Source organism: Marmota flaviventris, chromosome 9, assembly GCF_047511675.1.
Source record: "Marmota flaviventris isolate mMarFla1 chromosome 9, mMarFla1.hap1, whole genome shotgun sequence".
In the NCBI taxonomy this organism is placed as follows: domain Eukaryota; kingdom Metazoa; phylum Chordata; class Mammalia; order Rodentia; family Sciuridae; genus Marmota; species Marmota flaviventris.
Window position 1 is genome coordinate 5,510,495 of NC_092506.1, and position 130,837 is coordinate 5,641,331.

At 56.1% G+C, this 130,837-nt stretch overlaps 15 protein-coding genes and 1 long non-coding RNA gene across 34 annotated transcripts in view; 10 read left to right on the forward strand and 6 right to left on the reverse strand.

The window, feature by feature from the left end:
* Positions 1 to 5,877: 5,877 nt before the first annotated feature.
* Cabp2 (calcium binding protein 2) lies at positions 5,878 to 9,654 on the forward strand. Its single transcript, XM_027944614.2, has 7 exons — positions 5,878 to 5,934; positions 6,424 to 6,582; positions 7,191 to 7,221; positions 8,054 to 8,188; positions 8,607 to 8,716; positions 8,811 to 8,958; positions 9,629 to 9,654. Exons 1-7 carry the CDS (start codon positions 5,878 to 5,880, stop codon positions 9,652 to 9,654), a joined length of 666 nt encoding a protein of 221 aa, XP_027800415.1.
* A 7,017-nt stretch (positions 9,655 to 16,671) lies between these two features.
* Positions 16,672 to 18,778, forward strand: Cdk2ap2 (cyclin dependent kinase 2 associated protein 2). The gene is made up of 4 exons (XM_027944617.3): positions 16,672 to 17,263; positions 17,576 to 17,676; positions 17,764 to 17,896; positions 18,264 to 18,778. The coding sequence occupies exons 1-4, from the start codon at positions 17,182 to 17,184 to the stop codon at positions 18,329 to 18,331; spliced, it is 384 nt and encodes a 127-aa protein (XP_027800418.1). The 5' UTR covers positions 16,672 to 17,181; the 3' UTR covers positions 18,332 to 18,778.
* A 1,140-nt stretch (positions 18,779 to 19,918) lies between these two features.
* On the forward strand, positions 19,919 to 32,900 carry Pitpnm1 (phosphatidylinositol transfer protein membrane associated 1). Of its 2 annotated transcripts, none has more exons than XM_027944528.2 (24): positions 19,919 to 20,102; positions 21,079 to 21,197; positions 22,388 to 22,602; positions 22,689 to 22,810; positions 22,995 to 23,219; positions 24,946 to 25,272; positions 25,360 to 25,455; positions 25,570 to 25,677; positions 26,335 to 26,396; positions 26,485 to 26,735; positions 27,021 to 27,210; positions 27,323 to 27,430; positions 27,665 to 27,822; positions 27,908 to 28,113; positions 28,475 to 28,645; positions 29,265 to 29,429; positions 29,639 to 29,787; positions 29,908 to 30,018; positions 30,387 to 30,503; positions 30,670 to 30,818; positions 30,902 to 31,051; positions 31,132 to 31,315; positions 31,598 to 31,726; positions 32,341 to 32,900. In XM_027944528.2, the coding sequence occupies exons 2-24, from the start codon at positions 21,120 to 21,122 to the stop codon at positions 32,602 to 32,604; spliced, it is 3,735 nt and encodes a 1,244-aa protein (XP_027800329.1). In that variant the 5' UTR covers positions 19,919 to 20,102; positions 21,079 to 21,119; the 3' UTR covers positions 32,605 to 32,900. The 2 variants fall into 2 exon arrangements, with proteins under 2 accessions (XP_027800329.1, XP_027800330.1); XM_027944529.3 differs by having other exon boundaries at positions 25,573 to 25,677.
* On the reverse strand, positions 24,281 to 39,169 carry Aip (AHR interacting HSP90 co-chaperone). Of its 4 annotated transcripts, none has more exons than XM_071616008.1 (7): positions 38,949 to 39,169; positions 36,203 to 36,382; positions 34,908 to 35,096; positions 34,242 to 34,418; positions 34,007 to 34,148; positions 33,640 to 33,722; positions 24,281 to 24,500 (listed from the first exon to the last, which is right to left on the reverse strand). In XM_071616008.1, the coding sequence occupies exons 1-7, from the start codon at positions 39,045 to 39,047 to the stop codon at positions 24,384 to 24,386; spliced, it is 987 nt and encodes a 328-aa protein (XP_071472109.1). In that variant the 5' UTR covers positions 39,048 to 39,169; the 3' UTR covers positions 24,281 to 24,383. The 4 variants fall into 4 exon arrangements, with proteins under 4 accessions (XP_071472109.1, XP_027800333.1, XP_027800332.1 ...); XM_027944532.3 differs by lacking the exon at positions 24,281 to 24,500 and adding an exon at positions 28,107 to 28,175 and having other exon boundaries at positions 38,949 to 39,168; XM_027944531.3 differs by lacking the exon at positions 24,281 to 24,500 and having other exon boundaries at positions 33,412 to 33,722; positions 38,949 to 39,168.
* Positions 39,170 to 48,800: 9,631 nt separating this feature from the next.
* Tmem134 (transmembrane protein 134) lies at positions 48,801 to 53,412 on the forward strand. Of its 2 annotated transcripts, XM_027944377.3 has the most exons (7): positions 48,801 to 49,044; positions 49,896 to 49,960; positions 50,428 to 50,517; positions 50,630 to 50,706; positions 52,760 to 52,804; positions 52,917 to 52,970; positions 53,044 to 53,412. In XM_027944377.3, the coding sequence occupies exons 1-7, from the start codon at positions 48,871 to 48,873 to the stop codon at positions 53,124 to 53,126; spliced, it is 588 nt and encodes a 195-aa protein (XP_027800178.2). In that variant the 5' UTR covers positions 48,801 to 48,870; the 3' UTR covers positions 53,127 to 53,412. The 2 variants fall into 2 exon arrangements, with proteins under 2 accessions (XP_027800178.2, XP_071472110.1); XM_071616009.1 differs by lacking the exons at positions 52,760 to 52,804; positions 52,917 to 52,970; positions 53,044 to 53,412 and adding an exon at positions 51,338 to 52,752.
* A 1,174-nt stretch (positions 53,413 to 54,586) lies between these two features.
* On the reverse strand, positions 54,587 to 61,573 carry LOC114099656 (calcium-binding protein 4). Its single transcript, XM_027944019.2, has 6 exons — positions 59,168 to 61,573; positions 58,761 to 58,791; positions 58,537 to 58,680; positions 57,397 to 57,506; positions 56,942 to 57,089; positions 54,587 to 56,847 (listed from the first exon to the last, which is right to left on the reverse strand). Exons 1-6 carry the CDS (start codon positions 59,645 to 59,647, stop codon positions 56,819 to 56,821), a joined length of 942 nt encoding a protein of 313 aa, XP_027799820.1. The 5' UTR covers positions 59,648 to 61,573; the 3' UTR covers positions 54,587 to 56,818.
* Gpr152 (G protein-coupled receptor 152) lies at positions 61,480 to 62,900 on the forward strand. Its single transcript, XM_027944591.3, has one exon. It carries the CDS (start codon positions 61,518 to 61,520, stop codon positions 62,823 to 62,825), a length of 1,308 nt encoding a protein of 435 aa, XP_027800392.3. The 5' UTR covers positions 61,480 to 61,517; the 3' UTR covers positions 62,826 to 62,900.
* Positions 62,901 to 67,666: 4,766 nt separating this feature from the next.
* Positions 67,667 to 72,615, forward strand: Coro1b (coronin 1B). 6 transcript variants are annotated; one of them, XM_027944459.2, is made up of 11 exons: positions 67,667 to 67,769; positions 68,482 to 68,684; positions 68,972 to 69,094; positions 69,199 to 69,328; positions 69,516 to 69,697; positions 69,782 to 69,901; positions 70,360 to 70,464; positions 70,538 to 70,683; positions 70,953 to 71,010; positions 71,747 to 72,016; positions 72,180 to 72,615. In XM_027944459.2, exons 2-11 carry the CDS (start codon positions 68,484 to 68,486, stop codon positions 72,303 to 72,305), a joined length of 1,461 nt encoding a protein of 486 aa, XP_027800260.2. In that variant the 5' UTR covers positions 67,667 to 67,769; positions 68,482 to 68,483; the 3' UTR covers positions 72,306 to 72,615. The 6 variants fall into 6 exon arrangements, with proteins under 6 accessions (XP_027800260.2, XP_027800258.2, XP_027800262.2 ...); XM_027944457.2 differs by having other exon boundaries at positions 67,670 to 67,776; XM_027944461.2 differs by having other exon boundaries at positions 67,674 to 67,762.
* Positions 72,616 to 72,958: 343 nt separating this feature from the next.
* On the forward strand, positions 72,959 to 75,188 carry Ptprcap (protein tyrosine phosphatase receptor type C associated protein). Its single transcript, XM_027944464.2, has 2 exons — positions 72,959 to 73,066; positions 74,371 to 75,188. The coding sequence occupies exons 1-2, from the start codon at positions 73,064 to 73,066 to the stop codon at positions 74,971 to 74,973; spliced, it is 606 nt and encodes a 201-aa protein (XP_027800265.1). The 5' UTR covers positions 72,959 to 73,063; the 3' UTR covers positions 74,974 to 75,188.
* A 92-nt stretch (positions 75,189 to 75,280) lies between these two features.
* Positions 75,281 to 81,391, reverse strand: Rps6kb2 (ribosomal protein S6 kinase B2). 2 transcript variants are annotated; one of them, XM_027944456.3, is made up of 15 exons: positions 81,228 to 81,379; positions 80,878 to 80,918; positions 80,664 to 80,784; positions 80,351 to 80,419; positions 78,952 to 79,099; positions 77,893 to 77,950; positions 77,716 to 77,816; positions 77,513 to 77,603; positions 77,339 to 77,429; positions 77,124 to 77,231; positions 76,530 to 76,592; positions 76,375 to 76,452; positions 76,180 to 76,287; positions 75,971 to 76,083; positions 75,281 to 75,685 (listed from the first exon to the last, which is right to left on the reverse strand). In XM_027944456.3, the coding sequence occupies exons 1-15, from the start codon at positions 81,303 to 81,305 to the stop codon at positions 75,496 to 75,498; spliced, it is 1,458 nt and encodes a 485-aa protein (XP_027800257.1). In that variant the 5' UTR covers positions 81,306 to 81,379; the 3' UTR covers positions 75,281 to 75,495. The 2 variants fall into 2 exon arrangements, with proteins under 2 accessions (XP_027800257.1, XP_027800256.1); XM_027944455.2 differs by lacking the exon at positions 80,878 to 80,918 and having other exon boundaries at positions 81,228 to 81,391.
* Positions 81,392 to 82,396: 1,005 nt separating this feature from the next.
* Positions 82,397 to 88,145, reverse strand: Carns1 (carnosine synthase 1). Its single transcript, XM_027944465.2, has 6 exons — positions 87,663 to 88,145; positions 87,269 to 87,443; positions 87,105 to 87,190; positions 86,161 to 86,392; positions 85,794 to 86,074; positions 82,397 to 84,639 (listed from the first exon to the last, which is right to left on the reverse strand). The coding sequence occupies exons 1-6, from the start codon at positions 88,143 to 88,145 to the stop codon at positions 83,413 to 83,415; spliced, it is 2,484 nt and encodes an 827-aa protein (XP_027800266.1). The 3' UTR covers positions 82,397 to 83,412.
* Positions 88,146 to 94,227: 6,082 nt separating this feature from the next.
* Tbc1d10c (TBC1 domain family member 10C) lies at positions 94,228 to 103,957 on the reverse strand. Of its 5 annotated transcripts, none has more exons than XR_003583964.2 (10): positions 103,465 to 103,885; positions 102,630 to 102,729; positions 102,311 to 102,418; positions 102,128 to 102,234; positions 101,845 to 101,959; positions 101,164 to 101,229; positions 100,861 to 101,050; positions 99,076 to 99,230; positions 97,892 to 98,778; positions 94,228 to 97,203 (listed from the first exon to the last, which is right to left on the reverse strand). XR_003583964.2 is itself a non-coding variant. In XM_027944453.3 (10 exons), the coding sequence occupies exons 2-10, from the start codon at positions 103,614 to 103,616 to the stop codon at positions 98,431 to 98,433; spliced, it is 1,341 nt and encodes a 446-aa protein (XP_027800254.1). In that variant the 5' UTR covers positions 103,617 to 103,653; positions 103,892 to 103,957; the 3' UTR covers positions 94,228 to 98,430. The 5 variants fall into 5 exon arrangements, 2 of the variants coding, with proteins under 2 accessions (XP_027800254.1, XP_027800253.1); XR_003583963.2 differs by having other exon boundaries at positions 94,228 to 97,294; XM_027944453.3 differs by adding an exon at positions 103,892 to 103,957 and having other exon boundaries at positions 94,228 to 98,778; positions 103,465 to 103,653.
* Positions 103,958 to 104,817: 860 nt separating this feature from the next.
* On the forward strand, positions 104,818 to 107,964 carry Ppp1ca (protein phosphatase 1 catalytic subunit alpha). Its single transcript, XM_027944190.3, has 7 exons — positions 104,818 to 104,943; positions 105,456 to 105,587; positions 105,737 to 105,967; positions 106,473 to 106,577; positions 107,000 to 107,223; positions 107,307 to 107,441; positions 107,514 to 107,964. Exons 1-7 carry the CDS (start codon positions 104,889 to 104,891, stop codon positions 107,622 to 107,624), a joined length of 993 nt encoding a protein of 330 aa, XP_027799991.1. The 5' UTR covers positions 104,818 to 104,888; the 3' UTR covers positions 107,625 to 107,964.
* Positions 107,740 to 113,322, reverse strand: Rad9a (RAD9 checkpoint clamp component A). 2 transcript variants are annotated; one of them, XM_027944186.2, is made up of 11 exons: positions 113,174 to 113,322; positions 113,020 to 113,090; positions 112,508 to 112,636; positions 112,002 to 112,116; positions 111,813 to 111,912; positions 110,268 to 110,377; positions 110,071 to 110,183; positions 109,929 to 109,993; positions 109,697 to 109,834; positions 108,769 to 108,952; positions 107,740 to 108,693 (listed from the first exon to the last, which is right to left on the reverse strand). In XM_027944186.2, the coding sequence occupies exons 1-11, from the start codon at positions 113,205 to 113,207 to the stop codon at positions 108,598 to 108,600; spliced, it is 1,155 nt and encodes a 384-aa protein (XP_027799987.1). In that variant the 5' UTR covers positions 113,208 to 113,322; the 3' UTR covers positions 107,740 to 108,597. The 2 variants fall into 2 exon arrangements, with proteins under 2 accessions (XP_027799987.1, XP_027799988.1); XM_027944187.2 differs by having other exon boundaries at positions 110,071 to 110,180; positions 113,174 to 113,321.
* A 7-nt stretch (positions 113,323 to 113,329) lies between these two features.
* LOC114099957 (uncharacterized) lies at positions 113,330 to 118,531 on the forward strand. Its single transcript, XR_003583971.2, has 2 exons — positions 113,330 to 113,806; positions 113,900 to 118,531. It is a non-coding gene; the product is annotated as an uncharacterized lncRNA (long non-coding RNA).
* An 8,308-nt stretch (positions 118,532 to 126,839) lies between these two features.
* The window catches only part of Clcf1 (cardiotrophin like cytokine factor 1), a 9,011-nt gene continuing 5,013 nt past the window's right edge, over positions 126,840 to 130,837 (forward strand). The window contains exon 1 of one of the 3 annotated variants that reach the window (XM_027944637.3): positions 126,840 to 127,003. In XM_027944637.3, coding sequence (XP_027800438.1) covers positions 126,988 to 127,003 — 16 coding nt within the window. In that variant the 5' untranslated portion in view covers positions 126,840 to 126,987. Of the gene's footprint in view, positions 127,004 to 127,161; positions 127,348 to 129,993 lie in introns of those variants that run through there. The other 2 variants (XM_071616011.1, XM_027944636.2) reach the window with 2 other exon arrangements.

The following is a 130,837-nucleotide window of genomic DNA, read 5'->3' on the forward strand; positions in this document are numbered from 1 at the left end:
TCCCTCCCCTGTGTGGTCCCGCTGAGTCCCAGTGTGCCACTCGCCTCCCACAGAGGCCCGGCTGGGGACACAGGCAGGGCTCCATCCTGCCCCCTGGCTCCCCTGCCTGGTGTCCCCCTGGCTGCCCCCTTCCCACGGGCTCTCCAGGCACATCCTGCCAGAGTCACAGGGAGGGAGCCTCCCTACCCAGAGCCCAGAGCCCAGAGCCCCACCCCACGCAGGGGCGCCCCCTGCAGCCAGGGCGCAGGGTTGGAGCACTTCCCCAGCCCGACTTGAGCATAGCTGTCTGGGGCTGGGCCGGGTGGAGGAGGTGGTGGCTGAGCTGGGCTCTCATCCCGCTCACAGCTGGGGGAACATCTGCCCGGCATGGAGCCGCTTACAAAGAGCTTTCATACAAATGATCTCATTTCATCTCCAGGAAAACCCCGGGAGGGAGGGAATCCTGTCCCCGTTATACAAAGGAGGGCACCAAGGCTCGGCTCCCCTCAGCTGCTCTCGTCCACACACACCCTCCCGCTGTGCAAAAGCATCACTAGGAGAGCAGGTGCAATGACTTGGACAAACGTCCCCCCAAAGCCTGTGTGTCTTAGACTAGGCTGCCGTCTGTGCTGCTGGAGGAAGCAAGTGGTAGAGCCTTTAAGAGGTGGAGTCTAGTGGGAGGAAGTTAGGTCACAGGGGCGGGCCCTTGAAGGGGCTACGGGGATCACACCCCCTTCCTCTCCCTCTCTCTGCTTTCTGTCCATGAGATGAGAAGTTTCGTCCACATTCTCCACCATGATAAACCATTTATCTCATCCCAGGCCCAGAGGCAATGGGACCACGTGACCATGGACCAAAACCTCTGAGACTAGGAGCCAAAAAACCTTTCCTCTTTTTAACTTGATGTATTTCAGGTTGTTTGTTATAGTAATGGAAAGCTGACTAACTCAGCAAGACACCCTCTATAGTCCATGTCAAGCCAGACACCTGTGTAGGCTATCCCGCAGAATGACTCTGCTCTCTGCTGTGGCACTCAGGTAGCTGGCTGCCTTTACCCACAGTCCTCTGGCTTCACAGGCCCAGGCTGTGGTATGGCTCTGTGACTGCCCTGGGCCCCCTCTTCTGGGTCCCAGGTCAACAGACCAGGCATCTCCCACTGCCCATCTCCAACCTCCAATCCATGCGACATTGGCACCTGTTTTTGGTGGGTTTTAAATACATATGTAAGCAGCCTTGTTATGTAAAATTCACTCTTATACAATGTACACTCTGTGGGTTTAGTAATTCGGCATTGTGTAATTGTGTCCCCACTATCTAATTCCAGAATGTTTCATCATGCCTAAAAAGAAACCCTGCACCCATTAGCGGTCTCTCCTCCTCCTCCCTCCCACCAGCTCCTGGCAACCGCTAATCCCCTTTCTGCGTCCATGGATCTGCCTATATTGGACGCGTCACGTGGACAGAATCATACAGCATTTGGACTTTTGTGACGGGCATCTTTCACTTAGCACAATATTTTTAGGTCCATCCCTGGTGTGGCTGTGTCTGGGCTTCTATGTTTTTATGGCCCCAAACGATTCCATCATATGGACCTAGCACTTGGTTCACTCATTCCCCACTCGATGGACACTCAGGTGGTTTCCCTCTCCGGCCACCATGCATCACACTTCTAGGAACAATGACACGCAGTTACTCCCCGTGAGCCTGGGTCTTCATTTCCCTTGCGTCCACACTTTGGAGTGGACTCGCTGGGTGGCACGGTCACTCCATCTGAGGCACCACCCGACTGCATGGCAGCCATGCCATTGGAGGATCCCACCACACCCTCCCCAACGCTCGCCATCGTCTGTCTGGCTGGCTTCAGCTGTCCTAGGGGATGTGAAGGGGGACCTCTGTCGTCCTCTGTGTGCTGCTTACCAGGTGCCAAGCTCTGGGTTTGGCTGGTGAGGAACAGAGTGGAGGAGGAGGCGCCCCCTTTGCCATCAGGGCAACCGCAGTTCAGAGTGAGGGAGAGACAGACGTGGTCTCCGTTCATACCATGGGTCCTGCAATGAATGGGCTGACACCATCGGAGACATCCAAGGGGGGAAAACACGGTCTCTACTCTGAGGGACTCTTTTCTACCCTAAGGGATTTTTTTTTTTTTGTACTGAAGATTGAAACCAGGAACCAAGGGTGCTTTTCCACTAGGCTCCATCCTTAGCCTTTTATTTTTTATTTTGAGACAAGGCTTTGCTAAGTTGCTCAGGGCCTCGATAAATTGCAGAGGCTGACCTCAAAACTTGGGATCCTCCTGCCTCAGCCTCCCCAGTTGCTGGGATACCACACAGAATACCAAGGGACTCTCTTGATGAAGAATATAAACCTTCACCTGCAGTATACCCACCCAGTCATCTAGCAACTTCCATTCATCTGTCTGTCCATTCACCCAATGATCACCCATCCAGCAATCAAATGTTCAGCCACAGGCTGGGGCCATGGCTCAGTGGAAGAGCGCTCGCCTAGCATGCATGAGGCACTGGGTTCGATCCTCAGCACCACATAATCATAAAATAAAGATATTGTGCCCACTTATAACGAAAATATACTTTAAGAAAAATGTTCAACCACTAGTGCATCCAAACATCCACCTCCCCATTTACCCACCTACTCATCCTCTGCCTTCCCACCCATCTAGCCATTCATCTAACCAAACATCCACCCAGCCATCTATCTGTGCAATCATTCATCCATCCATCACCAACCAGTTAGCCAATCAAATCATCCATCCATCCATCACCAGCCAGTTAGCCAATCAAATCATCCATCCATTCATCACCAGCCAGTTAGCCAATCAAATCATATATCCATCCATCACCAGCCAGTTAGCCAATCAAATCATATATCCATCCATCACCAGCCAGTTAGCCAATCAAATCATGCAGCCAGCCAACCGCTAACCAGTTGGCCAATCAAATCCTTGATCCATCCATCTATGCATTTTCCCATCCATTTATCCTCCACCTACCCAACCATCCAACCATCTGTCCATCCATTTACCTTTCCATCTATCTGTCCATCTACCCATCCATCCGTTTAATCATCCATCCTTCCAATAACCAGCCATTCACACACCAGCCCATGAAGCCCATGCCCCCCAATCCCAGGCCATCTACCAGGGAACTGTCCTTCACACCCTCCTCATGCATCCCCCTCCCATCAGTCCAACCACTGAGCCCCCCCCCCCCATCCTGCACACCAGAACTGGGACCCGAGTGTGGCTAAGTCCATTCAGGCAAGGAAGTGGAGGTCCCCAAGATGGACCCTCCAGGACACTGAGCGTTGAACACAGCCAGGAGGCATTTCCAAGCCAACTTCCCCCTCCCCTGGAGTCAGCGCCTTTGCTCTGGGATTGAAAACTCTTATACTTGCCATCCTCCGACCAGCCACCACCCGGTGACTATGGGTCCTTCTTGGGGACATGCATTTCCCACCACTTCCACCTTCTCAGAGGCAGATACTAGTCAACCACCATCATTCAGATAAGGAAACCAAGGCTTGCAGAGGTGACATAGCTTTCCCAGGTGACACAGCGACCGCCTGGGAGAACCCAAGCCTGCTGCTCCTTCCTGCAACCTGAGGCGTGTTTACGGGGTGCTGCTGCTGGGGGGACCGTGCACCCCTGTCTCCAGGTGCAGGGAGGCCACAGGGGGTGAAAGGCTGAGTCCATGTGAATGATCACAGAGTCCTTCCCACCCCTGGCCAGCGGGGCTGTTGGGGCGCGTGGGGGCTGTGCCTCTGCCTGCACGGCCACCCCTCTCCCTTTGTTGATCACCCCATCACCCTCTCAACCGCCAGTCACAGCAAGGTCTCCCTCTTGACAGCTGTGAGACCCCTGCCTGCACCTGCCCAGCTATGGTGACCCGCTTTGCCCAGTGTATCTCCACCAGGGGGAGGTCACAGAAGCAGGGACTGGCTCCCAGCACCCAGGAGGGTACTCAGCGGACACTGGCTGAAGGCTCGACCCCTCTGACATGTCCTCTGACCTCTAGCCACTCCTTCCTGCTCTCTCCAGATGCCACTAACTCCTCCTGCTGTCCTGAGGGCCTCCACCCAACGTGCCCTGACGATTCCAGCACCTGAGACACCGAAGTTCATGGTTGACCTCAGCACTTAGCCAGGACCAGGCCGGGCTAGACATTGGCGGTGGACGCCTAGAGGATCCCCCACCCCTCGCCTCCTCCCCAGTGCCTCCCTGAGGGGCGGGCCAGTGTCCGCAAATGCATGGAGGCTCCTTGGTGGCCCTCTCTGTGAGAGACGTGCCTGAGAGCAAGGTCCCCAGGACAGGAGGGGTTTAGCATGTGGCCCTAGCGGCTGGCCCAGGGCAGGATCCCACAGGGCCTCAGACATTGCAGAGAGAACCCATGAACGGATGGCCAGCCAGGCCGAGAGGCAGAGCCCCAGCTGAGGTGGCAGGCAGCTGGAGGGATCTGGTTCCCTTCGACAAAGGCTGGTGCAGGGACAGGTGAATAAATCATGAAGGGCTGCAGAAGGGCAGGGCAGGACAGCTGACCTCATTCTGGGAGTCGGGGAGCAGGCAGGTCCAAGTGGTGAGTGGGCAGGGCGGGCGCAGCGCACAGGAGGCCGAGGGGCTGCCAGCCCTGCACTCTTCCCCTGGAGGAGCAGGAGGCTGTGGCCAGCAGCGGGGGGAGGCCACCGAGACTCTGGCACAGAGACGCAGAGACGGTGGCAGGGCTGGGGGTGGAGGGTGAGTGGGACACAGAACTGGGGACCCTGGGCCAGAGGGGTGGACGCAGGACATGTGGGAGAAGGAGGCCATATCAGATGGGAAGGCAAGGACCCAGGTCTGCGGGGCCTGGGTGGAGCCCCGGGGGCAGCCAGAAGCCCACCTGAGGCCTGCGGGGCGGCAACGTGGGAGAAGGCAGGAGGTCCAGGAGGGCTTGTGCCAGGCCACCAGGGCCGGGGAGGGAGCCGGGGCCTCCGAGGCATGGGCTCAACTAGCCACAGAGGGAGGACACTGGGGAAGCCACTGAGCCACCTACCCACAGGACAAGGAGACAGCAAGGCCCAGAGGAGGTGCCAAGCCCCAGGTCATGGACCTGCCCCAGGGCCCAGCAGACAGCAGCACCCCTTCGGAAGACCCCAGCCCCACTGCAGGCACCGCAGGGCCCAGCCAGGCCCCTGCCAGCCCAGCAGCCAGCAGGAGGGCGCTCCTCCGGGAGCTTGAGGCCCAGGTGCAGGCGGCCTATGGGCAGGTAAGGGGGTACTGTCCTTGACTGAGGGAGCACAGGGACCCTAAGCCTCAAGGGGGATCCCTGTAGAACAGACTCAAGGCCAGGGCCAGGGAGAGACCAGGTCACACGTGGCCAGAGGAGTCAGGAGGTCAGCAGAGGCCAAGGGAGCCTCTCCCCACCTCTGTCCACACTGAGCGGCCACCCCCAGCACTCACTCAGCCCCTTCAGCCCGGGGACAAGGGCCAGGGCTGACCCAGGCGAAGGGCACGAAGGCAGGCAGGCCAGAGGCTGTCTGAGGAAGCAGTGGCCCCCTGCAGCTGGGGCCGGGGGCTTCCTGGGCTGGGCCAAAGTGGCCTCCTCTCTCTTGAGAGCTGGTGGGATTTAGCTACTGTCCTGAGGGAGAGGGTGCCCGGACAGACCCTCAGGGCCAGCAGAGCCAGGCTGCGCCTTCCAGGGGGCCTTGGGCCCCAAGTGGCCCCCCTGCCTTGGAGATGCTCAGAGATAATCCTGGATTAGGACCCAAGCCCCGGGCCCAGGCCCCCCGCCTGCCCACCCGCCCCATCTTCCCCACAAAACCCTGGGAAAATCCCTCAGTCTCTCGGCTGTCGCTGGGAGCGGCTGAGGCTGGCAGGACCCGCAGCTCCCGCCGGGACACAGCCCCGGCATGGTTCAGGGGCCCATGGGAAACTGTGCCAAGCGGCCCCGGCGCCGGGGACCTAAGGTAGGAGGCCGACGGGGAGAAGCCGGGCCAGGCACCGGGGTGGCCCCGCGGGTGCAGGTGGCGGGCAAGGGTCCATGGGGTGGGCTGGAGTGAAAGGTGGGGACGGAGGGGATGTTTGCTCGCCACCCTCAAGTGTCATTTTCTCCTGGACGACCCCAGGCTTGGCCCACTCCGGGTGGCCCACACGGGCTGCGGGCTCCTGCTGCGGCCCTGCTCTCCGCTAGCTGGGCATGGCCAGCGAGGCCCAGAGCTGGCACCCAGGTCTCATTTCCCCAGTGACCCTGGCCAAGTCCCTTGCCTTTCCTGGGCCTCAGTCTGCCCAGCTGAACAGCTGGGGACAGACCTGCCCAGACAGGAGGGTGGAAGGGCGAGGCTCCTGCGCGCCCTGGGCCCCTGCCCACTGCCTGGCGCTGGGTTCCAGAGGCGGACTCGAGGCTTGGGGAGGAGCCACCAGGCCACTGCCCCAGCTCACGGCCGGCTCCGCTGCAGGACCCCTGGCAGTGGCCTGGCTTCCCGCTAGGGAGCTCCCAGCCCGGCCCTGGCTCCAGTCCAGAGGAGCCCGGCAGTGCCCAGGGCTACTCGGTGCTCGGCAGCCTGGTGGGGCCGGCCTGCATCTTCCTTCGGCCCAGCATCGCCGCCACCCAACTCGTATGTACGGCCGCAGCCGCCAGCCCAACGCCCTTGGCTTTGAACAGGAGAGAGAGGACGCAGGGTGACATCAAAGCAAACACATGGCACTCCAGGGGTGGGGTGAGGGCAGAGGGGGCTCCAGGAACAGAGAAGAGCTGGGACACTGGAGGAAAGAGACCGGGTGGGTGGCGGGTGTGGGGACCCAGAGAAGCAGTCCCCCAAGGCAGGGAGCATCTCGGTGGTGAGCACTTGTTTGGCTTGTGCCAGGTCCTGGGTTCCATCCCCAGGACTGAGAGAAAAAGAGAGGAGGAGGCGGAGGAAGGAAGGGCGACCCACCCAGGGGTGAGCCAGCAGAGTGGCCAGGCCGAGAACAAGACACAGTGACACTGATGCCAGCAGGGTCACACCAGAGCCTCTACCTGATGCACCTCTGCCCAAAGGAGCCCCCAAATGGGGTGGTGACCTAGGGAGGCCCTAGGTACAACCTGGGGGGGGTGGCAGGGAGAGGGCACCAGGAGGCCCTTGGGTATGCTGTGGGGTGGGCTGGGTGGGCACCCCAGGGACAGGAAGGAAGGGAGCAGCCGCTGGGTGGTCCAGGGAACGCCTAACCCATCTGTGTCCCCCAGGACCGGGAGCTGCGGCCCGAGGAGATTGAAGGTAAAGGTTTGAGAAGGGAGGGGCTGGGGGTGCACAGGCAGGGGCACCAGGTGGGGACCTCAGCAGTCTCCAGGAGGAGCCAGGAGCAGGAGGGAGGCCATGGGGACAGGTCTGAGGAAGTGGGGGTAGACTGAGCAGGGAGGGGTGGCAGGCAGACCCCCCTCTAGCCGTCAGCTCTCTGGTCTCGTCCACTCTGCTAACACCTCTGGGTGACCCCATGGGCCCAGCCCTGTGCTGGGCTCTGGGAAACATGGCAGCCTGGGATTTGGAGCAGAGAGTGTTCCAGAATGAGGCCCCCTGAGGTCAGGAGTCTGTCTGCATCTTCCTTTCTCCTTCCCTTTCTCAACCACTGACCTACACCCCCCCAGTCCTGTAAACTTTTATTTAATTTTTGTCTTATTTGGTACTGGGGATTGAACCCAGGGTACTTTACTACTGAGCTATATCCCTGGCCCTTTTTATTTTTTAATTTGAGACAGGGTTTCACTAAGTTGCTGAGGCTGGTCTTGAACTTGTGATCCTCCTGCCTCAGCCTCCCAAGTCGCTGGGATTACAGGTGTGCGCCACCATGCCTGGCACTTCCTTTCTTTTTTTATTCACTGCTACATCCCCAGTGCCCAGAGCAGACCCTGGCATATAGAAGATGCTCCTTAAATATTCACTGAAAGAACAAATTTTTAACAAACAGCTTGTGCAAAGTTCCTGAGGCAGCAAGTGGGAACTGACATTTGGAAGGAGGGGACGATTGGACCAGGGGAGGAGAAGGGGCTGATCCAGGCTAGGATGCAGCGGGAGTGAAGGAGGGACTAACCCCACCCACCCTGCCCGGCAGAACTGCAGGCTGCCTTCCAGGAGTTTGACCGAGACCGGGACGGCTACATCGGCTACCGGGAGCTGGGTGCCTGCATGCGGACCCTGGGCTACATGCCCACCGAGATGGAGCTCATCGAGATCTCGCAGCAAATCAGTACGTGCTTCAAACCATCCCATCCCTAGTTCTCCAGACACCCTGCCAGGACCAGGAAAGCTGGTGGCCAGGCACTGAGGTGACCGTGCAGGCTGTCCCCAGAGCCCAGGGGCTAGGTTGTTCTCGAAGCAAGCATTCTGCCTCCCCCAAATCCACCATCCTCCAAGAGAGGTGGGGCAAGGCCAGGGCTGCCCTCCACAGAGAGGGAGACAGTGTGAGGCCCCAGAGCGACATCAGGAAATGGAGGAGCCAGGAGCGTCCAGGGAGCTCTAAAGAGTGGCTGTCCTCTCCTCCTGGCCAAATCCATACCTCAGAGGCTGATGCCCAGGAAACAGAGGGGGGGAGGACCCATTTCTGAGGCTGGGACGAGGGCTGGGGGCAGAGGCTGGGGTCTCTAGCAGATGGGTGTGACCCCCAGGTGGCGGGAAAGTGGACTTCGAGGACTTTGTGGAGCTGATGGGCCCCAAGCTGCTGGCAGAGACGGCAGACATGATTGGCGTCCGGGAGCTCCGGGACGCCTTCCGGGAGGTGGGCCTGGGGCTGGGGGGCTGGGCTGCGCGAGTCGGGGGCTGAGCAGGGTGACCCAGTCGGTGACCCCATGCCATGACCCACGCCGCCACAGTTCGACACCAACGGGGACGGCTGCATCAGCGTGGGGGAGCTCCGGGCGGCCCTCAAGGTCCTGCTGGGGGAGCGCCTCAGCCAGCGGGAGGTGGACGAAATCCTGCAGGACATCGACCTCAACGGGGACGGCCTGGTGGACTTTGAAGGTACCGCCTGACACACTTGGCAGCGCAGGCCCTGGAAGGTTCTTAAGAGATCAAGGACAAAGGGAGTGTCATCGCTATGTGCCAGACCCTGCGCTGAGCACACCCTTGTCCCTCCTAGTCAATCATTACTGGGAACCCAGGAGGAAGGGACTCTGTCATCCCCCAGGCAGGAGAGCCAGGTCTCAGGAAAGCCTGGGAGCCTAGCCAAAGAAACAAGGGACCAACACTGGAATCTGGGCAGCGGATCTTGAACCCAGTACTTTCCATATAAAGGAAAAACAAAGCTTGCGTAATAATCAGAAGCCAAGGAACATTACTAGGTAGAAATGCAGTCCCCAGGGGCCGGGGATGTAGCTCAGCTGGTAGAGGGCTTGCCTTGTCTGCATCAAGGCCCTGGGTTCGATCCCCAGCAACACCACCAAAGAAAAATAAAAATAAAAGCACTCTCCAAAGTTGCTCTTGAGTTTCCTAGTGGCCAAAGCAAAAATGAAAAAAGGTTCAGTTGCAAGAACTTTTTTGTCCATAAGACAAAGTTCCCTGTTCCTGGTCCTAAGGCTTATTCCCCATCTGATCCAGGGATCCCACTCTGGCCCACCCCAAGGTAGGCTTGTTGGCCTCACCCTCAGTGGGGTCAGAGGATGGACCTAAAACCTTGGCTTTGCCCTGGCAGAATTTGTGCGAATGATGTCTCGCTGAGCCTGTGCAGAAGCTGCAGGAAGCAGACAGGACGCGAGGACCTCAGCCTCTGCCTGCCAGCGGGTTCCTTGAAGCCCATGTGGACAGCTGCTCCAGGCTCCTGCCTGTGCGTGCCCTTGTCTGTCTTCGACCCTCATCCCATGTTTCCCTGACAATAAAGCCTCTTCAAGCCAGGGAGATGGCTCTGACCCCTTGCTTGCTTATCCGGGGGGCCCCAGTGTTTGGCCCCGAAGATCTGAGGCCTGGGCTGTCCTCTTGGGCCACAAGCCCCCTTGATTGTGAGTGGCAGGCGGGTGGGGACCCTCTCTCCCTCCTCTCTGGATCATGGGACTGCTTGTGCAGGTCAGGTGTGTGTTGGCCTCCAGTGTGTTCGCCTCCAGTGTGTTCCACTTATCCCGAGTGGGGCTCCAGTGGCAGGGCTCTTCCCAAGCTCGATCCCAGTACTCCTGCAGCAGCCTGGGGCAGGCCGTGCTCAGAGGCCCCTCCAGAACTTGGCCTTCGGCTTCAGGAGTGAGCAGCCCCAGTTCCTCTCAGCTCTGCCTCTGGGGGATCCACATCTGCACCTCACTTCAAGCCTGCCCCAGACTTCAAAGCCATACCTTCCCAACTGAGGCAGCTGAGAGGCCGGGCATCTTCGTCCATTCCTGCTGCTGTAACAAAATCCCTTAGATGGGCACTTTATAAACAGCATGAAGGCAGAGCTCATGGTCCTGGAGGCTGGGAAGTCTGAGGTCAAGGCCCAGGCAGATTGGCTTTACCTGCGCCAGGATGGCGCCTGGGCGCTGCTTCCTCTGGGGGTGCTGAACACTATATCCTCAGGTGGGGAAGAGCACAAGGGGCAAAATGCCTACCCAGTCCCCTGCAGACCTAATCCCATCCACAAGGCAGAGGCTTCTGGGCTAATGGCCTCCTGAAGGGCCCTCCTCCTGATGCCGTTGCACTGGGGATTCCGTTTCAATGTGAGTTTTGGAATCCACATTCCAAATCACAGCATCGCGCCTAAGTGTCTGGTTAGGAGTCCTGCAGCCCCACCGCCCTCTCTCTCCACGCTCTGCTGGACTGTTCTGTCCTACTTATCTTTGCCACATCCTGTTCAGGACCTGGCCATGACCCACCCCCTCATTGTGCCCAGGATAACCCAGCTCCATTGCCTGGACCAGAGGGCTCCAGGAGCATGAGGGACACACAGTGATGATGAAGGATCCAGGCCCAGGGACTCTAAAGCCACAATGCCAACCAGGGAGGGGCCCTGGGACAAGTCTTAGCCTAGGACAGGTCAGGTGAGGGTACACCCAGGACGGATCTCTGCCTCTTCCAGCTGCAGGAAAGACCTGGTGCTGGGAGGGAGGACAAGCCCTAACCTTCGATCAAAGGCTGGGAGCTCTCAGCACCCTGGTGCTTACACCAAGGCCCTGGGCCAGAGCAGGCAGCCAGCCACCAGTGCCCTGCCCAGCCCAGAGCACGGATGCTGAGGTGCCAGGACTGGCTGCAGCTGCCCTAGCACCACTCGCCTGGTAGATCCCAATTAATCCTTAATCCTCAATTAGGCAATCCCTCCTGCCAAGCTGGCGGCCTGGGGACAAGCGTGAGTTGCCCCGGCCAGTGGCTTCTCGGGGAGCCTCACAGCTGGCACAGATGGTATCACTGCCCAAGATGATGTCCCTACAAGACTGGAGGTAGTGATGGATAGGAGTCAGGGGAGAGCACAGCCCACTCAGGCTCAGCTGGCAGGCCCTGCGGTTGGGCCACAGAGGTCCCTGGGGTGGTCTTCATCTGGTTCAGTATGTCTGCTGCACTGGAAGTACCCTCATACCTGCCTCCCAAAAGGGCTTTATTCCAGAAGGTCCCAACAGACAACAGCTGGAGCAAGGATCAGGGCCAGGCAAGGAACAGCAGGCAGGCTGACCAGGATGAGCCAAGTGCCCCTTCCCACTGGCCATTGCCGGCAAGAGCAGGCCCAAGCTATCCAACCTGATTTCCAGACTCTGTAAATTCAGAGGTTTACATTAAATCCACTGTAAGTATTTTAAGAGTAGAAGTGCATTCAGTAGGTGTGTAAATCTTAAATGTACAGCTGAGTGTATGTCCCCCTTGGGTGTAACCATCATCCAGGTCGCATATTATGTCCACTTGTTGTATTTAAGAATAGCTTCAGGCTCAGGGAATCATTATGAAGATGGTGCAGACTTGCCTGTGTACCCCACATTTAGCATCCTCTATGTATTTATTCAGGGTTCTCCAGAGGAAGAGAACAAATAGGAAAGACAGACATCTGTTTATCAATCAGTGGATGAATAGGTAGATAGAGAAAAAGACAGATATCCTGTGGGGGAGAGGATCATGGGTACCAAGCACAGTTAGACGGAATAAAAGGAACGAGTTCTGATGTTCTGCAGCACATCGGCGTGGCTTTAGCTCATGCTAACCCACCATAGAGTCTAAGAAGATCCAACATAAAGAGATGAGGAGGAGCTGGGCGCAGGGTACACTCCTGTAATCCCAGCAACTCAGGAGGCTGAGATAAAAGGATTGCAAATTCAAGACCAGCCTCAGCAACTTATGAGGCCCTCAGCAATTTAGTGAGACCCTGGCTCAAAATAAAAAATAAAATGGCCTGGGGATGTGGCTCAGTGGCTAAGTACCCTGTGTGCAATCCCTGATAGAAAAAGAGGAGAAAAAGAAATGAGGAGAGGAAAAACAATGTTAGACTGATTTAATCAGTGTGTGCCATATGCATTTGTGGAAATATCATGCTGAAATCCATTAATATGTTAATAAATACATGACAATCAAACAAAATAATTTGTATAAAAAAGGTTAGCTGGGCTGGGGTTGTGGCTCAGTGGCTGAGCACTTGCCTAGCATGTGTGAGACACTGGGTTCAATCCCCAGCACCACATAAAAATAAACAAATAAATAAAGATATTGTGTCCATGTACAATTAAAAAATATTAAAAAAAAAAAGTTAGCTGCCTGCTCTTCAGCCAACTCCTGTAGCCCTCTGTCCTCCCCGACACTGGGATTTGTATTTGTTTCTTTTAGCACTTTCTTACTTCCTGGTCTTGCTAGACACTCCAGGCTCCTCTTCTGTATTTCCTACCATTTTTACTGGGGTTCATATTTCTGGAGAATGGTATTAGAAACCAAGGTCTGGCCACAGCCCAAGTTGCTTGTTGCTTCTGGGCTGGGGGTGTGCTTGCATCCGCACCTTCTCAGCTGATGGAGTGAGGAGACGTGGGTGTGTATACTACCCCGTTTATATATTCATGAAGATTTCTGAATGAAAGCCACTGTATCTATATTAAGCTACACGGGAGTTCACACGATGCCTCCAACCCCGATCCATTTCACATGGATCCTTCGAGCCTCTCCCCTTGCTTATCTGTAGCTTTTCATGCCAATGGGAGAAACCTGACCCCCACCACCCAGCTTCTATTCTCTGGGTTGTTCAACACCGGCGCACATGTGTACTGGTCTCAGCATCGTTGAGCTACAGGCCTGCAAATAACATTGTGTCAGCGAAACCCCCGTGCGCAGGTGCAGTTCCTCCTCCTTCAGCCTCCCAGATTCCACTCATTTCCAGGCCAGCCCCTGTTCCCCACCTGCCTTGGTGAGGTTCCCTTGTACATTTATGATTATTTGGTCATACTCCATACTGCATCCTGGGGTCCACCGACCTCCTAGATGATTCTTTACCATTCGCATGTATTAGAGTTCACTCACTGACAGATGCTTACTGGCTTCTCTTAACCATTACAGTCCCATATGCAATCTTTTCCCTCCCTTAAAAAAATGCCCTGACCTTTACTTATTCAATGGCACCTCCCCACTCCAGCGGGCAACCAGTGATCTGTTAACGTTCTGTACAATTTTCCCTTTTCCAGGATGTTCTACGACTGGAACCTTACAGTATGTGGCTTTATCAAACTGGCTTCTCTCACTTACTATACATATTTAAGAGGTATGGGGCTGAGGATGTCACTCAGTGGTAAAGTGCTTGCCTGAAATACATGAGGCTCTGGGTTCAAATCCAGACCCCCCCACACACAGAGAGATAGATTTATCTATGTCTTTTTATGGTGAAAATGTGATTTCTTTTATGACTGAATAATAGTCCATTGTATGGTTATGTCACAGTTTATTTACCTGCTCATCCATCAAAGATGGGCTATAGTTTGAATCCTGCATGTCCTCCAAAGGTGTATGTGTAGAAGGCTTGGTCTCCAGCCTGTGGTGCCATTGGGAATTGGTGGAACCTTCAGGAGGTGGGGCCTGGTGGGGGAAGAGATGCATCACTAGCACCTCCTCTTCCTCTCTGGCCACTTCCCAGCCATCCTGAGGTAAACCAGCCTCCTCTACCATGTAGATGTGCCCAGTCACAATGTACTTCTTCAACACCAAGCAACCATGGACTAAACCTCTGAGACCATGAGACAAAAATGAATCTTTTCTCCCTCAAAGTTGATTTTCTCAGGTATTAGGTCATAGGATGTGAAGCTGACTAGCACAAAGGGCATCCAGGTTGCCTCCGGTTTTGGAGATTATAAAACTGCTACATACGTTCATATGTGGGGACATTCATTTCCCAGTTGGTTGGTTAATAAGCAGGCACACAATTGCTGGATGAGAGTAAGAATGTGTTTAATCTTGGAAGAAACCTCCGACTATCTTCCCAGGTGGCTGAAGATAAACAAGAGTTCCATGGCTTCGCGTCCTTGCCAGCTATTGGTGTGGTCAGACTCTGGACTTGGCCATTCTGACAAGTGTGCAGGGGTGTCTCCTGCTGTCCCTCCATTCACTGTTCTATGAAACTTTTCAAACATTTAGTAAATTGAAATAGTTATTCAGAGATACAATGTTGGCCATTACTATAAAGTTTTAGATCATTGAAAAGGCCAACAAGCCCATGTGCAGGCTGAACTGAGCCTGTGGACTTAAAAACAAATTTTTGTTGTCTTCGCTTCTGATTTGGAGGTTGTCATGCTGAACGTTTCCAAAAATGCAGGAGAGCGGCTGAGAGGAGAGGGGACCCCCTGAAGCCTTGGCCGGGAGCTTGCACTATCTCCCCCCAGGTGGACAGGGTCCTCTCCCTGGGACAGACCACAGATGTCACTTCCAACCTCCCTCAAGGATCTCTGCTCCTCCTGCCACACGGCCCAGCCTCTAAGCAGAGATATCTAGTACAAAGTTCAGCCCCACCTCACCTCCCAAGCAAAACTTATTTCCCAAATATGGGTGTTAAGGACTGAATGTCCCCTAAGTTCATATGCTAAAGCCCTACTCCCCAATGTGGCTATATTGGAAATGGGCCTCTAAGGAAGTAATTAAAGTCAAAGAGATCACAGAATAGAAATCTCATGTCTTTACAAGAAGAGACATCAGAGATCACTCTCTCTTTGCACCAAGAAAAGGTCATGTGAGGACAGAGTCTTCAGAAACCCAAAATGATGGTGGCCTAAAATTGAACTTTCAATCTCCAGAACTCTGAGAAAATAAATTTTTGTTGTTTAAACCACCCACTGGGTGGTATTTGGTTTTGTCTATGTATTTATCAGCCCGAACAGACTAATATGAAGGACAATGGAGAAAACAGGAAGGACTAAGGTTTGGAACTGGAATACACTTGGTCTTTCCCACAGGAGTTCCTCTTCACCCCCTGCCATAGCCATCTCCTGCAGAGAGCAGGCTCGGAGCACTGGTGGGCAGTGGAAGATCTTGGGTGACACATTAACAATTCTTAACAGTAATATAATTTGAATATGCATTAGAGAACTATAAAGAGCATATTGAGTACACGATTAAGTGGACATTTTTGTTTTTCCTTTTTGAGGTTTTTAAAAAGTACTTGATTTAAAGGAAATATCAACTAGATAGCAAGGCCCCCGAGGGAGTTTCATGATTGGCTGAAGCTAGGGAAGCTCGAGATGGGTGACAAGCTTGGCTTCCTCATGCTGTTATCTCTACTTCTCTTCCCACTTCCTAATTAACCCTCCAGGGAAAAAGTGACTTGTACTTTAATCACTCGGGCTCAGGCGCTGGAACCTCTGAACTTCAAACAGGGCAGTTCCTCCACTTGGAATGCCACCCTCAGTCTCTGCTCACACTTCCACCCAGCCAAACGCCATCTCCACTGGGAAGATTTCTGTGATGTCACTAAGCAGTCCCCTTTAAATTCCAATGCACCCACAGTGGTCTCCACTGTGGCCAGTCTTACTACAATGTGTGTCTTTGCTTCCTTAGGTCCCCCAAAATAGGAGATCCCAGAGGCAGGAGGCCGTAGCTAGTACATTTCTCTATCTTCATTCAGGACAAGAGGGCATGGAGGAGGAAGTCGGAAAATGTTTGCCAGATAGATGAAGGAACACATGTCCTGAGGATGAAGGAAATCTGCAGAGAAGGGGACATGAGGATACATAAGGCCAGAGAGGTCTGGGGAGGAGCTGGCTTAGTGGGTGCAGGAGGGTCTGAGATCTAGGTTTGGGAGGAGTAGGGTTTGAGAGGGAGGGAAAGGAAAAAGAGGAATAAAACAAGCGCCTTATAAATATCCATTTAATCTACACAACCGCCCTATACGGATGGGGAAACTGAGGCATGCTAAGGCAAGCAACTTGCCCAGAGGAAGCCGCCAGTGGACCGCAGTAGGTGTTCTTCTCCTCCTTCGGCCCAGAGCCTGGCACACGTAGGCATACCACCAAGGTAAATGCCAAGGAAGAGGCGCGGGGCCTCTGGGGTGCGGGCTGAGGGGCCTTTGAGGGAGCCCTTGGACCTAACAGCAGCCTGGACCTGAGGACTGACCAATCCCGGGAAGAGCCAAGAGAGGCGGCGTTGGTGAAGGACCCGTTGCCATGGGAACAAAAGAAGGCCTGAGGCGGGCGCATGCGCAGACCAGAGAACGGGTGCTGAACCGGTGAAAGGTGACGTAAAAGCGCGCGGGGTGGGGCGCAGGGCTCGGAACGTCAAAGCCCCGCGTCCTTCGGCACCCGGAGAGAAGGGAAGGCACGCGCGACGGCGACGACCGCAGCTCCGGCCGGACCGAGACCGGGCGGTGCGGAGCGGACACGCAAGGCGACGCGAGCAAGGCGGGAGGGCGGCGCCCGCGCCCGAGAAGACCCCCTCGGCACGAACCGCGGCTGTCGGGACCCCGGTCCCCGCTTCCGAGGCCCCGCCTCTCGGGTCTTGGGACTAATCGGATTGAGAGCGCGCCGGCCGGGGCCGCGAACTCGCCAATTGCGAAGGGCGGCAGCCACCGCCCAATCCGGAGCAGACAGGTGCGAGGTCCGGAAGGCACAAACCAATCGGCTGTAGTTGCGACCTGTGGGGGCAGGCCTCGGCCAATAAGGAGGCTCGAGTGACGTCTTTGAGCGCCAATAGGGAGTGACGGAGCTTGCGTGCCCGCCCACCCTTCCGGCCGGAGCTCTATTTACCAGGGGCGTGCAGCACGTCTGCCAATCGGAGCGCGGCTGAGCGGCCCGGCAGCCAACCCCGGAGGAGCGGCCGGCTGGCGTCTGCCGCACCCAGGAGTTGGGGATGTCCTACAAACCCATCGCTCCCGCCCCCAGCAGCACCCCCGGCTCCAGCACCCCTGGGCCAGGCACCCCGGTACCTACAGGTGAGGATCCAGCTCCACCCCTGCTCGCCTACCGGGGCTGTCGAGGTCTTGAAGAGAAGACGGCCTGAGTTCTACAATACTGGGCCTGCCGCCTATAGCCTCGCTGAGCCTCAGTTTGCTAGCCTGTGAAGTGGGCGTGGTCACGTAAGGGCTTGTAGGTGGAGCGCAGGGGGAGGGGTGTGTTCCTGAAGTTGATCTGCCTGGAATGAAGCGTCCCTTTGGAGGGAATCGGGCGAACCCGGTCCGGGGTTTGGAAAGCTGGGAGGCGTCGTTCCTGTCCCCGCGCTGACCTCTTACTCGCACCTGTTGCAGCCGGAAGTGTTCCATCGCCGTCGGGCTCAGTGCCAGGAGCCGCTGCCCCTTTCAGACCACTCTTTAATGACTTTGGACCTCCCTCCATGGGCTATGTGCAGGTGAGTGTGGCCAAATGCTTATTTATGGATGAGGACTGGAGGCCCACCCGGGGCCTGAGCTCACTGCCCTGTTCTCTTTTGACATAGGCGATGAAGCCACCTGGTGCCCAGGGCTCTCAGAGCACCTACACGGACCTGCTATCGGTCATAGAGGAGATGGGTAAAGAGATTCGGCCCACCTATGCTGGGAGCAAGAGCGCCATGGAGCGCCTGAAAAGAGGTAAGTGAGGCCAGGTCCACCCTGTCAAGACGGCAATCACTGGACAGTCCCTCATCGTTAGGGAAGGATCGACATCTGGAGTCAGTACAGGACACTTGAGCCAAGTATCACTAACCAGAGAGGTGTTTGAATTGAATTGAAATTGAGTCAATTTCTAGGAAAGTGCCTGGAAATTTGTGTTTCAACAGGGTTAATTTGAGGATTAGCCAAACCTGTAATCTCATCCAGCCCCTCCTTAGATTTAAGCTTCTCTGGCTGAAACAAAAGGGGGTGGGGAGGGAGGGGGTCTTCCGGAGGGTGGGGTGGGGCTGTGGGGAGCCACTGAGATCCTATATTTATCTCCACATCCCCACTCATCCCACCCCAGGCATCATCCATGCCCGGGCCCTGGTCAGAGAGTGCCTGGCAGAGACAGAGAGAAACGCTCGCACGTAACAGGAAGCACCTTGGCCTCAGCGTCTGGACCTTTCCGGCCACTGCAGAGCACCTGCTTCTCCCTGGCCTTTGCCCCAAGTTGCACCTCCTATCCTGGGCTTCCTGTCTTGTCCCTTGGTGGGTGCCCTCCAGGAACCAGGGATGGACTTTCACTCCAGTGGGCAACGCTAACTGGGCTCCTCCCCCTGCAAGAGTTAGCTGCCAGGTCACTGTGAGTCCCACCCACTACCTGCCAGCAGCAGTGTTGGTCCCACTGGAGCGTTCTCCTTTCTTGGCCCCTATTACTCTGCACTTACTTCTCACCACTTTGTCCCAGGCCTTCTCTTCCAGAAGGAGCTTAGAAGGCCTGTCACCTCCCTGCCTTGTCTCTGGGGCCATATTGACTCTTTTCTCAGTGTATCTTTTGCTAAATATGCCCTTTTTATATAAATAAAAAGATGATTTGGAGTTGTTCTCTCAGCTTAGCCTTTCTGGGTCTTGTTCCTCTGCTAAGCCTGGGTGGGCCAGGCAGAAGGAGGGCAAAGAGTGGTCCAGGAATGAGAAGGCTGACTGAAGCTGTCTTTGCCTGCCTCTGATGTCCACTGACCTTGGAGTGGGAACTGCCCCTCCAGGCCCTCTGTTTTCCCAGCTGTGAGTAGTGGAAAGGGCAGAGCTCCAGTAGCCTAGAGCCCTGCCTGCCTGCCTGCCTGCCTCTGTGCTGTGCCACCAGGGGGCAGCGGGGGGCCCTGGCTGCCTGCACAGCTGGAGGCACTGATGGCCAGAGGGCCCTTCCCCTGGATTGGCAGTGATGCCTGGCAGGGTGGAAATGCCAGTTCACTTAAGCCACTCCCTACTTGCCTTAATGCCCTACCCCACCTCAACTCTGACTTGGACCTGGAAGACTGAATACACCCAGTCTGTGGCTCTTCAGGCAGCATAATGCTTCCCTCCCCCTACACTTTGGCAGCAGAGTCAAGGGGAGAGACCTGACTAGGTGCTGCTATCCACTGTCCCAGTTCCTTTATCCAGGCTCAGTGTGGTCCTGTGAGCTAGCCCTCAGTGTCTCAGCCTTCCTCAGGGTCTAGGTGGCATGTTGGCTAGACTTGTGAACCCAGAAGCACAGGGGTGCCATTAAGGGACTGGCCCAGAGATTGACAAAGCCTTCTGCCTGAATGTGTAGTTGAGTGACTTAGGGGCCTGAGGCCCTGGAACCCCAGCCCTAGGTGGAGTTAGAGCCACCAGCTTCTGTTTAGACCTTGCTGGGGAAGCATTTCCCCAACCGTGGGTCCCAAGTTCCAGAGGATGAGGAGCTGAGGAGGACGGGCCTAGGACCCAGACATATCAAAATCCACCCAGGAGGTGCACACAGGAGGCCTGGGCCAGGGTGCAAATAGGAACAAGAGTCTTTGGGGACCCCAAACAGCACAGAAGTAATAAAAAGCGCCAGCATTTGGGGAACAGCCACTTACCCCGCTGTCCTGCGGAAGGAAGGCAGGGACCTGCCCTTCGCAGCCGCGGGCGGGACTGTCCCGACCCCGCAGGGGTGGGGAGGATCCGCCGAGCCCAGGAAGGGGGCGGGGCGGGGCAGCCGCAGTGACGCGGCGGGGAGGGACGGCAGGGGCGCCGGCGGGCGGACCGGGAAAAAGGTCGGGGCCATGGGACGGCGTTTCGCCTCCAGAAGGTCCGGCCTCTGCTGCAACCCGAGACGGGGGTTGTGCAGGGTCCGGGCTCCGACCCGCGGGGCGGCTGCCCCTGCCCGGGCCGGGTGAGGGGCGCCGGCCCTAAGCTAGAGGTGAGCGAGGACGTCGGCGAGCCGGCGGGCCAAGAGCACGGCGGGGAACTGGTGCGCCCGGGAGCTGAGGGAAGTGGGGACGACCGGGCCTCTCGCCGGCTCGCTGGGTGCGAGATGGAAGTGGGAGGGGTGTCTGCAGGGGAACCGGGGCGCCCGGCCCGGGTGCAGGTGGACGGAGCGGGTCCCCAGGGCCGAGGCCTGTGGGATACCAGTTGACCACTCTTGCCCCGGCCTGAGGAGGGGCTACCCCTGGGGGACGATGATAGGGTGGCCGATAGAGTGGAGAGTCGATGCGGGCCGGGGGTACCAGAAGGATGCTGGGCAGCAGAGGTCGAGGATCCGGCCGCCGGCCGAGGTGGGGAAGGCTGGTCTGGGGGGCGAAGGGTTATCGGTCCTGGAAGGTAGGCTCGGGTGCGGGGGGTGGGGAACACTGGCCGGGATGCGGGGCGCATTGGGGTCGCTCCGCAGAGAAACACCCGGGGACAAGGATCTAGGTGGACATCCAGGAATGGGGGACAACGGACCAAGTGGACTCCGGGGAAAAGGGTGAAGGGGGCGGGTCCCCAAGGGGCCAGTTGTGGAAGGTGGGCCCGTAAGTAGGGACCCGGGGACTCCTACGGGTGCGGCCCTGAGGGATGCTGTTTTCTTGGGGGCTCTGGATGTGGCCCAAGTGGAGACATGAGGCTGGCCCTGCGGCCCGGGCTGTAGCCCGCCGCTCTGGGGGGCCCGCGTCAGCGCGCGGTTGCCATGGAGACAGGCGGGCGGGGGGCGGGGGCTGCGTGGAAAAGAGGTCAGCGCTCAGCCTCGCTGCGGCTCCCGGCCCTGGCGGCGCGGGCGGCAGCGCTGGGCTCGCCTCTGCCTTCCCGGTGGCGGGCCCGGGAATGGGGTCCCGAGGCTCGGGCCCCTCGGCCGGCGCGCAGGGCTCAGGGCCGCGCGCCGCCGCCCCCCACTGACGGCCGCGCCGTGCCTGCGCCAGGAGCAGAGGAGGCCGCGCGCGGCCAGCTGGGCGCCTTCAGGATGCTCATCAAGGAGTACCACATCCTGCTGCCCATGAGCCTGGACGAGTACCAGGTGGCTCAGCTCTACATGATCCAGGTGAGGGCCGTGGGGAGGGGGAGACCAGGGGGCCATACATCATGATGGGTAACGATGGGAGTGTGCAGGCCGCGACTGGGACAAGGGGTCTAGCCCAGCTCCATCCCCGCCAGACTTGCACCTTGGCTGGGAAGGGTTCAGAGCCCAGAAGAGGAAGGTCCTCTTCCGATGCAGGTGTGGGGGCGGGTAAATGGACAGGAGGGTGAGTGGTGTCTCCCACCCTCTAAGTGCCCAGCCTGCTCAACCCATTTGAGCTCCTTTAATCCTCCTCAGAATCTAATCCCATGGGGGAAGGGAAAGTAGCCATGAGGAGGCATGGGGGGTCTACATGGAAGAGAAGGCAGGAAGGGGTTCTAGAGAGGGTACCTCCCTAACTGACAGGGACTGGCAGGCAGGGATGGAGTGTGAGGGTGGGATCTGGGCTTTGGCTGTGAGGAGGGTGGGCCTGGACAGGGAGAAGATGGTACCAGGCTCAAGGGATCTGTGTTCCAAGTCTGTTCCCCAGCACTGTGGGATCAGAGTCTAGGGGGGCAAGGCAGCCAGGATCCAGCTCAGCCGGCTGAGCGTCCAAGTTTGGGCTCTACTACTATAAAAGAGCAGGATCTGGGGTCTCAAGCCTTGAGGGGTGTGGCAGGAACTAGGATTCTGGTCTCCCAGAGGAGGGGACCAAGGTCAGGTCCTCTAAGAGGTGGAGGCCACTTTTCCAGCCAGCCTGGCCTCCTTGCCACTCCTTGAGCAGGAAGAGCATGTTTGACCTCAGAGCTTGCCTCGTCCCCCGGCCTCAAATACTTCCCCCAGCCCACAGCTGCAGAGCACCCCCCACCTCAGATCATGTTCAAGTGGTGGTCACATTGCCCTCTAGCAAGGCCTCCCTTGACCCTCATATCAACATTGCAGCCCCAACTCTTGGTCTCTCTCAGGCTTTCTGTTTCCCATCCTGCTTGTTCCACATGGGCAGGGGTCTTGGGTTTGTTCATTAGTAGACCCCAACTGATCCCAAGCAATGAATGGCTGTTTTGAATGCTGGGCAGTGCCTGTGATCATGATCATGAACCCAGGAAGCTGCTGGGGGCCAGGGTCAGGTTGCAGAGAGTTGGAAAGACTATGCAGGGGGTCAGAACTGAGCTGGGGTCCCCACCCAGGAGCAGGGCCAAGACTGAGTCTCCAATTCTGCTCTGTCCTGGCTGCAGAAAAAGAGTCGGGAGGAGTCCAGTGGTGAGGGCAGCGGTGTGGAGATCCTGGCCAACCGGCCCTACACTGATGGGCCCGGGGGGAGCGGGCAGTACACACACAAAGTGTACCATGTGGGCTCCCACATCCCAGGCTGGTTCCGGGCACTGCTGCCCAAGGCCGCCCTGCAGGTAGAGGAGGAGTCTTGGAATGCATACCCCTACACCCGAACCCGGTGAGTGGACAAGGCACACAGGCTGGGGTCAACAGGGAACAGCCCTGGTGGATCCAGTAATGACCCTCACCTTGGCTTCTGCCCAGGTACACCTGCCCCTTTGTGGAGAAATTCTCCATTGAAATAGAAACCTATTACCTCCCTGATGGGGGGCAGCAGCCAAATGTCTTCAACCTAAGTGGAGCTGAGAGGAGACAGCGGATCCTCGGTGAGGCTTGGAGTCCTTCTTACCCCCGCTGCCACCTCAATTTCCAGTCTCTTGACAAGTGCAAGTTTTCTCTGGGCCTTGGCTTCCCGTCTGTGAAAGGCTGTGATCGTGATCCTAATCCCTGGGGAAGGCGGGGGTGGCTTGAAGGGGCTGGCTCGGCTCAGTGCTCACTGAACCCCCTCAGACACCATCGACATTGTGCGAGATGCAGTGGCTCCAGGTGAATACAAAGCTGAAGAGGACCCCCGGCTGTACCGTTCAGTCAAAACAGGCCGAGGGCCATTGACTGATGACTGGGCTCGGACAGCCGCCAAGACGGGACCCCTCATGTGTGCCTACAAGCTGTGCAAGGTGGAGTTCCGATACTGGGGCATGCAGGCCAAGATCGAGCAGTTCATCCATGATGTTGGTGAGCACTTGCCTGAGGGAAGTTCTGCTTACCCAGCATGCACCAGGCCCTATGTTTGGGGGATGCTGTCATCTACTGGGGACACAAAACCATGGGAGCATCATTTCCATATGAGATGGAACACTGAGGTAGGCGGAGGTTGGGGGTGACAGCACAGCCCAGGAAAGGGGTCAGGGGAGCCTGTCTTGAATATCGGAGTCAGGTGCTGTGGCACATGCCTGTAATCTCAGTGGCTCAAGAGACTGAAGTAGGAGGATCATGAGTTCAAAGCCAGCTTCAGCATCTTAGCAAGGCCCTAAGCAACTCAAGAGACCCTGTTTCAAATAAAATATAAAAAAAGGGCTGGGGATGTGGCTCAGTGGTTAAGCACCCCTGGGTTCAATCAATCCCTAGTACCAAAACAAAAGTCAGGAGGGCAAGGAGCTGGTGACATGATCTGAGATCTATGCCAGCTCTGACAATCAAATATGCTTCTTCTTTAATGAAGATTTTAAGATTCTGTGTTGTCCTGTGAGTCAAGCAAGACTTAGAGAATCTCAGGAGGACTGCCAGCCCATTCTCTTTGGGGTGCCCTCCCACCCCCAGCTCCCAGAATCCCAGCTTGTGGTCCTGGCATCCAGGAACCATTAATCCATACCTGTAAACCCAAGCCTCCAACTCCCCCACCTCGCCTCCTAGGTCTTGGGGTGGGCCATCTGCATGTAGAGGGCCTTCCCTGAGTGGAGGAGTCCAGTAGCTTGCGTTCTGCTCCACTTCTGACCCCCATGGCCCCTTCAGCAAGCCACTGGCTATCTCAGCACCTTGATGTTCCCTTCTGTAAGTGAGGAAGAGGTTGGACCAGAAGATAAGAACTAATACTGACTGTGCACAGCATACCAGATCCAGTGCGTCTGAGGTCTCCTTTGACATCCCCCAGCAGCCTCCGATGCAAGGACTGTTGGTCCCATTTCACAGATGAGGCAATTTAACTCAGCAATACAGACCCCCCTTTCTTACATTTAGAAAAATACCAAAAAGCACAGATAGGGAAATTAAAATCACCCACATAGAACCACTATTAATAGTGTTTAAGGTTCTGATCTATTTCCTTCCAGAAGTTTATAAATCCAATCATTATTATTTTATTTCCTAGATATTTAAGAGTTTCCAACTTTATTCCTCTGCTTAAAATGAAAATATCCCAGAAGGCCTGGGGATGTGGCTCAAGTGGTAGCGTGCTGGCCTGGCATGCGCGAGGCACTGGGTTCGATCTTCAGCACCACATAAAAATATTGTGTCCACCTAAAATTAAAAAAGAAAATATCCCAGAATGGATATCATCTTTCACCACAGGCTTCATGGAGTGCCAACTCTCCCACCTTCATTAACTGTCAACAATTTCATTAGCTGTGAACACCTTAATTAACTGTTAACTCATTGGAAGTCAGCAGGAAGCCAGCTAAGCAAGAATAAGCATTGGTCCTATCTGCTGGAGGGACAGGGGTCAGTGATCAGAGATAGGGTATCCAGAGACCTAGAGGAGGCAGTTGGGCAGGGAAGGAGGTGGAGTAGGAAGACAAATGGCCCACTTTCCATGCCTGTCCCCTGGATAATACTGGCTCTGCCCTACTTTGTGGCTCTTGGTGAGTGGTATTTCCAGGAGAACCATTGCCCAACCTCAAACCCTGGGCATGTGTCTGCAGTGCCAGGGTTGGGGAGCATTTTTCTGATGCCTGGGCACCTGTAGGTCTGCGAAGGGTGATGCTGCGGGCCCACCGCCAGGCCTGGTGCTGGCAGGACGAGTGGACAGAGCTGAGCATGGCTGACATCCGGGCACTGGAGGAGGAGACCGCCCGCATGCTGGCCCAGCGCATGGCCAAGTGCAACATCGGCAGTGAGGGGCCAGAGGCCCAGCCCCCTGGGAAACCCAACACCGAGAACCGGTCGGGGGCCAGCAGTGCAGGCACCCCAGATGGGCCAGAGGCCCCTGCTGGCCCTGATGCCTCACCTGATGCCAGTTTTGGGAAGCAGTGGTCCTCATCCTCCCGTTCCTCCTACTCATCCCAACATGGAGGTGAGGCTGGAGCCCAGGGGCCAGTTTTGTCGGGAAGCCACCCTCTCCAGGTGGGATTCCCAGGTTGAGGCTGTGCTGGCCCTTCAGGGGGCGTGTCTCCCCAGAGCTTATCTGAGTGGCGCATGCAGAACATCGCCCGAGACTCTGAGAACAGCTCCGAGGACGAGTTCTTTGATGCCCATGGTCAGCACTGAGGCCCTGCTGGGGGAAGGGGGGTCGGCACTGAGGCCCTGCTGGGGCTGGGGCTGAGTAGCCCCTCTCACCCCCACCCAATGACACATCCCCCTGTCCCCTCAGAAGGCTTCTCGGACAGTGATGAGGTCTTCCCCAAGGAAATGACCAAGTGGAACTCAAATGACTTCATTGATGCCTTTGCCTCCCCAACTGAAGCAGAGGGGACACCAGGTAAACACCCCACCCCAGGCTACCAGCCATCAGCATCTGTATCCAGCAGAGACTCAGAACAACCAAGTCCTGAGTTTAATGGGGTCCTAAGAGGAATGTCAATCTAGAGGGGTGCTTATTGCTGCTCAGATGGAAATGAGTGGATACTGGGTGGAAGGTGGACTCAGCCCAGAGAGCACAGTGGAGGATTCACTGTGAGCACAGAAGGCTTCCATCTCTATGTGGAGCTCAGGTCTACACTAGGTTTTGAAGGACTGGACTAGAGCTATCCAGCAGAACTGTCTAGGACGATGGAAATGCTCTAGATTCGTGCTGCCCCAATGATAGCCACCAGCCACACTGGCCTTTGAAATGTGGCCATTGTGACCGAGGAACTGAACTTTTTCTCATTTTAGTTCACGTACATGTAAATAGCCAGGCTAGTGGCTACCGTGTTGGACAGGACAGGACTAGAAGTTTTACAGGCCAACTGGCATCCCCCGAAAGCAGGACCAGCATAAAGAAAAGCCTAGAATGTGAAATGGCCTGGGAGAGTAGGGGGGAAGGAAGAGGAGGGTGGGGGGCCTCAGGCAGCACCAGAGCTAGGACCTGAAGGGCCAGGAGAGGGGATCCCAACAGTCCCTGGGCCCCGCTCACTGGCTTTCCCCTGCCCTACAGACCCTGGAGTCGAGGCAACTAAAGACATCGAGGACAGGGCGCGAGTACCCAGGGACTCTGAGGTGAGAACATCAGCCATGCCATGTTGAAGTTTGTTCACTCCTGGCCCAGCTATGGCTCTGACTCCCCACCGCCCATTGTACCCAACAGGGCCCAGATGGAGCTGGGGACCTTGGGGCTGAGGCATGCGCGGTCCATGCCCTCTTCCTCATCCTGCACAGCGGCAACATCCTGGACTCTGGCCCAGGGGATGCCAACTCCAAGCAGGCCGACGTGCAGACGCTGAGCTCCAGCTTCGAGGCCGTCACCCGCATCCACTTCCCTGAGGCCCTGGGCCACGTGGCCCTGCGACTGGTGCCCTGCCCACCCATCTGTGCTGCCGCCTATGCCCTTGTCTCCAAGTATTGGCCAGGGGTAGAAGGGCAGGGGACACACAGTGTCCCCAAGGTGCAGATAGCTACCTGGGGGTTCCTAGGATCAGGGTGGTCCCCTGGAGGGGGGGAGAAAAGCCAGACCCCTGGGTCAGTCCTGGTCTTGGCTAGACCTATTTCTGATCAATAGCACCATCTCAGATGCCTCGAATCTGACACCCCAGGGTGCCGGGACTTGCCAGTGAGCCCAGAGAACTTGGGTGGCAGTGGTAAGGCTGGCCTTCCACCCACCCACCACACCCCCTCCTCTTGCAGCCTGAGCCCCTACAGCCATGATGGTGACAGCCTGTCCCGCTCCCAGGACCACATTCCACTGGCTGCCCTGCCACTGCTGGCCACCTCATCTTCCCGCTACCAGGGTGCTGTGGCCACTGTCATTGCCCGCACCAACCAGGCCTACGCAGCTTTTCTGCGCTCATCTGAGGGTGCTGGCTTCTGTGGGCAGGTCAGGGCTTCGGCCAAGAAGCAAGCCATCTGTTGCCCTCCACTGCCACACTGTTTGCTGCGAGGTCTGGACAGTGACAGGACCTCTCAATGGTACCCACACTTTCACCCAGGTGGTGCTGATTGGAGACGGCGTTGGTGGCATCCTGGGCTTTGATGCGCTCTGCCACAGTGCCAACGTGGGCACAGGGAGTCGGGGCAGCAGCCGCCGTGGGAGCATGGTCAGTGTGGCCAAACCCAGCCTCCTCAGGAGGGGGGTGTCTCTCTCCATCTCTAGGTCTCTGCCCCTGGAGTACGTCTTTCTGCATGTGGGCAGGTCCCCAGTTGCCCCTTAAGTTTGTGTTTCCTTTGGGACTCTGCCCTACCCACTCCCATGCCTCTTTCCTTACTTCCAAATTGAGTAGATATCTGAGGGTCTCAGACCTAAGGATGCTTCTGTCCTCTGTGCCATCTAGAACAATGAGCTGCTCTCTCCAGAGGTCGGCCCAGCACGAGACCCACTGGCAGATGGGGCGGAGACACTAGGCCGAGCCAGTCCGGAACCCTCAGCCCTGCTTGCCCAGCGCACCCCCAGCGACACGGCCAGTTCTGAGCCTGAGGGCTCTCAGAACAGGTGACATCCCTGCCCTATCACGCCCCCCCCCCCCCCAAGTAGGAGACATCAGAAGCAGCAGCACTAAGTACGCCTTCTCCCATAGCCTGCAGGCGGTCCCTGCACTCACCTCCTCTGGGGAGCCCAGGCGGCCTAGCACAGCCTCCTGCCCACCCGCTGCCAGTTCTGAGGCCCCTGAGGGGCCCACCAATGCTGCCCGCCTGGACTTCAAGGTCTCTGGCTTCTTCCTCTTCGGCTCCCCACTGGGCCTGGTGCTGGCTCTACGCAAGACTGTGATGCCCGCCTTGGAGGGTGAGTGGTCACTCCTCATCTTTCATGTGCTCCTTCCCTGTCTCCCATAATTGTCTTTCTCCCTGTGCAAATGAAACGCCTGGCTAGAGAAGGGGAAATGAAGGCCAGAAAGAAGGACTTGAGAAGCCGTTTCCCGAAGTGGAGGAACCGCATAGCCAGGAGATGCTCTGTGGGATGGGGAAATGAAGGCTCAGGTTTCCCTTAGGCAAGAGGCCAGTGTCACTTTAAGCAGGACTCTAATGACTTCCAGAGAATGCATTTTGGGAAGTGCCGACTCAGGGTCACACAGTATGTCTGCCCCCTGCCTCCCGGGATGCCTGGTTGAACCCCTGTCCGCCTTCTCTGTCTTCTGGGTACCCAGTGGCCCAGATGCGTCCAGCCTGTGAGCAGATCTACAACCTCTTCCACGCGGCTGACCCCTGTGCTTCCCGCCTGGAGCCCCTGCTGGCCCCCAAGTTCCAGGCCATTGCCCCATTGGCTGTGCCCCGCTACCAGAAGTTCCCCCTGGGAGATGGCTCATCTCTGCTGCTGGGTATGACCCCAACCAAGATAAAGGGGAGAGGGGAGGCACCAAAAGGTAGTAAGAAATATGAGGTGGCTCCAACATCATGGGTCCCCTCTCCTGTTACCACTCCCAGGACCAGGGAGCCCTCCACTGGCCACAGAGGATCTGGATCCCCAGGACCTTCTGACCTGTGCCAAATGTGGGGGCCAGTGGCAGGGACTGAGCTAGGGAAAAGGAAGAAGGACACTGGCATTCCAGTGTCTCAGAGGACCAGTGTATATGTGGCTGCTGTGTCTGGGGGGCTCCATGTGACTTGTGTTCATGAAGTCTGGATGTAATTGGGTACCACTGATCCCACAAGACAAGTGTCATCGGCACAGGGAGGGTTTTTTGTTTTTGTCTTTTAATTGGGGGAGTGGTGACACATTCTGGCAGGAATGTCGCTGACTGCTGGGGTAAATTAAGAGACAGTGACTCCCCCTGCTTCTCTTCCTCCCAGATATAGGACAGGCCAACCTCAGTTAAGACCTGAGCAGGGAGGCTGGTCGGGAAGGTGGTGGAGGGACAGGGGCTGTGCTACCCTGGGAGAGAAGACAGGAGGGCAGCCTGGCCTCGCCTGCTGCTGAGGTTGGCCCTCCTCCCTCAGCCGACACCCTACAGACCCATTCGGGCCTCTTCCTGGAAGAGCTAGAGATGATGGTGCCCTCAACACCCACCTCGGCCAGCGGTGCATTCTGGAAGGGCAGTGAGTTAGGCACTGAGCCAGCGGCCCAGCCAGCAGCACCCAGCACCACCAGCGAGGTGGTTCGGAGTAAGCCAGCCCGCGGCTGACCTGGGCGGTGCAGACTGCTCACAGAATAATCACCCCAGCATTTGCCCTGGACCCCCTCCCCCAGCACTCACATGAACTTGGCAGACAGCAGGGTTGGTGGAAAGGAGGGAGGAAAGAGCACCCAGGGGCCGGGCAGGTGAGCCCTGGGCACAGGCCACCCTGACTCACTGCCCGCCATGGCCCTACAGTCCTGGAGCGCTGGTGGGGGACCAAGCGGATCGACTACTCGCTGTACTGCCCTGAGGCGCTCACGGCCTTTCCCACAGTCACGCTGCCCCACCTCTTCCACGCCAGCTACTGGGAGTCGGCTGACGTTGTGGCCTTCATCCTGCGCCAGGTGAGTGGACCCAGGCATCTGGGACACAAGATGGGACGGCAGAAGATGGGGCGCTTAGGGCTTGGGGAAGGCTACTAGTCCCGTCCCCTATTCATGTGGCCTTGCACCTTTCCTGTGCAGGTAATTGAGAAGGAGCGGCCACAGCTGGCAGAGTGTGAGGAGCCATCCATCTACAGCCCTGCTTTCCCCAGGGAGAAGTGGCAGCGCAAACGCACGCAGGTCAAGATCCGGGTAAGTGCCCACCCCCCGTGACTCCCGTGGCTCTCTCTACAGCATCCCCGCCCCTGAGCTCCTGCCCCTCACAGCCCAGACCTCTTTCTTGATCTGGCCACTCCCCATGGCCCTGGCCCCACCTCCTCATTGCCTTGGCCACGCCCCTGGGAACCTGGTCCGCACTCACCCACTACAGGCCTCATCTGCATTCCACCCTTAGAACCTCAGACGGGATCCCACAGATGCGCAGATCCCAAGGGCCTTGCTTTTCTCCCACAACGGCCCCGCCTCCTCCAGTCCCCACCCCCAGTGCGGATGAGAACCCGCACACCAGCTCCTCTGCCCCACATTTCCCGCCACTTGCTCAAACCTTCTCCTCCCACCAGAACGTCACTTCCAACCACCGGGCGAGCGACACGGTAGTGTGTGAGGGCCGACCCCAGGTGCTGAACGGGCGCTTCATGTATGGGCCCTTGGACGTGGTCACGCTCACTGGAGAAAAGGTCAGGACCCGGAGACCCTGGCCCCGGGTATTTTCGGTCAATCTCTTCTCTCTGGAACAACTCCTGACCTGCCAAGGGTCAAGCCCCCAGCGCCACCCACCCAGCCTCCTCCACTCGGGGTCTCCAGGGGCTCTGCCCCATGGACCTCCCACCCCTCTCCTCCCAGGTGGATGTCTACGTCATGACACAACCGCTGTCCGGCAAGTGGATCCACTTCGGCACAGAAGTCACCAACAGCTCGGGCCGCCTCACCTTCCTGGTGCCCTCCGAGCGTGCGCTGGGTATCGGCGTCTACCCTGTGCGCATGGTGGTCAGGTGAGCACCAGGCAGGCTGGGCCTCTGTGGGGCTGGGCTACGCCAGGCCCTGTGCACACCACTCACGCCCCCCTGGGCCACAGGGGCGACCACACTTATGCTGAGTGCTGCCTGACGGTGGTGGCCCGCGGCACGGAGGCCGTGGTCTTCAGCATCGACGGCTCCTTCACCGCCAGCGTTTCCATCATGGGCAGCGACCCCAAGGTGCGCGCTGGCGCTGTGGATGTGGTCAGGTAGGAGCTGCCACCCTGCTCCTCGCAGTGATCAGCCCCCATTCTCCTGCCTGTGGAGCTGACCGACCCCTACCCCACAGGCACTGGCAAGACGCAGGCTACCTGATTGTGTACGTAACCGGGCGGCCCGATATGCAGAAGCACCGCGTGGTGGCCTGGCTGTCGCAACACAATTTCCCCCACGGCGTCGTTTCTTTCTGCGATGGCCTCACGCATGACCCCCTGCGCCAGAAGGCCATGTTTCTGCAGAGCCTGGTGCAGGAGGTGTGGTAGCTGGGGAGGGTTCCAACCTCATCCCAGCCCCAGTCAGGATCGGGGAGGCCCATCTGTCCCCTCCAAAGGCCCCACTGAAAGACTGGAGAGGCCTTTGTGGTCCTGCCCTAGTGGTCCTAGGGGCCCCTATCCTAATTCTGCTGGTCCCACCCATCAGTGCCTAGGACCATAGGTTCCCGCCCCCCCATAGCCCCGCCCATATACCCACCGGACACACCGACCATTCCCCACCCCTCATTCTCCCCAGAGGCCAACTGCTCTCTCCTACCACAGGTGGAACTGAACATTGTAGCTGGATACGGGTCCCCCAAAGATGTGGCTGTATACGCAGCACTGGGCCTGTCCCCCAGCCAGACCTATATTGTGGGCCGTGCTGTCAGGAAGCTGCAGGCGCAGTGCCAGGTGAGGGTCAAGAGAAGTGAGGGACAGGACCCCTGTTGGGGGGACAGGAGCCAGGGCCAGGCTGAAGGCCACCACTGTGTTAAGATGCACGTGGGTGAACTGGGAGGCCTCACTAGCCTCAGGGATCCCTAGTTCCTCTGCAGCAGGGACCATGAGCAGCCTGGAACTGCCTGGTGCCCGACCAGGCATGCTGACCTGGGCTGGAGTGTGCCTGAGACCTGCCACGGCCTTGGACATGGGCCTTGACCTTTCTGAGCCTGTAAATTGGAACTGATAGCAGCATGACCTCATCGGCTTATCATGAAGATGATGTCCTTTAGTGCACATCAGTGAGCTCTGGGCTGGGCACAAAGCAGGTGACTGCTAAAGTTAGTTGGGACTATTTCCCCCAAGAATCTATCTTACAGGTGAGCCAGGCCCAAAGAGGGGCAGAGGTGGGAGTAAAACAAGGTGCAGCCTGGGGACACTATCTACCTGGAGAAGGCTCCAGGTTAGGCTGAGCAGGGCTAGCACTGTCCAGCCCCCCACTTGCTATAGGGGCCTGTGAAGGACAGGGGAGGGCAAGGTGTGGGCCCAAGGCTGGCTGGCTCATCCCTACCCACTTCTACCCACAGTTCCTTTCGGATGGCTACGTAGCCCACCTGGGCCAACTGGAGGCAGGCTCCCACTCTCACGCCCCCTCAGGACCCCCTCGAACTGCCTTGGCCAAGAGCAGCTATGGGGTGGCTGCCCCTGTGGACTTCCTCCGCAAGCAGAGCCAGTTGCTTCGCTCCAGGGGCCCCAGCCAGGCAGAACGTGAGGGCCCAGGAACACCACCCACCACCCTGGCCCGGGGCAAAGCACGAAGCATCAGCCTCAAGTTGGACAGTGAGGAGTGAGGCCACTGTGGCTGGACCTGGATTATTTACTGATACTTGAGGGGCCCAAGTGGCTGTGTGGGGGAGGCCAGGGGCCTAGACTCTGGCCCCAGCCCTTGGCTTCCACAGCCCCTTGCCCTGCATCTGTCTGCCCCTCAGTGTTACTTCCCTTTCATGGGGGACCCAACCCTGGGGGGAGGGAGGAGGGAGTGGGCAAGGGCCCTGAGGTTTTTCCAGTGTGTGTAAACCCATGAAAATAAACACCTCATCCCGCCTGACTGCCAGCCTGTGGGGCAGCACGGGGCAGCTGAGCCTAACTTCGAGTTCAGTGCGACACTGAAGCACAGAGGCCAGGACCTGCCCAGGACCATGAAGCAGGTCTGAGACGGGACCAGGATACAGTGTAGGCCTCAAGAGCCTTCTCAGAGCACCTGGCCTGGCCTCTTCCCCAGGTTTCTTTCTGGACAACCGGCTGTTCCACCCTAGCCCTCCTCAACAGGAGCCATTTGGCTGCTGACTCTCCCTCCTTCAAGGGACCATGGGACCAGGGCTAGAGGGGAAAGACCTGCCCTGAAGAACACCTACTCTGGCACCAAGCCACTTGTTTTAATCTCCCCCTCAAGCCTGGAGGCTCCTGGGGCTCCCCCATTCAGCCAGGGAGAAACTTGCCCTTGTTTCTATGTCGGGGACACTGAACCCCAAAAGACAGAGATGGCTAGTGGGGAACCAGGATGAAACTCCTGATCCTTTGTCTCCCAAGGACCCCTGAATTCCAGGAAATGCCAGTAAGAGCCAGCCCTCTCAGTGGATCAGCCCAGAGGGCCCAGACAGAGATAAATAAGCCTTTATATACAGAGAAGCATGAGGTGGCAGCGGAGAGTGGGCAGCAGCAACAGCAGTGGGCTTGGCATGGTGAGCAGGGCTGAGGCCCTGTCAGTGGGAGAAGATGCCCCGGAAGCGGGCCTTGTCCTCCTCGTCCTTCTGCCGGATCCGTGCCTCCAGGGCCCTCAGCTCACGGCTCACAACAGGCGCCAGGGCAGGGTCCAGCTCTATTACCTTGGCAAAGTCAGCCTGGGCCTCCTGGGCATTCCACACGGCTGCATGGGCCTTGCCCCGCTTGAAGTAGGCCTTGACGTTGTCTGCAGGGGGCAGTTGAGGGCAGAAGGCATGAAGGGCACCAGTCCCCAATCAGCCCCGTGGGCCCATCAGGGGAGCTGTCCCTGACCTACGGAGGGCAACCCTGCCCTTCCCCCATTAAACCACCCACACCTCATGGGGGACCACAGCCCTGCCACATGGGGGGGCATTTGGTTGGCTCGCAATGGGGGATGCTGAAGCTAGGTCTTGAGCCCCAGTGCCCAGTGATGGCAGAGGAGAAGGTCACTCTCCTGATTGCCTGCAAGAGCCCGGTGCCAGCGCTTACCGTCATACTTGTTGAGGATGGAGGAGCAGTGGTCCAGCACTTCGTAGTACTCCTGGGCCACCAGCTTGCACTGGCAGTAGTTGAGCAGCAGCGGGGTGATTTGCTGGTCCAGCTGGATCCAGTCAGGGGACCCAGGCTGCTCCTGGGGGCGTGGGGCAGGGACAGGGCAGGCACTGAGACCTGGGCCAGGGCTCTGCCCTGGCCCCTCTACCCACCCACTGTGGCCCCCGCCCACCTTCATCTGCAGGTTTTTGAGGCAGGCGATGGCATCGTAGTACTTGGTGGCGGCCTCCTTCACCTGCCCCTCGCGGTATAACCGGTTGCCTTCCTGGTGGATGAGTGGCACTGCCTTTGCCTTCTCCTCATCTGTCATCGCCCATGGGTCCTGCTGGTATGTGCCAGGGCTCTCCACCTGCCAGGGAATGGGCCAAATCAAGGCAGAACCCAGGGGCACCCCAGTGTCCCCAACAGCAGACCTGGCCAACACCAAAGCCAGCCAGGCCTCTGGACATCCGTGTGGGCAGCAGTGTCATGGTGTTTCACTGACCACTCAGCCCAGTCACTGGCATCTCCTCCATGCCCAGCACTGTGCCAAGTACCAAGAAGAGAAGTGCACAAGACAGCGGAAGTCCCTGCCCCGCAGAGCCTGGCTCCAGGGCAGACTCCTGCAGCAGGCGAGGAGGCACACACACTCCTTCAGAGCACCGCCAGGCTGTGCCCCGGGACAGAGAATAAAGGAGGCAGGACAGTGGTTCTCCAGAGGACATGAGCACTGAGGCCTGGAGGAGCATGGCCTAGGACAGGGACTGGGGATTCAGAGGGTGCCACACAGTGTTCCTGCCCTGCTCACCTCCTCAGAGGCCTCCCGCTGGTCGCACCAGAAGGTGCGCAGGGGCCTTACCTTCAGCATCTCCATGTGGAAGATGAGGGGCTGGGGGTTCTGCTGCAGGGCATCCAGGTCTGCGTGGCCCAGAGAGCTGTGCTCGTGCATCTGGGCAATGCCACAGCAGTGTCGCTGGCCCTCCAGGGGGTCCTTGCCTGCCGCGATGTTGCGGAGACTCTTGGCCACCAGCGGATACAGGACCACATGCTGCAGGGGGCAAGTGGGCACCGTTGGCTCCATCAGTATGGGCTGGTGCTAGCAGGCCCAAGAGGCCCTGCCCCACCCCATCTAAATAAGGACAGGAGGCCTGCCCACCCCCCAACAGAAACGCAGGAGGCTTTTCCCGCCAGACTCCTCTGGCTTCTCGGTCCTCCCTCTTAGTGAACCCCCCAGCTCTGCCCCACTCACCACCAAACCCAGCATCCACCCCATTCACACACGCACACTCCACCTCCCCAACTCCCTGCCCTTCTAGATCCAAGAGGATTCTTGCCTCCTCCACTTCCTTCCAGGAATATGGAAATCGACTCCTCCCACACAGTGATCCAAACATCTCTTCCTCTCCCCAGACTCACCCCGACCACCTCCAGCGGGGCCCAGGAAGCAACTTTAAGGCCCCTGGCCAACATGGGTGGATGGGACCTGGCCTCCACCCTTTCACTTAGAAAGGCTGCTGGGACTGTGGGAATGAGTCTAACAGACTCTCCACTGCCCCCTGCTGTCTGCATGGGGCAGCACGGGGTAGCTGGGCATTTCCTGAGTCTAGGCTGGACCAACTTCATTTGGAAATAAGAGGTAAACAGGACGGATCCTGCCCTGCATAGCTCAGGAAAGCAGAAGACCAGATCCTGGCTGCACAGGGCACAAGGGCTGGAAAACCCAGAGGAGGGGCTGAACCTAATCACTGACAGTAGAGGAGGGCTTCCTGGGAGTGGTGGCCGGGGAACTGATTGCAAAGTTTAGAGAGGGTCTTTGCCATGGTGAATGAAAAGGCAGGTGAGGGACTGGAGTCAGAGGAAACAATAGCAGGGGCCAGACCAGGAATGGCCACGTGACAAGCCATATTTTATGCTCCATCCTGACAGCAGGAGCCAGAGGTTTGAAGCAAAGGGTCATATGGGTCATTTAATTTGAGAATAAGTCCCCTGGCTGCAGTCTGGGTCATGAGCAAGAGGAGTAACAGAGAGGCCAGGATGCTGGTCAGAAGACTGGTTTGGAGGCCTGGAGGGAGCAGGTCATGGCTGAGTCTGGGCCTGGGGATAAGGAACAAGTTGTGGCTGGACAGACACTGCACACAGCTGCAGGACCGGTACCTTGATGTCACAGAGGAACTGGGCAATCTCCCCCTCGCGCATGGTGCACACTATGGTCTCCCACACAGGAAGCTTGAACTTCTTGCCAATGATGAGTTCCATGGGTTTCCCGCGTGCCCGGCTGTCATCCAACACTGTGCCCTCATTGTCACTATGTAGCGTCCGGTAGTGGAACGTGGCCTGCAGGCCACATGGAAGATTAGACAAGAGCACAAGCCTCCACCAAACCTAAGGACAAGTCCAACCCTCAGCCTGCCCATTGTACAAGGGATGGGACTCGCCCAGGAGTCTCCACTTAACCCTACACTCTACTCCACTACCCCACTGAGGAATCTAAATCACAGAGGGGGAAATAAGGGGCCTGAGTCATGTGGCTAGTGGCAGCTGGACTGGAACAAGAGTCTAAGCAGTCTGGCTCCAATCAGGCCTTCAACAAATATTTACTAAGCACCTACTATGTGCCCAACCTCTGTGCCAGCCACCAGAACACAGCAATGAACAAAACAGACAAAAGGCTAGTGGTATATGCCTGAAATCCAGCAACTCAGGAGGCTGCGGCAGCAAGATTTCAATTTTGAGGCCAGCCTCACCAACTTAGTGAGACCCTGTCTCAAAATAAAAAGGACTGGGGATGTAGCTTAGTGGTAAAGTGCCCCTAGGCTAAATCTCTAGTAACAAAAAGAAAAACAGACAAAAACCCCAGCCCCATGGGAACTTCTAGAAGGAGATGTGCCTCAGATCAAACAATGTGCTATGCCAGGTAAGGCTGAGTGCTTTGGATTAGGAAAAAACAGAGGGTGAGGGAGGGATGGTTTAAACAGCGGTGGAGCGGGGGGCCCTCTGAGGCCCAAGGTTGAAGCAGAGATTTGAAGACAGCAGGAAGCAAGCCTGGTAGATACTGGGTAGGAACAGTCCAGGACAAAAGAACACCAGATACAAAAGCCTTGCAGAGGGACAGCCTGTGGCATATTTGCAAGCAGTAAGGTCAGTGTGGCTGAGCATAGTGAACAGGGTGGAAAGGTCCACAAGGTCACAGGGGCCAGCAGGGCTGGACTCACAGGACCTGGAGTCTGTGGTGAGGGCTTTGGTTTTACGGAGGCAGTATCATTAGGAGAGCACCATAATGACCCAAGGGAGAGATGACTCAGTTTGGACTGGAGAAGGCTCAGGTGGAGCAGGTTTACACTGAGTTGCTGTAGGACATCCAGGGTGGGGATGGAGAGTAGGGTACTCTGCATCCAGCTTAAGATCAAGGTAAAGGCTAGAGCTAGGCAACTGGAAGTAATCCAGGCCGGAAACTTTTTAAAGAGATGAGACTGGGTATGAGCATCTTAGGTGAATGCAGAGCAAAGAGCGCTGATGCTGAACCCTGGACAGGATATGGTTAGAGGAACCCACGCTCTCAAAGGCCGCACTGTGCGGCTGCTCCTCTAAATCTGGTTTCCTCACTAATAAAACTGAATCAACAATCCTGTCTATCTCAAATCACAGGAAACAACCTTGCAAAACTTGTAGCACCATGCCCAGACAGCGAGCACTCAATCAACGCTGGTGATCGGGTGTCTTGATTTTTGTGTATGTGTGGTTCTGAGGAATGGAACAGGGGTCTCACAAATGCTAGGCAAGCACTCTACCACTGAGCTACACCACCAACCCTGGTGATGGGGTTTTGCTATTTTTACTTTTTTTTAATTTTTAAAAATAATAATAATTATTATTAAAATTATTATTATTTTATTATTATTATTATTAGTTTTTGGATAACCTGTTCTTTGGGTGCCATTGCTCAGAAACCTCTACCTTCACATACATCACTCTCTCCTGGTTCTGTTCCAACCAGAATCCCTCTTGCGAGGCCCTTCTTCCAAGACCACCAACACCCTAGCCCACCACATACCCTCTCTATTTTTGGAGAAGATTCCTTTTAAATAGATGAACCCTAGGATTACACAGCTGCCCTCTGATCTCAGCGCACTCCCGCTGCACCAGGCCAAGACCTCTGCCTGGCCAGGGAGCTTGTGCTCATTCACACTAGCTCTTAACTTTTGGCTTCCCTGGTACCTCAACGTGCATGTTCTGCAAGACTGCTCTACTGGGCAGAAATGGGAAGGGGGCTGCCCAGGGAGGTCCCTACTGTACAGGATGGCACCCAGGGAGAAGAACTGCAGAAACTGAGAACTCTGTAGATGTGGGTTTTGTCGGAGAGGCGGTCAGGAAGGCTGAAGCTGAGTGCCTGGATACGAAAAGGAGGAAGGTGGGCGGCTCTTCACTTCCTAGCCCTCACTGGTTCCCAGCAACTATGCTACAGCCCTGGGAAAACTGCCACGAGGTTCTAGTCTGAGAACTGACCTCTGGCCCCGGGGCCTCAGTTTTACCATCTAAACAATGGTTGTGGGTCTAAGTGTCTTTAGAAGGCCCTTCCCTCCACAAGAAGCCTCGAAACCCAGAGGCCCTGGAACGCAAGGAGGCCAGACCCAAAACTCTTCTGCAACCTGCTTGAGATGACTGACCGCATCCCCGACCAAATACAGCCAACAAGGACAAGCCAGGGGGCGGCACGGAAGAATCCGAATTCACCCCCTCCTTAAACCCAGACCAATCAGCGTCGAGCTCCGCATGTGAGTAGTAGGGTCACTGGCCGCTACTCTCTGGGCATGCGCAACGTCTCGCCTAAGGCCTCCTCCCGCCTCGCATGCGCACCGCTCCTCGGAAGGAAGATAGGGAAGGGGAGGGGGTGGACACGAACCTTGGTTCCATCCTGAAAGCTAGGGAGCTCTCCTCGCCCCTCCTGTATTACACGCTTTTGGATCCCGTCCTCTCGGAGTCTTGCGATGATATCCGCCATCCTCCTTCCCCGCTGCTCTCTTTCGGCAACTTCCGGACTCGCTCGGTAACTTCCGGACTGCCTTCGACAACTCTTAGAGCCTCGGCAGCTTCCGAGCTAGCGCCATTTTGGCTGAGGGCAGAAGCCTAGAGGGGACTGAACGCGGGAACGCGCCATGATTGGCTGTCAGCGCGGCGGAGTGGGCGGGGTCCGCCTGGAGGCGGGGCTTGAGGATTTCTGCGGGAGGGGCCAGAATCTGCTGGAAAGGTGGGGCCAGTTCACCCGGAGTGAGCGTCGCGGTTGTCCCCAGCAATTGCGTGATTAACTTGATTGGAACTGTGGCCCTCCCAGATGGCTGTGTGCCGCTCCGTTTAAAGTTATAGATGCAGCATAACAGCCTTAGAGTTAGAGAAATAAATAAAACTCACTCCAATACCAAGCCCTAAAACGACTTTTCTGTGTGTGAACCCCCTTCTGGTTTTTTTCTTTTGCATATTTAGTATAACTGACTTTTACATCCTGAATTTGTGTTTGTTTGTTTGTCTTTTGTGGTGCTGGGGATTGAACCCAGGGCCTTGTGCAAGTGAGGCAAGCACTGTACCAACTGAGCCATGTCCCCAGTCCTATATCCTGGATTTTTGTATTTAAAAAAGGGAGGGCTGGGGCTGGGATTGTGGCTCAGAGGTAGAGCCCTTGCCTAGTATGCGTGAGGCATTGGGTTCGATGCTCAGCACCGCATAAAAATAAAATAAAGATATTGTGTCCACCTATAACTAAAAAATAAATATCAAAAAGAAGAAATAAAGAGGACTGGGTGGGTTGGGGATGTAGCTCAGTGTCAGAGGTTTGCCCAGCATGTGTGAGGCCCTGAGTTCCATGTCCAGCACGGGGTGGGGGTGGGGGTCCACCGGAAGCTTCCCTAAAGACCAAGGGTCCCCTATGTGGTCTGAGGTGAGTTTGTGGTCACCTCTGAACCCAGAGTGCCTGATGCAAAGTACCCAGTAAATACTAGAGAATAGACAGATGACAAAAATAAGGATCTAGCTGGGTGTGTAATCCTGGAGACTCCGGAGGCTGAGGCAGGAGGATCGCTGGTTCAAGGCCAGTCTCAGTAATTTAGTAAGACCTAAGCGATTTAGGGAGACCATGTCTCAAAATAGAAAAAAAGCGGGGGCTGGGGATGTGGTGGAACGCCCTTGGATTCAATCCCTGGGACCAAAATTTAAAAAGAAAAAAAAAAGAGGGGCTAAAACAGTTTCACTCTGTCCCTGCAAACTAGTGGAAACTTGCTGTAAGCAACAGCCCTAAGAGGTTTTTTCCTCCCGTTTTCAAGGTCCAGGGAAGGGACTAAGGAGTAAGAGGTGCAGCCCTCCTGTGCTTTTGCCTGCGTCACAACTGCGAGGGAGGAAGGATCATCGTTTTTCCCGTGAGACCCAGGCACTAAGTGCTTCGCATACTGTACTGGTTCATTTTCCAATAAGACATCCTTGGAGAGACGGAGGACTTCTGAGGTGGGGGAAGACATGCTTGGTTTTTATTTTGTTTTTGTTTTACCCACACAGAAAGTTTATATGCAAGTTATATCAAATTTTGAGCAAAAAAATCATCTGTATCTCATGCAAATTGTTCCAGAAAATAGAAAAAGAAAGCGCACCAACCTGAGGCTGGTTGAATCTTGATTCCTGAGCCAGATAAGCACACAAGGCAAGAAAAAGTATACACTTATGTTACTAATAAATCCAGATGCAGAATAAAGAAAATATTAAGCTCAGGGCCTAAGGTTCAGCTCAGTGGCAGAACACTTGCCTAGCAGATGGGAAACCTTGGATTTAATCCCTAAAGTACTGAAAGAAAAAAAAAAAAGCGAATTAAATCCATTAGGATATATAACAGTGTATCAATATGCTCAGCCGAAATATCAGTCCCAAAAGAAAACATTGTGTGATTGCACTTGTAGGAGGTCTCTGAGTACTCAGTTCATAGATAAGGAAAGGGAGGTCTCAGTATTCAGTTCATAGATACAAAAAGGGAGAGGGAACAGAGTCATTTTTTTTTTTAATGAGTATAGAATTTCAATCTTGCAAGACGAAAAAGTTCTGGAGATATGCTGCTGCTGCACAGCAATGTGAATACGCTGAACTGTATGTTTAAAAACAGTTAAGATGGTATATTTTTGTTGTGTATTTTACCACAATGAAGAACAATATTTTCACAGCCAGAAGAATGAGAAGTTATACTCCATTTATGTATGATGTGTCAGTGCATTCTACTGTCATGTATAACTAATTAGAACAAATGAATTAAAAGAATAAATATTTCCAAAGTGATGCATGAAAAGACACCCCTCCCCCCCCAAAAAATGTGTGAAGATCAAGTAGTAGAACTTATTCCAAGAATGTAAGAATGGCTCTACATTAGGAACATCCATTACAGTAATTCATCACATCAGTGGACTAAATGAAAAAATGCCTATGCTTATCTCAAAATATGAAGAAAAAGCGTTTGAAGTTTTATGATTGTTTATCATAAAAACTCATAGGAACTGTTTGGAGTTGATAAAAGCCATACACAATTTATGATAGAATAACAGTATTTCACATCTTCTTCAAGATCCTTCTGTCAATGATGCCTTGTAGAACAGAATTAGAATCCATGGCCAAAGCAATAGGCCAAGAAAAAGACGGCAAACTGACATTATTGGCAAATTATGTCTACATAGAAAATACAAAAAATCTAAAGACCAACAAATGAGCTCAGCAATGTTACCCGAATACAAAATAAGCTAGCAATAATTAACAATGCTTTGAGCATCAGAAACCAACTCAAATATATAGAAAATAGGGGCTGGGGGTGCAGCTCAGTGGGAAAGCATGTATTTAATATGTACCAGGTCCTGGGTTCAATCTCCAGCACCAGAAAAAAAAAAATACACACACACACACATTTGTATGCATGTATGCATATAATAAAATATCATTAACAACAACAACAAAACCCATAAAGTATTTAGGAAACCAAAACACAATTCAGAACTTTTTTGGAGAAAAAAAAACATTTTTAGGACATAATGACATAAATTACTAAAATAACTTGTTGTAAATGACTAGAACAACCTAACATCAAAAGATGTGATTTTGGGGTTGGAGATGTAGCTCAGTTGGTAGAGTGCTTGCCTCACATGCACACTTGGGTTCAATCCCTAGCACCACCAAAAAAAAAAAAAAAAAGTTATTTTCTTGAAATCATGCAATGAAATCCCAGTAATAATTAGGAGTACTTTTTAGGAACTTAGGAAAATTTTTGTTAAATTTCTATAGAAAAATTAAAGTGCCAGATCACGTTTGAAAAAAAGATGGTCAGAGAGGACACTTGCCCTCCCACATTAAACCAAGTTGCAAAACTATAATAATAAAAATCATAAGATACTGGCTGAGAAATGGCCCGGAGGAACCAAAAAGAGTTTACAACAGCTATATGTGTGAGCAACAGTATAGCTGATCTATGATTAAGATGGCCACAATCCAGAAGCAGGAAGAACTGGTTGGGCTGTTGTTCTGGGACAACTGGTCAAGACCCTTTGAGAGAAATCTGAATCCCTCTTTGCATCCTATTCAGAAGTAGAATCCATAGGGCTAAGGATCAATGTCAGTATCGATTATAAGAATTCCTAACACTGATTGAGTACACTATTGCCAGGCTCTGTGTTTTGCTCCTTACAAAGTAATGCCTCATTTAGTCCTAAAGTAAAGAATTAAATCTATGAGAAACACTGTCTTTACCTCCAGCTGACCTGTGAAGAAACTGAGGCACAGAAAAATCATGTAATTAGCTCAGGGCAGGGCCGGGCCGGGACTAGGGCCCAGGCAATCAGGATGATCTGCATAAAGTCCAATTCTATCTTATTTAAAAATTTCAATAATTTGTTCATCATGAATTTTTGTCTTAAATTTGATTTTTAAAAAGAAGTAATGCAGTAAAATTTTACTTGGCTTGCTGAGTTTTTTTTTTGTTTGTTTGTTTGTTTTTGGGTGTACCAGATTTTTCACATGCAGGACCTTCCCTATCCCAGCCTTCAAAGTTCCCAAAACTAGTGAGAAGGAGAGCTGCAGTCCCAGAAGGCTTGACTCCAGGGCCAGTCTGAAAGGCTTTGTTGCAATACTTTTCTGGACAGTAAACCATGAGGCCAGTAGAATAAGAAGCTGGAGGAGCCTCAGCTGAGGCTTTGTGACCTTGCAAGGCAACACTTGAAGCAAGACTCCAGGAGCACATGCCTGACAGATCTGACCATATAAAAAGGAGTGGCTACAGATGAGATGGTGCACACCTGCAGTCCCCGAGACTCAGGAGGCTGAGGCAGGAGGAGTCCTTGAGTCTAGGAGTTGGATATTAACCCGAGCCCAGTAGCAAGACCTCATCTCAGGGGAAAAAAAAGACAAAAAAAGGAGCAATTTTTCTTTAACCAAAAACTCCTTAGACAAAGGAGATAAAGGCTGGGAGGAAAATAAGGAAACATAAATGACTGTAAAAAACAAACATTTCAAGGACTTCTGGTTTGTTTTCTTTTTTTTCCCAGAGTCTCTATATCTCTCTTTTTTTTTTTTTAATTTATTTATTTATTTATTTATTTTAATTTTTTTTTTAAATTTTTTATTGTTGGCTGTTCAAAACATTACATAGTTCTTGATATATCATATTTCACACTTTGATTCAAGTGGGTTATGAGCTCCCATTTTTTACCCCATATACAGATTGCAGAATCACATCAGTTACACATCCATTGATTTACATATTGCCATACTAGTGTCTGTTGTGTTCTGCTGCCTTTCCTATCCTCTACTATCCCCCCTCCCCTCCCCTCCCCTCCCCTCTTCTCTCTCTGCCCCCTCTGCTGACATTCATTTGTCCCCCTTGTATTATTTTTCCCTTTCCCCTCACTTCCTCTTGTATGTACTTTTGTATAACTCTGAGGGTCTCCTTCCATTTCCATGCAATTTCCCTTCTCTCTCCCTTTCCCTCCCACCTCTCATCCCTGTTTAATGTTAATCTTCTTCTCATGCTCTTCGACCCTACTCTGTTCTTAGTTACTCTCCTTATATCAAAGAAGACATTTGGCATTTGTTTTTTAGGGATTGGCTAGCTTCACTTAGCATAATCTGCTCTAATGCCATCCATTTCCCTGTAAATTCTATGATTTTGTCATTTTTTAATGCAGAGTAATACTCCATTGTGTATAAATGCCACATTTTTTTTATCCATTCATCTATTGAAGGGTCTATATCTCTCTTGAAGTAATCTTTTGCTCCCTATATTTAAACTTGGACCATTTGACCCAGCTATCCCACTCCTCTGTCTATACCCAAAGAATTTAAAATCAGCATACTCCAGGGACACAGCCACACCAATGTTTATAGCAGCTGAATTCACAATAGCTAAACTGTGGAACCAACCTAGATGCCCTTCAATAGATGAATGGATAAAGAGACTGTGGTATATGTACACAATGGAACATTACTTAGCATTAAAAGAGAATAAAATTATGGCATTTTAAGGTAAATGGATGGAGTTGGAGAATATCATGCTAAGAGAAACGAAGTAAGCCAATCCCAAAAAACTAAAGGTCGAATGTTTTATCTGATTAGTGGATGCTGATCTATGATGGAGCCGGGGCATGAGAAGAATGGACCATCTTTGAATTGGGCAAAGGGGAGGGTGGGGAGGGGCTCTGGGGTAGGAAAGATGGTGGAATGAGATGGACATCATTGCCCTGGGTACAGGTATGATTGCATAAATGGTGCATCTCTACACTGTGTACAACCAGAGAGTTGAAATGTTGCATTCCATTTGTGTATAATGAATTGAAATGCATTCTGCTGTCGTGTACAACTAAGTGGAACAAATAAAAATAATAATAGGGGCTGTGGCTATGGCTCAGTGATAGTGCACTTGCCTGGCATGGGTGAGGCACTGGGTTCGATTCTCAGCACCACATAGAAATAAATAAAATGAAGGTCTATCAACAACTAAAAAAGTATTTTAAAATAATAATAACAATCAAACTGCAAAGGGTTAATAATTATATATGCACCGATTTGCAAACCAGCAGGAGAAAGGCCAGGGACCACAAGGGGAAAAAAAAAAAAGACAAAGATGTGAGCTGGCAACTCACAGAGGAGGCAACCTCAATGGTAAGTGCCTGAAAACTGCCTTACGTCTTCAGTCCTCAGATACCCCCATCAAAATAAAGCACCACTTTCTTCCTCCTTTTTTTTTTCTTCTAAGAAGAGGAAGAGAAGCCACTCCTACAATCCCAGTGACTCAGGAGGCTGAGGCATGAAGATCCCAAGTTTGAGGCCAGTCTCCCGAGCAAGCTATGCATCAACGTAGAGCAAACACATTTGTGTCTTTCCACATGTAGGGTTTGTTTGTTTGTTTGTTTGGGGGTGCTGGGGATTGAACCCAGGGGCACTTGGCTACTGAGCCCATCCCCAGCCCTATTTTGTATTCTGTTTAGAGACAGGGTCTCCCTGAGTTGTTTAGTGCCTTGCTTTCGCTGAGGCTGGCTTTGAACTCTTGATCCTCCTGTCTCAGCCTCCCCAGCCACTAGGATTACAGGCGTGCACCACTGCGCCCGGCCAGAATTTATTGAATATAATGAATTCACAAGTTACACCACTTTCATCGGTGGCAGTTCACTGCGTACTTGCAGGTCATCTAATAGTCAAAAACCACACAATCACTGATTCTTTGATCCCACTCTTAAGTTTTAATGTCTATAACACTCAAGTCTCTTAGGGTTCTAGGCTGCTCTGCCAAGAGCACAGGCAGAGAGCAAAGAGTCCCTGTAGGTGGTCAGATAAGGGTTGGGGTTTTTTTAATATTTTTTATACCTTTATTTTGTTTACTTTTTTTTAATGCAGTGCTGGGGATCGAACCCAGTGCCTCACGTGCTAGGCAAGCAGCCGTGCCACTGAGCCACAACCCCAGCCCCAGATAAGGGTTTTAACTAAGCAGCTCACAGAGTTGTCCAGGCAGAGATCAGCTGGGCGGGGGCCCCTGCCGTGTCTTCACAGGCAACAGAAACACCCTAAGCGGAAGCCCAAGAGAAACAGAGGTTCATCACGGTGGCGATTTGCCTGGGCAAGGCTCATGACAAGTGACCAGGTGATGGGGTCAGAGTGTGTTTCAGTCAGTTTTTTCATTGCTGTGACCAAAAGACCTGACAAGAACAATTAGAGGAGGAAAAGTTTATTTGGGGGCTGACGGTTTCAGAGGTCTCAGTCCATCGATGACCAGCTCCATTCCTCAGGACCTGAGATGAGGCAGAACACCATACGGAAGTGTGTGGCAGAGGAAAGCAGCTGGGGACAGGGCACCAGGAAGCAGAGAGAGAGCGTGTGCTGTCCTCACTACAACAAAACCTAAGTCCCAACGGCACACCCCCAGGAACCGGCCTCCTCCAGCCACACCCCACCTGCCTAGTCACCACCCAGTTAATCCGTGTCAGGGAATGAAGGCACTGATTAGTTTAAGACTCTCATACCCCAGTCACTTCACCTCTAAACTATCTCGCATTGTCTCACACATGAGCTTTTGGGGGGTACCTCATATCTAAAAACATAACAGGCTGCTGCCGTGTCCATTCTTGGGGGGCTTCTTCTTTTATGGGTCAGAGGTGATGGGGTCACATCTGATGAGGTTGACAAGTTCCTGTGTTCAGTGTTCCTGGTGTGATTTGGCATGGGCACAGGTCCAGGTGTTCCTGATTCTGTCTGATAAGTTGGCACCAATAAGTTATTTATCAATTTGTGTTTTTATGATTGTGCCGGGCAGATGATGGTTCTTTACTTGTACAAATATGGTGTAGAGTCATTCTACCTTGGCCCTTGGACTCAAAGTGGAGCAACATATTGTAAACTACTGCTTTACAAAGTGGAGTAACTTTGGTTTAGGCACAGCCTGAACACTGTTATATCAAGGAGTAACTCCCGGGATGGGGCTGTCGCTCAGTGGCGAGCACTTGCCTAGCATGTGTGAGGCACTGGGTCCGAGCCTTGGCACCACATAAAATAAACAAATAAAGGCATTCTGTCCATCTACAACTTCAAAAGTTAAAAAAAAAAAAAAAGGAGTAACTCCAGCAGGGCACAGCCTATTGTCCACACCTCTGCAAGTTAGCAAGACCCTGTCTCAAAAAGTACAAAGTAGCTCAGTGGGTCCAGTTTCCAGCACGCACACACACAGGAAGAGAGAGAGGAGAGGAAAAAAAAGAAAGAACAGAGGGAGAGAAGGAAGGAGGAAGAAGGAAGGAACCAATAAGGCACCATTTGCAACTCAGGAGACTGGCCGGCCCAGGAAGCTGGATGACAACAGGTGATAAGAGAAAACTAGAAGCACCCAGGTGTGTGCATCAACACCCATGGCTACTCAGGAGAGCATCTGCCAGCTTCAAGAAATCACAAGGGCATGTGCCCTGTGACCTGGAGTCCTGCCCGAGGAGAGCTCTCCCACATCTAAAGAGGCAGAAAGAAGATGTTCATGTCAGCGGTGTGTGTAATGGGGACGTCAGGCCAACCTGAGTGTGATCACCATAGGGGCAAGGCGGATAATAAAAGCCCCAGAAGTTCAATGTGCTGTAACCTGCAAGCCACTAGGAGCAACAAACAAGATGCACATGGAAAACGTTACCGGTGAGTGGAAAGATGTGAAGATTAAGTGGCAGAATTAGCTTGATAGCTGACACCATGTCTGTCAATTGCAAGCACATTCACATAGGAGATTCGCCATGTGCCATTCAGGCCAGGCAGGATTGGCTGTGGTCTGATGGAAGGGAGGTAAGAGGGAAGATGAGAAGCCACGAAGGGGAAATGAATTAATGGAATTCGATACGTGATGCAAAGCTGACTAAAGACTGCACAGTTGGGGACAGTCTCTGAGAGGTGACGACTGAGCAAGGATGAAGATAACAAAAGCTGTGAGAGGAGCAAGGTTAAGTGCCACTGGGCACAGGAAGCAGCATGTGCAAGCCTCTGAGGTGGGCATGAGCTTGGCCTGTGCAGTGTGGCTGACCGGGATGTGGAAGGGGCAGAGGGGGACTTGGGGAGGGTGGAAGAGGTGGACAGGCACCGAGGCATTCAGAACTTTGTGTACCCTAATCAAGCGTTCAGATTTTATTCAACTACAATAAGAGGAGAGATTGACTAGCCTACTTTTTAAAGTTTCTTTCTGATTCTTTTGGTTTTGGTTTGGATTCTGGATTGACCCCATGGCCTGCATATGCTCTTCTACTGAGCTACATGCCCAGACCATAATATAAATAAATAAATAAATTTTATTTAAGAATAACATACAGAGAGAAAAAGACACATTTGTAAAGATGGCTTTGGCTGTTGCATGGAGACTGGACTGGAGGACAGTAAAAGAAACGTAAACTCAGCCTCAGTTTCCACATCTGCAAAATAGCAAGAACACTCCTTCCACTCAGGGCCGTGGTGAGCAAGGTGGGAAAACAGCTCCCTGGCTCCTGTCTTTTGCTCCTGGGATGCAAAAGGCCGCCTGTGGGCCCTGGGCAGCTGGGGCATGCAAGGCCCTCTGAGCCAGTGTCAGGCCCCAGGATCGCGCCCGGCTGTCACTCGCCGAGGCGGCCTCTGGGCGGCGCTGCGGGCCTGCCCAGCTCCGGGCAGGAAGCGGCCCCGCCCTCAGTGCACTCGGCGCTCCGTAGGTCCTGCCTGTTCAGGGCGGGGCGAGGCGGGGCGGGGCCTATGCGGGGGCGGGGGCGGGGCCGCGGCGACGCGGGGTTGACAGGCGCAGATGGCGGCGGCGCAGGGCTCCTGAGCCGGAGGCGGCCATGAGCGCCGCCCGGCCCCAGTTCAGCATCGATGATGCCTTCGAGTTGTCCCTGGAGGACGCGGGTCCCGGGCCCGAGTCCAGCGGGGTCGCCCGCTTCGGGCCGCTGCACTTCGAGCGCCGGGCCCGGTTCGAGGTTGCCGACGAGGACAAGCAGTCCCGGCTGCGCTACCAGGTGAACGGCCCGGCCCACCTCACCCCTGCTCCGGGCCAGTCGGGACCCCCGGCCGAGCCCTGGAGAGACGCAGCTCCGGCCAGACCTAGAGGCCCCAGCCGGAGCGGAGGCCGCTCCCCGGACGTGACTCCTGATCCAGAGCCCTGTCCAGACCCTCTCCACTCCGATTTAGGTCCCCAGCCCGCTGGAGAGCCCGCGGCCACGGTGGAGAACCGCACGGAGTCCCCACCCATCCTGGGGACCGACCCTTCTCCCCCGCGGGGTTTGGGGAACCTTCTGTATCAACGAAACCTTGCCCATATGCGGAGCATCAACCTGAGCCCTAGGCGGGATGATCTAAAAGGAACCTGCACCCCTTTAGAGCTTGAGGCCCCACCCACATGAGGAGTTGTCTTTGCCCACCCCTTGTCTCCTACTGAACTGGAAATCCTCATTTTCCGAAACCTCCAACAGCCCTTGGATCCTTTACCTGAACCAGATTCCTGTGCCCCAAACCCGGGAACTCTAGGCCTCTCTTTCCCTATCACCCTACACCCGGAGCCTCCATGATGGGCCCCTGAAATAGCATCCTGAGAGCTCTACCCTGTCTCCCAAACTTGGGAGATCCCCTACCCCTGGGACTTCTGCCGACTCCTGTTCCCCAAAGCCCCCAGCATCCACCCACTTCTACCTGGGTTTCGGTTTCTGTGAATCATCAAACCCGTTCTACTGGGAGGGTGGAGGGCCAGGAGAGCAGCTGCTAGGCGGCCAGGCAGCCAGGCCAACAGCTGTGTGGGCTGCCTTCTCTCCAAGAGAGAAATCAGGAAGGGCCTGAGCCCAGCAACCCCCCTGAACCCTGTGTTCTGGAACAGAACCTGGAGAATGATGAGGATGGATCCCAGGCCTCGCCAGAACCGGATGGGGGAGTCAGCACCAGGTCAGGGCCAGGTGGGGACCCACCCCATTCCCCAAGCCCCATGCATCTGGCTCCTGTCCACAGGGATCTACCCAGCCCCCCACTCCACTACACACAGCTCTGCTGTGTTCAGTCTTATGAAAAATTCCTAGCCCCATTCCCCTGTGGGGTTCCCTGTCCAGCTGGTCACCCTATAGTTTGCATTCTCACCCATCCAACCCTACGAGGCTCTTTATCTGACAGGTCTGACCCCCACTTTCCCATAGGTCACCTGTCATGACCTCTCATCCCATCTTCCCCTATCAGGTAGCCCTGCAGAAACCCCCAGCCCTTGAATTCCTCCTTGTCCTTATCTCTGCTCAGGATCCTCTTTCCCATAGAGGCCAGCCCTAGTGCCTGCCATACACACACACACACACACACACACACTCTTCATCAGGACTCCTGTCCCAAAGGATTCCCTGTTTCCCCCTTCCCCCCACCTGCAGGGATTCTGGCGGAACATCTATGCGCAGCTCCCAGTGGTCCTTTAGCACCATCAGCAACAGCACCCAGCACACCTACCATTCCTGCTGCAGGTGAGACCCTGCTCACTTGAGCCCAGTCCCCTAGTGCCTGAAGCCCTAGCCCTGGCTCTCTCCTCCCCACCCTTTGCCTCTTTCACACCCATCCTGCTCTCCTGCCGTCCAGCTGGACCAAACATCCTTTGATCCAGAAGAACCTCCGGGTTGTGCTGGCCTCCTTCCTGCTCCTGCTGCTGGGGACAGGTGAGTGCCCTGAGGGTGCCCTTGCCTCCCCTCCCTCCTTCTGTGAAGGCTCTGCTTCCCTTTGGTACACTGGACCTCCCAGCATCCGAGGAGACAGCTAGCTTCCATCACCCCTCCCCGTGTTACAGTGAGGAACTGAGGCCTGTGATGGGCAGGCCCAGGCTCCTGGTAACTCAGCGAGAAAATCACACATAGAGCTGGAAATGGAACCTGTACCAGCTACCATTTATTGGGTCTACTTAAAGGCACATTTACTTTCTACCTTTCAGAGGTCACACAGAAAGAGAGAGCAGGGCCCAGAACTTTGTGTAGGGGAATGTGCTCAGGGATATGGGTGACCCTGTGGCCAGAGATGCTGAGTGTCTGCCACCCTGATCCAGAACTCTGTCACTGCCTATTCTCTGAAGTCTGAGAACTGATCAGAACTCCTCTCCACCCCTATTGCTCAGATGGGGAAACTGAGGCCCAGAGCAGGCGGATCTCACCGACAAATGTCTCTGAATCTCAGGCTTCTCATTATACGGGGCTGAGGAGGCAGGGTTCCCAGAAAGGATCCAGCATTCCTTATGGCCATAAGGGGTCCATAAGGAAGGTGGCAGTCACTGTGGCTCCTCCTCCCTCCCTTTTCCAGGAAGGTCAAAGCCCCCACCAGCCAGGCCCCCTGGCCAGAAAGCCTGGCCCGGCTCCAGGTGTTTGAGTGCAGAGGAGAGAGCTGCTACTTTCCATCACCACTGCACACTGGGCACTAATGGCACTGGCCACTGGCGCGCTCTCCACAACCTAGCAAAGCAAGCATCATTGCCATCCCAGCTTTGGAAATAAGGACACAGGTCAGGCAGGTGAAGGGCCTTGCCCAGGTTGCAAGTTGATGAGCTGGGATTTAAGCCCACATCTGTGACTGCCAGGCCTGGAGGCCACCAGCAACCCACAGAGGGCCCTTGAAGAAATTAGAAAAACAGGGCAGAGCCTGCAGCAGCTCTAGGCCAAGGTGCAGGGAGAGAGAGGGGACCACTTTTTGAGGCTTTCTGTGCATACACAAAGCAGGCAACAGTCCATGGTGGCCCTCAAGCCCCAGGCTGTACCACCTCTCTTGCTGTACCCTGCCCTCTGTCAATCCTCTAAGTGGGAACTGAGGACTGTGGGTCTGAAAAGTAGACCTAGGCATGACCTCTCCACCTTCCCCCAAACGCACTGTCTTCCACCAAAGTCCGTATCCCTACCTGGTGCTATAAGCCCTACCATCCCTCCTGCCTGCGCTCTTCCTGTCCAGTCTTGCCAAACGCCAGAAGCTCTTAGAAAGCCTAGTTCCCTCCAAATTCTGAGCCTTTGCTGTGCTATTCCCCTGTCTGAATTCTCTCTCTGCCTGAATGGCGCCCCCAGCAAAGCCTCTAGAGTTAGCCAGCCTCCACCTTCCACCTGCTGCCAGAGGAAGTGACTTCCCCTCTCTGTGCCTCAGTTTCATCTTATACCTGTCTCATTTGGTCAAGGTGACAGTTAAATAAGGCAGTGCATGTAACACACTTAGCCCAGTGGCTGGCAGAGCCTGGTAAGTGATCTTTAAGTATTAACTGTGATTGCTATTGCTATTGCCACCCCTGCTCAGCTTAGATGTCACTGCCTCCGGGAACCCTCTCCCTGGTCCCCTGGCTGGCTCCAGCAGGACTCCTCTGGATTCCCACACTGCCCTGTTCTTCCCCCACCATATCCCGATCACCTGGGTTATAGCTTTCAGGTTCTCCTTGGACCCTTCACTAAGGAAGGGCCATGAGGGCAGAGACCTCATTTCCCTTTCGCCTGGGAATTCCCAGTACCATGCATGCAGGAGGTGTCCCCTAAGTATTAGCAGAATGACAGGTCACACCAAACTCATTTCACAGACATTCCGCAGGGCCTGCCAAGTGCCCTGCTCTGAAGACAGAACTTGGTGAACTTCCTGGGGAGGGTCTCCACCCAGGGGCATCTGCTCAGGCGGGGGACACCATTCCTCGGCCTGAGCCTGGTTGTGGGGTGGGGGTGGAAGTCCCGCCCTCACCCCGCGGCCATCTGTGTGCAGCGCTGATCCTGGTCGGCGTGGGACTGGAGGCGGCCCCCTCGCCAGGTGAGCGCCCCTTCCCACCCGAAGGCAGCAGCCCTGGCCTTACGCCCGTGGGTCCTTGGTGGGCACTTTTCGGCAGAGTGAGGGCCCTGAGCCTGCCCGCCTCCCTCCGCAGGTGTCTCCAGCGCCATCTTCTTCGTGCCAGGCTTCCTGCTGCTGGTCCCAGGAGGTGCGAGCGGGCGCCAGGGCAGGGCGGGGGCGGGGAAGGGCGGAGCTTCGCACTGACAGGCCCCGCCCCGCAGTCTACCACGTGATCTTCATCTACTGCGCCGTCAAAGGCCACCGGGGCTTCCAGTTCTTCTACCTGCCCTACTTCGAGAAGTGAGCCGCTGGCGGGACGCTGGCGGGACGGTCGATGCCTGCGATTCGAGGCCGGGCCGCCGCCTCGCGTGCGCGGAGGCTCCTCCGACCTGTGCGCCTCTTCTCAAGGGAAGAGGTCCTCTGGGACCCTCCCAACCCCAGACCCCCAGGAGTTTGCTCAGGAAGTGTGGGGCGCGCAGGCCTGGGCCTAGGAACGCCACCCCTTGCCTGCTTTGTGCCTTAACTTATTCTCAGGCCCTGGAGTGTTGAGTCGATGTTATTTTGTGCTAATAAAAGGATCATTAATTCCAGCAGGGATAGTTGCTCTTCCTGGCCCAGCCCGCCAGCCTGACCATGGCCTCTTACACTAAGGCTGAGAAAAGGCCTGATGCTAGACTAAAGGGCTTCTAGAACCACCGACCTCCAGATGATGTGCCAGGACGATCCTGATGCTCTGAGACTTGCCTGAAGTCACAATATGTTGGGGGCAAAGCTGGGCTTGGAAGTGGCAGTTCCAGTGTTCCTTGGTCCCAGCCCTGAGCAGACTCAGCCCACCCTGTCTGCCCAGAGAGGCAGCACCAGCACCTGTACTGGAGGCTGCTAGCCTCGTTCCAGCTGGCTCTGGGCCCTGGGCCGCCACAGCCAGCCCTGAATGTGGGCCATGAGGCAGCAGTGGCCAGCCCCCTGGGTCCATCGCCCTACTTCCCAGCCCCAGAGGTTGGGAGAACCAGGGGACAGGGCATGGGAAGCAGGGCCTCATGACAGAGAGCCTTGGGATCAAAGACCTCAGAATGCTAAAAACAGACCATCCCAGAATTTTGGAAAATCAAAGCATCTCAGAACCTTAGGAACCAAGAAACACAATCTTAACCCTAAAATCTAAGCTCATAGCAACCATTCATCGTGTTCTTACAAGGCTAATTGACAGTTAGAAACATAAGCCAGGGTTCCAGCGCCCTGGGCCCAGGAACCTTTCCGTGACACTTGGGGAGAGGCCAGAGAAGGAAACCAGGCCCGTGTCCCCTACCTCCCAACCTAAGGATAAGCTAGAGGAGTGTATTGTCCCCAAACTAAACATGAGTGTGCTTAGTGAGGGGCTGCCCACCTGCCCGAGTCTGCAGCACCAGGACAGCGCACACCTTTAGAGTCCTGCACCTTTGTTGAATGAATAAGCACCCAGATCCCCACCATTACTCCTGCTGTCCTGGCCCACCCAGGCCCCCCACCCTCAATCCCCTTTGAATGAAGGAACTCTTTAAACAATGTTCCCAAACTAGCTGTGGGCAAGGACCAGTTTACATTTCTAATCCATCATGGACCAATAGTTTTGTAAGATTAAAAACTAGAAAAAAATCAAGACATACAGATTCTAAGCCCACAGTATTATCAGATTGCTCACATAAAATTGCAATTTGAAAAGTATCTTAGAACAAATATAGGAAAGAAGAAAAATTACAAAACCTATTCAGTGAGCAGGTAGGCAACACAGTCACAATCTTATGGTGCTGGGGATGGAACCCAGGGCCTTGTGCATGCCAGCCAAGCCCTCTACCTCCAAGCCACACCCCCAGCCTAGGGTGTATATTTTTCTGGTTAATTTATCCAACCCAAATTGCGTGAACAGCAATACTTCTTTTTAAATTTTTTTATTTGTAGATGAACACAATACCTTTATTTTATTTTTTAATTTTATGTGGTGCTGAGGATCTAATGCAATGCCTCACACATGCAAGGCAAGACTCTGCCACTGAGCCCCAGCCCCAGCCCGTGAATAGCGATACTTCTAAACTCTAAATATATACTGCACATAATTTCTTTTGAAGACATTAATAGGAACATATAGATTTCTTTGGTGAATCATGACGCCATTTATCCCTTATGCTTCTGCCTCATAGCTCATTTCTATCTGATTTTCCCATAGTTAAACTAGCTCTCTTTTGGTTAATTTTCTCCTGGTAAATCTTTTATCTGAGCCATCAGTTTCAGCCTTCCACTTGTCATTATTCTTTGAGTGTGTCTTCTGCATCCTTGACTCACCTATGGGGAAGAATCTGAGATCTGCCCTTCTGTATCTGCTCTCTGCCCTTGTAAAGAACCCCTGATTTTTAGTTGGGCACATGACCTTACAAGTAAAGACTACATTTCCCAATACCCTTTGCAGCTAGGTGTATCATGTGATAAGCTCTGTCTATTGGGATGTAAGGGAGGGAGGCGCAGGTGCTGAGGATTGAACCCCGGGGCACTTGACTACTGAGTTACATCTCTGGCCTTTTTAATTTAATTTAATTTTTTATTTTGAGGCAGGGTCTTGCTAAATTGCTGAAGCTGGTCTTGAACTTGCAATCTTTTTGCCTCAGCTTCCCAAATGGCTGGGACTACAGGTGTGTACCATTGTGCCCAGCCAGATTGTTCATACTCTTTTCCTCTTTTTCCTTTATACCTGACTCCATCCTGCCACCAGGAAAACAAACAAATGTGGGCACTCCCTAAGGATGGCAGAGCAGTCAGCCAGAAGGAGGCTGGGTCCTTGAAGAATATATACAGTTGGGGTCCACCTATAGACTTTTCTTGAGCAAGCAAATTTCTACCCAGGTTAAAACACTGTTGTTTTTGATGAGTTATAAGAAAAACAACCTAATATTTTTTAATTTTTTGTTTTTCTGTTTTTGTGTGTGGTGCTGGGGACCAAACCCAGGGCCTCACACATGTCAGGCAAGTACTCTACCACAAGCCAGACCCCCACACCATTAGCACTTTCTTTGGGGACTGGGACTCTCTGACTTTAAACTAACAAATTTAATGTATTTATATTTATTGTAATAATTGATTTTTAAAGGATTATTTCTACTTTCTGTCTTAATATTTTCTATGTATTTTATTTTTCTTTGCCTTTTTCATCCTCTATCCCAACTTTCTACTGGTTTAATCAAGAATTCCTCATCTACCCTCCTCTACTGATCTGAGTATTGAGTGGAACAGTCTATTCCTGTTGTATTAATGGCTTCCCTTAAGTGGTCAACAGAGTCTAATGCTAACCAACAAACCTAGCCTTCTCTAGGACAGCATCATCATGTCCACATGCCCCATCGTCCCTGCCCCTCTGTCTTGAGGATCACTTGTTTCCCCACAAGGCCCTAAATATCCTTGCCACTTTCCCAGACTGGTCGGTGGAGACAGGAACAAGGCAGCCCTTTGAGACCCTGGAATGTATCTGTGAGGTTCATTTCTTGCCCCTGCCTGCAGACTTGCGTGGGTCTCTGTCACTCGTGGGTGCTAGAGCCCAGGCCCCCAAGCCTCTAGCCAGGTGCCAAACTTTGGTCTCTTTTCTTTGGAAACTGGGGTCATCCCCTTCTTTCAAGTCCATTTTTTAAAAAGACATTTTATATATGTTAGGAATGAGCGGGATCCAGCCACCCTCTCAATTCACTATGTTACTGGGGATCCCCTAACGCTTCCCCCTACTGGGACACTGCCTGTGCCCAGGTTTGGGAGAGATCCAAACTTCACCCACAGTGGAGATGATGGGCAGTTGAGGGCAGGTCTTCGTCCAGGCAGCTCCAGCAGGGGTAGGTGAGCATAAAGGTGGCTGAGACATCCAAGCAGACTCCCTGGTGGTGTGTGGTCCTGGGGGGCCTCTGGGTCTCTTCCATCCTGGAGCTTCTTCGTAGGGGGGAGGGTGTGCAGTCCAGGCCCTGCTGGTGTCTGGGGCCCCAGGTCTCAGTGGGTGGACAACATCATCACAAACTCTGCAGGAGAGAGGGATGGGGCTTGGGCCTGTCCAGAAAGTGGGATCCTCCTGGGTGCTGGAGGGACAGGAGGAGTGACTTGGAGGCGACTCACCATCAAAGTCTATGGTGCCGTCCCCATTGAGGTCCATGTCTCGGAGCATCTCATCCAGCTCAGAACCCTCCAGTGACTCCCCGAGGAGAGGCGGTGCTGCCTGCTGCAGCTCTGTGACTGTAATTCTCCCATCCTTGTCCCTGTCAAACTAGGGTCCAGGCACAGTTCAGCTCTACCCACCCTAAGCTTCCCCTCTACTAGCTCCACTCTTGCCACTCACTGCCTATGGGCAAGATGCCACCTCCACCACTACCTCACCCACCCAACCTTCCCATCCTCCCATGCCAAGATGGGGCACCCTGATTCTGGAAGGCTCTATAGTTCATGCCTCCAGCTGCACATGAGCCTAGCCCTCTCTGCACATCCCTGGGCCTCATCCTGAAGACTGAGGCCACCAGTCTCCCAGAAGTGACATTGTCCAGCCCTGCCCCCCGCGGCCCACCCAACCTCCACACCTCTTGGAAGGCGATGCGCAGCTCCCGAACCCCCAGCATGTGTGCCGTCTCCTCTCTCAGCTTTGGGCCTATCAGCTCCACAAACTCCTCAAAGTCCACACAGCCACCCACTGTGGACCCAGACACAGTGTCACAATCTGGCCCCAAATGGGACATCAAAAGGGAGGGTGCAACCCCCCCACACAAGGCTCTGCATTCAGGAGGGCATATCCCATGCCGGCACTGTGGGGTGGGAAGCTGGAACTCAGTCCCCTGCCTCTGCTTTCTGTGAAGAACCCGGGTATGGGAGAAAGAAACCAGGGTTTGGAGCAGAGCAGCCAGGTTCAAACCCTGACTCTGCTGCTGAGATGCATGGCCTTGGGCAGCTTAGCCCCTCCCTCCCCCAGCAGTCCCTCGGTTCTAAGATGCTGCCAATCCTATAAGGCACCGGTGGCCAAATAACAGCTTTGGGGGAGAGGAGGAAGCACAGCCCTGCGCGCACACACCAGTCACAAATCACATGCCTGTTTTGGAAACTGCAAGAAAATAACCCACAGAGATCCCAGAATGAAGGGACTTGGTATCGCCCCAGGACAAAGCAGCCAATGATAACCTCACAGCGCTTAGTCACAGGGCAGCCAGGGCACTGTCACACCAGGCCTCCCTGAGCCTCCTGAGACTGTATTCCAGGTGACCTCAATTCAGGCAGCTGCCCCAAGGAATGGGGAGGATGGCAGGGTGGGAGAGAGGGAGCTGCGGCTAGTCCCTGCAGACAACCGGCATCACCCAGTAGGAGGAGCCAGGCCAGGAGGCAGCGCAGGCTCAGGTGGAAGGAACAAGGGTGTGCAGAGGCCACAGCAGTATCCGGAGGCCAGGTTCCTCAGCCTGAGCCCCAGACGACGCTCTTGGATCACCCACCTCCCACCCTTGCCCCGCTCCCCTCACCAGGAGGCTGCAGCGCCGACCTGGTGTCCCCACACCTGATGGGACCAATGTGGTCCTGTGGCTACCCCGAGGCTCTCCTTCACACCCACCACGGCCCCTGACGGGCTCTTGGAGCTCCCCCCCTCCCCCTGTGATCCTCCTGAAGACCAGGGCTGTCCTGAGCTGGGCACCGCCAGGCAGGCTCCCACCCGCCGCCCTGCAGGGCCCATCACTGACTGCGCATCTTCACGTGCTGCGAGACCTCGATGAGCTCCATCTCGGTGGGCATGTAGCCCAGGGTCCGCATGCAGGCACCCAGCTCCCGGTAGCCGATGTAGCCGTCCCGGTCAGTGTCAAACTCCTCGAAGGCAGCCTGCAGCTCTGTCAGGGAGAGAGGTCATGCCAGGTGGCCAGGCCCAGGGACACCTCTCCCCACCCCCACAGTCAGGAGAGACACTTACCCTCCCGCTCCTCTGGGCCCAGCTCACGGTCCTGTGGGCAATAGTCCAGCATGTCCCTGGGGCCAGCCACGGCTCTGTCTGTCCTTCCTCCTCCAGCTCCTGCCTGTGCTCCTGCTCCTGGGCAGGGCCACCCTCCACCACCACCACCCAGGGGCAAAGGCAGCTGAAGTCCCGAGGGTCCCAGGAGCAAAGAGCCCTTACTCTGTGCCCCTGGCACCTTGAGTGGGTTCCACAGAGCCCCAGCTCTGAAGCCTGGCTCTGCCCACTGCACCAGCAGGCCTGAGACCCCAAGTCTGGAGCAGAAGAAGCAGGGGGCCCAGGTACTTAGGGGCCAGGAGGGCTGACCCCAAGGGATAGGAATCTCCACCCACATCCTCGAGACCCTCCGCCCTGCCCAGGCCCCTGACCTTCCCAAAGATGCGGTTGAGCAGGGGCCCGTATGTCCTCTGAGCAGCATCCTGCTGGGGGTCAGGGCGATGTCGATGGGACTGGCGGCGTGATGTGAGAGGTGGCCCCCCCTGCCCCTCTCCAGTCTTGGAAGGATTCTTGCTGTTCCCTGGGGCCTCAGGGCCCTGGACAGAAGTCTGCTCACCAGAGCTGCCCTTATGGGACCCTCGGAGTCCCCTCTCCTTCTTGCTCTTCCTCCTAGTCAAGGGGGCCCCCTCAGCACCACTGCCAGGGGCCACAACCCCCTCAGGGGACTTCTGGGGGTTCTGCTCTGTGGCCATGTAGGAAGGGATGGCAGGGCTCAGGAACACAGCGTCCCTGAGCACCCTTGGCTCTTGGGACCCATAAAGCTGCTTACGCACCCCCAGCCTTAGAGTTGATCGCCTGGGATGGGCCCTGAGGGGGATTAGGGTGAGTAGGCAGGCGGCCCAGGACCTCATCCCTGCCCTCTGCCCTGGGGTGGCCAGGGTAATGCCAGGTTGGTCACCAGAACTGTCCTCAGCAGAGAGGGGCAGGACATGTGGCTGCCCCTAGTTTCCAACTCCAGTTCTGCCATGTTGCAGCTGGAAACCGGGTTGTTGAACACCCCTAGTCCCAGTTCTTCATCTGGAGATGGCGACTCGAGCAAGGGGGAGGTGGGAAAGGAGGTGATAAGTTGCCCCCAGGGGCCCCTACGAGGTGACATCCTGGCTGAAACAGAGAGCAAGTGTCACCAAAAAGAGGGGCCAGGTTAGAGGGGCCAAGGTGCAGTGTCAGTGGAGCTGTATCCTCTGGGGCTGACAGCCTGCGGGAGGGGCCCAGGCATGGTGCTGTCGTCTGGCCCTGTCAGGATGGGGGCCCTGGCTGGTCATTTGGCTACTGGGCCAGGGTTAGGGTTTCCCGGAGAGCCGTCCCATGAATGATTGATCTCCTCTCAGCTTGGGTTTCCTGCCTGCCCGCCTTCATGTCACAGAGTGCCACACAGCGGGCCCTGGCGTGGGGTGGTGGGTGGCTGGGCTGCTGGGCAGCAGGCACGCCCTGCTCCTTCCGGCCAGCTGCTGCCTGCATCTCACAGGTAAGCCAGGCACCGTGGCCAGGGCCCTGGGGGAGGGTGCCCAGGATTCTGGTCCAATAGGGGTCTGCAGAGGAAGAGCTCCAAAGTGTGGGGAAGCCAGGGGCTAAAGTGGTTGCAGCCGTGGGCCCCAGGCGGAATCCAGCCCAGCCGGCATCTGGTCTGTCCCCTAGCTACCACCTCAGAGGAATGCTCACTCCTGTCCACTGGCTGGAGAAGGTGCGGTGGGGACCACAGGCCTTTTGAGTTCCCAACCTGGGTGCCCCCAACTGCATCTCCCCACTCCTTACCCTGCAAAGCCCCCTCTCTAGTAGCTCCAGGAGACAAACAGAGCTACCTGCGCCTGAGCTCTAGAAAGCAGGAAAGGGCACGGGGCGGGGGGCAGAGGATGCTGAAGAGCCGCACACTGCTCCTGGGATAGGTCCCCTAGCTGCCTGTGCTGAGGCTCAGACCTCGCCCCAAATTCCTGAGCAGCATGCATGCAGGGAGGGGCTGCCTGCCCAGCCTTAGACTCCTATGGGTCCTTGACACCCAGAGCCCTCCCCCTCTTGGAATTTTAAACACTTGAACCCCAGAAAAATCAAGCATAAAGGGATCTTGTGAAGAGCCGATCAACTGGTTTTCAAACTCTGTCCCCTGGAACCCTGGGGGGGGGTGCTCTTCAGTGTCCTTTTAGTTCATATAGGAGTTCAACTATGTTTTATTGAGACAAGATTCAGTGGATTTGGGCCTGGAGCAGTGGCAGACACCTGTGATCCCAGCAGCTTGAGAGGCTGAGGCGGGAGGTTTGAAGCCAGCCTCAGCAACTTAGCAAGGCTGTAAGCAACTAGTGAGATCCTGTCTCCTAACGAAAAATAAAAAGGTCAGGGAACGTGGCTCAGTGGTTAAGGGCCTCTGGGTTCAATTCCTGGTACCCCCCCCCAAAAAAAAAAAAAAAGATTCAGTGTTTGAAAGCCTCTGTGGGTCTGCTTGGACTCATGGTTTCCATGGTCAGAGGCTTAAGTTCTGGTAGTTTCCTTCCTGTCCATGACCTTGGACAATTCACTAACTCAATGAACCTTCTTTCATCTATAAAATGGGTCCTAAGAGGACTACATGAGGTGTCCCTGGCAGGAGATGACTACTCAAGGACAAGATCAGGGAGGGACAGTGATTGGCAGGGAGATGCACATGTCCTGTGTCTCATACTCAGTCATCTGTGCCTTCATTCATCCAGCAGGTGCCCAGTCCATGTCCAGCAGGACACTGGGGACACTGTTATGGAAGCCAACCTGGACATGACTGGCCGTGCGCCCCGCACAGAACTGGACGATGAGGACTACTACCCCCAGGGTGGCTGGGACACAGTCTTCCTAGTGGCCTTGCTGCTCCTGGGGCTGCCAGCCAACGGGCTGATGGCGTGGCTGGCCGGCTCCCAGGCCCGGCATGGGGCGGGCACGAGGCTGGCCCTGCTCCTGCTCAGCCTGGCCCTCTCCGACTTCTTGTTCCTGGCGGCAGCAGCCTTTCAGATTCTGGAGATCCAGCATGGGGGGCACTGGCCACTGGGGACAGCTGCCTGCCGCTTCTACTACTTCCTGTGGGGTGTGTCCTACTCCTCCGGCCTCTTTCTGCTGGCAGCCCTCAGCCTGGACCGCTGCCTGCTGGCACTGTGCCCGCGTTGGTACCCTGGGCGCCGCCCGGCCCGTCTGCCCCTGTGGGTCTGTGCTGGGGTCTGGGTGCTGGCCACACTCTTCAGTGGGCCCTGGCTGGTCTTCCCTGAGGCCACCGTCTGGTGGTACGACCTGGTCATTTGCCTGGACTTCTGGGACAGTGAGGAGCTGCCCCTGCGGATGCTCGAGATCCTGGGGGGCTTCCTGCCGTTCCTCCTGCTGCTGGTGTGCCACGCGCTCACCCAGGCCACCGCCTGCAGGACCTGCTGCCGCCACCAGCCCCGGCCCCCTGCCTGCCATGGCTTTGCCCGCGTGGCCAAGACCATTCTGTCAGCTTATGTGGTCCTACAGCTGCCCTACCAGGTGGCACAGCTGCTCTACCTGGCCTTCCTGTGGGACCTCTACCCCGGGTACCTGCTCTGGGAGGCCCTGGTCTACTCGGACTACCTGATCCTGCTCAACAGCTGTCTGAGCCCCTTCCTCTGCCTCGTGGCCAGTGCCGACCTCCGGGCCCTGCTGCACGCGGTGTTCTCCTCCTTTGCAGCCGCTCTCTGCGAGGAACAGCCAGGCAGCTTCACGCCAGCTGAGCCCCAGCCCCAAGTGGGTTCTGAGGGCCCGACTCTGCCAGGGCCCATGGCTGCGGCCCAGCCACGACTGGATGCCGTGGCCCTGCCTCAGGTGAGCCCCACGGCCCAGACACGGTCGGATGCTGTGGCCCAGGAACAGCCAGTGGTTGAGGCTCATACCCCCGCCTCTGCTTCCAGCTTGGCCACCACCCGCTGTGATGAAGCCTCCCCTGGCCCATCCCCAGGGCCCACCTCGGGAGCCTCTGGGAACCCAGCCACACAGGCTGTCCCTGAGGGAGAGAGCCCTGGCAGTGCCCCGCCAGAGGAAGCCTCCAGCACAGGTCCCACGTGAGGGTCTAGGGAAGTCCAGGCCCTCCAGGGCAGTGGAAGAGCCAGAGGGAGCCAGAGAACCAGCCATGGTGGACGCCATGAAGGACTCAACACTAAAAACTCCCTCCGAGTCCCTCGGGCCTAGAAGGAGGGGAAGTGAAACAAAGCATGTGAAAGTCCCAGAGAGTTCACTGTGAGTCCCCCACCCTGGGCACACCAAGCCCTTCCATGGTTGTTCCAACACATAGTCACCCAACAACCCCCTAGGCCACAGCTAATGGTGTGTGAATTGTTCTGTCCTCCAATACCTCTAGACACCTGTTTCCCCTGTGCCTTGTTCCTGCTGGAGGAAGATAACAGGGGGACTTCCCTGGGTCCAATCAGATCTCCCTTTCATCCTTCACTCCCTGTCCTCCTCTGTCCTGTCCTCCAGCCTGGACACAAGGACACCAAATGGAAAAGTTCCTGCAGAAAAGGGAGTTCCTCCATGAGCCTGTGGCTCCAAGCAGGGCCCAAGGCCTTAGTGGCCCACAAGCCAAGTCCTCTCCACCAATCTCCTGCCTGCCTCCAACAGACAGTGAGGCTGGTGCAGGATTTCCCCTCACAGGGCAGGCAGAGAAGAGGCAAGAGCTACCAAGCCTGGATTCAAATCCAGTTCTGCCACAGCCTGACTGGGTGATGGGGGACAAGTTACTTCTGTTTCTTAGCTCCTGTTTCATCAGCTCTTGTGAGAATTAAATGAGAAAGCGTGCAAGGCACTCACAGCAGCCTGGCATTCAGCAAGGGCTCGGTGAGCTGGTGTCCTCTTCCTTCCCGCATACAGGGACCGGGGCTGAATGGGAGGAGGCAGGCAGGAGAGTGACCTAGGATTCTGTGAACAGCCTAGGCTGCGGACACCCAAGTGGCCTGAGAGAGCACATAGCCACCTCTGCTCTTGGGCCTGCTCCAGGGGACTTCAAGGTCGGATTCTGTTCAAGGGTCCAACTAACATCCACCTGTGCCCCGACCCCCAGGGAGGGCTGCTCAGCTCTCCTCTCTGTGAGGGCTGCAGGTACAGCTCACTTTGGCCCCAAATTCCCCCCATCCGAGCCCAAGAGCAGAGGCAGGAGGCTGTCCAAAGGGCTCAGAGCTCAGGGCACCAGTAGTCCCAGGAATGGCAAAGGTGAGCCCTTGGGCCAGCCAGCTCCTCCCCTTCCACTGAGACCCCACAGGGAAAGCAAAAGTGCCATAGGTCTCCCTGCCCCCTCCCCTTCATCCCCCCCACCCTCTCCCACCCACCTGTTTCTCCCCACCCTCTCCCACCCACCTGTTTCTCCCCACCCTCAGGGTTCCGAGTCCCCTCCCTTCCCTTCTTCCCCGACTCTGTCCCATTAGCAGGGCTTGTTGACTCGGCAGCTGAGGAGCCCTCAGGGAAAGGCACAGTGTTGATGACGTTTGATGTGCTGCCCTGGGAGTGGGGTTCCTAGCTCGCTCTTAGCCTTAGTTAGGGTGGATGAGCCCCTGCAGGGCTGCTGGTTGTGGCCATTAATGACCCCCTTGCACAGGAAGGCCATAAATGGGTGGCCATGGTGGCGACACCAGAGCATAATCATAGCACTCCTCAGTGATGGATTCCTGGTGCGTGCGGGGCTGGGGGATCTCCGAACAGGCGTGGATTTGTCGATTTCATTCTTCTGACAAATCTCTATTCTGCACTTTCCAGCTGCTTTTCTGGCCGGGCTTCTGTTCTGGAAACACGGGGGCAGGCTTCAGGGGGGTCCCTGGTACCCCTCAGGGGTTGTTTGAAGTCCTGGCTCCACCATTCTGCAGGGGTGACTTCCAGCAAAGCTCTTGGTCTCTTTTGGACTCAGTTTGCTCATCTACAAAATGGGGATCATAATGATTGATCTTTATGGAGTGCTTGGGTCATTGCCTGGCACAGAGTAAGTGCTCAATGATTGTTACCCATCAATATGATGATGCCAGTGGGCACCCCAGGCCTTAGCCAGCCTGAGAGCAGTGCTGAGCCATGGGCCAGGGCCCACCGGGCAGGTCACCGGGTACTGTCCTCCCATCCCACCCACTGCCTCTTCTTCCACAAGCCCCGCCCTTCTTCTGACTGTCACAGGGCACATCTGAGGGAGGTCTGGACTTCTGTCCCCTTGGAACATTCTGCTGTGCCCCTGCTTCTCTCTTTTCTCCTGGCAGGGGTTCCAAAGCCTTTTATTTCTTTTTCTTTGGGTACTGAGAGTTGACCCTGGAGGGCTTTATCCTGAGCTACATCCCCAGCCCTTTTTATTTTTTATTTTGAGACAAGGTTCCACTGAGTCACTAGGCTGGCCTGGAACTTTGGCATCTGAAATCTCCTGCCTTGCCCTCCCGAGTTGCTGGGATTTACCCATGTGCCAGCCACCTGCCTCAACACTAGTCCACATCTTAAACCCTATCTCTTGGGGAGGGAGCCAGCCTCACCTCCAAGGTCCCCAAGGGGAATTGTTCCCACAATGAATAATTGTTGTCCAGGGAAAAGAGCAGTGACCTGAAGGGTTTTGCAGGAAAAAGAGGAGTTTTCCTAGTGACCCACAGAGAAGGTCTGTGTTGGAGGAAAGAGGACATTAAGAGAGGGCTCGTTCACCCCCAAAACATTCTACATCCCCTCACCTCACCTCAATACACCCCATGGAGCCAGGTTCCTGTGGCCTTCTGGGAGATTCCTTCCTTTTGTAGGTGAGAGAGCCCCTCCCTCTCGTGCAAAGGGACCAGACATTGGTTGTGAGAATTGTGAACAAGAACATTTTTCAATTCTGCACTCAGGGCTGCTGCTCACTTATACATTAAGTGATCACATTCTGGGTGCTGGGCCTCACTGGGTGCTGAAAGTACAGTGGGAAACAAGACAAAACCCCTGCCCTCAATTTGCTGACATCCTGGTAGGGTGAAGCAACAAATACAACAAATACACAAATACTCCCAAAATATAGCATCCAGTAGCTATTAAGAACAATGAGTCAGGCGCACGCCTGTAATCCCAGTGACTCAGGAAGCTGAGGCAGGAGAATCACAAGTTTGAGGTCAGCCTCAGCAACTTAGCAAGGCACTATCTCAAAATAAAAAGAAGGGCTTGGGATATAGCTCAGTTGGTAGAGTGATTGCCTTGCATGTACAAGGCCCTGGGTTCAGTCCCCAGCACCACAAAAACATAAAAATAAATAAACAAAAATAAAAAGTACTGGGACTCTGGGACTGGGAGTGTGGCTCAGTGGTAAATCACCCCTGAGTTCAATCCCCATTACCCCCTCCCCCCCAAAAAAAAGGCAATGAGAACAAGTAGATCCAGAGATGGCCAGGTGAGAGGGGCAGCCGGGAGGGAACTGCAGGATGGGGGGAGTGACACCTTAGCAGAGACAGAGTCATTTCAAGACCTGGGGAAGAGCATGTAGAAGGAAGGAGAGAACAGGATGCACCATCAGGTACCAGCCAGGCCCTGAGGTTGGAGTGAAGGTGTACATTTCAGGAACTGGAGGTCAGCATCACTGGGTCACAAGCAGGGAGAGGCTATTGTGGGTGACAGGTGCTGAACAAGGGTCAGACAGGTGAGGCAGGGTGGGATGGGACATACAACTGGGATTGTATTTCACATGAGGGAGGTTTATAGAACTGGGGCCACACAGACTGGTGTGGGCTTTAGATAGACCCTGGCCTGTTGCCCCGGACACACCTCCTTGCTGCTTCCCAGTCCCCACTCCTGCAGGCCAGCCCTAGGGGTTGTGGAGCAGTGGGAAACACAGGGACTTGGTGCCAAACGGATGGAGGCTGACTCCTGGCGGGTGACCCAAGCCAGCGCGTGGCCTCTCTAGGCCTGTTTCCTCAAGGGGCATGGCAAGGGGAATGAGATGGAGGTTGAGCGCAGCCCACACAGGGCTCTTCATCCCGCCAGAGATAAGCCGCCCTTACACGGGTTCTTCTGCGTTTTCCCTCTCCCTTTTCTTTTCCTGGGAAAGAGACTCTGCCAGCACCCTTTAGTCATCCAGGCTGGTGGATTCTCAAGGAAGGGTGAGGAAGTAACTAGTGCTCAGGGTCACAGACCTGATAGAGAGAGACCTGGCAACCACTGCCTGTGGGACCTACCGGGACACCTAAGTCCCCCAGGGTGAGACAGGATTGGGTGGATCTAGGAGGGAGGCCTGTGGACTGGTGGCCAGGCCTCCAGGGAGGTGGTGGAGGAAAGAAAGGAAAGTGCCAGGGATCTTCAGGCCATGGCCTCATTTTGATTTTTAGTAAGAAGCTCTGGCAGCTCAACGACTTGGGAGGAGCTCAAGTTTGAGGGCAGCAAGACTCGGTCTCAAAATAAAATAAAAAGTGCTTGGGGTGGAGCTTAGGAGTAGAGCACTTGCCTACCATGTTTGGGGCCCTGGGTTCTATCCCCAGCACTGGAAGAAAAAAAAGAAGCAGCCGCTGCAAGACCCACGAGTGTCCACCGGGAAGAATGGGACCGCTGGGCCACCCCTGCCTGGCTCCTTCGAGTGTTGCTTTATCTACACCTTGAGCCGAGAGCACTAATGCTTACAACTTAAAAACAGGCAGCAAAACTACCCGCAGACACTGTTTGGAGGCGGGGCGGGGGCGGTCCTGGGACGCCTAGGAGGCGTGGCCCCAGGTGCGGGATCCGGACCCGGGCTTCAGCCCATCCTGGCGACTCCCGCGGACGCACCTGCAGCGCGCTCGGCCCGCCGCAGCCCGACCCCGGCCGGCCGCTCGCCCGGGGGCTGCAGGTGCGGCTCGTGAGCTCCGCCCTCCCGGCCCCGCCCCCTCAACTCTCCCCGCCCCTCCGCGCGTGACCTCGGCCCCGCCCCCGCGAGCCCCCGCCCCGCTCCCTCCCACTCCTCTGTCACTTCCTGATTCCCGCTTCCTGCTTCCCGGAGGCTGGGATCCCGAGCTGCCCGAGGCCGCCGCCGCAGCCCCCGGCGTCCCCGGTCAGCGGTGAGCGGTGAGCGGTGAGCGCGGCGGGGCCGGGCTGGGGGCGCGGCCGGGGCGGGGGCGCGAGGCCCAGGGGCCCTTCCCCTCCGCGGCGCCCCACCCGCGGTCCCAACTCCCCCGGCCGCGCAGCCTCTGCCCTCCTGAGCCCGGGTCACTGGAAGTGGGTCCCCCGAACCGCGCTCCGAGATGTCCCTCCGCCCGCAGCGCGGCCGTGACCCCCGCCGGTCCTGCCAGGGCCGTGGGCCGGGCTAACTGCAGCTCCCTGCACATTCCTTGGTTCTCAGAACTGGGCCTCCCTCCGCCCCACAGTGTGGAGACCTTTCCTGCCTCCTCTCCTCCCTTCCCGACACCCAGCCTCCTCGTCCCCGGGCCGGAAGGTCTGTTCCGAACCGGGCGGACCTACAGAAATACTAAGTTTTCCCGTTTCCGCACCACCCCACCCCCAACACACACACACACCGCAGCCACGGAGGGTCCCAAGGAGATTTCTCAAAGCCCCTTAGGACGCAGCAGTGGCCAGCACCAGGGGTCGTCGTACTTACCCTGTCAGATCACCGCTTGGGGAGCCTGCCAGAGTCCCATTCTGCAACTGGGGAAACTGAGACCCAGGCGGGTGATGTTGCCTAGGCCCCCAGCCATATCCTTCCGTGTTCCCTTCAAGCACGGGTGGGAAAGCTCAGGGTCGTGAGGACGGGGCTGATCCAGGCCTCTCTGCGCTGCAGACATGTCCTTTCGCAAAGTGGTTCGGCAGAGCAAATTCCGGCATGTGTTTGGCCAACCGGTCAAGAATGACCAATGCTACGAGGACATCCGCGTGTCCCGTGTTACCTGGGACAGCACCTTCTGCGCAGTCAACCCTAAGTTCCTGGCAGTAATTGTGGAAGCCAGTGGTGGGGGTGCCTTCCTGGTGCTTCCCCTGAACAAGGTGGGCCTTGTTGGGACAGGGAGGCAGGCTGTGGGGAGGGCCAGAAGCACAGCACCACTCCTGGCAGCAGGTCCTACTTTGAAGCCCCCTCCTTGCCCGTCCTCTCACTAGGCAGGTGTCAATCCAGATTTACTGCCCAAGAGGTGTTTGTGCAGGTGGAATCAGTGTTTATTGCCACTGAGTCAGGGTCAAAGGCAGCAGGCACTTCCTGCTCAGCTAGTGGGTGGGGCACCTTCACATCTAGGCCCCCAGTGAGCCCCATCTGACTTGCCCCCTCCTGCCTGCAGACAGGCCGCATTGACAAGGCCTACCCAACCGTGTGTGGGCACACAGGACCTGTCCTGGACATCGACTGGTGTCCCCACAATGATGAAGTCATTGCCAGCGGCTCAGAGGATTGTACAGTCATGGTGAGGCACAGGACTGTTCGGGCCAAGGTCTCCAGTGTGGCCCAGGGCTGCTGGCAGCAGGGGTAAGCAGAGGCCTCAGCCCAGCAGCCCCATCTCTACCACAGGTGTGGCAGATCCCGGAGAATGGGCTGGTCTCCCCGCTGACAGAGCCAGTGGTGGTGCTAGAAGGGCACACCAAGCGTGTGGGCATCGTGACCTGGCACCCCACAGCCCGGAACGTGCTGCTCAGTGCAGGTCTGCACCGCACCCTACCCTGCCCCCACACCCCTCTCCATATGTGGCTCTGGGACATCCTAGTGGTCTCTCCTGGGCCCATCTGACAGATGAGGAAGCTGAGCCGTGCAGAGGTCAAGAGGCCCAGTTCAGTCCCAGGGGAGTGGGCAAAGCTGACCTGTTGGGCTGATGGCCTTCCATCCACCAGGCTGTGATAATGTGGTGCTCATCTGGAATGTGGGCACAGCGGAGGAGCTGTACCGCTTGGACACCCTGCACCCTGACCTCATCTACAATGTCAGCTGGAACCGCAATGGCAGCCTTTTCTGCTCAGCTTGCAAGGACAAGAGTGTCCGCATCATTGACCCCCGCCGGGGCACCCTGGTGGCAGTATGTGGCTTTGGGGGCTGAGGACAGTGGACAGGCCAAGGGACTTGATCTGTGCACTACACTAACCACCTGACTCTCACACAGGAGCGGGAGAAAGCCCATGAGGGGGCCCGGCCCATGCGGGCCATCTTCTTGGCAGATGGCAAGGTGTTCACTACGGGCTTCAGCCGCATGAGTGAGCGGCAGCTGGCACTCTGGGACCCAGTGAGTGGCCATGGTTGGCCTGAGGAGGCAGGCTCAAGACGGGCCCCAACCTGGCTCCATCCTGGGCAGGGGTCACCATGCAGAGGCTTGTGGTTCACAGGTCCTCAGCTTGGCCCTGCAGGGCCCTGTCCCACACCTGTTGGCTTCTGCACAGTGACCTCAGTGGCCCCTGTGAGCCAGGGACTGTGCTATGCAGCCCCTTCAAGCTCCCTGTAGTGAGGACCTTCTCAGTACTTGCTCAGTGACCTGGAGTAGTGTTGAGGCCTGCAGGAGGCTGGGAGGGTGGGCCCCTGGGGTGGAGAGAAGCCAGGGGTCTGCTGGGGTCCCTGGTATGGACAAAAGCTTGGAGGGGAAAAGAACCCACTGGCATGCTGGGGCAGTGCTGGCTGGCATGTGAGCCCATCTGTGGCCACTCCTGGTGGGCATTTCCAATTTTGGCCTCACTGCCTCCCATGCAGGAGAACCTCGAGGAGCCCATGGCCCTGCAGGAACTAGACTCCAGCAACGGGGCCCTGCTGCCCTTCTACGACCCCGACACCAGTGTGGTCTACGTCTGTGGCAAGGTGGGGCTGGGTATGGCTGGTGGGGGCAGGGGAGGTGCACAGCCAAGAGCTGAACCCCCCGTTGCCCCCCCAGGGCGACTCCAGCATCCGGTACTTTGAGATCACAGACGAGTCCCCCTATATCCACTTCCTGAACACGTTCACCAGCAAGGAGCCCCAGAGGGGCATGGGCAGTATGCCCAAGAGGGGCTTGGAGGTCAGCAAGTGTGAGATTGCCCGGTAAGAGGGGCCATTGTGGCAGCCATCTTAGGGACTCAGCCTGAGAGCAGAGGCCAGGCTGTGGGCACCCAGTGTCAGGTCAGTTGGGAGGCTCAGGGATCAGCCTGTGGCAATTGTTGGGGCAGGTAGGCAGCCTGCACAAGGGGTGTCGGGGACTTGGGTCAGCCTGTGGGAAGGTCCGAGTGAGGACAGGAAACGGAGGGTGGATAGATCTGGGGGAACTAATGGGGGTTCCACCCATGGCCGCTCCCCTACCCTCCCTTTCCCAGGTTCTACAAACTGCATGAGCGCAAGTGTGAGCCCATTGTCATGACTGTGCCAAGAAAGGTGACGCCACCTGCTCCCTCCTCTAGCAGACGGGCCATTGAGGGTGTTTGGAGTGGGGCCTGTGATTGGGTGTGGTTGGTGGGCTGCACAAATGCCCATATGCCCTGGTACCAGCCAGGGGTTGGGCTGTGCCTGGCAGGGGACAAGCAGGAATGACACAGGGCAAGCTGAGGCCTTGCCCAGATGAGCCACAGAGAGGGGTCGGGCAGTCAGGGCAGAGCAGCAGCCATGGAAGGCCTCCTGTAGGAGGGTGGAGAGAGGGTCTGGCTGCCGGGGAGAGTCCCACGAGGAGGAACCACAGGCTGGCTTCAGAGGGCCAGCCCCGGACACACTACCACTATTCTCCAGCCAGCGTCCACTGAGTGCCCGACGCATTGTGCCAGGCGCGCCTCAGAGCAGAGCTGAGGGAGAGCGGTAGGGCCTGCCCCAGGAGCTCACAGTCCACGGGGCACAAGTGTGTCCCCCAGAATCCTACAAAGCCACCTCACTAGCCCCTGTGGTTTCAGGGGAGGGTGGTGGCAGGGCCCTGCTCAGGAAGGAAGGCTGGGAAGGCTTTGGGGGAACTGCTGCACCAGCAGGAGGGAAGTGAAAGCGGGCCTTGGGCTGAGAAGGGCGCGCGGGGCCAGGCCAGGAGGGGAAAGGTCGAGAGTGCCAGGATGGCGCCCAGGAGGGCCTGAGGCAGCAGCCACGCAGGGTCACTGATGGGCTCCAGCTGACCCTGGCCTCCCTGCTGCAGTCTGACCTCTTCCAGGATGATCTGTACCCCGACACAGCTGGGCCTGAAGCCGCTCTGGAGGCGGAGGAGTGGGTGAGCGGGCGGGATGCAGACCCCATCCTCATCTCACTGCGGGAGGCCTACGTGCCCAGCAAACAGCGGGACCTGAAGGTCAGCCGGCGCAACGTGTTATCGGACAGCCGGCTCGCCAGCTCCACCCGCCCAGGGTCCTCCATATCTGCTGTTGCCATTGCTGATGCCACTTCTGGTGGCAGCCTTGTTGGGGCTGGGGTATGTGTCCCACAGTCAGGTGGTGCTGGGGAAGTTCCAATGTTGCCCCTGTCTGCTGTGTGTCCTTGAACCGTACATTGCCCTCTCTGGGCCTCGGGCCTCTGCCTGGTTGGTGGTAGGTTTGGGGAAGGCTGCAGTAAATGGACTTCTGATGTCCTCACAGGAGGCCGGGAAGCTAGAGGAGGTGATGCAGGAGCTGCGGGCACTGCGGGCCATGGTCAAGGAGCAAGGGGAGCGCATCTGCCGCCTGGAGGAGCAGCTGGGCCGCATGGAGAATGGGGACGCATAGGACCACACCAGCGATGCCACTCCCCCACCCCGTCCCCTCCTCCTCCTTCACCCCTTTTCACTCAGCTTCTGCTGGCAGGTCATAGCAGGTCACTGGCTGCCAAGGGACTCTGGGGCAGGTCAGGGGCCAGCTCCCATCCCGACCACTGCCTGGCTATTGTCATTGTTCCTGTGGAGGGTTTTTGTACCAAGGCAAGCTCGCTTGTCCTCTGAGGGACCATCTGCCCCACCAGCTCACTCCCCTCTGCCTCCCAAAGGAAGTGGCAGGGATGGGCTCTATATTTTCATTCCAAATAAATTTCTTTCTAAAAGCCCGGTGGCATGCTGAACCGGGGGGCTGAGAGGGTCTGGAATGTGGGGACAGATGAGGCAGAGAAGTCAGAGATCTGAGAAAGTCGAGGGTTGTGAGCAGCCAATGTCATTCTCAGGCCGAGAGGCAGAGACGCTGAGCCAGACCGGACCCATCCGCAGCCGCATCCTGCTTTGAGCTGGTGCCTGGTGCATCCTCTGGGAGGCCTGGTCACAGCCCCCTAGTCCCAGCTTCACCCAGAAAAGCCAGTGAGGATCTGGTGTTGGGCAGGGTGGTCCTGAGAGGTGGAGGCCCCACCAGGGTCCTGTGGCAGGCAAGAGTGGGTGGGTACTGTGGACAGGAAGCGGAAGTGTCGGGTAACCCCCAGCTGCACTAGAGCTCTGGGGCTCATTTCTCACTCAACGTAGCCAGAGCCGGAGGTGGGCACCCAGCGTGAGGCCAGCGGACCAATGGTGAGCACTGCCACTGGGTTCTTGGGGCAGGAGCATAGGAGACTGGGGCTAGAACTTCGGGCCCCAAGAGCTAAGAAGGACCCACCACCATTGGGACCCAGGGATAGAGGCATGACTTGGAACCAGCACGGGCAGAAGCTGGGCCTCACCTCTGAGCTGGGCTTGGCTTCCTAGGGCTCGGCCCAGGTGCTGTTACCTCACTCCAGGCCCCGCCCCTTCGAGATCCCTGGGATAGAGCTCCACTGGTCCTTCCACTGGTCCTCCCAAGCTGCGCCTATCCCTGGAGCCTAGGGCGCTGAAGACTTGCACACTCCCCTCCCCCTGCCATCACTCCCCACCTGCTTTGTTCCAACCGCAGGCTTCCTCTGTCAGTGCACCCGCCACCCCCAGCCCTGCACGCCTGAGAGCCTCAGGGACAGGCCACATTGCTGAGCGGAAACCTTGCAGCTGGGGCACCCCTGTGGTTGGGAGGAAGAGGGGCCTCAAGGACCTCCATCCTGGGACCCAGTAAACAGAGGGGAGGTGGTTACCTCTGGGTTGGTCCAGCCCTTCCATCCCCACCTGCAGAAAATCCAGCCCTGATAGCAGCCTCGCAGGCCCCCTACCCCCAAGCAGAGTTTTGCCAGACTCAGTCAAGATTTATTGAGCACCTACTATGGACCAGGTGTTGTTTATAGGTGGTTGGTCATCAAAATGCCATCTCCCTGAAGCTTACTCTGCTGGGGGAGGTGAGCCAACAGAAAAGATGAGTAGAAGTACTTCCTGTGTAAGATGTGGCGGGAGAAAGAGTGGTTTGGGGGCATCAAGAATGCTGGTGGGGGGCTGGGGATATGGCTCAGTTGGTAGAGTGCTTGCCTCATATGCACAAGGCCCTGGTTTTGATCCCCAACACCAGAAAAAAAAGAAAGAAAAAAGAAAAAGTGTGCTAGGGAGTGATGTACTAATGACCAGCTGGTTGTAATCCAGGTCAGACCAGGAGTCCTCTCAGCGAGGCCTAAGCCAGGAGCACGGGCAGCCATGTGGCTTTTTGGAGTGGAGCATTCTGGGCAGAGGGAAGAGGCAGTGTGGAGGCCCAGGCAAGAGCAGGCCAGGGTGGTTGGGAGTAAGACCAGTGGTGCCTAGGGGCAGGGGCGCATGACAGTGGCCAGGGCCATGACCAAATAAGGACTTGGGCTTTTCTGCTTGACTGTCCCCATTTTGCCTGAGAGGCAACTGTGGACCTTCTTGGAAAGGAACAGAAAGCAGATTTGGCCACCCCGCCTGGTGCCACCCTGGTGATGAGCCCCCCCACCTGTCTCCTGCAGGCTCTGCTCTGTGCCCTTGGTCTTGGCACACTGCTGGCCTTGCCAGGGGCCCTGGGTTCGGGCGATGCGAAGGACAGCGTGGGCTCCAGCTCTGTCACCGTAGTGCTGCTGCTACTGCTGCTGCTGCTGCTAGTCACTGCCCTGGCCCTGGCCTGGCGCCGCCTCAGTCGCGACTCTGGGGGCTACTACCACCCAGCCCGCCTAGGCGCTGCACTGTGGGGTCGCACCCGCCGCCTCCTCTGGGCCAGCCCCCCAGGTCGCTGGCTGCAGGCCCGCACTGAGCTGGGGCCACTAGATGACCCAGAGCAGCAGGAAGAGGAGCAGGATGTAGAAGATGAGGACATCACGGACGGTGGCCCAGAGAAGGCTGGACCCCAGGAAGAGGGGCAGCGGTGCAGAACAGGACCCCACCAGGAGCAGGCTGAGGAAGCACAGGACAGCGATGTGGAAGGGGGCCTGGGTCTTGGCTCCCAGGGGCCAGTGGGCTCAGGGGGCAGTGCAGAGGCCCTGCTGAGTGACCTACACGCCTTCTCAGGCAGCGCAGCCTGGGACGACAGCGCCGGGGCCTCAGGGGGACAGGGCCTCCATGTTACAGCTCTATAGAGGCGAGCCTCAGAGTCCGGTCCCTGCTACAGCCTCTCTGCTTCCCAAGTGCCACAGTGGAACACAGCCTGCCCTGGACTTGCTGTCACTCCCCCCACCTCATGGAGTACCTTGGACCGTCATCCCCACCAATTCCCAGGCCTGTGCAGCCCCACCCCCTCCAAAGGCCACCCACCCCATGGGCATTGTTTGAAATAAAACCTCTTCACCCTGTGGTTCTGTGGTCCTATAGTGTCCCCTTCTCTCTCTAAGCAGGGGCTCCTGGCACAAACCCACCCACCCTGAGAATCCAGCAGAAGCCAATCAGTGCCATGATTCAGTCCTTTAATTTGCAAGGGCACAACTGAACGTGGTGGCCCCCAGGTGGCCAGTGGGGCCCTCCTGCCAGCAGTGGTAGCCTGAGGCTTCGAGACACATGATTCTGGGGCTCACCCACCCCTGACAGAGGCACCTGCTCCCCGCAGACACAGCCAGTCCAGCCTGCAGAGAAGGCCTCAGTGCTGCCAGTGCCCCACCCCCTTCCTACCGCCCGGGGCGCGCACGGCCCCTCTTAGACTTCTTGGTCCCTGAGGGGGGACGGATGGGGAGGGGAGCAGTGCTCGAGATCGGTGGTGGCGGCGGCGGCGGCAGCAGTGGAGGTAGAGGTGGCTCCATGGGCTCTGGTGGGCCAGGGGTGGGCCGGAACCCCTCAAAGGGGGAGAACTTGAGGGGGCTGCAATGGAGACCAAGGCACAGTCAGGGCCTCCCAGGCCCTGCCAGGGGTGCTGCACCGGGTCAGGGAGGGCAGGTTCTACACCGCCTGGGCACACAGGCTGTGCTCCACCAACTGCCATCCAGGCAGCCCCTGCCACCAGTGTGCAGGGACTGAGTTCCCATGGGAGGCAGAAACTGAGGCTGGCCCTGGCTAAGAGCCTTGGCCAAAGCAGCCCAAAACTAGCTAGCCTCTTGTCTGCCGGGGCTCCCTGTCCCAGCCACACACTTCCCGCTGCCTTGGTACCTGATGGGGGTTCGCGGGCTGCTGTTGAGGCGCCTGGGGGAGCGCAGCTTGGGCTGAAAGGAGAAGCCCTCTTTGATGCTGTCCAGGACTGAGGGTGCCACGTATGTGAAACCCTGGGGGAGAGGCGAGGCCGGCAGCGCGTGGCATCATTACTCCTCAGCCACAATCCCGGTCTGGGTGCCCACGACCTCCAGACCCCCAGCACTCACCAGGAAGGCCTGGTTGGCGCTTTCACTCAACGTTGTGTCATCAGGACTATCCACTGGTGTCTGCCGTGTGAAGCGCGTGTCAAACTGGCTCACGTCCTCCTCTGACTGCTGTGGACAGATCCACGTGGGGAGGGTCAGGGGGGAGTCCAAGGGGCATCCTCTGCCTGTCACAGGGCCAACATGACCTGCACTCACCAGACTTGGCCTGATAGGAGGGTCCACACGGCGAGCCAAGAGGTCATCCCAATTGATGTGCCGGAAGAAGGGGTGCCTCTGGGGTAGAAAGCACCGAGATGGGCCAGCAGCTCCTCAGTAACTCCCTCTGTGTCTCGCTCTGGCCCCAGACTCACCTGCACATCAGCAGCATCCCCTGGGCCACCCCCAATCCGTTGGCTGGGATTCCGCTTCAGAAACTGTGGGACCAGGGCAGCAGGTGAGGGCCTGGGGAGGCACTGCTGTGTGTGCACCTAGCTCTTGGGGGCCTACTTGTGGTGAGGGAAGGTGAGGCAGGGCAGGGGGTGCTTCTGGAATGTGGCTGCACCTATTGAGCCCCTCACGACTTTCAGGATTGGGTCCCACGGTACCTTCTGCACCAAGTCTTTGCAAGGCCTCCCACGCTGCTGGCATCACCCGGGCAGACTGTGAGGATCTGATATTAAAACCTGATGGAGCTGAGCCCTCCCCCTCTGCACCCCAGCCACCAGCCTTTCTGGGGGAAAGAGCAGCCAGCTCATAGGGCACCCTTGTCTGATGAGGGCTGAGCCGCAGCCTACTGCTTACTGAGGCAGCAGTCTGTTGGAGCTGAGGCCTGGCCCAAGTGAGCACTCCTTTCCCTCCCAGAGGGACTACACAGGCTCCCCCATAGCCCAGGACATGTATACAAAGGCTAACAGGGCCTGAGAGAAGAGATGGGGGGGCCTGACCCTGGGCAGGAGGGAGCCCACCTTTTTGATAAGGTCCCTGGCATCTGGGGTGAGGTAGGGAGGCAGCACCAGCTTCCCCTTGATTATTTTATCCATGGTTTTCTTCCGGTTCTCTGCGGTGAAGGGTGGCTGGGGGAGGCAGAAGGTGAGGGGCGCCTGTGGGCCTCCCCAGGACCTTCCCCAGCCCCAGAGGGGAACCCTGCCCCCCACCCTCCTCCCGAGGAGGCTGGACTTGCCGATCCAGTGAGCATGTCGTACATCAGGGCCCCCAGGCTCCACCAGTCCACCACCCGGTTGTGGCCACTGCGCACCAGGATCTCAGGGGCCCTGGGGGCCAGGTGGAACTGTCAGTCAGGCCAGGCCCTCTCTGGCTGTCCTCCTGACCCCTAGGCCAGTCAGGCACCACTTACATGTACTCAATGGTGCCACAGAAGGTGTGAGTGACGGCACCCTCGTGAATTGACTCCTTGCAGAGTCCGAAATCCGTCAGTTTGATGTGGCCTGTGGAAGAATGTTGCGAGGGGTGGTCAGACCTGCCCCATCAGCAGCCTCTCAGCCTGCCCCGCAGACCCCGTGTATGCAGCTGCAAGTGTGTGCATGCACAAGTACACACCCTGGCTGTTGAGCATGATGTTCTCAGGCTTGAGGTCCCTATAGATGATGCCTTGAGAGTGGAGATGGCCCAGGGCCAGTGTGATCTCAGCCAGGTAGAAGCTGCAAGGACAGGATAGTGAGAGTGGTGTGGGGAAAGGGCTAGGATCTCTGGGGGAGGGGCAGGTTTCACACCCACCAGGCAGTGTCCTCCAAGAAGATGCCCTCTCGTTCCAGATGTGTGAAGAGCTCACCACCTGTGACACAATCACATCAGCAGTCCTGCTCCAGAACCCAGCCCCAATGCTCCCTCTGAGTGTTGGGTTCTTCTTGGGAGAAGTGGGGCTTGCAAATCCTGCCCTACCTGCCTCCCAGAGCTGCCGTGGGGACTCAATCAATTCAGCAAACATCTACCGACGCCTATTCGGTGCCTGGCCCTGTGCTGGGGGCAGAGATGAGGAGACCCAGCCATTGCCCTCAGGACGCTCAGTCTAGTGGGGAGACAGACACGTGCACACTGCTCTAGAATGCCAGGCTGAGGCAACAGCTCCAAGAGCTTTGCCAAAGAACCTTACAGTGCAGATAGGGAAGATTAAGATAATCCCAATACCAGAAACAGAACGTGCAGTGTGGCTGGGCTGCTCAGGGTGCTAAGATGGAGGAACAGAGCAGGATGTGCAGGCAGAGGCCCACGGAGCTCAGCTGATACAGGACTGCTGTGCAGTGAGGGGGAGTGGACAAGGAGGCCAGGCTTTGTGTGGGAAGCTAGAGACTCACGGGATTCTGAGGGGAAGGGTTAGAAGCAATCACACTCTAGAAAAATGACTCTGGCAGTTAGCAGAGGAAACACCAAAAAGCAGGTGAGCCAGGGCCTCAAGCTCAGTTAAGAAACAACTATGATCCCCACCTGAACCTGAGAGAGAAGAGGGGATGGGGCACACCAAAGAGGATGCAGCTAGATGGGACCCTAACTGGATGTAGGGCACACAGGGGGGAGGACAGGACAGAAGGGATGGCAGAAGTGGGTAAAATCACCCCCTGGATTTCTATACAAACAGCTGAGGGACACACCAGGCCCTAGTCAGACGTTTGCTGAATGAATGAAGGGATACGTGGACAAGTGGACAGATGTATGGGTGATGGGTGTGGGGGTCCCCTAGATGTCCTCCACAACCACACCTCTCAGGACTTCCTGAAACCCCAGTGCTTCTGTGCTGGTCCCCACCCCACCAGGGCCTGGCTGAGCCTGCACACCTACCACTGAGGCACTCCAGGATGAGGTAGAGCTTGCCACCCGTCTGGAAGGCATAGGCCAGTTCCACAATAAAGGGGTGCTTCACTGACTCTAGAATGTTCCGCTCAGCCTGTGTGTGTGCGGTATCCTTGGCATTGCGCACAATTTTGGCCTAGAGATGCAGAGATTGGTTAGAAGGTGGGGCACCCAGAACTCCTTCCATTCCTCAAGCTAAGCTCTTCCTTTTGTCCCATGTTCTGTTTTATTATTTTCCAGTAGAATGGCCCAACAGAACACAACTGCAAATGCTAGGCTGTGCAAAAGAGGAGCTAGTGCCTTTGTGCAAATGGGAGATAGTATTCTTTTGTTTTCTCTCTTTTTTAAATATTTTTCTTTAGTTTTTAATGGACCTTTATTATTTATTTATTTATTTATATGCGGTGCTGAGAATCAAATCCAGTACCTCACACATGCTAGGGAAGTACTCTACCACTGAGCCACAACCCCAGCCCAATTATTTTGTTTTCAATAAATATTTAAATACAACTGGGGGCTGGGGATGTGGCTCAAGCGGTAGCGTGCTCGCCTGGCATGCGTACAGCCCGGGTTCGATCCTCAGCACCACATACAAAGATGTTATGTCCGCCAATAACTAAAAAATAAATATTAAAAATTCTCTCTCTCTCTTTATAAAAAAAAATAAATAAATAAATAAATACAACTGGGTCCTAAAAGTGTACGGACTCTAGGTCTGACTGTGGACCCACAGTGACATCATCGTCCCCTGCCCTATAATCATTACATGAAACTGGGGTACCAATGGTCAAACCTGATCACAGTGAGTCTTTTCTAGAGCTTTCCCCAACCCTCTATACAGGATCTGGCTAGGACAAAGACAACTGGAATTTCTTGAAGGTCGCTAGGGTGTAACATTAAGTATTCTTGGTGTCCAGTCATTACCCTCTACCATCTTCTGTCATTCCATTGACTCTCTCCATGATTCTGCTATCAATAGTCATCCTTTTCAGGAACTGTTTTATCCTCAGTAAAGAGTTTCTCAACCTCAATGCTATTGATACCTTGGACCAGACAATTCTTTGTTGTGGGATTTTGTCCTGTGCCCTGTGTCCAGCAGCAATCTATGCAAGCAAGCAGCATGCCACTGGATGCTCACAGCACTCTTCTCTCCAGTCTTGACAATAAAAATTCTGCCTAAAATTGTCAAATACCCCCTGGGCAGCAAACTGCCCCCGTTTGGGAATCACCACAAAACAATACACATCACAATAGATAATAAACTAGCAAATGCCAAACACAGGGCCCAACTCCTCCATGGTGTTCAGAACTGCTGTCTTCCCAAAATCTGGCAGAGTACCCTGGGATGGCAGTCACTCAATATTTGCTGGCTGAGTGAATGACTCACCTTCCTCAGGACTTTCATGGCATATATTTTGCCCAAGTTGGTGCCTTGCACTTTTCGTACCTGGAACACCTGTAGGGCAGGGGAGACAGGATCAACTTCCCTCTCCACACCCTATCTTCAAGAAGCCCCACCCTCAAGCTCTGGAAGTGGGACCAAGAGGCCTTCAGTCACCCAAGGGTGGGGCAGTAAAGATCTCATCTGATTCTGGAGGGCTTGCCCTATTCTCCTTTATGGAATCCCATCAGAGGCTCTGCCGATTTGCAAGTCTAATCTATGCTGAAAAGCCTGTGCTGACAAGATGAGGGCACTGTACCTTGCCATAGCCCCCCTTGCCCAGGACTCGCAGCAGTTCAAAGCAGTGAGGCCCAATGCGCTCAGGGCCCAGGTTCACACTGGTCTCGGTCAGCTCCACCTCCTCATAGTGTCCCACGGGCCTACGAACACAAGAAGTTAAGGGGAGCAAGGCCCAGTGCTCCCCAGGTCCCCTTCCCTACTCCATTCCCCATCCCCAAGAGACCCTCACTCACTCCAGGCCGGCAGCCCTCGATTCGGTAAGGGGACACACGTCCTGTGAGAAACTGAGAGGTAAGACCAAGAGAGGTGCCGGGATACCTCCTGCCACCCCAAGCTGGGCTGCTTGGCCCAGGGAAGGAGGGCGCCAGGGATGGAGAGGGCAGGGGCCGGGCAAGGGCTGGGGAGCAGAGGATGAAAGGCCGGGAGCCGGGAACGAGGTCTGGGAGGGCGTGGGTCCGAGCGTGAGGAGGACCGGCGTTTGAAGGGGTCGCAGCCTACTCTGGGGCGGCGACAGCCACGGCTCAGGTCTCGGCCAGGTGACAAGCTCGGCTCCAACCCAGTCGTGACCAGGCGAAACACTCACCGCAGGACTGAACTCTGGCTCGCCCTCGCCCTCGCTGCCTTCCTCGGTCTCCAAGTCCAGATCGAACACGGCCGCCATGGCCGCGCCGGCCCGGCGGGCCCCTCCACGGGGATCTGGCGGCTCTGACTGACAGCCCGAGTCCCGAGCATGTACGTTATCACTCAGCGACCGCCACCGCGACCGCGCGCGGGGATGACGAAAAGTAACCCCGCCCTCTCTCGCGCAGGCCGCTCAGCCTGACGGGGAGGAAAGACGGCGTCTGCCTCAAGGCCTCTCGGGAGTTGTAGTCCGCGAGTGCCGCACCAGCCCCTCCTGTCAGCAGGACTCTGTGTTCCCAGCAGTTTCCCGCGGTCTGCACCAGGCAGAAGAGGCCTGGAGGCGCCCATTTGGGCTCTGGGGAGAGTTTGAATTTGGTGGGGAGAGTTTGAGTTTGGTTGCGTAGAGTCAAAAGTGCACTCAGGTGTAGGACTGTAAAGTGCAACTTCAAATCTGCTGGAACTGTGCTCTGCCAAGCTGGCTGCCAAGTGAGAGGCAAATCGCGTCCTTCTCTTTTCGCTCCTGAGTAACTGTAGGACCTTCTTAATCAACCTCCGCATCGAGGTCCTACAAGTCATACATTTACTGGTTGTGCTGTCCAATGCTGGGCTCCGTTACCAGACTCCTGCCCTAAAGAATTCAGAGCTCTTCAATATGAACTTTTACTAATTTAAACACATTTAGTAATTTGGCTGCCTGATACAGAAAGGGAACTTAATAGAACTTGGTTGAAAGGAATGAATTAACACATTAAAATGGGCATGGATTCATTTTGGATGGGCTCTGTAGAGGGTGAATTTGGACCAGACCAGGCCTGGGTGTGAGATCTGACTATTGGGAACCATGGCTTCCAGTTGCACAACTTGGGGGTCTCTGGGCTGGCCGAGGTTTATTTGGTTGGATGCGGCCTCTGGTTGTAATCCCACCAAAGGAAATCCTTAGATTGGGCCCTGATGTAGGTGTATGTAGGGCAGGCCTCTGCCAAAGATCAGCCCAGAGGCCTGGCCAGTAGGATGGATTTTCCTTAGCTCAAGATGCTACAGAATTCCCCACCCACTTCTCCCTCCCCTTCCTCTGCTTGCCAAGCCTGGGGGAGTTGTCCAGTTGAGATAACCTATTCCAGACTCCAAACATGCCACTAGTCCATAAACATTTATTTGGGGAAAGAATGCTTGCAGAGTTGTCCACAGCTTCTGTGCAGGACAGAGGCAGGAGCCTTAAAGCAGTCTCCTTGAATGAGGAAGGGAGTGTAGATACCCTCTGCCTGTGCTAGTTAAGTGTGCCAGAGGCCAAAGCACTTGGTGGAGAAGGTGTATGGTGCATGGGAAGGTACAGGGTATTCAGGAGTCTCAGAGCTGCTTATGAATGAGGGCAGAGAGGTGGGAGGCCTGGAAGCTGATGGGCACATAGAATTGGTAAACACAGAAACCTGGCCATTGCACTGTATTAATATGCACTGTGCTATGACCTTGGCGACAGTCATTTTTCTTCTCTGGGCCCATTTTCTCATCTGTAGAATGGGAGTAGTATCTACCTGGAAGTGTGAGAAGAGGTAGCCTGGCTACCTGCTTCTATTGCTCAGGTCAGTTGAGACAGGGGCACTGCCAGAAGTTTTCAATAGGCTCCATAACTCATGTAATTCGGAAAAGAGAAAAACAGGGGCTTTAATCGCAAATTGTCCTGGCATTTGTCCACGTCCAGGGATCCAGCCAGGTTCTCTCCTCCTAGATAGAGAAATATCTGGAGGGGTGGAGAGGAGGGCCTGGGTCAGGGCTCACTCCAATCTAGGATAGTTGGTAGCAGCGTGTGTGTGTGTGTGGGGGGGTGAGTGTGTGTGCATGTGTGTGGGGGGGGTGTGTATATGTGCTATTATTTCTCCAGGGCTAGTGTCTTGGAGCAGATGTGGGCTGGACTGAGGCCTTCATGAGGGCAAGAGGCCCCACCCCTACCCTCCAGATGCTTATTTTATGGTCTTTAAGCCTAGAAGACTCAATGGCTCTGCCATTCTGTGACAGACCTGAGGCAAGGGGAGTGGACCACACTGGGGGTTGGGCAGGGCAATAGGGAGAGAGGCAGGGCAATCACCAGGGAGTGGAGGGCATCATTGCCCCTGCCCCCTGCATTTCATTCCTTCCCCCTAGCCCCAATGCTATTTGAAGTGAGACAGGAAGTGGGCAACTGGGTAGTTTGGCCCATCAATGCCCAGTCCCTGGCAGAGACCCAGCAGGCGGAGGCGGGCCTCAGCGGGGCTGGGCCCAGCACAGGCCACACTGCAGTAGGGCTCCTCATACTCACCAGGCACCAGGGCCTCCTCCAGCAGATTGAGGCGCAGCAGGCCCTGGTCATGCAGGGCCTGCAAAGTCTCTCGGCTAGCAGTGGAACTCAATGCCTGCAGGTGCTGGGACACCAGGCACATGACGCCCACGAGGTAGCCACGGGCACGTGGATGGGCAGGAAGGGCAGGCCGAAGGCCACAGGCCACCATAGCAGCAGCCAGCAGCAGATCCACACCATAGAGCTCCAGGATCCAGTCACGCAGGTAGAAACCACCCATGCGGGGGTTGATCTCGATGAGCCGAGGCCCTGCCCCAGTCAGCTTAAGCTCCACATTAAAGACCCCATCAAGCAGCCCACAGCCCAGGCAGCAGCGGAAGGCTGCCTGCACCATCTGTGCTTCCTGCTCTGGTGCCAGCCCTGTAGGCATGCAGGCTGCGGTCTCTGTGAAGCCAGGCAGCCTTGTGGGGCCATTGTCAGAGACAAAGGCGGCCAGCAGCCGCCCACCAAACACCACCAGGTCCACATCATGCTCAGTGCCCTCAACAAACTCCATTAGAAGCATGGCATTGCCCCAGCCCAGCCCAATGCCTGGGTGGTCAGCCTCACCCTGCAAGTCACGGGAGATTCGGGAAAAGTGCTCATGGCACTGTGGTGCATCTTCTACCAGCCGCACACCCACTGCACCTGCCCCAAACTCCAGCTTCATTACCCCTGGCAGGGGAACCTGGTGGACAGCCCTCTCCACATCAGCCTCACTCTCTAATGGACAGCAGGCCACAGCATGGATGGAGGGTGCAGGCCAGGGCGGGCCATGGCGGCGCAACAGGTGCAGCTGGGTGCGGCTCTTCTGTTTGGCCAGGCACATGGCAGCTGGGGAGCTGCAGGGCAGCCCCAACTCCTGGCAGAGCAGGGCCGTGAGCACCAGACAGTCATCCCAGTAGGAGAAGCAGCCATCCAACTTCAGGCCACGTGCCCGTACCAGCTCTGCCAGCAGCCTCGCATTCTCCTCATCCCTGTGGTGCTCTGTCACATCAAAGTGAATGAAGGTCTGCACCAGCTGAGATGCAAAGTGGTTGGGGTCCGATTCCACCAGGTGCAGCTGCAAAAACCACAGGAGGGCAGCACACCCAGGTCAGTAGGAGCTGGGTCCTGAGGAGACAGGATGGAGCCTGGGATGTCCTGTGGTCCCAGCCCAAAGGGGAGATGGGCTCATAAATACTAGCTGCTTAATAAATATTTGTTGATGATTCATTGATAGAATGGGTGGGACACCTACCCTGGAAGGGGTAGAAAGTGTCCTAAAGGAGAGAGTGCTAAGCTGGAAGCTGAAGAATAAGGTCAGCCAGAAGGAAGAGGAGGAAGCAGAGCCCTGCAGGGGGAAGCGGAGAATCGGGGTGGAGGGTAAGAGCACAGGGCATGGCAGAGAGTTCAGAAAAGCCTCAACCAAGACTTGGAGAGAAGCCACCAGGGTTGGAGCAGGGAGCAGGTGGTTTGCTCACTGGAAGGTACCCTGGGAGGAGTCCTGTGTCTCTAAAGTTTATGGCTTTGGGGAAACAGACACAAAGCAGCTGACAGCCAGGGCAGAGGCAGCCACTGATGAGGTCCTGTCTGCACAGGGACACTTGGCATCAGGAGTAGGGTGGCATTCCCGTTAGTTAAAGCACTATTCAAGGTAGGAAGCAAAAAGACCGGAAGGCTGGAAAGGGGTTCCCCAGGGGGTGTTTCACTGTAGGTGAGGGGAGAGGAGGCTGCTGTGGTAGAGGAGGCTTGAGAAGGCCTCAGCTTTCTCATCTGTTCAGTGGGGATAAGAATGTCTAGCTCGCTCCAGGTAATGTGAAGCCACTGCTGTAAACTTGATTTGGGATCTGTAAGCTGCTCCCCAGCATCCTCGGCGGGCCCTAGGTACCTAGTGTGTGGAATTCACAAGACAGAACCAGACGCCCTAACCTGGCATTCAAAACGTGGGCTCTGGCACCAACCCTAAATCCCGTCCCTGTCCCCTTCCCACTTCTGCCCATCCACTCCGGCCTCCTCTCTGTGGAAGGCTTTGTGTTCTTCCCAAGGGCTTCTCATTCCTGGCGGGGAGAGAGCAGTTTAGCGTCCTAATCGCTAACAAGGATGTCCAGAGCAGGCCCCGCCCCTTCTGGCCCCGCCTCATTAACCAGCTCCGCCCCCGCCCAAGGCCCGCCCCTAGACCGGTTCCACCACTCCGGCCGCGGCTCGAAGCCCGGCCCCGCCCAGGACTCCACCCACCTTGAGCCCGTAGTCGCGCGCCGCCTCCCACACGAACTTCTTGCTGACTCCGCCGGCGCCAACCACCAGCAGCTGCTTCCCCTCCATGAGGCAGCGCGCCGAGCGCCGGAGCATGGTCTCCACGAGTGGCGCCGCCGCCGCCTCCTCGACCGCGGGCCCCAGGCGGGGCGCGGCCCACAGCCCCTCCAGCGCGCCGCAGGCCTCTAGGCACAGGCCGCCGTTCAGCTCCAGGGCCACTGGAGTCAGCTCGCGGCCGACCACTGTCAGTGCGAAGTCCACGCCTGGGCCGGACAGGGGGGCGCGGATTCAGCGCGGACGGCCTTCGGTCCTCGCCCCCAGGCGCCCAGCCCCGGCCGCCCGCACTCACCAAGAAAGTCAGTGCGGGCCCGGCGCCCGCCGCGCTGCTCGGCGCTCAGGCCGGCCTCCAGCGCTAGCACGGCAGCCAGCGCAGCTTCAGCTGCAGCCTTGACGCGCTGCCGCACGACCGCCACCTGCGCTGGCTCGCCCAGTCCTAATTGGGCCAGCGCCACCTCCAGCGTACTTGGCAGGGAGTTCTGGTGCCGCAGAGGCCGGTCCCCACGACCCACGCCGCACACCACCTAGGCAAGGTTCCGCTCAGGGGGACTGGCCCCTCTCCCTTGCCCCATGCACACACACCTCTTGGGTGAATATCCAGACACCCTCACTGGAGTTTCAAGAAGCACGCATCCTCCAGCGTGACTCAAACTACTCAAACCACCCTCCCCAGCCACTGCCATCTGGTTCCCAGAACTCTTCAGGGACTCAGGCTTTCAGACCTAGGTGGGGTTTCTGCTCCCAGAAAGTTCCAAGCACGGTTGCTTCTAGTCCTGCAGCACCTCTGGTGTGTCCCAGCCCTAGCATGTCCCTGGGAAACCTCATCCCTGGCTCCCTGCTGGCAGTACTGAATCTCTCCCTTTCAGATTGGCTCAGAGCTGGGTACCTAGGAAGTTCCCCAAGCCTTCCTGAGATCTCCAGCCTGGAGGCCCTGCTAGTCTAAGCCTCAAGTCACTGGAAGGCTATCAGAGGCCCTACTCTGTGGGCAAGAGTTCTCTGGGAAAGGAATCAGCCCCTTGAGCCCTAGTAACCAGCTGAGTACTGGGGCAGAAGCTCCCAAAGTAGGAGAGGTTCAGGAGGATTGGAAGGGAAAGGAAAAAGTGTCAGCAGACCCAGAAATTTCCCCAGGGATAACCAAAATTCCCTCAAAGATTTTTGTCCTTTTTGCCCAGAGATTGCTCAGGGGCCTCATCAGATCCATGGGGCTGAGCTGAAGTTCTGTGGGAGTGTTCTCACCTTGCTCAGCAGGGGCCTGTCACCCTGAGTCCGGCACACTACAGTACAGATACGCACAGCCAGCTCAGGGCTGGGAGAGGGACCGCCTGGGGGAAGATGGAGAGGTCTAAGTCCAGCACAAAACCACCAGGCTCCCGCCCCTGGCTGGCACAGGTGGCTCTCACCTGGGAAGGGCAGCTGGGCAGATGGGCACATGGCCTCAACCAGGACACTTTCCTCTTCTTCCAGCTTCTCCAGCAACATCAGCACTGTGTCCACCACTGTGTCCCGCTCTGCCCGTGGATGCAGATGCAGAACCTGCCGTCCCTGCCAGCGCCAGCCACTGAGCTTCACGGCCACCTACAGCAGGAAGGGGAAAGGGGTTTTCTCACCACCACCCATATACCTGCATAGGTGAGATGCTTATGCCACTGGTGCCAATGACTGAGCTGAGCTAAGAGGTCAGGGCACTGCCCCAGAGGGATGGAGCAATGATAGGGTTAAAACCTGGGCACAGCTTCCCATCAGGACTCATGGGTCTCCTCCTGCTGGCACCTGAAGACATCAGGAGCTTGTTACCTGCAGGGCATCACCCAGGGCCTCGGAGTGCAGAAAGGCCTCTACTTCCTCTTTCACCAGTGTTTCCTGGCCCTCTTTGCCACTCAGCTCCACCAGCCGTAGTCCCGGGCTGGCATCTCCTCCCCGCAACAGCCCTGGAGGCTTGTAGGTGAAAGCCAGGGTAGCTGGCACAGCCACACCACCCTGCTGGGACAGCAACCGCCTCATCAGCAGCCGGTCCTCCAGCAGCCGGGCCAGCTCTGCCGAGGCTCCTGTGGGGCAAGTCAGGTTTCGGGCCAGCTCTGCTGCCTCCCGGCCATGGCCAGGCCCTAGTCCGAGGCCTGCCAGGAAGTAGGTGGCACGCCGAGGGGGGACAAAGTCATCCAGGAATGTCAGGCCCCCTGGGTGGAAGCTCACAGCCTTGGAGACCAGCAGGGCCGCCTCACCCGGCTGCCCTGGTGCTGCTACCTTCGTCAGCCAGGCAGGGGACAGGCAAAGGAGCATGTTTCCTGTAGGCAGAGGGAGGCGGGTGGCTGGCCAGGGGTGGCTTAATGCCCCAATGCCCTCCACCTCCAGCCAGAGCCCCTGTGTTGTGAGGGGCAGTTTCTCCCAGAACCCACCCCTAATCAGAGTATGGCAGCCGGTCCCATGGAATGTGGGCAGTTGCCAGGGTTGGAGGGTATTTTGGGATGTGGCTGGGCCAGGGCGGGGCTGCCCTTTCTGTTGGAGGGGGTGGGGAACTTGGGTACACACTCACCAGGGCTCTGCACCCCACCCTCCAGCAGCACAGACAGAAAGGTGCTGGGGGATCCCAGAAGGCACAAGGTCACCTCTGCCCCAGGGCAGCCTGGGGAATAGAACATTGCCAAGTCAGGAGCTCCCGGTGCTTTCTGTGTACCTTCCCCACCCCCCTCCTCACCCTTGGGCCTCCAGGTCCTTCAGGAAAGAGTACAGGGGACAGAGGAGGCTGGGTAGGAAGGGGAACTACCTGCCTATCCTGCCCTATGAAGCTGGCTCCCCTTTCTGCAGCTGGGCCAGAAGGCATATAGACTGAGTGAGTCTCTCCTAAGCTTTGGCTTTCTGTGTGGCCTTCCTGTAGGCAGAGGGAGGCGGGTAGAAGAGCTAACGTTTCTCTGAGCCTCAGTTTCCCAGTCTATACAATGGGACCAGTTCTGTGATTCTCATGTATTCTATCGGTGAACTTCATCCTCATAGTGAACTCTGTTCACACAGAATCACTTGTGGCCACCTGATTTATAAAACAGATAAAGCAGGGGAGGAGTTGTGGTTTGCCTGGTTAGTAGATCCCAGGCCTGGATCTCCAGGGGCAGGGGGAACAGTGGAGAGCCCTGACTTCTGACCTCACTGGTACCGATACCTTTGGAAACAATGCCTGCCTGCCCCCAACCACCTTGTTTTAGCTCCCTGCCTTCAGAGGGCACCATAGTTTGGGGGAAGATAGAAGTTCTAGGCTGAGGGCCCCTCCCTGCCCCCATGGAGCCCTCTGGCACCTGTGCGGGGCACATGGCTGCGGTCCTGAGTCTCCGGAAGGCCAGCTTGCTGCAGACAGCTCTGCAGGAGGCTGTAGTAGTAGACGGTCCAGGCCCGGGCCTCGGCCCCCTCGGGAGAGCCCTTGCAGTCCAAGCCCACATCCTGGCGCCAGGAGCCAGGGAAGCAGTCTGTGGGCGGTACGCCAGAGCCCCCGCCCCATGGGCCCACCTCTCTGTCCAGGTCCTTGGAACCCAGGGGACAATCCCACTGGGGATGCAGTGGATCCAGGGAGAGCTGGGGGGTAGAAGTAGTAGGTCTTGGGCAGGGTGGGCAAGGGAGCGAAGTCCCCCAACAGTGTAAGCCCTGCCTTCCCCCCCCAGCCTGGGTCATGTTCAAGGGGCCTGGAGAGGGAAGAGCTGGGTTGAGGGTGAAGGCTTGCCCAGGGGACCATGTGGGAGGAGTGCTTTAGAAACTGTTAGCTGGGGCGTCCCAGGGTGGGAGAGAAGGATGCAATGTCCCGCTGGCTGGACCGCCACCCCCACTCTGCACCAGGTCTGCCCTCGCGTGGTTCACCAGAGCAGCATTTCTGTGTTTTGTTCATCGAGGCACGCCCAGCACCCAAAGAGTGCCTGGCACAGTCACGGTTCTGAATGTTTGCTGGCTAGAGAACCCGTGACAATGAGCCCACCGATCACTCTGGAACTGTCATTTTGCTTTGGGCCTCACTGACCCAATCTGCCAGCATGGAGTTTGCTGCCACCTAACTACGTGGGTGAATCTCGTTGTCATCCCCAAATAGGCCTTGACGACCTAGTGTGCTCTGGACCTGGGTGAGGCCCAGGAAGGGCAGGGCTGGTTTCTTCTTCTCAGGTGTCTGGAGCCCTATGCTGCTTTTTGGAAGAAATCCAACCCCTACCCCTCTCTAAAGCTGGCTGGCTCCCACATGGGGCTGCTGGGAGGCTCCATGTGACATAGGTAGGGATACTAATTCCTTGCATTTTTCCTGGCCTGGATAGGCCTGGCAGCTGGGCCTGTACTCCAGGGGGTGGACGAGGCCACCTTGGCAAGGTGTGAGGTCTTTCTGGGCCTGGTGGGTGCCTGGTGCTTGCCCTGCCCCCATCCCTGAGGTGCTAATGAGGCTGGGAGTGGGGGATCATTTCATGGTTGCAAAACAGTATCCGTGGCTGGGACAACAGAGGTTTGGCTTGAGTCCCAGAAGGTCAGGGCCAAACTCTGGGCCCCTTTTCCCCAGAAAAGAGCACCTGATGTCCCAGACTGTGGGCTCACTACTGTGTCCCCAAAACTATAGTGGTGCTAGGAGTACAAGTGGTGCTCAACACGTGGGGTGGAATTAATCAATGTCAAGGGGTTGAGGGTACCCAGCTGTGGGGGCAGATGAGGGCCAGGCTCTCTAAGCTGGAGGTGAACCAAGGGGGTGGAGCTGGTTACAGGTCTGAGCTGTCCACATGGGCTGCGGGCAGCATTAGGCCTTTGGGTGCCAGTTGCTGCCCTCTGGACCCTCCCCCTATCCAGGGACTTGGGTCTTTGCAGGAAGGGGTCACAGGAGACTCACCATCTCACAGGTGGAGAGGCTGGGAGACTGAGGGCTGAGCCAGAAGGACAGAGAGACAAAGCAAGGGGTCAGGGTAGCCAGCTCCCCCGCCACCATCTTCCAACCCCTAAAGCGTTTGGATCTGAATACCCTCCATCCTGTCCCTGCCAGGAGATGGCCAAGGCTGCCCCACCCCTGCCCCAAGGAGAGGAGAGATATCTGCCGCAGGGACCCCAGGGTCCTACACCCTGAGCTCACTCATGGTCCCGGGTTGCCCGGCTGCGCTGGGAGTTCTGGCCCAGCCCCTCCGCAGGGGACACCTGGAGTCCCCTTGAGGTGTGCGGGTTAGTGTTGAGGGTCCCCGTCCCGCCCCTGCCCGCAGCCCCCCTCCCTGGCTCCCCCGAGCGGGCCGGAGCCGGGGTACCTGCGGGCGGAGGCAGCTGGGCGCAGTGGATTAGCGGGTGCAGTGGCGGCGGCGGTGGCACTGCGGGAGGCTGAGACTGCGCCGCCTTAAATAGCGCGCCGGGGCCATGCTCAGAGTAGGGCGGGGGGGGGGGGCCGGGACCACCGCCAGGGCCCCGCCCCGTCCCCTGCCTAGCGTCCCAGGCCTGGGGCATGCAAGGGAGCTGCTGGGACCCACCAGCGGGACAGTCCGTGGGACAGCGGGGGATCTTCAGAGAGAAACCGAGTCCCGACATAGGCCCGTGGCAAATGGACCGGGACTGTCGGAGGGTCGCAGACACAGGGACAGGGAGACCCAGACGGAGAAGAGATGGAAAGGGAGGCGGGCGGGCGGGGCCGGCGCGCACAGAAGCTGGTACTGGAGTCGCCGGGACGCGGGGGCGGGGCTCGCGGTCCCCAGCCTTGCCCTTAGATGGCGGCCCGGCTCCCCAGCGCACCCAGCCCCGCAGGCGGCTGTCGTTCCTGCCAGGAGCGCTTGGCCCCGCTGCAGATTCTTTGAAAAGTCTTTTGGGCCAGGGTCTCTGCACAGTGTGGAGTTCCCCCTTCACCTCACCTCTTCTCCTCGCGCCTGCCAGGCTGGCAACCACTCAGCAAGATGCTCCCTGGAGGGCAGTCCCAGGGCAGGGACCTATACCCTCTTCCCTGGAGTTAGCAGCTAGATTCTCTGCCTTTATGCACTGGAAAATGAGGCTCAGAGTGGGGTGTGATTTGAGATTTTGTGACTGAGAGAGCTGGGATCTTCCCTCTGCCAGAATGTATGCATATAGGTACAGGGAGCAGTGCGGTGCTGTCCCACTCCGGGGCCACCCTGGCTGGATACCAAGGGTTTACTTTGTAAGTAAGAAAGATAAAAATTCTGGGATATCCTAAATTTAATTACGAAGTTGAGAGGAAGATGGAAAGGAAGAGAAATAAGTTAATTAGCTAACAGCTTCAGCCAAACCAACAACAACAAAAATGTGGTTTTGTTTGTTTGCTTATCTGTTTTGGTACTGGGACTTGAACACAGGGGTGCTCTACCACTGAGCTCCGTCCCCATCCCTTTTCATTTTTCGTTTGAAGTTAAGGTCTTGCTAAGTTGCCCAGGCCTGGAACTTGTGATTGTCTTGTCTCAGCCTCCCAAGTAGCTGGGGTTACAGGTGTGTGCCGTCACACCTGGCTTCCACTTTTTTTTCTGTCTGCAGGGCTTAGGATGGAACCTAGGGCTACCTGCACACAAGGTAAGTGCTCCACCACTGAGCTGCGTCCCCAGCCCAGCTCCATGTTCCCAAACATACTGAAGCTTTGACTCAGAGCCCCAGGAGTTGATCCAAAATGTCACTGCATTTCACAGCCCCAGCCAGTCAAGAAGCAGCCACTCTTCTTCCCAATTGCCCTTCTGTCCCACAACTCCGCTGGCTTCACCTTGTCCCTCCCCTCTTATCTATCGATAGCCAGTGTAGATTCAATATGAACAATTTAGGCTTTCTTTTCCCCAAAATGTTAATTATAATAACTCCAGATTTTTAGATGTGGTGGGCATTTTCCCAGCTGCTTTTCAGCCGTGCAGCTGGTGGTTGTAGGAACCTGTCCCTCACCATCTGGCTCACATCCATAATGGTTCAATAAACCCTTTTATTTCAGAGATCTCTGTATCAAGAGTTTTGGAGGACAGAGCATAGTGACACACGTCTGTCATCTCAGCAGCTTGGGAGGCTGAGGCAGGAGGATCACAAGTTCGAGGCCAGCCTGGGCAAATTAGTGAGACCCTGCTTCAGGCTAAAAAATAAAAAGGGCTGGAGAGGGCTGGGGTTGTGGCTCAGTGGCAGAGCACCTACCTGGCCACTGTGAGGCACTGGGTTCGATCCCCAGCACTGCATAAAAATCAATCAATAAATGAAATAAAGGTGTTGTGTCCATCTACAACTAAAAGGAGGGGGTAGGAATGGAGCTCAGTGATAGAGCACCCTAGGTTCAATCCTATTTTGAGGAGAAAACTGGGGTCCAGAGAGGGTGAGAGAGGATTTCCTGTGCAGGAACTTAGTAGGGAGTTCAAGGTTGGCCTCTGAGAAACTGGGAAGAGGGGAACCTCCGTAGCAGCTGGCAGGGCACTGTGGGCCCTTCCTCTGATCCAAGGTGGGGATCCATTTGCCTTTCCACTGCTTTGTGTACCCCCATGTCCTCTGGGCTGATGCAGGCCCACAGACCGCCCTAGGTGCCATCCCCCCTTGTCCCCACACAGATGTGCACCACTGCACTGCACCTGGCTTCTACTTCTTAAAATTTTTCTCTTTTTGCAGTGCTGAGGATGGAACCCAGGGCCACCTGCACACAGGTGCTCCTGGATGTGCTGCTTCCCTGTTCTGAGCCACTTTCCAGAAGAGCACGTAGGGAGATGATGGTCTCACCGAGTATGATTGTGCAGGTTGCTCACTGCACAAAGGTACCTGGCTGAGTAGTTGCTCCCCACTCTGGCACATCATGTACCTTGGCAGGGCCCATGAGAATGTGTGCATACAGTAGGTGTTCATGTGAGGAGGGAGCCTGTTCTTTTGTGGCCTGACTTTTCTGTTGGGGCTCCTGTAGAGTGGATGATAATGGAAACTGCAGAAGGGGCACCGAAAAAATGCTTCCCTGAGTAGGAAAGACTGACAGCACCCAGCCAGAGGGGCCCCGTGGAGACCACCCACTCCTGAGGCCTGTTTCAAGGGGGCCACTGCCACTGTGCTCCCCCCAGTGCCAACCAAGTCCAGCCCCGGTGCGGGGAGTGAGGGTCCAGGGTGGTCCTGAAGGAGGAGTGGTGTCGGCGAAAGAAGAAGAGTCGGAAGGCAGGTTGCAAGTGACGAGCAGCCTCCAAAGACACCTCATGCTGCCTCGGGAGCGATCTTTATTTTTATACTTTAAAAAAAAGATTGATTTTCTTTTTAGTTATAGGTGCGCACAATATCTTTATTTTATTTTTATGTGGTGCTGAGGATCGAACCCAGTGCCCCGCGCATGCCAGGCAGACGCTCTACCTCGGAGCCACATCCCCAGCCCTAGTTTTATACTTTTTTTAACAGGTGTTTTTTCAGGTATGAAAGGAAAGTGACCACGACACTCGGAGCAACCAAAAGATCTTTATTGCAGCAGTGCAACAAAGAGGAAGGAAAGAGAGAGAGAGAAAAGAGAAGAGATGAACAGGGAGAGAGCAAGAGCAAGAGAGAGACAGAGAGCGCGCGTAAGAAAGATAAAGAGCAAGAGAGAGAGAGCGAGAGAGAGAGAGGGAGGGAGAGAGAGGGAGGGAGAGAGAGGGGGGCCTGGCAGGAGGGAGTTTTTATAGCCCAAATCTAATGGGGCCTCTGGGTCTGCAAGCTGCCTTGTTGGCCCAAGGGGGGGTTAAGTGTTCAGCCTTGAGCAGGGTTGAATGTTCAGACTTGAGGCAAACAGGTGATAAAGGACCAGATAGAGGGGGGTTTGAGTGCGTGGGCTATCTTGCAGCCAACATCTGTTCAGCCTGCCCAGCAGACAACACAGTTCAGCCTGCTCTGCACCCCACAAGGTAGTTAATGGATAGCTTCAAAGCCTGAAACTTTTTTTTTTAAAAGAGAGAGAGAGAAGAGAGAGAATTTTTAAATATTTATTTTTTTAATATTTATTTTTCAGTTTTTGGTGGACACTACATCTTTATTTTATGTGGTGCTGAGGATCGAACCCAGTGCCCTGCGCATGCCAGGCGAGCATGTTACCGCTTGAGCCACATGCCCAGCCCCCAAAACTTTTTTGATTTACATAATTTTCAAGAAGTACAATCTTTTCTGACATACATTGATTACCTAGGATATTGAGTACATTGTTCAAAATATCTTTCTGTAATCGTAGACAGTCAAAATTAAGCTTTTACGTTTTCACCTCAATCTCTAGGTGCTAGGCGACACAACCAGACTACATGACTGCTGACCTATTATTCACTTTTAAATTTAAAGCATACCTATAATTATTTCATTAACCTTTAACTTTAAAGCATACTTATGATTATTGGTAAGCTTTCTTACTTCTAAACTAAAATCCCAGTAAAACACACTTAAAGTATGCCGCAGTCTGGCTGGGCACAAAATAACCGAGCCACCACAAAAGCCTTGTAGATTCAAACAGCAACTCTTTATTCCCGAACTCTCACTGACACTCTACCCACACTTCCCGTGAACACCCTGCCTCCACTCGGCTCCGCGCACCAATTCTCTCAGAACCCCGCGAGAACTCAACGGGAACTCCAAAGGAGCAGGCGCCTGAGGCAGCAGGATACGCCCTAATCCCAGCAGGATCCGCCCTAATCCTGGAGCCACCCTAATCCCTGAGCAGGGCCACCTTTCAACCCAAAATGCCATGCGTCATTCCTACTTGGCTATGGCTCTCAGCAAAAGTAGTGAAAGTCTATTATTTAAAAGCCTACTACTCTGAAGTGCCTCTAAAATATATCTATGTTAATTTTATATTATTCTATTTTTAATTTTCAAGGTAATTTTCTTTTTTTCATATGACCTATTCAACTGCTTTCTTAAAGAACTCCCTTGATCCTTGGTCAAAGCACACCAATTCTTTTGTCTTTGTAATCTTTAACTAAAGGGCAGGCTTTACACCTCAACCCATTTGTCATTTATATTAACTTTGTGTTTTCCATTTTCGTAAGTTTCTGTGTAAGGCAAAGGAGGGTGTATTGGTTGGGGAATGTGTTTTTATTAGCCTCTTGTCCCCGAGGGGATACCATAAGCTACATACGGTGGTCCTTGTACTGTTGGCACAGCTATCGGTGGTCCTTGTACTGTTGGCACAGCTATCGGTGGTCCTTGTACTGTTGGCACAGCGATCGTTTTTCCTGTAGCTAGGCTATTATACAGGTTGTGGCTTTAGGATGGGGTTGAGGGGGTTATGTAAATTGTTAACTATGGGATAAATATTTCTCTTTGCTTAGGCTTGAGGAATAACACCATTGTTTGTATCCTGAAAGACACTGAAACGCACCTCATGGCCTGTCTCCATTGTATCCTTGGTCTCATTCTGGGAATTTTCCTGCGATCTCAGGCAATACGTACTTTTATTATTGAGTGGCGTATGCCCTGTTATCCATATCATGAGGATCATAAACAAAACACTTAACATTCTTAATGGTTCTGGTTTCCAGATGGTGCGGCCCTGCCACAGCGTCCCCCACACTGTGACCCTGTCAGACAGCGGGTGCAGGAACGCCTTCACCACCCCAGCTCATGGCCTTCTGCCTCCCCTGGTCTCCCAGCAGAACTGCTGGACAGTGGCTCATGGGTGGACTCCCCCCTCTCTGTACAGAGCCGGAGGGGCCACCTACAGACCCCTCTAGGGTCTCAGGCTCTGTACTCAGCTCCTCTGCCTCTTGCTGAGGCCTTGGGATGAGCTCTCAGTATTTCAGAGCCTCCCTCTCTCTAGTAAGGCCGTCTGTGCTGGGGCCACCTGTAGAAAAATGCAGGGTGGGTGCAGATCTGAGAAAGGGCTTTAAGAACTTTAGGCTGGGTGAGGTGGCACACACCTGCAATCCCAGTGGCTTGGGAGGCTGAGGCAGGAGGATCTCAAGTTCAAAGCCAGCCTTAGCCAATTAGGCCCTAAGCAACTCAGTGAGACCCTGTCTCTTAACAGAATTCAAAAAAGGGCTGCGGATGTGGCTCGGTGGTTAAGTGCTCCTGGGTTCAATCATCGTTGCCAAAAGAAAAAAACAGAACAGAACAGAACTTCAGGTAAGACTGTTATTAAGGTCCAGGTATCCAGTGAGCGGGGAAGAGGAAAGTGGGAGGACCCTGGAGGTCCCCACTGCCGCCCCACAGGCAGGAGAGCTGGAGCCTGGGCTGGCTCAGGAAGGGAGTGAAGCAGCGCAGAGGACGTCCAGGAGGGCAGGCCAAGGTGGGGATCCAGGGGGGCTGGTTCATGGGCTGCCAAGGGCAGGGCCTGGAGTAAATCTTGGGTCATCGTAGGCCTTAGGTCAAGTTCCTCCACTCCTGAGCCTCAGTTTCCCCAGAGAAACTACAGATGTGGGTCTGGCCCTCCAGGAGTCCCTCCTCCAGGCAGCAGGCTCTGTGGGAGTGGGACAGGTCTGCTGCACCCAGGCCTGGCCAGGCCCCTAGCAGGTGCCACAGAACATACAGATTGAGTGCATTTCTGCAGCCTGTGGACAGACAGAACGCTCCACTTTCAGACTCTGACAGGGGCCATGCCAGTGCTCCAGCACAGTCATGGTGACAGGCTGTCCCCATGGAAGCCTGGGCCTCCAGACACTTCCCCCTGTGCCCCTGCTCTGTTCTTTACCCATGGCCTGTTGAGGAACTGCTGGGGCAGGCAACAGGGAGATAGGGATGGGCACTGTGGGGACACAAGCCTACACGGGCACCAGTCCTGTTGTCTTGACAATGGCTCATGTCCCAAGCACCCCACGCACCCACGGGGGCAATTAGTGAGTGTGGGAGGGGGTTTCCATGGTGGCGGTCTCGAGGGGGAGCACTGGGGCTTAGGGAGAGACAAGAGCTGGCGGGACCTTTCTCCTTTGTCCTGGGCACACTAGGCCTTTGTTCTTTCTGGCTCCCTTTGACTGACAGGACCAGGAGCATGGGTGAGGGGGCACGGAAGTGGGTGAGAGTCCCTCCACCCCAGGGAGTCCTGAACCAGCCTAGGGGGAGGGGAATGAGGGGTGGAATAGAGACTAGCCCCCCACTCCTGGGCCCAAGTGCCACTGGGGAGTCCTCCTCCCAAGGTGCATGAGCCTTACCTGCCCCCAAGAGGCCGGAGCAAGGTGGTTTACCAGCTCTCTTGCTGGTAAACAGCTTCCCCAGAAGCCAATGGGCAGCCTCAGGGAGTCCCCAGTCAGAAAGGAGAGGGCAGGTCTGGAGGGTGGGTGAGGGCAGGAGGGGAAGGGATGGCAGGTCCAGGGACAGGGCACAGGGCTTCTGCCAATCCATCCAGGCATCTGCTCAGTCAGACTTTATTCCAGGTCCTCCAGGAGCCCTCAAGGGTCCCTTAGTCCAGCCAGCAGCCTCACCCCACAATCTTCCAGCTCTTTGATACAGGCACCAAGACAGGTTCACGGGTGGTTGGCCAGCCTGCCCTACACGCCCCCTTCTGTGACCTTTGATCTCATGCCTGACATAGTCCATAAAGTGGAGGGGACTCTCCCCTCCCGCTCTGCATGGTCCTTGCTGGGAACAAAGATGAGTCACCAAATCCCAGCAGTAAAGTACAGTGCCCACATTCAGGGCTGGCATCAGCCACTCAGGTGATTGGGACTGGGGGACTGAGTCCATGGCACCTTCAGAAGCGGGTGTCCAGGAAGGAGGCAGAGCCTCGATGGGGCCTGGGGGCACCCTCCATGGGGGGTCCCCTGGACCGAGTCAGGAGCCCATGGAAAGTCTTGCCACGAGTCTGGGGTTTGCGCCGTGGTGGCGTGGTCTCCTCTGGGGGCTGTACCACGATTCGAGGTACCTCCGGCCTGGCACTCCCTCGTGCCCCTGCCAACTGCTGGGCCTCGAAGATGGCCTGGGCCCCAGGAAGGCGGGCCTGTGGCCGAGGTAGTGGCTCAGGTGCTGACTTGGACAGCTGGGCCAGCTGGACCCTGGTCTCCCGCTGCAGGTCCCGCTCTGACAGGGCCACGCTGTGTACCTGTGGGGAGCAGTTGGTGCAGAATTTACTGGGACCAGAGCACAGGCAGGAAACCCTGAGGTCTCCACAGGCAGGCAGTACACAGCCCCAGGAAGTGGCTAAGGGCTGAGGGACTCACAGGCAGCCTAGCGGGGGGAGCCACAGAAAGTCACTTGAGCCTGGGGTTCTCACGTTCTCTGCAGCTCAGGGGACAGGAGCCGACTGTGTTCTCACTAGGGCTTCCAGCTTGGTGACTCGGTTTACCCAGCTGTGCATCAGGGGCTGGGTCATCGAGGAGGGTGGGCAGGGGGCACCCACCTGGGACATGAAGACCTCTTCCTGCAGCTGAGCGGGAGGGATAGCTCGAAGGGCACCAAGCGTCTCCAGGAGTCCTGGGCAGGCCATGCGCTGTTCTGCAGTGCCCAGTGCCAGGCGCACCAGTGTCAGCCCCACTCGGAACAGCACCTTGGCACCTGCAGCCAGGGACTCACTCACAGGAAGCCAGCCTTTCCCTCGGCCATTCACCTGAACCTGCCCCCAGTCATGCTCTCTCCACCAGCCTGCAGCTCTGCCCCCACCCAACTTAGGCCAGGAGCAATGACAGAGGGAAGACCATGATTTGGGGACTGCAGGCCCCTGCACTGGCCAACTCAGCCTCAGGAGCCTCAGACACCTCCAGGCGGAGCAGCCTGCCAGGAGCCAGGGGATTCCGAGAGCACACACCAAGCCTTCTCTGGGCCTCGACTTCCTTCCTTTATTTATTTGTTTGTGGTGCTGGGGATCAAACCCAGGGCCTTCTGCATCCAAGGCAAGCACTCTACCACCTGAGCTCTATCCTCTATATGGGAAGGTCCAATGGGTACCTCGGGACTTTCCAGCTTGGATCTGTGACCCTCTGGTTCTAGAAAGATTCTAGGCAGAGCTTCTCTCATGCCTGAACCAAGAGCACAGGATTCATGTGCCTGTGCACACATATGCACACTCACACACACACCACACACATGACCTTGAGCCACTCCTGGAGCCTCACAGTTCCTTCCTGGCAGCCTCTGATCTGCTGAGAAGAGCAGCCAGGGGGCCAGAAAGGCCTAGTGACAACTGTGACTTGTAAAGGAACAATTGACACCGCTAACGTCATCATCGCTATTAAAGGGTGTCCGTGCAATGCCTGTCCTCAGGTGGAGGGGGCAGGGATCACCTCAGTCACCATAAATGACCCTGCCCTTGGGGTCTGCGGCTGGAGGGGAGGTGACACATGGATGGTGACTTGGACAGACACCAGTGGTCCTCCCTGTGTGGAAGATCTGAAGCAGTAGAGAGGTACTACTCAATCACCACTGCTTTTTGAGGAACAAGCTCTGGACATCACAGGTGGGGTGCTTATGGGGCTATTGAGGCACGTCAAGAAGACCCCAAGACTGCCTGGCTCTCCCCTCGTGATCCTCCCGTTCTTTGCTCCCAAATTCCACCCACGACCCTTCTGTTTACCTCCAGCCAGAGCACCTTTAAAGATAGCAAGAACTTCCTGCCACTTTCCTGACACTCTGTCACATCCTTTGTTTTATTTTCTTCATGGCACTATGACATTCTATAAATATCTCCTTAATTTGGCTACAGTCACTTCCCACCCCACCCCACCCCCACCAGAATGAGGTCTGGAACACTTGGTATTTCTTGTTGCCAGAGCCACCCTCGCCTGGTGCCCGGCTGTGCTCGGCAGTCGGCTGTGGGCTCCAGGAGGAGCCTCCTCCCTCAGCCAAGTCCCAGTCCTGCCCGCCTCTGAGCTGCTCAGATGCCAGGCGCTGGGACCAGTCCAGCTCCCTCCACCTTCAGCAGAAACCTCCTGGCCCAGCCCTGGCCCAGGCAGTGCTGGCCTCCCTGTGGTACTCCCCATCACAGGAGGGGGCTCCGATGCACTACACGGGTGACGCACCACCTGGGACAAGGCTGTCTTCTCCAGAGCCACATCCAACCCCCCCTGGTTCAAGGCCCCAAAAGACTGGGAGTGGCAGTTACCAAGCAGAATAAACTGAGAGCTAGTGAGCGGGCTCCCCAGTGCACCCCAAATCTCTGGACCCCAGCCACTGGGGCTGCCCCACTCACCCTCGCTGAGGAAAGCATCCCAGATGCGCAGCACCGTGGGGAATGGCAGGGAGCGGGCGAAGAGGCACAGGAACCACTCAGGCAGGTAGAGCAGGGGCCCGACGCCCACCTGCTGCAGGTGCTTGTGCACACGTGGGAGCAGTCGCCGTAGCAAGGCCATGAAGACCTCCGCGTCCAGACGCACAGCCTCCTGTGACCACGTCCATCAACTCAGCTGGCCAGAGCCGCCCAACACCTCTACTCCCTGAACCCAGGTTTCTGCAGCCCCCACCCTTCGCCTCCTGCCCCATCCCAGCCTCTCACCATGTGGGGCCCATAGTAGCCAGGAAGGTAGACCTCGCAGATCTGCACCAAGCACCAGAAGGCCTCCTAGGGTAGGGCACAGGCCTGTGAGTGCCCATTGAGCAAGGGCCATACTGGGAGGCAGGATGGGGAAGCGGGTGCAGGAGCACTGTCAGGAGCCTGGACTCAGGGCATCTCCTGCTCTGCTCAGGGTCTGGTGGTTCTTACCAGAAGCCCCCCTCTTCCCAAGACAAGGCCAACAGATGGGTTTAGGGGTTGGATGTTTCAGGACTCAGGGTGCTGGACTTGAGAGTCACAGAGCCAGGGCAAGGGTTGAGAGGGTCATAAAGTTCAAGTCCTGGATTCCCAGGATCATTGGCGACAGAGTCCATGATCACAGGATCCAGAATCAAGAGGCAAAAAAATTAAGGTGAAAATGTCCAGACTCCTAGATCACTTGGATAAGGGACAGGGTCAAGGGGTCTGTGTTCCTGGAGTCAAGGTCATTAGGCTTCAAGATCACTGAGTGAGGTTGGAGGCCATGAGGCCCTGAGTCTCCAGACAAGGTCTGAGAGTAGAGGATCCGGAGGCTAGAGTTACCGGGGTTGGAGGTCATAGGTCCAGAGCTGAGGATCAATTGTGGGGGCCCAGGTCACTAGGGATCGAGGGTGGGGGTCTCCAGGCAGGGTTGAGCTCACTTACCTCCGGAGGCAGGTACATGAGCAGCACAGCCGCCACAGGGCCCTGGGCCTGGCAATAGCCCTGCTCTGGTCTATACAGGGTGTAGGCCTTGAGAACCTGCAGGAGCCCCTGCTGCCTGTGCCAGAAGACCCCATCAGGGGCTAGGTCCCCAGACACCCCCTCCCACCCTCTGTGGCCTCTACCCAGGCTACAACCTCCCTGGGCCTTGTTGGGTCCCCTGAGATGAAAGGATGTAAAGCTACAGTGGGGAAGCTGGGGTCCCTGGGTATTGCTGGCCTCGTACCCATGACCCTGGGGTGACACAAACATCTCATGTAGAGGGAACTGACGGTGTAGGTCTCTGCCAATGGTCTCCATCCACTGTGGGTCTCCAGGGGCTTCTGCCAGCTCCTGCAGGTGGACAGGAAGGTGGGTACAAGGATCCAGGGTAATACGGAGCTCTGGGAAGGGGAGGTAATTCCCTTACCTGATAGGTGCCAGGGCTGTTCTTCTGACACACCTGAGCCCCACACAGCAGAGGCCAGCACCGGGCCCGCAGAGCTGAAGGGATGCCCTTCCGGCACTGCATCTTTACCTGTGGGCCAGGCAGAGGGGCTTCATTAGGTTGACCTTACTTGCTGCTGTTGACAGGCCCCTGGTACACTCCCATAGGCCAAGGGGTCACCTGAGGGGGAGGGGGCAAAGGTAGGAAGTGCTGGGTCACAGCATGGGCAAATTTTATTAAGGCAATGGGTGAGGCAGAGAGGAAGGAGGCAAGGGGGCCTGATGGGTCACTCTTCTCTCACCTTCTTGTACCGTCGGGACATGGTCTTCTCCCAGTGTGAGGTCATCTCTACCCATTTCATCTCTCTTTGGCGGATAAGGTCTGCAGGGGGGTGACCTGGCCTGGGAACCCACAGCACATGTATCCAGGTGCTGGTAGCTGTTCCTCAGAGCCCACACCTTCCCCCTCCAGATAACTCAGGTAAACCTAGTTCCTGGCACTGGGGCTCTCTAGGGAGTCCTAGAGGGTGACCTGTGACCCAGAAGCTGTCAATGATAGTCATGGGGATAGGAAAGGATAGAGCTCTGATGTGGGCAGAAACAGGAAAAAAATTAAAGGGTGTAACTATGGGCTGGGGAGGAGCTGGGTGACTGTCACCCAGATCAGGAACACAGACAATTCGCATGGAAAGCTAGCTGGATAGAGCCCTGGACTAGAAGCCAGGGTCCAAGTTTGAGTCTACTTCTGTCTTGGGCCCGTTATGTGACCTAAGACAAATTTCTGTCTTTCTCTGGACTCGTTTTCCTGTCTGCACATTGGGCAGGGGAGAAGAGCTGTGGGTTCTGTGACTTGGATCTGAGATTCCTGAGCCAGAGATTAAAAAGGGAAAGATGTTCACCCCCAGGGATGGGTATAAATCCTTAGAAGCTGAGGTAAAAGAGACATACAGGAACCTACCCTTCCCACTTTAGGATTACTCCTAGAGCTGAGGAGGGATGATACTGGCTGAGTCTCTGTCCAGTCCAGCTACCAGACCCTCCCCAGATCCTTGAAGTTGAGTCTCACTCCAGAATTCAGCCCTCACCCCCCATCCTCGGTCCCTGCACCCTGCCATCTCCCATCCCTGCCCGACTTACCCTGGCTCTGCTGAGCTTCCCCCAATGAAGCCATAGCGGTCAGCCTGACGATAGGGGCCAGGCCCACTCAGTTCTGAGTCAGACCCCAAAGAGCTGGAATCATCCTGCAGCTCAGAAGACTGCACTAGGTCCTCCCCCAGGGCCTGGGCCATGGCGCCTTAGACCCCAAAATGCCACTGGCTGAAAGACCTGGGGAGAATCAGTGTGAGGGGCTGCTCCTGGCCAACCTGGGGCCTGGGTTCCCAGTCAACCACTGCCCGGCCTCAGAGTGAGATTTCACGATATTTGAACAAGCCCCCTATGTGCCCTCTTTTAATGGGGAGTGGGCTAGTCCCCGAGGTGACATAAAGGCCAGGCCTCCATAGAGACCAGGCCCCAGGCCCAGCCTGTCCCCACCAGTTCAGCTCACCTCCCTGCTCTACCTCACCTCCTCCTCTCACTTCCTCCTCAGACTCAGCTTCAGTGAGCGGTTGAGGGCCCCTCCCAAGTGTGTATGGGGGGGGTCACCCCTTCCTCTCTGAGGCTCTTCCTGCCTGCCCCTGTGCCCCTGAACCTCGGCTCCTCCCACCTCCCCCTATGCCTGTGCGTTGGGGCCTGGAGCCTGCCAGAGGTGAAAAGCCAGGTCATTTCCAGTTTTGAGGTTACTGGTATGTAAAACACCCAACTCAGGGTTCCAATAAGATTTATAGTTTACTTTATGTTTGCTCTTTATAAAGTAACCCTTTTAATATGCACACAATGCAATATTACTATGCTACTCAAAAAGTAACTATGAGACTCATAAAAAAATATTAATTTAGCAAGCACCCAGGCAATGTGCATGATAATACGCTTGGAGTTCAGTGGCAGGTGTCCTTGGATCTGCTCAGCTGCCTGGGGGTCACAGAGACCCAGGAGAATATGACGAGGCCTAGTTCTTGGAATAGCCCCCTGCTATCTCCAAGCCATAGTTTCTTTTTCTGCACTTGGAGGTTTTATTCTGTAGTGTTTGGGGAGGTGATTATTAACGTGCTCACACTCAGGGCAGGGATAGGAAGGGGTGTTAAGACTTCAAGAGAAAAACAACTTCCCGGTACTTCCGGTCCCAAATTATCTGAACACAGCTGGGCAACTCCTTAAGGGCGGGACCAGACCAAACTCCACCCACCAATCCCCGCCCACCAAATATCAGCTGGGCCCACCCCGTCGCCTGAGACTCCGCCCCCGGGCCGTCGCGGCCGTGGCGCTTCACGTCCAGCGGAGGCGCTAGAGCGCGGGGGACGGCGGGGCGCGGCGGGGTGCGGCGCGGCGCGGCGGGGCGGGCGGCCAGGAGGCGGGGCGGCGGGCCGGGGCGGGCGGAAGGAGCGCCAGGCCGGAAGGAGGCTGCGGGAGGGCGGGAGAGAGGAGCGGGCCCGGAGCTGCTGGGCCGGAGCGGCGGCGCCGCCATGTCCGACAGCGAGAAGCTCAATTTGGACTCTATCATCGGGCGCTTGCTGGAAGGTTGGCCGGGGTGGGGAAGGTCCGCGCCCTGGCCCCCTGCCCAGCCCGGAAGTGGCCGCGGGCGGGCCTGACCCTCCCGGGGCCAGCGTCTACTGGGCGGGGACGCGCCGCGAGGTCCCGTGGCCACGGCGCACCCCCCCCCCCCCAGCGGCGCGCCTCAAGGGTCCGGGTCTCCCGGGCAGGCGGAGCAACTCCCTCTCCTGGGCAGGGGCGCACGGGTGGCCTGGGCTCCTAGGGCGAGGGAGAAACCTGTGCAGCGTAGCCAGGAAGGGCGCTGCTGTGAGCTCTGGGTGACAGGCCCCTGCGCACAGCAGCCCCCTGTGGAGGGCCCCCAGGGTAGTTGGGGGTCTTGTTGGAAGGCTGGAGGAGAAAGTCCCTGGAGGCCCCGCAGCAGCAGCTGGCCTGGCCAAGCCCCGGCCCAGCCGCCCCCAGAGGTACCCAAGGGGCCACCTGAGTTGCCCACCCACCTCCTGTCGGGGGGCCAGGCTCCTAACACCCCATTCCGCCCCCAGTGCAGGGCTCACGACCTGGGAAGAATGTACAGCTGACAGAGAACGAGATCCGTGGTCTGTGCCTCAAATCCCGGGAGATATTCCTGAGCCAGCCCATTCTTCTGGAGCTGGAGGCTCCCCTGAAGATCTGCGGTGAGGCCCCCCCAGGACCCTTTGGCTTCTTGAAAGTGGCATTGCCCCCCTCTCCAAAATTCCTGAATCCCTCTTCCCTCCAGCCCATTTCTGGTCCTGGGTTCAAGTGCACATCTGGCATCTAGCTTACTCAGTTCCCTGGGTCACAGGTGACATCCACGGCCAGTACTATGACCTCCTGCGGCTGTTTGAGTATGGTGGCTTCCCTCCAGAGAGCAACTACCTCTTTCTGGGGGACTATGTAGACCGGGGCAAGCAGTCTTTGGAGACCATCTGCCTGCTACTGGCCTATAAGATCAAGTACCCTGAGAACTTCTTCCTGCTGCGTGGGAACCACGAGTGTGCCAGCATCAACCGCATCTATGGCTTCTACGATGAATGTGAGTGGTCTGAGTGTTGGATCCAAACTGCATACACTACTCTTCATGGGACCCTGGCAGATCCCTGGTGGGCTGGTCATTTCCTGCCCTGTTCTCTTGGCCTGAGTGAGGCCTGGCACCCAAGAGGGTCTGGTGAATGGATGCTGCCTGGAGGACTGTCCATTTACTACACTTCCCACTAAGGCCCTGCCTGGGGACACACTCCTCCAGTATATCTTTTGCTTAGGCACTTAGGATGCTCCTGTGGCCTGGTCCTACTCCTGGGGTGGGGGAAGGTTCTGACCCCCAAGGTTGAACCAGATTGAAACCCAGATTTTTACAGACTCAGGTGCTTTAGAATTACTCCTAGATGACTGGTAGGGGCCAGGTGTGGGCTTGAGCCTTCCTTGCCTTCCAGTCTCCTTTTCTAGCTTACCCTGAACACTCTCAAAGTACTCTGGAGGGCCTGGAGAACCAGGATGGGTTGGGCAGGCCTCCCCACAAGCCATTTCCTTCCCCTGGGCAGGCAAGAGACGCTACAACATCAAACTATGGAAAACATTCACCGACTGCTTCAACTGCCTGCCCATTGCAGCCATTGTGGACGAGAAGATCTTCTGCTGCCACGGAGGTGAGGGTGGCTGTAGGCACATGCTGAGAAAATGCCTGAGAAGGAGCACAGGCCACGTCCCTGGGGCCTCCAAACAAAGCTCTTAGCAGGACTATTCCTAGTTGCCTCAAACAGCTCTCCTTAGGTCTAATCTTGGATGTCACTGACAGGAAGTCCCCCTGTGCCACACTGTTAGGCTGCACTCTTTTCCTGTTGTGGCATTCTGCATCCTGCAATGTCTTCCTTCAGGGAGCTCTGGGCTTGAGAGTTAGGACATCTTTGTACTTATGCTTGGGACTTGAATCTGCCTGCCTGGGCTCCTGAGACCAGGAGAAGGGCAGTGTGGTGGGAAGTGAAGCTGGTTCCCAGAGGCTCCCTGGGGCAGGGAAAAGGGGGAGATCTTTGTTTTGATGCTTGTTTGAGGAAATGTCCTGTCCCCTCAGGCCTGTCTCCAGATCTGCAGTCCATGGAGCAGATTCGGCGTATCATGCGGCCCACAGACGTGCCTGACCAAGGCCTGCTGTGTGACTTGCTGTGGTCTGACCCTGACAAGGATGTGCAGGGCTGGGGCGAGAATGACCGTGGCGTCTCCTTTACTTTCGGGGCTGAGGTGGTGGCCAAATTCCTGCATAAGCACGACTTGGACCTCATCTGCCGGGCACACCAGGTGGGCCAACAGCCCTGGATAGGGGCAGGAAGGACAATGGGAAAGCCGTGCTTATGGACCTAACTGCTCCCATCCTTGCCCAGGTGGTAGAAGATGGCTATGAGTTCTTTGCCAAGCGGCAGCTGGTAACACTTTTCTCAGCTCCCAATTACTGTGGTGAGTTTGACAATGCTGGTGCCATGATGAGTGTGGATGAGACCCTCATGTGCTCCTTCCAGGTAGGTGTGGGGAAGGGGCTGGTGGGCCCTGTGGCCCAGCACTGTGAGCCTGATTATCTTTGTCTCTTTTAGATCCTCAAGCCCGCTGACAAGAACAAGGGGAAATATGGGCAGTTCAGTGGCCTGAACCCTGGAGGCCGACCCATCACCCCACCCCGCAACTCCGCCAAAGCCAAGAAATAACCTCCGTGTGCCACCCTCTGCCCCAGATGATGGATTGATTGTAGAGAAATCATGCTGCCATGGGGATCACACAGGCCCCTTAGGCCCACCCATCACGGGGAACATGGAGCCTTGGTGTATTTTTCTTTTTTTAATGAATAAATAGCAGCGTCCAATCCCCCAGGGCTCCTTCCCACCTGTACCTGCGGTGGGTACAAGTGGGATCCTGGGGCTGAGGCTGCAGCTCAGGGCAATGGCAGGCCAGATTGTGGGTCTCCAGCCGTGCTTGGCCACAGGGCTGGCAGCCGGATCCTGGGGCAACCCATCTGGTCTCTTGAATAAAGGTCAAAGCTGGATTCTCTCCATGTCCTCTGTCTCTCTTGCCCCAAACACTGGGCTGGCAGCCTTTCTGCACAGAAACACTAAGGCAGGCAGGCTTGCTGGGCACAGGCCCAGCCATACACTTGGGTCCAGAGGCTCTTGGAATTCCAAGCGAGGGCCAGCTGACAGTGAAAAAGCAAGAGAAACAGTCCTTTCCATCCAGAGTCCCAGAGATGTGCCCAGCGTTTGAGGGAAGGGCATTCATGATCGGCAGAGAGAGTGGATCAGCAGGGGCAGGAGCCCCATTGTGATTTTTTTCCTAGGGAGGAAAGGGAGGGAGGCAGGCTTCCGGCCCTGGCCAGATGGCCACAGCCTGGCCTGAGCCTAAATGGTAAATAAGAGGTAAGGAACCTCCTGTCAGTGTAGCTTGGCACCCGGCCAGGAAAGAGATGTGACTGGTTGCAGGCTGTGGGGATGGCAGGACTCAGGCCAGGCAGGTGAGCTGGGCAGCCCTGCAGCAGCCAGCCAGGTAGGTCCTGTAGGAGGCCGCAGAACTGCCAGCTCACTACCAGCACTGTCAGATTCTCTACTCTCCCCTGGACCGAGGTCCAGCCCTGCCGCTGGCTGAGGCTTTTAGTCCACAGCCTTTGGACACATGCTTGGGGTTCTCAGTTCAGCCTTCACCATCACTGTCTTCAGCCAGCACAGGGTTGGGGCCCTGGGGAGAGTGGACTGGGGCCAGGATGGAGCCAAAGAACAGCGAGCGGAACTGGAAAGAGGAGAAAGCCAATGAGGTCTCCAGGCGGCTCCTTCCTCACCTCCCAGCCCCTACCCCCAGCCCTACCTTCTTGGGTGGGGGAGTCCCAGGCACTGTACTGGGCTCAGCTTCATCTTCCTCCTCTGAGGCGGGGCCGGGGGAAAGGGAAATGGAGGGCAGTGCCCGTGGGCCCTCACTGCCTACAGTGGTTTCCATAGCGATCATGTAAGAGTCAATGTCATCACTGGCAAAGTCATCCAGGTGGGATGTGCTGTAGGCAAAAATGGGGTATCAGAAGCAGGGAGAGAAAAGGGGGCATAGGAAGGCCCCACGCTGGAGGGCTCAGAGAAGGCTCTGGGGCCTCAAAACTGCTGGTGAGATCTTGGTTTTATTACTTCCTGATTGGCTGGAGAGAGAGGATGCAGGGGTTAAGTGGGGGCTTCCTGGAGGGGGTGGGCCTGGAATCCCTTTGATCCAAGTTCTAGTAGGGGCCTGAGGGAGGCATCCGGGGGCTAGTTTAGCTCAGCTGGGGGAAGGGAGCAGCAAGTCCTGATCATGAGGCCACATGGGGCCCAAGCCCCCACCTTCCCAGGGGGACAGAGCTGGAGAGCACCAGAGCCCAGGGATGTGCTGGGCGGGGGGCCAGGCCAAACTTCCTCTGCCTGGGCCCATCCTCCCCAACCCACCTGCCCTTCTAGCCACCTGCTTCCCCTACCCCAGGAAGCTCCCTGCCTCCCAGCAGCCCTTTTCCTCCTTGGCCTGGGAGGAGGCTCAGAGGGAAAGCCTCAGCCAGAGAAGGAAGTCAGCTGGACCTTGGGGATGCCTCCCTGGGTGGGAGGGGTCTCTGAGTACAGCTGACCATGAAGGCTGAGCCTGCAGGGCTGGGGCCTGACAGGAAGTTTGTGTGTGTGTGTTGGGGGGAGGTGCATAAGCTGGAAGCAACAAAAAAAAACAAAGTTCATGCTGGGGTGCACAAAGACACGGAGGGGAAGAATGGGTGGAGGGGTGCCCTCACCTGGAAGCCTGCAACTGAGGCACTGGCCTGTGGAGCTCTGGGGAGCCCAAGTCCTGGGAGTGTAGGTTCGGCTCTGAGAGTGTGGCCAAGACAAAGTGGCCATCCAGCAAAGAGTCCTCAATGGTGAAGATGGCTGGCCTAGGCAAGGGACAGGGTCTCTAAACTAGGTCATTCCATTCCCCTCCTGGCAGGACACAGCCCTTCCCCCTCCTGTCCTCAAGCTGAGAATTACCTGCCTGGAGCATCAAAGTGAATGCTAAGAGGCAAATGTGCTGATTCTGCAAAGCTCAGGAGGCCCTGGGAGGAAAGAAGCAGGCAGTGAGGGCCTGGGCAGGGCAGGAGGACAGGGGCAGTGGGTGTGGTGGGAAGCTCACGCGGAATTCCTTGAGGCAGAAAGTGATGGCCACTCCTTCTGGGGCCTGCAACTGCTGGAAATCCTCCTCCCCAATGCTCATCTCAGTCACCATGGCTTTGACGGTGCTGTCTGCTGGACAGGCACAAGGAAGAACTTGAGGCCCTGGGTCTCTGGGCCCAGCTCCAGCTCCCCACCAGGGCATGCTGGCTCCCTCACCTGCCTCCTCCTCCAGGTAGCTTCGAAGAATGACCCGGCGGCCACGGCCAATGCCCAATGTCACTTCAGCCAATGTGGGGGGAAAGGGCAGAATGGCCTCCCCCAGGATCCTGTGTGGGCAATGACATAAAGACATGTATTCAGTGTGCAGGCCTAGCATTCCTGGGAAGGACAGGACAGGATAAGCAGAATGTGACCCCTGCCTGGTCAAAAGTTTCCCAGGTACGGGAGAGAAGGCAGTGGGAAGTCTGGGCAGGCACATGTGATCATGCAGGGCTAGGCCACCATGTTCATGCCAGTCTTAGAACCTGGCCCTCAGAGCACTTATGTGCTTGTCTCCCAGAGATACCACTATTAAGTATTTACACATAAAATAATACGGAATTTGCCTTAAAACAACAAGGGACAGGAACTGGCCTATACTTCTGTATGTATTCGAAACTGTAAAAAAAAAAAAAGAGAGAGAGAGATAAACAATTGCCCATATTTAAAAAGGGAGAGAGCTGGCACAGTGGTACAGGCCTATAATCCAAATGACTCAGGAGGCTGAGGCAGGAGGACTGCAAGTTGGAGGCTAGCCTGGGCAAATTAGCAAGACCCTGTCCCAAAATAAAAACTTAAAAAAAAAAAGGCAAGGCTGGATATTTAGCTCAATGGTAGAGCACCCCTGGTTTCAATCCCTAGTGCTATAAAAATAAATAAGGAAATGAATAAATATAGAATGGATAGCAAAAGAAGAGACACCCAATGCAGACCAAGGGGACAGCATTCTCATTCTCCATACAAAGGAGTCCTGATCACTGCTGCCTCAACGTAACCTGGAGAAGCACACATTAGGACCTGAAAGGACCTTCAGTCTCCAAGAGAAATAAATGGGACCTTGGGCAACTTGAATGTGAACAGCGTCCAGCATGGAGCAATGAAAGCTGACTCCTCCTCTGGCCCACATGGCCCTCTGGGCTTTGACTGCCCAGAATGACTGTACCCTCATGGCGGACTATTTGGTAGCCCTCCTGGACCCCAACTTCCCTGTTCCACTTCCTGCCTTGGGGACCGCCCAAGGCCAGAGCCTGGGCAGTTAGGAAGAGAGACTGCCCTTAAATGGGGATACCCTCAGGACGACCAGACCAAAGAAGGGCTTTGAACTTTTGAGGCACAAGGTTAAAGACAGACCTGCAAGGTGACTTAAGTCAAACAAGAGACCTGCCGGCAGCCAGATGACCTCTTTAGGACAGAAGTGAGAAGGGTGTGAGCAGCAGAAAGCCAAGCCAGACCTCTGGGGTGGAGAAGACAGCTCCTAGAGACCGTGAGGACAATGCGGCAAGGGAGCATTTGCCCGGCACCCTCCACACTGCCCTCTGCTTTTAAAGAGTCAGGGAGGGGCCCCAACCAGGGTAAAGAGCCCTTCACACTGGGCTGAAGAGTCTTTGAGGGTCACAGAAACCCTGGAGGGAAAATGAAAGAGGTGCCTTCTTAAACTGACCTGTAAAGTCACAAAGAAGGAAGAAAGACCCAGGGCTGAGCTTGTGGCAGGGGTGTGCTCACCGTGCTGGGGCGCGGAGCACATGGGGGCACAAGGATGGGTCGAAGACAGCCTGCAGGGACTCGCAGTCCTGGAAGGACAGGTTGTGAGTCTTCCTCACCCCTGGATGGGCAGACAGGGTTTCAACAGGCCTTGCCAACCTTCCCCCCAACCCCCAAGGGCATTTCTTAACTGGCCAGGTGCCTGCTCACCATACTTGCAGTGCAGCTGGACCACCAGGCGGCTGCTCCTGTCATTCAGAGAGATGCAGCATTTTTCCACAGTCTTCTCCAGCATGGCCAGAGAGCGGAAGACGGACAGGAAGGACTGAGCAGGAAATGGACACATCAGCCTGGCACTGCACCTCTGTCCATCACCTCTCCCATCCATACAGGTCCTGGCCCACCACTGGCCATGCAAAAAACACTGGGAAAGGGGCTCCCATGACATAGGGGACATATGTACACTTCCAGGCCTTGTCCACTGTTCCCTCTGCCTGATAAAGCTTAAAAAACCTGCTTACTTTTCTTGACCCACTTGAATGTCACCACCCTCTCCAGGTCTCTATCATCAACTGCCTTCTCCATGCTCCCATTACCCTCTGTGAACACCCACTGTATTTTGCATGTATTTTCCAACTCTAGAGTGCCCCAGAGCAGACACAGCTAGTGGAGATGCCCAGGTGGAGAAAGGGCACCCCTGTTGAGAAAGGCCTCACCTTCATCAGGATCTTACAGCGCAGCAGGTCCTGACCAGGGGTGGCTGCCTGGTATTGCTGGAAGAAGAGGGGGGCAAACAGGAAACACGCATAGGCAGAGCGGGAGGAGTTCACAGTCCGGAGGGAGAGCTGGACCCGAAGCAGGGAAGGGGACAGGACATGGTCAGAAGCAGCAACAGGCCCAACCCTCTGGTCCTCCCCCTCCACTGTCATCTGTCAGAACCTAATCTGCCTTCCCCTGGGAGTCGTCAAGGCACTCAGCTCCCCTCCCACAGCCCAGGCCCTCGGTCCTGCCCCCTAGTTATCTGTCACCCCTACCCTACCACTGAGCACTCCAGGGAGGGCAAGTACACAGAGTGTACACGCAGGCCTGGAAAGGCGACTGGGTGCAAGCTGACAGACCAGCACCGGGGGAACAAACTCCGCAGGCAAATCTGCTCATGGTCACCACCCTTGGCCCCGGGAGCACTGAGACCCGGCTGGAACCGCCCCCGCACGCTCCAGCCCCTCACCCCGTCCTCCAAAGGTTCCAGGTACAGCTCGTCCCCGATACGGGACAGGGAGTGGACGGCCTTGCCCAGCACTGCGGGGAGGAGAGCAGAGGGGGGGTTAGGCGGGCGCCTCGGGCCGGCTCACGTGCCCCGCAGCCAGGCATCCAGAACTCACCCTTTACGTTTCCACCCGTGACCAGGCACTTCATGCTGTCCCCAGCAACAAACCCGGGCCTAGCCTGCTACTCAGCTGAGACTGGGGACCCGCCCGCGGCGTATTCCCGGACCGGGTTCCAGCGGCCACAGCCAGAGTCCCAGGTTCCCTTCCCGCGCGCCGCCCCCAGCCGGCCCGCCCCCGCCTCCTTATTGGTCCACACAAGGCGCCTCGGTCACGTGAGAAAAACGTTCGCAGGTTCTTCAGTCACGTGACGGAGCTGGCTTCCTTGGGGTGGGCCCCGTGACGTGACCCTGGGCGTGGCATCCACGTTGCGGGTGGCGTTTCCCTTCCCCGACCCGGTCCCGCCCTCTGCACCCATGGAGAGCAGGGCTGCTAGCCTGGGCGCGCGGTGAGCAGCAGGGTGGGCTGCACGGCGGAACGCCGAGAGCAAGGACGCAGATCTAGGGCGCGGGGTGCCTGTGCTGAGGACGCAGCGCTGGACTCGGAGTCCGGAGTTGGAGGGGCCGCCCGGGTCACGTAGTACAGATTTCCTGGGCGTCTGTCCGGGCAGACAGGTCGTGGCAAGACTGTCCGCATCCAAGCGGGGTCAGGGACTCGGACACAAGCAGCAGCCATCAGCTCCAAAAAGAGGTTAAAGTAACTTACTGCAGGAACCAGGAGTGGAAAGGGGGTGTTCATTCTGGCATCAAGGATCCTTCATCGATTCTCTTCTTTGATATACAGAGAAATACCGGAAAGAGTGTACCTGGCAGAGGGAGGAGCTAACGCAGAGGCTCGGCAGTGCGCGGGAGAGCGAACCCGCTCTGTGAGCTTTGCAGAGGGCTTGGGGCTGCCAGAGGTGAGGAGGGGCACGACCGGGAAGCCCTGAAATGGATGAAAAGGAATCGTGGTTATGCACGTTTTGCAAAGACCCTAGAGTGTTCGAAGGAGCGTGTGTTCATCGGCTGCAAAGTCTCCCGCTTGCTCTGGACTTCTGTGCCCAAGAGTGTGGAAGGGAGGTCCTGGAGCGGCTCGCTGACCCCGAGTTTCCCGCAGCACCACTTTTGATGGCTCTCTGAAGGGCTTCGGGCGAGCGTCCTTTGTTCCTGTAGGGCCGGCCTTGCCCTTCTGGTTCTTTGGGTGGTGGGGAGGCTGCGTGTGTCCCCTAGCCTCTTGCTCTCCAGGCTCACTTTCATCCTTATTGCCTTACCCTCAAATCCCTACTGGAGGACGTTGCTTTCCCTTTCCCCTCCAATGTTCTCCCTCCCAGCCCTTAGCTCAGCCGACTGACCCCAACCTCCTCTTTTCCTTGGTGCAATCCTTCAGTAGATCCTGATTGCTATACTCTCCAGATGGCAACATGGCCCTCCTCTTTAAGCCACCCGTCTGTCACCTGGATGACTACAACAGCACTCAGTGGCCTTCAGCCTCCACCCTATCCCAGCTACTTCACCCTCCATGCAGCAGAAGGGCCTCTACCTTGTCTTCATGTTCCAGTGGTTGCCATAAAATCCAGACTCTTGACCCTGAACCTGCAGGATCCCAGGTCCCACCCATTTCTCCACCTGTCTCCTCCCTTTGATCATCTGTGTGCCTTGCCAGTTCTCTGGACCACTTCCACCACTCCTCCTGGACCTGGGGATCTTGGCACCTCCTGTTCTCTCCACTGTGGCCTTCTGCCTTCTCACAAGCTGACTTCTTTTCCTCGGGCTCAGCTGCAGCAGCACCTACAGGCCTTCACTGCCCGCTCCTGTTGTCCTCTCTAGCTAAGAGACCAGCCCAGTTGGGGCCATGATGCTTATCATTGCAACATTATTTCATATGTTTATTTACTTAATGTCTATCTTCCTGATTGGTGTTTCAGCCTCAGTGGGGTTGGGGGTGGGCTACTTCTGCTTTGCACATTGCTGTATCCTAGTGTGTCACTCGGGGCCTGGCCCTTCCTGAATGATAAGTAGATAGGTGTTAGGAACCATTAAAGCTGAGCCGCAGCCCGGCATGGTAGCACACACCTATAATTCCAGTGGCTTGGAAGGCTGAGATAGGAGGATGGCAAGTTCAAAGACAGCCTCAGCAATGGCAAGGTGCTAAACAACTCAGTGAGACCCTGTCTCTAAATAAAATACAAAAAAAGGACTGGGAATGTGGCTCAGTGGTAGAGTGCCCCTGAGTTCAATCCCCGGTACCAAAAAAAAGAAAAAAAAAAGGCTGAGCTGCCATTCACTCAGTCGCGGCATAGTAAGGAAAGAAACAAATCCAGCCTCCAGCCCTCTGCCCAGGTGCCAACCTTCCCTGTACCATAGCTGTCCCTACAGTCTGCATAGAAAATGCAGCTGTAGCCATTTGCTACCTCACTGTTCCTCCTTTCTGGATACCTTGCCCTGGGATGGCCTGGCCTTCCCAGCTTCTCCTCCAGCCCCACTGAGCAGCCGACTGGAGCAGCAGGTGGATGAAGAGTCCTCTGCAGGCAAGAGAGGAAGGCTGTTGAGTAATCAACGATCCCATGTCTGTCCCGGATACGGATGGTGCTGTAGTATCTTGTCCCCTGAGGTCTTTGGCCCAAGGGGAGGGAAGACAGGGACTTTGCTAAGGAGTCTGTCTTTGATCACTCTCCCACCCCCTCAACAAAAGTCAGAAATCATCTGGGGTTTCCATAGGACTTGGAAACCAAAAAGGAGCCTAGCGCTGGGAGCCAGGATACCTGGGTTTCCTGTCTTAGATTCCACACTGGCATGTTCTGGGACCATGGAAGCCCCTTCCAGGCTTGGGCTGTTTCCTCATCTCTATACTGTGCTGGGGGAGGGTGGAGGGAGCATATGATACTCCCTGAGGACCCTTTCCAACTTGTCTTGCTGTGACCCTGAAGGGGCCCCCTGGAGGTTCCGGCGCCCTCATCTCCCGGGCACTGGAGAGAGCCTATAACTGATGTCCTGCTTCCCCCTCTCCCCAGCTCCTGGGCTGTGAGTTTAGATGGGAGTCTCTGCAGGGCTTGCAGGTGACACATCCAATCACAGGCTTCAGGCCCCAGAAGAGAGGAGCCAGCAGCCAAGGGGAACTTCTTTTGTGGGATGAGAGATGGGTATTGGAACCCAAAGAGGACCAGGGTCTGCGCTGTAAGCCTCGTAACCTTACTTATATGTGGGAGTCGGGGCCCCTCTCTAGGCCTCTTTTTAAAAAAAGAAAAAAAAGTTTTTTTTGTAGTTGTAGATAAACGAATGCCTTTATTTTATTTGTTTATTTTTATGTGGTGCTGAGGATCGAACCCAGTGTCTCACGCATGCTAGGCAAGCGCTCTACCACTGAGCTACAGCCCCAGCCCTAGGCCTGTTTCTTAAGAAAACGAGGCAGTTGGATGAGATGCTCTGTTAGGATTCTTTCAAACACCAAACCTTAATGGTCTTGTTCATACCCCACATTAAGTGGCCTCCTATGAGCAGGTAAGTCAGTGAAGGTGTGTGTGTGTCTTCAGGTGGCAAATGTGAAGTAGAAGAAGGCAGTCACCATTTCACACCTTTAAAATAATCATGTGGCTGGGTGCGGTGGCGCTACCTGTAATCCTAGTTGGCTTGGGAGGCAGAGGAAGGAAGATTGAAAGTTCAAAGCCAGTCTCAGCAATATTGAGGCACTAAGCAACTCAATGAGACCCTGTCTCTAAATAAAATACAAAATTTTATTTTAGAGTAGTCCTCTAAAACCACTAATGTGGCTCAGTGGTTGAGTGCCCCTGAGTTCAATCCTCAGTTTACCCCCGTTCCACATAATTATCTCGTAGGAAATTTCTTCCCTCTGTCACCACTTCTCACCCAGTTAGTTAGGTGAGAGGTTGCAGGAAGCCCAGAGCCTGGGACCTCCCTTGGTGCTTCAAATCTACTTGTTCAACATACTTCAGATACACTTTTCTAAGTACAGGGAAGACTGCAGGACAGTGCTCCTGCTCTTGGGGGGCTCTCACCCTGTGGGGACAGTCAGCAAGAGGAACAATTCAGCCACACAGTGCACAGAAGTCCGTGGGTGCCATGGGGAGAAAGGAACCCTGGAGAGGGAGAGAGGGGTGTTGGGTGAGTACTACTCTAAATAGCATGGCTGGTTTGGCCTTTGGTGAAGTTGATATTTGCACCAAGACCTCAAGCAAAGCAAGTGGAGGGAATGGCCAAGGCCAAGGCTCTGAGCAGGAGTTTGCCTGGGCAGTAGCTGACCTTGGCAGAGAGGAGGCTCCCGAGCTGGGGAGAGTGGGAGCTACAGCCTCCTAGGAGAAACCAACATGAGTCACAGAATCACCAAAGTCAAGCATGGCAGTGGGCAGATCTGGATAGGAGCTTCCTGGGGCAAGGACAGTTTGAGGGAGGTGAAGCTTAGAGAACAAGTTGACCGGAAGAGCACATTCACTGAGGAGTGGTTGGTGAGGATGAGGTGCCAGGCACCTGCTCTGTCCCACCCTGGGATGTCCTTGCAGCCCTACTTGAGCCTGAGAGCAGGTGGGATTACTCCTGGAGGGAGGTTTGCCAGGTGGAGGTAACTAAGCAGCAAAAGGGCACAGGGGCTTGGGGTGTGGGGTTCACCAGGTTGTCTTGACCTGGTCTGCGTGCACACGGGGACTGGTGTTTGTGCACTTGCTCTGGAGCAACCACGCAGGCAGGGCACCTCTGAGCTGCTGGAGCACACCAGGCTGGTGGAGCACTGCTGGGACGCATGTGTGGCACAGCAGGTGCTGCCAGCCCCTCCTGCCAAGCCCTGCCTGGGCCTTTCTTGTTCCCTGGCATTTCTCCCAGAATCAGAACAGTGTTTGGCTCATAGTAATGGTTTACTACATCTGCGTTGAGTGACTGGAGTATAGGATGATGGCCGATACAAGACTGGGATCCAGGATTGCCTGCTGAGGTATAGAATGAAGTTCCAGGTGCCAGCCTACTGAGGTATGAATCCTGGCCCCATCATTTACAAGTTGTGTGAAAATGGGCAAATTGCTGATCTTCTCCAAGTCTCAGTTTCCTAATCTGTAAATTGGGGGCAATAATGGTCCCTACCTCAAATGGTTGCTATTAAGATTCACAGAGTGTCAAAGCTCTTCTACTCTGCTGTTAAAATGGCTTTTGCCACCTTCATCTGCACTGATCCTCACAGTAGCCACACACCAGAAAAGGACACAGGTGAGTGTGGTGGCCAAGCCTATGATCCCAGAGACTCAGGAGGCTTAGCCAGGAGGATCACAAGTTCAAGGCCAGCCTGCATAACTCAGCAAGACCTTATCTCAAAAATAAAATAAAAAGGACTTTGGGGCTGGGGCTGGGGCTCAGTGGCAGAGCACTTGCTTAGCATGTGTGAGGCACTGGGTTCGATTCTCAGCACTAATAAAAATAAATATATAAAATAAAGGTATTGTGTGCATCTACAACTAAATATATTTTTTTTTTAAAAAAGGAGTGGGGATGTAGCTTCTTGCAGTCCTACTCTGTAGCCTGAGAGCAGGTGGGATTACTCCTGGCGGGAGGTTTGCCAGGTGGAGGTAACTAAGCCTCAAAAGGGCACAGGGGCTTGGGGTGTGGGGTTCACCAGGTTGTCTTGACCTGGTCTGCGTGCACACAGGGACTGGTGTTTGTGCGCTTGTTCCCAGTAGTAGAGCACTGCTAGGTTCAATACCATACCACAAAAAAAGCACAGAAAAATTCCCCAGATCATCAACTTGGATGAAGCCAGGGCGAGCGCACACAGGGACCGCGGAAGAGAGTCTCCCCAATGAAATATTACATAGGAAAGGCCTGGAGTCCAGAAACTGGAAAATCTCTAGAGGACAGTTGAGTAGGGGCAAAATAGCCCAAGGGGAGGGAGCTCCAGAGGGGTCTGCTGCTGCTGCTAGCTGAGTCTCATGCTGGCCCCACAATTCTGCACCCTGGGTGTCCTTGGTCTTGTGAGGGCAGTGGGAATGCTTACCCTTTTGCATGCTGGAGACCGGCATGAGATAATGATATGCCCATGCTGCCCACTTTGCACCAACCAGGGACCAGGTCGTTTCAGTTTGCAGGGCTGGAGGTGGAAGGGAGATGGGGTGGGATGTTTAAAACCCACAGCAGGGATGGGAAGGGGAAAGCTCAGGCAAGCTGGAGTTACAGGCCCCCTTGGAGCTCAAGTGAGGTAGGTTTAGGACAAATCAAAGGCAGCGTGCTCCACCCAGCAGGGGAGGACACCGATGGAACTCATTACCCCCAAATGTGGTCTCCGCTGGAAATATAAATAGCTTCACAAAAGGTTTAGATAAATCCATGGATGACAGTTTCATTCATGGGATCCATGGGGAAAGAGGCTGTTTGAGGCCTGCTGTTCCCCCTCCCCCCAGGGAAGACATCAGGGAAGCAACCTGACCTCCCTCAGACCACCCCTTGGTGCCCCTGTTAGAGGCGGGCTTCTACTGTAGGGGCTCAAGGAGGCAGCGTTGCTGTTACTGTGGGATAGAGCCAGGCCCCAGACCCTGGGTTCTCTGTCCCACATCACCAGCATCCACCGTTGGGGGAGACAAGGTCACCACCAACTCTGGTGAAAGCATCTCACTGGGCTGTCCCCTGAGGGACCAGCAGAGGGAGACAGACACCACATACTGTCCCAGTTCCCTGATCAGAGACAAGGCTGCTGGCCAGAAAGGGTCCAAAACAAGCCTCTACAGGTGCCAGCTTTGTGCCCAAGGTTGTACTAGGCCCCTTAGGGGTGAGGGAGGAGAGAAGACATCCTCCTGGCTGAGAGGATTGCTCCAGGGGAGATGGGCACAAGGAGGAACTTTCAGAGAACAAGGAATTGCTAATTATGAGAAGGGTGGCTCTGGAGCCAGGCTGCCTGCCTGTGACCTTGGGCAAGTCAAGTAACTTTGAGCCTCAATTTCCCCATGGTAAGATGGCAACTACACAGCACCTGCCTCAAGAGGACTGTGTGAAATTGTCTGAAGTACTCCAGTGCTTCATCGCAGTGTCAGACAGACAGACAGACAGTAAGTGCTCAGTTTGCAGCAGCTACATCCTGCTGGGTGGAGAGACCAGAAGTCTCGTGGGTCTCCTTAGAGTTCTGCAACTTGCAGAGCCCACTCATTTCACGGTCTCATCTGAACTTTACCACTACCCTGGACACTTCATGATACTGAGGCTCACTTGTAAGTGGTGGATCTGTACTCTCCGGTACCAAAAAAAACTTAGGGAACTTTCCAGAGTTGTCCTGCAAGCTGGATGTTGGAGAAGGCCTGCCCCAGTTCCCTGGACTGCTCTGAACCTGGTCAGCCTGTCCTGTGACTGGGCCCCCACGCCCTTGGCAGGCAGGCTGTGTCTTCTAGGTCTACCTAGTCTGTGAGGTATATGCAGCAGGTGCTTTGGAAAGTTTTTGGAGGTAACTGGACCTCATAGTTGTGGGTGCCAGCTCCTCCCCATTCCTGTTCCTGTTCTAGGCAGTGCTGCCCACCTTTATTTGCTGTGAACACTTGCCCTATTCCTCAGGGAAGGGAAGGGACATCTAATATCTCTTTCAAACTCCTATCTCCATAGTCTTTTTTATTTTGTACTGAGGGTTTAATCCAGGGGCACTCTGTCATGGAGTTACATTCCAACCTTGTTATTTTGAGACAGGGTCTCACTAAATTACTTAGGGCCACACTAATTTGCTGAGGCTTGCCTCAAATTTGTGATCTTCCTGTCTGTCTTCTGAGTTGCTGAGATTACAGGCGTGTGATACTTAACTGGCTCCATAGTCTTTCTTTTTTTTTTTTTTTAAGAGAGAGAGAGAGAATTTTAATATTTATTTTTTAGTTATCGGCAGACACAACATCTTTGTATGTGGTGCTGAGGATCGAACCTGGGCTGCACGCATGCTAGGTGAGCGTGCTACCGCTTGAGCCACATCCCCAACCCCTCTATAGTCTTTCTTAAGTTCCTGTTTCATTAACATTGCAACAGTCAATGGCTAAAACTGAAGTATGTACAGATGCTCCATTAGGGACCATGAGGAAGGTGCTATGAGCATATTGCCACCATCCCTGTCCTGTATGGGGAATGTGGAGTCTAGATGGTACGATGACTTGCCCAAGGTCATGCAACTGGTAGAGGAGGGCAGGGCAATTCCCCTCTGGTACTAAGCCTCCCACTTACTCTCCTAAGAGTACATCAAGGAAAGGCCCCAAGGAAGCAGGTGTCCTCTGAACCAAGGCCTTGAGGAGCCAGGACAGCCTTGAGAAAGGCTTAAGGCTTAGAGGGAGGTTGGTGGGGCAGAGGGGAGAGCTCGGGAGGAGCAGGCAGTGACTCAGCAAGACAGGATAAGGATCTTCCAGCCCAGGGAGAGGTAACCCCACTCCTCTGCCAGGGGAGACGGAGTCACAGGGCCTGCGGCATGGGTTGGCCAGGGCAATGGAACATCCTGGGAGAATGGCGGGGACAGCTCCTGGCGGGCAAGGGAGGAGTCGAGCACCTGGGGGTATCCCTTCTGTCCCTGCCCTCTTCACACACCCTTCACCCAGACATCCTAGTAGATGGGAGATAAAGCCCTGGTCGGGCAGTTGGAGAGAGTCTGCTGCCTCTCAGCCTCATTCTGGAAGCATGTGTGGGATGTCCTTTGGGGGGACCTGCGCTGGGCCAGGTATGGGTGGGGGACCCAGAGTCGGGCAGGGCTACTGATGGAGTAACAAGAGCCCTCTGGCCCTGGGGTTTCCGCTGACATCATGGCCAGCTCAGGGTGAAGCAGGGCCCTCTGGGCTCCTGCACACTGGAGGAAAAGGGAAAGTGCCCACTTTCCTGCTCCTCCTTCCCTCCCTGCCCTCTGCCCGGCCTGTGCTCACAAGCACATTGTAGAGTGCACACAAATGCGGTGGGGAGGGCTGCACCTGACGTTGTGATGCAGAACCCCAGGGAAGTGTCCTGGGCTGGCCCTCTCAGCCCACCCAGAGCCTTACTCTGCCAGCTAGGAGGTGGGGCCCTTGGGAAGCAGAGGGAAGCCCCTGCTCTACTCCTATTGATGGGTGGCCATCTAACTTCCAGTCTGATGCTCACTGATGGTCCAAACTCCCTGCTAATGGAATCAGATGCTAGCTGAGCTCTCCAGCACTGTCAGGATCTGGCCTGTTGCTGATGAAGGGAGGCAATGTGAGGTACCTGGCCCAGCGTCACAGTCAATTCACATCAGGGAGGCTGGGAGGCAGGAAAGCCCAGTTCTCCCTCTGCATCTGGATCACGAATTCTCCAGGAACTTGACTCTCTTTATGTCCCAAGAAATACCTTATTGTCCTTAAGGACCAGCTATGCCAAAGGCCACATGCCTCACAGCCAGGGAATACTCAGCAAAGTTCTGCAGGGTGAAGCCTGCCCTCAGATTGGGCTTCCTCTTTTTTTTCCAAGAGTCCCCTGCCTTGCAACTGTCCCCAACCTCAGGTGGGCACTTGCATGGTGTGGTTAAAATGGCATTTGCTGGGGTTGGGGATGTGGCTTAAGCGGTAGAGTGCTTGTCTGGCATGTGCGGGGCACTAGGTTCGATCCTTAGCACCACATGGAAATAAAATGAAGCTGTTGTGTCCACCGAAAACTAAAAAATAAATATATAAAAAAAATGGCATTTGCTCAAGTCAGATATTGCTAGGTTCTAGTTAGTCCTTGTTCTACCACTCACAGGCTTATGTGACCTGAGACAGGGACTTCATCTATGTCTCGATTTTAAATGGAAAATTGAGAGCTTCTGCCTTCGTAGGGTTCTTGTAAAGGTGAGACGGAGTGGTTCTGGGGAGCCTAAGCACAAGCCCAGCATGGCAGCTACTGGGAGGCTCCTTTCAGCTCCTACTGCTCCTGCTATGCCCTGCCTGGGTCAGTCTCCACCCTGCCACTCCATGGCCCCTGGGGCTCCTCTGTGTTCAGCACCTGGGGGAGGAGGCACTCAGGGAATGTCTGAGGAAGGAATGAGTGAATTAGTGGTGAATTAGTGACTATTCTGTGGGATTGTCTGACCCCACCCTCTGCTCACCTGTCAGGAGAGGCTTCCCTAGTTCAGGAATCTGGACCCTCTCAGGCCAGGGCCCCTTCAAAACCAATTCCATGGCTGGGCAGGACATGGTGTTGTGGGGCACCTGGAGTCTTCCCTGAGGATGCCAGTTATGGGGGAAGGGAGAGAAAGTGGGAGTATGGGAGGGGTGGGACACTAGCCAGTTTCTGAGGCGACATTGACTCACCTACACTCCTTGGAGGACAGCTCAATCATTACCTTGTGCCAGCTCTGCCCACCCCCACTCAGCCACACCTCTTGGTGCCTGACTTGCCACCCTCCTGTGGAAGGTCAAAGGAGCTGGCAAACCAGTGTTCCCGTCATCACTGAAAACTCCCACCATCCTGTGGAAAGGAGGACAGAGGTGGTCATACCCCATCCTAGAGAGGTGACAGGCTTGTCCACACTGGCCAATTAAAAGCCAGGTATCATGACTCCTAGCTTGGCCCTATCCAGCTGCAGGGAGCCATATGGCAGTGCCTGGTGTGACTCTCCCTAATGAGGCCACTGCAATTTTTACCCGGAAGTTCCCCTTTTCTGGAAGTTATCTGCATTGTCCTCCTTGGCCCTAAAGACGCCCACTACCACCTGTGGCTGATTGCTGGCCCAAGACTGAAATTCTTGAAGGCAGGTGTGGATGTTCCTTGTCCTTTCTCTGTCTTTTTAGGACTTAGCACTGGAACAACATCCCACAGCACAGATGGGACTTTTCTCCTCCTGAGGATGCTCATTTGGAAGTTGGGGATGATGTCTCCTCCAACCTCCACTCTTATCCTCACCCTTGCTCCGGGGCTGTTGGAGCTGGAAGGGCCCTAACAAGGTTCTATTTGAGAATCACTGGGGAGCAGGAGCTTTCCTGAGCCCCCAGCTGGAACAGTCACCTGTTCCACTCTGTCCCACAGAAACCCTGCAGGGGCTACTCCTGCCCCACTTTCCTTCTTCTACCCCAAATCTCAGCAGCCCACCCCCATTGTCGACTTGGCAGAGTGAGGCACAGCTTTTGCTCCAGCCCCCACCCCCACCCCAACTGGCAGCTCCTAGCCTGCTGCCTTTGCCCAGACATGGCAGAGGGGCACTGGCGGCTTGGAGATGGAGTTGATTTTCCCTTTGGCAGTGTGGGAGAGGGGGAGGGGAGAGGCTTAGCCCCCACTGGGTGAGGGGAGAGGGCAGGGCGGCAAGTCTGGACAAGAGGCAGAGGGAAAACATGACTTTCCCAGTTTGTGGGTCACTATGTTAAGAATCAAAGGCAAATCGGGGGGCCCTGAGGGCTGCCTGGAAAGCAGATTAACTTGCCCCCACTAGGCTCTGGGCTGCTGCCCTCAGTTCCTGCAAATCCATGCCTTGGAGACTTGTAAGGTGGACATTTCTTATGGCAGGGCGGGGCAGCATCGTGGATGTCCCCCATCTCTACTGTGGAGTCCTTCTTCTTCCTCACCAATGTCTCCCCATCTTGCTCCTTCAGCTCCGGCCTCCTCCCCCTTTTCTCACTCCCACTGTTTGCCTCTTTGTGCATCCTCTTCCCTTTTCGGTCCCTTCTCATTTCTCCCTCCTCTTCCTTCAGCCCCCCTTTTCCCCAGCCCCTGTTCCTTCTCTCTCCCAGCCCCCTCCTCTTGTGTGCATCGGGGCTGCTTTCCCCCTGACTCAGCAAGGTGCTTTATAAGGTGCTGAGGGGGCTCAGCCAAATCCAAACCACATTGTCTGCACAGCCTCTCCACCAGGGGCAAGCTGTGGAGTTGCTCAGCGGAGGGGAGCGGGCCCAAGCTGCTCCTGGTCACCCTCGCCCTCTCCCCTTTCCTACTTAGCTCCCTCTCTCGGGGGACCTCCCTGCAGCCTGGGAACCAGTCACCGGTGGGCATATGCCTTCTTGACCTTGGGCATGGGCATCAAAAGATTTGTTGGGCTCCTAGGCCAAGAATGTCATTGAAACTCCAGAGTCCTGGCTGCTGGGGGTGGGGAGAAGGTGGGGGAGGAGGCCTTGAGCACTTTCACAAGGGCCCCTCCAAGGCGCTTTTCATCAGAGCTGCTACCAATGCTCCAGAAAGTCCCCTACCCCCACCCCAGGCCAGCTCTCTATTCTCAGCTCTTTTTCTCCTTGTTTAGAAAAAAAAAAAAAAAAGAGGAAGAGAGAATGAAAGAAAGGAGAGAAAGAGAGAGAGAGAGAGGGGGAAAAAAAGAGAACAACCCAACAACAAAGTCTGTCCCACTCCAGTGAGGTAATTGAAAACAAACTTCTTCCCCACCCCCCCACCCCCCCACCCAGTTCTCCAGTACAGAAAAGAGAAGAGCTGTCCTGGGAACTGGCCATGACCATGATGCCTACTCTGACCCACAGGCTGGAGGGGCTGTGGTGGACTGGCAGAGTACCCTCTTAGGGGCATAGGCAGGAGTAGGGGATGAAGGTATGGTGTCACTCCAGAGGGAGCATTACCTTCCAGGTCTGCTGCCATCCGCCTCTCCCCCTTTGAAACAACAGGTACAACAAAGCAACTTATTACCAAATGATTTAATTGGTGGTATGCTGCTTCTAGGACACCCAAGGCTTGAGGACCCAATGACTGTCCCCCAAGACAAATCACAAAGTGGGGCTGTGTACAAGCCCCAGATGACAGCTGTTTCCTCTGCACAAGGTCACTCTTCCTGGCAACAGTTTGGAGAGGGAGGAAGGGGGAGGAAGAGAGACCCTCTTGGGAGGGTTTGGTCTTATGGGTCCCCGAGGTCTCCAGCCCAGCAAAGTCCCAACCCAGACCGGAGGGGAGGAAGGAGGGAGAGCACTCCCCAGCCAAACCTACCTCACCACCGGAAAAACCAACAACCCAAAACCCCAAAGGAAGGAGGGTGCCAAATGTCTCAATGGGGAAGTGTTTTACAATCGGGATGCTCGCTCTGTCCGTGGCCTTGAATCTTCGCATTCTCGCTGAGTCACCAGCGAAGCCTCTGGTGTTGAAACTGGTCCGGTGCCTCGTGCTGATTAATGAATTACAAATCCCCCACCCATGTGCCCTCTCCCTGGTCACTGGGAAGAAGAATGAAGAACCTTGTGAACTAAAGAGAGAAGCTGGGCAGTGGGCCCTCCTGCCCCCTTCCTCCCCCTCAGGGGGCATTGTGAGCTGGTTAGTCACCTGCCCCAGCCTCTGGCGCCTCACAGAGCTCCAGCTTTTGGAAATGGGACAAGCAGCGGGACAATAGGCAAGGGGGGCGGTCAGCCCAGACAAAGGGCAGCAGGAAAAACACCATCACTTGCTTTGAGGCCAGTTCGCTGGCATTTGGGAGAATGTGTCATTGCATTTACTCAAGGGGAAGGGGGAGGGAAGGTTAGAGATGAGGAGGCAGAGGTAGGGTGGGCGCAGGGAACCCAAACAGGGCAGGAGGCAGGGGGCAGGCGTCCCCAGGCGGAGTCCGAGGGAGAAGCCCACATCGAGACAGGCTCCCGCCCCTGGTTCTCGGTGTGTGCAGACGGACCGATGCCCTCCCAGCCCCCTCCCCCAGGAGGCCCAGGGTGGTACCGCCGCAGCCTCGCCTCACCTCACCCCCCCTCAGTGTTGTGGGAGGGAGAGGAGCCCCAGAAGCCCTCCCTTCCCTCCTCCCCCGCCTCCCCCCACCCCGGGGAGGGCTGCTACAATTTGTGGTTACAGCTTTACACGTCAGAAAAAAAAAAAAAAAAAAAAAAAGTTTGCAGAATGTCCCACACCGAAAAAAAAAAAAATCCGAAACCGAGCGAAAAAAACCTGCGAGTGGGCCTGGCGGATGGGATTATTAAAGCTTCGCCGGAGCCGCGGCTCGCCCTCCCACTCCGCCAGCCTCAGGGAGAGGAGCCGCGCCCGGCCGGCCCGGCCCCCAGCCCCATGGACCTCCGAGCAGGTAGGAGCCAGGCGTCCGAGGCCCCGGCCCCCGCCCCCGCCCCGCCGCCGCGAGATCCGGTTCCCGTCCTCCTCCCGCCCCCCGGGAGCCCCACGCCGGGGCCCGGCCGGGGAGCAGGGCTCGGGCCGGGGGAGGCACGGCTGGGCGCCCTCGAGAGGGGCCGGGCGGGGACGCGGCATTCCTGGAGTCCGGTCGGCCGGGCAGGAGGTGGCGGGGAGCGCGACGGGGAGCCCGGACGACCCGCAGACCTGGGGAGGCGGTAACCTGGAGCCCCAGAGAGGCGGGGTCCCACGGAACCCGCGGACAGAGAGCCCCGCGCAAAAGTCGGGGCGAGCGAGTCCGAGGCGAGCAGCGAGGCTGCGGGGGGAGACGCGGCGCGAGGGGAGGGGGCCGGGGAGAGGAAGAGGGAGGGCGAGGCAGGGGAGCTCGAGGCCGGGCCGGCGGGAGGCGAGGGGAGGCCGACACCTCGGGCCGGGCCGCTCTCCCTCCCCGGACCGCCGGGAGGGGAAGGCGGGCAGGAGGGAAGGCGGGCGGGCGAGAGGAGCGGAGGGCGGAGGGCAGAGCAAGCCTGGCTGGGCCGGGCCGAGCGGGCCGGGCCGCGGGATTCGCGGCTTCCTTGCTGCGCGCTGCGCGGCCGCAGCCCTCCACGCTGCCCACGGCCCCGGAGCCGCCGGCAGGTAGGGGCCAGGCGGCTGGTTGGCTGGCGGCAGCGAGCTTCGGCCCGCCGGCCTGGGAGTGATTACTGCGGGGGGGGGGGGGCCGGCGCAGCCCGGCTGGACCCAGCAGGAAAAAGTCCGTCACCGGTCCGGCAGCCACGGGCTCTGTCGGCAGCGGCCGCTCGCCCGGCGGCCGGCGGAAGGAGAGCGGGCAGGGCAGGGAGTTGACGCGCGGGAAAGGGCAGCGGCCGGGGCCGAGCCCCGGAGCCGGGCGCCCGGGACCCCGCCCCCGCCCCCGCCGCCGGGTGGAGAGCCACCGGGCGGGAGCGGGCAGTGGGCGGGGCCGGGGGCGCCGGGGCCACACAAGGGGAAGGCACCACCGCCTCCGGGAGGGGTCCGGGAAGGAGAGGTCACCCCCGAGGAGGGAGGGCCAGCGAGCGGCCACCGCCGCACAGTTCCCTGGCCCTGCCCCTCGAAGCAAATCCTAGGTTTGCATGGCCTTGCCAGAGTCCCCTCATTTCTACCCTCCTGCATTCTTTTCCAGCAGCTCCATACTGAGCTCCAGGAGTCCTCCCTACAGATCTCCAATCCCAGAGGACCTCCTGTGTCCTGTTCAGGGCCCAGGATTGGGAAGGGGCTGCCAGTAGAGGAAGGGGAGACAGGCGGTGGGGGCATGGCAGGGGAAGTCTGAGCCTTAGAGAGAGGCTGAGGGTGAGAGCAGGGGACACCTCTCCCTGGGACTCTGATCCAGGGACATCTCTGGGCTTTCAATGCCCCTCCGACGGGACACAGGTTCATATTCTAACAGACCAGATACACTGGCTGCCCTGGAGCCACACATTCAGCCAGGGGAGGAAACTGGCAAGAGATGGCAGCAACTGTCACTGGGCAGTCCAGAAATGTCTACTAACTGGAGCAATATCTCCTCCCCTCCACCACAGACGTGCACTCCAGTCCCATTCACACTGGTGTACACTACCCCTAAACTACCAGCTACTGATTCCTGACACTTCACATTCCTGCCCACAATCCCACCTGCTGGTTCACACCCTGGCTCCTGCTGCTCTCTGGCCCCTCCCAAACCCTCCTGCACCCTCTTGATAACAACACCCTTTCCAGCTCACCCACACACTTGCCCTGGACTATTTACTTCACTTCTTCCCCCTCTGGTTTCAGCTGGCTTCTCAGCCCGCCCCCCACCACACACACACACTTCACTCTGACTCTCCCTGAGCACACCCAGGGCCCTCTTGCGGCAGTCAGGTAGCCTCTCCCTCCAACCAAAGCCCAGTTCCTGTCTTGGTGCCTTACTTCAAAAGGCAGCAGCCTGCCCGCCCTGTTTCTTTCCCTGGACCTTGGCTTTTTCTGTCATTTGGACTGGAAGAGAAGGACATGAGGGGATGTTGGAGAGGACAGCAGAGATGGAGCCCCATGTTCCAGCTGGGAGGACCTTTAGCATGCACAGTGCCACATCCTTGTGCAAGCCTATGGTCACCAGATGGTTCATGGCAAAGCTAGGTCTCCTGAGTTCCAGACCCCTGTGTCCTCACTCACCCTGCCACTTCTCAGCGGCCCAGGAGAAAGGGAACCAGGAAGAGGGCAGCCAGCTCAGAAGATGGAGAAAGCTAGGTTTCTGTGGGCTTTGCCCTGTGCAGGCAGGTCAGGAGGCAGCCTCCAGGGCAGTTTCCTAGTCCTGTGCATGGATCTCACGCCACTGTGTACACACTACCTCCTAGGCTACTCTACCCCTTCCCCCGCCCCCATTTCCCAAAACAGACCCCCCCAAGGTCACTCAGTTTTGTTTCTGGTCTGGCATGAGGACAGGGCCTTTCCTCATGTAGAGTTCTAGAACTCTCCAAAGCCTCCCAACATCAACGTTTAGAGCTTACAGCTCTTATTCACCAATTCCAGGTGCAGTCTCCACCCAACCACCCTGGACATCCCTGCCACTAAGTACTGTTAGCCTGGGGCATAGGCCAGGGAGCGAGGGACAGCTGGCTGAATACAAGTACACTGTGGTGTGCCTGTGCAGTGTGTCAGGATGGCCCTGCGCTTGCGTGGGCTGACAGTGTGTGTGTTCATGAGGGGGGCCTTGTTCCCAGGGCCCAGGGATCTGGATGGAATTAGGGGCTGGCCCCGGAGGGGGCCAGGATGGGGGGGCTGCAGCAGGAAACGTGAGCTGCACTCATTAGCTCCTCACGTGCTCAGCCGGATTTATAAACACAAGGAGAAGACGGGATGTAAACAATCAGTGGGCAGCAGCCAGAGGCAGAGCAGAGGCCGGCAGTGGGGGTAGGACTGGGGGAGGGGGCCAAGATATGGCCCCATGGTGGGGTTCACCTGTACACTCTGAGCCAGAGAGGAGGGTAGGTGGGGGCTCCAGAGACTCATTGGATACTGCCACCCAGGAACACAGGGGAGCCGGAGCTGCTCTGGGCTCCAGTATTCACAATGAACTCAGGTATTCTCTGCGTCAGGCAATTTTCTGCTTTGCTGCCTGAGATATGGGCACATCTTGCCCAGTGTGCAAGGTGTCACAGTAGGAGGCAGAACCCTGAACTTCACCTGCCTTTCTCCTCTCCAGGCCTCCTGATTCCTGAGACTCCTTCCTTCTTTTCTACTTCTCTCTGGCCTGGTCAGTCAGCTCCTTCTGTTCTCCCCTGTCCCCCCAGCCCCCAGCCTGCAGTGACAGAGTTACCTCAGAACTGAAATATTCCTGGAAACACCGGCCCTGTCTGTTTAATTTCATGAGCCGTTTTTCTGCCCAGATGACTTAGCTCTTGTTTATCCAAAGGCTTCTCCCCCTGCTGTCCTTGTATAGGGAGCTGGTCCCCCCAGGGATGTCCCCCAAGGCCCAAGAAGGGAGGAAGAAACAGGCCCAGGGCTTCTCACCACTTCTCTGCCACTGGGGCAGCCCAGTCCCAGAACTCTGGCCGTTGAGGCAATTCCTACGTCAGTGGAACTTTGGCATTGCCAATAACTTCAAGCAAGGCCAGATTCGTCATCCTGAAAGCTACCTCAAGACGGAAGGGCCACTGTCCCTCTCAGCAGGTCTTCAATCTCCAAAATCTCCAAAACTAACCCATAGGGTTCTGGAAGGGACTCAGCCAGAGATCTGGGCTGAGGACTGCCCAGGGCTTTGTGCAGAGAAGGGCCTGGAGTCTTCTTGAGATATGAA

What these genes read in the sequence shown, in the direction of transcription:
- Cabp2 (XM_027944614.2), top strand. Translation starts at nt 5,878, where the DNA reads ATGGTTCAGGGGCCCATGGGAAACTGTGCCAAGCGGCCCCGGCGCCGG. An exon ending in GCATCGCCGCCACCCAACTC is followed by an intron (nt 6,583 to 7,190) that starts GTATGTACGGCC and finishes TGTGTCCCCCAG; the next exon opens with GACCGGGAGCTGCGGCCCGA. An exon ending in CGAGATCTCGCAGCAAATCA is followed by an intron (nt 8,189 to 8,606) that starts GTACGTGCTTCA and finishes TGTGACCCCCAG; the next exon opens with GTGGCGGGAAAGTGGACTTC.
- Cdk2ap2 (XM_027944617.3), top strand. Translation starts at nt 17,182, where the DNA reads ATGTCCTACAAACCCATCGCTCCCGCCCCCAGCAGCACCCCCGGCTCC. An exon ending in AGGCACCCCGGTACCTACAG is followed by an intron (nt 17,264 to 17,575) that starts GTGAGGATCCAG and finishes CACCTGTTGCAG; the next exon opens with CCGGAAGTGTTCCATCGCCG. An exon ending in CCTCCATGGGCTATGTGCAG is followed by an intron (nt 17,677 to 17,763) that starts GTGAGTGTGGCC and finishes CTTTTGACATAG; the next exon opens with GCGATGAAGCCACCTGGTGC.
- Pitpnm1 (XM_027944528.2), top strand. Translation starts at nt 21,120, where the DNA reads ATGCTCATCAAGGAGTACCACATCCTGCTGCCCATGAGCCTGGACGAG. An exon ending in CCTGTGCGCATGGTGGTCAG is followed by an intron (nt 30,819 to 30,901) that starts GTGAGCACCAGG and finishes CCTGGGCCACAG; the next exon opens with GGGCGACCACACTTATGCTG. An exon ending in GGCGCTGTGGATGTGGTCAG is followed by an intron (nt 31,052 to 31,131) that starts GTAGGAGCTGCC and finishes CCTACCCCACAG; the next exon opens with GCACTGGCAAGACGCAGGCT.
- Aip (XM_027944531.3), bottom strand. Translation starts at nt 39,047, where the DNA reads ATGGCGGATATCATCGCAAGACTCCGAGAGGACGGGATCCAAAAGCGT. An exon ending in TCCACATGGAGATGCTGAAG is followed by an intron (nt 34,419 to 34,907) that starts GTAAGGCCCCTG and finishes ATTCCCTGGCAG; the next exon opens with GTGGAGAGCCCTGGCACATA. An exon ending in TCAAAAACCTGCAGATGAAG is followed by an intron (nt 34,149 to 34,241) that starts GTGGGCGGGGGC and finishes CCACGCCCCCAG; the next exon opens with GAGCAGCCTGGGTCCCCTGA.
- Tmem134 (XM_071616009.1), top strand. Translation starts at nt 48,871, where the DNA reads ATGAGCGCCGCCCGGCCCCAGTTCAGCATCGATGATGCCTTCGAGTTG. An exon ending in GATGGGGGAGTCAGCACCAG is followed by an intron (nt 49,961 to 50,427) that starts GTCAGGGCCAGG and finishes CCCCACCTGCAG; the next exon opens with GGATTCTGGCGGAACATCTA. An exon ending in ACCTACCATTCCTGCTGCAG is followed by an intron (nt 50,518 to 50,629) that starts GTGAGACCCTGC and finishes CCTGCCGTCCAG; the next exon opens with CTGGACCAAACATCCTTTGA.
- LOC114099656 (XM_027944019.2), bottom strand. Translation starts at nt 59,647, where the DNA reads ATGAGGTCCTGGGCCGCCTGCCTACTCACCCTAATCCCCCTCAGGGCC. An exon ending in TCAACCGCATCTTTGGGAAG is followed by an intron (nt 58,792 to 59,167) that starts GTCAGGGGCCTG and finishes TATTGCCCACAG; the next exon opens with GACCGTGAGCTGGGCCCAGA. An exon ending in GCAGCACGTGAAGATGCGCA is followed by an intron (nt 57,507 to 58,536) that starts GTCAGTGATGGG and finishes CTGGGTCCACAG; the next exon opens with TGGGTGGCTGTGTGGACTTT.
- Gpr152 (XM_027944591.3), top strand. Translation starts at nt 61,518, where the DNA reads ATGGAAGCCAACCTGGACATGACTGGCCGTGCGCCCCGCACAGAACTG.
- Coro1b (XM_027944459.2), top strand. Translation starts at nt 68,484, where the DNA reads ATGTCCTTTCGCAAAGTGGTTCGGCAGAGCAAATTCCGGCATGTGTTT. An exon ending in GAACGTGCTGCTCAGTGCAG is followed by an intron (nt 69,329 to 69,515) that starts GTCTGCACCGCA and finishes TCCATCCACCAG; the next exon opens with GCTGTGATAATGTGGTGCTC. An exon ending in AGCAAGTGTGAGATTGCCCG is followed by an intron (nt 70,684 to 70,952) that starts GTAAGAGGGGCC and finishes TCCCTTTCCCAG; the next exon opens with GTTCTACAAACTGCATGAGC.
- Rps6kb2 (XM_027944455.2), bottom strand. Translation starts at nt 81,376, where the DNA reads ATGCTCGGGACTCGGGCTGTCAGTCAGAGCCGCCAGATCCCCGTGGAG. An exon ending in TTCTTGGAGGACACTGCCTG is followed by an intron (nt 77,817 to 77,892) that starts GTGGGTGTGAAA and finishes CTGTCCTTGCAG; the next exon opens with CTTCTACCTGGCTGAGATCA. An exon ending in TGTGGCACCATTGAGTACAT is followed by an intron (nt 77,430 to 77,512) that starts GTAAGTGGTGCC and finishes CCTGGCCCCCAG; the next exon opens with GGCCCCTGAGATCCTGGTGC.
- Carns1 (XM_027944465.2), bottom strand. Translation starts at nt 88,145, where the DNA reads ATGCTCCTTTGCCTGTCCCCTGCCTGGCTGACGAAGGTAGCAGCACCA. An exon ending in ACAGGCCCCTGCTGAGCAAG is followed by an intron (nt 86,393 to 87,104) that starts GTGAGAACACTC and finishes AACCTTGCCTAG; the next exon opens with GTGGTGTGCGGCGTGGGTCG. An exon ending in GGCCCGCACTGACTTTCTTG is followed by an intron (nt 86,075 to 86,160) that starts GTGAGTGCGGGC and finishes TGTCCGGCCCAG; the next exon opens with GCGTGGACTTCGCACTGACA.
- Tbc1d10c (XM_027944453.3), bottom strand. Translation starts at nt 103,616, where the DNA reads ATGGCCCAGGCCCTGGGGGAGGACCTAGTGCAGTCTTCTGAGCTGCAG. An exon ending in TGTCCCGACGGTACAAGAAG is followed by an intron (nt 102,419 to 102,629) that starts GTGAGAGAAGAG and finishes CCTGGCCCACAG; the next exon opens with GTAAAGATGCAGTGCCGGAA. An exon ending in GCTACTATGGGCCCCACATG is followed by an intron (nt 101,051 to 101,163) that starts GTGAGAGGCTGG and finishes ACGTGGTCACAG; the next exon opens with GAGGCTGTGCGTCTGGACGC.
- Ppp1ca (XM_027944190.3), top strand. Translation starts at nt 104,889, where the DNA reads ATGTCCGACAGCGAGAAGCTCAATTTGGACTCTATCATCGGGCGCTTG. An exon ending in GGCTCCCCTGAAGATCTGCG is followed by an intron (nt 105,588 to 105,736) that starts GTGAGGCCCCCC and finishes CCTGGGTCACAG; the next exon opens with GTGACATCCACGGCCAGTAC. An exon ending in CCCTCATGTGCTCCTTCCAG is followed by an intron (nt 107,442 to 107,513) that starts GTAGGTGTGGGG and finishes TGTCTCTTTTAG; the next exon opens with ATCCTCAAGCCCGCTGACAA.
- Rad9a (XM_027944186.2), bottom strand. Translation starts at nt 113,207, where the DNA reads ATGAAGTGCCTGGTCACGGGTGGAAACGTAAAGG. An exon ending in CACGGGTGGAAACGTAAAGG is followed by an intron (nt 113,091 to 113,173) that starts GTGAGTTCTGGA and finishes TCCTCCCCGCAG; the next exon opens with TGCTGGGCAAGGCCGTCCAC. An exon ending in GTGCTCCGCGCCCCAGCACG is followed by an intron (nt 110,378 to 111,812) that starts GTGAGCACACCC and finishes TTGCCCACACAG; the next exon opens with GATCCTGGGGGAGGCCATTC.